This window comes from Vigna unguiculata, chromosome 10, assembly GCF_037176805.1.
Source record: "Vigna unguiculata cultivar grain cowpea cultivar isolate G323 ecotype 2 chromosome 10, ASM3717680v1, whole genome shotgun sequence".
Lineage (NCBI taxonomy): Eukaryota > Viridiplantae > Streptophyta > Magnoliopsida > Fabales > Fabaceae > Vigna > Vigna unguiculata.
Genome location: NC_140801.1, coordinates 49300397 through 49444089, shown reverse-complemented (window position 1 = coordinate 49444089; position 143693 = coordinate 49300397). Strand labels below are relative to the sequence as shown.

At 32.4% G+C, this 143693-nt stretch overlaps 14 protein-coding genes, 1 non-coding gene and 1 pseudogene across 23 annotated transcripts; 7 read left to right on the top strand and 9 right to left on the bottom strand.

Annotated features, from left to right (window-relative positions):
* Positions 1-2075: 2075 nt before the first annotated feature.
* Positions 2076-7214, bottom strand: LOC114165629 (uncharacterized). The gene is made up of 4 exons (XM_028050206.2): positions 6466-7214; positions 5136-5568; positions 4980-5061; positions 2076-2846 (listed from the first exon to the last, which is right to left on the bottom strand). The coding sequence occupies exons 1-4, from the start codon at positions 7151-7153 to the stop codon at positions 2235-2237; spliced, it is 1815 nt and encodes a 604-aa protein (XP_027906007.1). The 5' UTR covers positions 7154-7214; the 3' UTR covers positions 2076-2234.
* Positions 7215-10800: 3586 nt separating this feature from the next.
* On the bottom strand, positions 10801-12425 carry LOC114166276 (uncharacterized). Its single transcript, XM_028050992.2, has 4 exons — positions 12133-12425; positions 11778-12041; positions 11277-11436; positions 10801-11111 (listed from the first exon to the last, which is right to left on the bottom strand). Exons 1-4 carry the CDS (start codon positions 12358-12360, stop codon positions 10933-10935), a joined length of 831 nt encoding a protein of 276 aa, XP_027906793.1. The 5' UTR covers positions 12361-12425; the 3' UTR covers positions 10801-10932.
* An 8794-nt stretch (positions 12426-21219) lies between these two features.
* LOC114166213 (AAA-ATPase At2g46620 pseudogene) lies at positions 21220-23307 on the top strand (annotated as a pseudogene).
* A 17193-nt stretch (positions 23308-40500) lies between these two features.
* On the bottom strand, positions 40501-42257 carry LOC114166104 (ras-related protein RABA3-like). Its single transcript, XM_028050763.2, has 2 exons — positions 41782-42257; positions 40501-41234 (listed from the first exon to the last, which is right to left on the bottom strand). Exons 1-2 carry the CDS (start codon positions 42060-42062, stop codon positions 40778-40780), a joined length of 738 nt encoding a protein of 245 aa, XP_027906564.1. The 5' UTR covers positions 42063-42257; the 3' UTR covers positions 40501-40777.
* An 11492-nt stretch (positions 42258-53749) lies between these two features.
* On the top strand, positions 53750-59787 carry LOC114166715 (U-box domain-containing protein 44-like). 2 transcript variants are annotated; one of them, XM_028051494.2, is made up of 6 exons: positions 53750-53980; positions 54264-54343; positions 54820-56192; positions 56798-57101; positions 57362-57849; positions 58302-59787. In XM_028051494.2, the coding sequence occupies exons 3-6, from the start codon at positions 54969-54971 to the stop codon at positions 59295-59297; spliced, it is 3012 nt and encodes a 1003-aa protein (XP_027907295.1). In that variant the 5' UTR covers positions 53750-53980; positions 54264-54343; positions 54820-54968; the 3' UTR covers positions 59298-59787. The 2 variants fall into 2 exon arrangements, with proteins under 2 accessions (XP_027907295.1, XP_027907294.1); XM_028051493.2 differs by lacking the exon at positions 54264-54343.
* Positions 59788-60879: 1092 nt separating this feature from the next.
* LOC114166588 (Pentatricopeptide repeat (PPR) superfamily protein) lies at positions 60880-65143 on the top strand. The gene is made up of 3 exons (XM_085668057.1): positions 60880-61983; positions 62422-63116; positions 65023-65143. The coding sequence occupies exons 1-2, from the start codon at positions 61054-61056 to the stop codon at positions 63022-63024; spliced, it is 1533 nt and encodes a 510-aa protein (XP_085524183.1). The 5' UTR covers positions 60880-61053; the 3' UTR covers positions 63025-63116; positions 65023-65143.
* Positions 63524-69263, bottom strand: ECA2 (ER-type Ca2+-ATPase 2). Of its 3 annotated transcripts, none has more exons than XM_028051333.2 (8): positions 68998-69263; positions 67135-68640; positions 66915-67036; positions 65888-66166; positions 65399-65782; positions 64907-65016; positions 64599-64827; positions 63524-64281 (listed from the first exon to the last, which is right to left on the bottom strand). In XM_028051333.2, exons 2-8 carry the CDS (start codon positions 68618-68620, stop codon positions 63721-63723), a joined length of 3171 nt encoding a protein of 1056 aa, XP_027907134.1. In that variant the 5' UTR covers positions 68621-68640; positions 68998-69263; the 3' UTR covers positions 63524-63720. The 3 variants fall into 3 exon arrangements, with proteins under 3 accessions (XP_027907134.1, XP_027907135.1, XP_027907136.1); XM_028051334.2 differs by having other exon boundaries at positions 68910-69259; XM_028051335.2 differs by lacking the exon at positions 68998-69263 and adding an exon at positions 68723-68875.
* Positions 69264-75317: 6054 nt separating this feature from the next.
* Positions 75318-78381, top strand: LOC114166850 (serine/arginine-rich splicing factor RS31). Of its 2 annotated transcripts, none has more exons than XM_028051715.2 (6): positions 75318-75453; positions 75641-75763; positions 77026-77138; positions 77253-77476; positions 77551-77928; positions 78018-78381. In XM_028051715.2, exons 2-6 carry the CDS (start codon positions 75658-75660, stop codon positions 78046-78048), a joined length of 852 nt encoding a protein of 283 aa, XP_027907516.1. In that variant the 5' UTR covers positions 75318-75453; positions 75641-75657; the 3' UTR covers positions 78049-78381. The 2 variants fall into 2 exon arrangements, with proteins under 2 accessions (XP_027907516.1, XP_027907518.1); XM_028051717.2 differs by lacking the exon at positions 75318-75453 and adding an exon at positions 76473-76898 and having other exon boundaries at positions 75476-75763.
* Positions 78382-80045: 1664 nt separating this feature from the next.
* On the bottom strand, positions 80046-80679 carry LOC114166191 (Calcium-binding EF-hand family protein). The gene has a single exon (XM_028050874.2). It carries the CDS (start codon positions 80576-80578, stop codon positions 80201-80203), a length of 378 nt encoding a protein of 125 aa, XP_027906675.1. The 5' UTR covers positions 80579-80679; the 3' UTR covers positions 80046-80200.
* Positions 80680-89424: 8745 nt separating this feature from the next.
* On the bottom strand, positions 89425-92540 carry LOC114165628 (uncharacterized). Its single transcript, XM_085667657.1, has one exon. The coding sequence runs from the start codon at positions 91031-91033 to the stop codon at positions 89576-89578; it is 1458 nt and encodes a 485-aa protein (XP_085523783.1). The 5' UTR covers positions 91034-92540; the 3' UTR covers positions 89425-89575.
* A 254-nt stretch (positions 92541-92794) lies between these two features.
* On the bottom strand, positions 92795-94033 carry LOC114166783 (protein yippee-like At4g27745). 2 transcript variants are annotated; one of them, XM_028051609.2, is made up of 3 exons: positions 93899-94033; positions 93678-93806; positions 92795-93290 (listed from the first exon to the last, which is right to left on the bottom strand). In XM_028051609.2, the coding sequence occupies exons 2-3, from the start codon at positions 93768-93770 to the stop codon at positions 93063-93065; spliced, it is 321 nt and encodes a 106-aa protein (XP_027907410.1). In that variant the 5' UTR covers positions 93771-93806; positions 93899-94033; the 3' UTR covers positions 92795-93062. The 2 variants fall into 2 exon arrangements, with proteins under 2 accessions (XP_027907410.1, XP_027907409.1); XM_028051608.2 differs by lacking the exon at positions 93899-94033 and having other exon boundaries at positions 93678-93892.
* Positions 94034-95734: 1701 nt separating this feature from the next.
* Positions 95735-99723, bottom strand: LOC114166782 (putative serine/threonine-protein kinase WNK6). 3 transcript variants are annotated; one of them, XM_085667656.1, is made up of 8 exons: positions 99241-99723; positions 99050-99170; positions 98396-98433; positions 97983-98210; positions 97673-97893; positions 97419-97576; positions 96927-97326; positions 95735-96848 (listed from the first exon to the last, which is right to left on the bottom strand). In XM_085667656.1, the coding sequence occupies exons 1-8, from the start codon at positions 99324-99326 to the stop codon at positions 96010-96012; spliced, it is 2091 nt and encodes a 696-aa protein (XP_085523782.1). In that variant the 5' UTR covers positions 99327-99723; the 3' UTR covers positions 95735-96009. The 3 variants fall into 3 exon arrangements, with proteins under 3 accessions (XP_085523782.1, XP_027907405.1, XP_027907406.1); XM_028051604.2 differs by having other exon boundaries at positions 95735-96851; positions 99050-99721; XM_028051605.2 differs by having other exon boundaries at positions 99050-99721.
* Positions 99724-106445: 6722 nt separating this feature from the next.
* On the top strand, positions 106446-106519 carry TRNAV-AAC (transfer RNA valine (anticodon AAC)). The gene has a single exon. It is a non-coding gene; the product is annotated as a tRNA-Val (tRNA).
* Positions 106520-107816: 1297 nt separating this feature from the next.
* Positions 107817-113562, top strand: LOC114166778 (uncharacterized). Its single transcript, XM_028051600.2, has 3 exons — positions 107817-108262; positions 109945-110093; positions 113109-113562. Exons 1-3 carry the CDS (start codon positions 108077-108079, stop codon positions 113245-113247), a joined length of 474 nt encoding a protein of 157 aa, XP_027907401.1. The 5' UTR covers positions 107817-108076; the 3' UTR covers positions 113248-113562.
* Positions 113563-122731: 9169 nt separating this feature from the next.
* Positions 122732-124807, top strand: LOC114165627 (protein FAR1-RELATED SEQUENCE 5-like). Its single transcript, XM_028050204.1, has one exon. The coding sequence runs from the start codon at positions 122732-122734 to the stop codon at positions 124805-124807; it is 2076 nt and encodes a 691-aa protein (XP_027906005.1).
* A 4339-nt stretch (positions 124808-129146) lies between these two features.
* DAG2 (Dof-type zinc finger DNA-binding family protein) lies at positions 129147-131261 on the bottom strand. Of its 2 annotated transcripts, none has more exons than XM_028052733.2 (2): positions 131088-131261; positions 129147-130475 (listed from the first exon to the last, which is right to left on the bottom strand). In XM_028052733.2, exon 2 carries the CDS (start codon positions 130418-130420, stop codon positions 129536-129538), a length of 885 nt encoding a protein of 294 aa, XP_027908534.1. In that variant the 5' UTR covers positions 130421-130475; positions 131088-131261; the 3' UTR covers positions 129147-129535. The 2 variants fall into 2 exon arrangements, with proteins under 2 accessions (XP_027908534.1, XP_085523780.1); XM_085667654.1 differs by having other exon boundaries at positions 129147-130566; positions 131088-131232.
* Positions 131262-143693: the final 12432 nt, after the last annotated feature.

Genomic DNA, 143693 nt, shown 5'->3' with positions numbered 1-143693 from the left:
TCTGCACTAGTGGTATTTTCACCTCTCTCATGCTTAAAATCCTTATGATATGATAACTACCGTGTGTTCTTAGTTTGACAAGTGAGAAAGATGCAGGACCTTTTTAACAGGGACGTATATTATTTAGGTGGAACCTGAACATACTTGGGATAAGCACAACCTTGCCTTTCTCTCATGAGTGTTCCTCAACTTTTCTTCATTTAGATAAGGACTTTGAGCTCTTCAGTTCAATGTGGAAATTTGTCCAGGCTATGTTGATTATTTCTTATTGCTTCAGGTTATGTTTGGTTCTTGGTTGGGTTCCATGGTATTAGTGACCTTTGAATGCATCATTCTATAGGCTTTGCCTATACCTATTCATGTGTTGGGTCTTTCTATCTCTTTTTTTGGTTGTGTATTTTGGAGCAGTAGAACAAGTTCATGGCTACTGCTTTAGTCCCATATGCATATTCTTTAGGGTCTTTTTAATCTTTGATGGATATCTAATTATTGGTTGTCATGTTTTATAAGGTTTTGATGTCAAGCTTTTACATCCTTTTATAGATCTTTTTGTAAAAGGGTTAGAGCACTCCATAAATGTTTTTTTTAATTTATTCATTCTTTATTGACAAAAAAAATTCAACTAATAAAAGTCTAGTTTCCATTAGTGATAAAAAAATAGGTAAAAATGTTTAATTGAAAAATGAAAATAATTGAAAAAGAAAATAGAAATTAAATACGGCCATATAATGGAAGGTTCTGCATCAACTGATTTACGGTTTGTTCCGGTGGAATCTGTAACTGTGCTGATTTTTTATGTGAAATTAAGTTATGCCTCATTCAGTCTTTAGTGATCAAATGTGACCGTTCCTAAATGGTTTTCTTCTGTTTTGGTTTGAAAGGACCAAACTGGAATTTGATTATGCATGAACCATAAAAATTTCACATCTTTTAAGAAAAACAGAGTTAAAGCAAACTGAACCAGTTTTAGAAATACAGTGTAATTAAGTTGATAACTGATGATTCCATTTGTATAAAGTTCAAATTATAGTTATAAATTCATATTCAAATAATTAAAAGTTACAGGAAACTTTTGATGTTGTATTTTTCTCTGAATTGTATAACGGAATTTTATAAAATAAAGTACTAAGTTTCTGAAAATGAAACTTAAGACATGTACCTACCCTGCCCAAATCTCAGGATCCATTCCACACTCAGCCCAAATCTTGGGATTGAAAGCTAACTAACTTTTCAAAAATAAATCTCGACATTTATAAACATAGATATGATACACATGATATTATCTATGGTTTTTATATTCTCAACTAATATCTTCGACTTAATATATATCTATATATATTATTCTTATTTATTGATTCTTTTACTATCCCGAAGAGTTTTTTTAGATAAATTCAGATTTTTCTAGGAATTCGGTCCAAATCGTTCAACAACAACAACTCTATATCATGTGAGCATTGCCTCTGTCTCAAAAACTCCTCAACGATCAAATAAAGACAAAAATATTTAACATGTCAAATCCTGATAATAAGTGAAGTACGGAAATAAATTACTTAGAAAAGTTAACAAAAAGTTTGTCATATACGTGTGTATATAAAATAAGGTAACTAATATAAGTAAAATATTTTGAAAATAAAATAAAGAACATAAAAAAGTGGCATACTTTATACGAAATCAAGTGACTCTTTAATAAAGAATAAGGATAGTTTAATTATTAAATTTTAAGAACTTTTTTTATATGAGATGTCATTTTCTAAGTGATTTTGAAATATTGAGAATGAAAAAATAAAAAATTAGTGAATCATTTAAAAAATACCATTTAAAATTGTAAAATAAAATTATCAAAATTTAATAGTCAAAAAATTATTTTTCTTAATAAAAAAATAAATATAACAAACTGAGTTTGAAAAGAACATTTTTCTAGTCCTTTACATTAGGAGGAAAACTCAACCAAATTTGTCTCCTTTTTATTGTCATTGATTTTTCATGTTATTGGAAAGTTGATTATAATGTTTTACAAATTTATAAGTTTGTTTTTCTAAATTTAATGTTAGAAAGACAGTGGCATAATGTTATTATAAACACAAACACATTTTCTCGTTAAAATTTATTGGAATACAAAGTCACCCTAACAGTATAGCAATTAGGGCTCTTACTCCTATAACACAATATCCTCAACCACACCATATAAATAATCTTAACCAAAAGAACCAACTTGATCAATTGCGTTGAACTTCTCAACGTTTCTTGAGATGGAATCCTTCCCCAAATGGTTTTTTCGGGATAGTAAGGTGCATTCCTGGATCATGGTGGGTTAAACGAGTGTTCAACACAATTGAGTTGTTCACGCACTGCACATTACTGTTAGCGTACACAGCTCTCAGTTTGTGAAAGGGTTTCTTGTGGGGTGTGGTTATTTGCATGGATGCACCTTTGTTTTCGCCTGAAATTGTTATGACCCTCATTGCATGGCCATCAGAAGAACCCTTCCCTTTAGTTTTCACCTCTTTTGCAATGACTTCATTTTCATCCCAATCACTCTTCAACGAGCCTCTGCCATTTCCAGTGGTTACTTCTTCTTCTAGCGCTATCTTAATCTCAAGCTGAGCTTGAGACTTCAATGGGGTTGAGAGTTTGAGCTTTCGTGACTGCATTGGACTGTGAACATCTGGTGTTTCTGGTACAGATTTGGTGGCACTTTCTTTTCTGTCATGAGAGGTTTCCACAGAAAGTTCTGCAGACTGAGGTTTTGGAAGTGAGTCTGGAGCAGGAAGAGATCTTAGGGAGGCCAAGCGTGACCATGGACGAATTGGAATTGGAATTGGATTGGTGGTAGCCATTGGAATTGCTCAACTCTGACCACAGAAATATCACAAATGAGATCAGAGTTGTTTGATATGAGCACAATAATGTATGAACTCATGCAATCTTATTTATAGATGCGTGAATCAATGCTGGTGGTGCAATACGAAATCATATAAATCACAGGTTGTGTCCTATGGTCATGAAAATACCAAGGAATATTAATTTGACCATGTGGAAAATAGCTATTACCTAGTACAGAAACACCGAATGACAGAAAATGTGAAAAGCATTAGATTCCATTGCAATTTGGCACTTTCCAGCTGACACAAACTACATATATTGGTCCCCAAAGTGACAAAGAATTTGCTTTTAGGGCCCACAGTGAGACTAATTTGCAGTTTCATACATCGTACGTAACCCTTAGAAACTCCTCCAGAAGAATTCAATGCCTATTTGAGATCACTTTAACACTGTGTATGTGCCGGCGTGAAATTTCGATAGAAAGATGAGTATTTAGTCACTTTTGCTACATTTGTTGTTATACTTTATATTGTACTATACCATTTATGAGTTTATAGTTATTCAATGGTCTATAAAAAGGCCATAAAACTCTTGCAGGATGTGAACATGGTACTTATAATTTGCAGTATATTGATTTTAAACAATGTTATGTACTACACCTAGCTAACTCTACTACATGGTCCTAGGCTACTTTCAGAGTTGTTCCCTATAATAAAAGCGTATGAGCAATTATGGAAGTTTATGCCTGCATTAACTAGTTGACAATTTGATCAGGTAGCATCTGTAACTGTCTCTAGGTAGCTAGATTCCTGTTATGAAATGAAATGAACTAATCGTGGAGTTTGACATTGATCTGACATTTTTTTCTGCTATTAGAAATAGTGTGCATGCACGATATACGTTGGATAATAGCTTCTGTTATCATCTGAAGTATTTTCGCATCATTTTATCTCTGCATAGTAGATGTTGTTCATTATCATGTTTGCTGATACTGGCATAGTAGATGTTCTTATTTGGTGAAAGGGAAAAGTTGGATTTGATTCTCATATTGATCTTGTATATTAGGTTAGAAATATGTAATGGTAAGCACCAATAAGAGTCTTAAACAATGAACATAATTATATTAATAATATTCCATTTGCTTATACTGTCATTTTGATGCCATAGCTTTCCCTCCTATTCGCTCGTCGCATTCCATCATTTCTGCAACACATAACACATGATAGCGTCAGATATGCATGTTTCGGAATATGTAACAAGAAGTTGCTTTTTATAAGTTTTCAATCAATATTTTTATTCTTTTTTCAATTGCGAATAAGCTTATTATTACTTTCATAACACACTTACCGTTAATTTGCTTCTTGGCGGCCGTATTAAGAAAATTTAATTAAATATACTCTTTTTTTTATCTAATCAGATTATTATTATTTCACTAGGAATTTTCTTCTACTAAATATATATTTTAGTTAAAAGTTAAAAATAAAGTAGATATGTGATAATTAAAAAAAAAAAAACTGTCATCATAAATAATGAATTAAACCATATATGATTCTTCTTCCTATTAGAGTGAAGGTCATTTTGTTCTTCTTCTGCGACATTGTTTTTTCATCACTCTCACAAGAAGTCTAATTTTTAACCATTGGTTATACTTAATCCAACTAAATTTTTTTTGAAGGTCCAATTAACACCCCCGACGAATATGATCACTAAGGGTTTCACAATTTTTCGGAGCATCTGAGTTTGTAAAGAAATTTTTTAATATGTTTTTTTTGTGTAAGGTGCAAACTCAACGAAACTTTGTTTAATAAATTAATTTTACCTGAATTTTTTCAATACAAATAATAATACTACTACTATTAGATACAATGTTTTACTATAATATTATTTCTCATTAAACATGTCTACTTTCATTTTAATTGTATTAAACATTTTTGTTTAATATAACTGAATTAAATTAGTCCTTTTTATTTGTATATATACTTATTAGGATTTTTTTAATTATTGTGTTCCAAACTAATCATATTATTCATGGTTTAACCATAAGAACACAAATTACACAAAAACCTTCTAGTTAAGATTGGAATGCTTTTCAATGTGACATTTTTGTATTTTCTGCAAGAGTACGAGTTTCTTTCTTTTCTTTATACTAAACAAACCTGAAACATAGATGAATCTAAGTTAAACGCCACCTTGGAATCCTTCACAAAAATGGCTTCTTTGGGATAAAAAGATGCACTCCTGGATCATGGTGAGTTAAACTCGTGTTCAGCACTATTGAGTTGTTCACACACTGCACATTGCTGTTTGCATACAGAACTCGCAATGGAGATGAACATGGTATCGTTAATTTCCCACTCTTGTTCTTCATTTTTCCGTTCACTTCTTCACCACAGGAATTTTCAATCTTGTTAAAGGGTTTATTTTGAATGTGTGCACCTTTGCTTTCCCCTGAAGTTGTTATGCCTATGCCTTGCTTTTGAGTTTCTCCATATTCCTTAAGCTGAGGCTGACCCTTCAATTTCGAAGGTGGAAAGGAAATGGGAGTAGTGAGTTTGAGCTTTTGTGACTGAATTGTTGGACTGTGAAAATCTGGTGTTTGTGATCGAGATTTGGTGGCACTTTCATTGCCCTCATGTGAGGAAGTGTTAGTTGTTTTGAGAGAAAGTTCTGCAGGTTGAGTTTCAGGAAGTGTTTTTATGGAGGCCAAGCGAGACCATGGACGAATTGGAATTGGATTTGCCATGGCTTTTGGGATAGCTCAACTCAAACCTTGATTGCAGAGAAATGTTACAAAGGAGAATGATTTATATTTATTAGACATCAGAAAAATACCAATTAACAAATAGGGAATGACAGAAACAAGTTAAAAAGCATTAGATTCGAATAGCATATTAATTTGGCAGTTCCAGCTGACACAAAAATCCTCGGCGTTACCAAAGAGATATGCAGAAGATCTCACTTCGAATTTATAGTATATAACTAGAATCTTATTTTATAAGTTTCTTATGGGTTAAGTTAGTAAAAGTTATTCAAGAACTAACCAGATTTTTTATTTGTTAGAACTATTAAATGATTCATTCGAAATCGATATTAATATCTGGTCTCATATTTACGATGTATATGATTCAACTTGATAAAATGTGTTGCAACAAAATCTTATAAATTGTGGAATGTTGTGTCTTCGGGTTATGGTTATAGTCATTGAGAGATTGTGGTTCCATATAGTTATATGACATTAGTCTTACACATATAAGATATTTGACATTACTTTTATTCTAAAACCTTAAAGTAATGGTGTTTTGAGTCTTTATTCTTATATAGTGTTTAACTTTGTTTATTCTATCAAATGTGAGACTTTTTTACTCACATTTGGACTATTCTCAAACAAAATATGGACATCTGAAAGTAAAGAGAACAAGAGTTGAAGATGGACAATATTAAAGTTTCAGCTAACCAAATTCATCTTCCACAAGAAAATTTTTCTTATTCCGGGAAAACAATAGAGTTAGAACATCAAACATAAAGATTAGTTGTGACATTCCTAACTTACGATTAATATTTTTACTTTATTACATATCAACCACACCATAACTAGGCTTGAAATAAAGAATAACAAGCTTAAAACACTGCCTTCAAATCAGTTGCATTGAACTTCACCACGTTCCTTGAGAAGCAACCCTTTGCCAAATGGCTTTTTCGGGACAACAAGGTGCACTCCTGGTTCGTGGTGGCTCAAGCTAGTGTTGAACAGCATTGAGTTGTTGACACACTGCACGTTGCTGTTCCCATACAAAGCTCTGTTTGGAGGAGAAGACAGTGTTCTCACTTTCTCACCATCAGAATTCCCCGTCTTCTGAAAGGGCTTTTTCTTGTGGGATCGTGTTATTTGCATGTAAGCACCTCTGTTTTCCCCTGAAATGGTTATGACCCTTACGCCATGACCCTCTGAGAGCTTTGTGTGAATACCTTTCCCTTTGGTTTCATTTGGGCCAATGACTTGTTTCTGGTTCTTAGTTTCTTCTGATTCATGCTTCACCGAAGCATTGCCATTGCTATTAGGCTTTTCAATGGTGAGTTCCACCACCGGGTGAGGATGAACCTTTAATTTGGCAGGTGGAAAGATCATAGGGGTAGTGGATTTGAGGTTTTGTGAGTTAACTGGTGTTGTTGGTAGGGATTTGGTGACAGTGGCATTGGTGTCATGAGAGTTGGTGTTTGTTGTTTTGAGAGAAGGTTGTGGAAGCTGAGGTTTGGGTTGTGATTCTGCAGCAGAAGGAGAACGCAAAGAGGCCAAGCGAGACCATGGACGAATCAGAATTGGGTTAGCCATGGAAATGATGAACTCAAGAAGCTTCTTTGGTTTGAGTATGACAATGAATGAGGCATAAAATGGTATTTATAGACGATGCTATGTGGTGGAACAAAGATGGAGTTTTGTCACTGTAACTATTAACAGCTAACCTACATGGAATGACAGAGAAAATGTGAAAAGCATTAGATTCTATTGACTTTTGCCTCTTCCAGCTGACAAAAACTATGTTTTTGCCTTTTGGAATCTACTCTTTCACCATTTTTTAGTCTCAAACAAAAGTCTATACCTTGATGTAAGGGTTTTATAAGAAGGTTAGTGATGGTTCCTATTACTTGCATTTCGGGTGTGTTCAGTTCTGGGTTGAATCAATTCTTCCACGCAGAAATAAAAATCAGTTATTTTTCATTCAACGTGAATTTTGTACTCTGATTTTAGAAATCAAATGCATAGTGATTCTGTATTAAAAAAACAAATTCTACGTCGATTTGACGCAAAATAAAAAACACACTAAATTTGTTTTGCTCGGTTACATGTACGAAGAAGCAGTTTATAGGAAAAAAGTAGGCTGACACAAAGGACATGGTTTCTTGATGTCTAGATGAGAGTGTCCTATGGTGGTGCATGAGCTCTTAAGGTACGAAGAATTTAAGATGGAAAAAAGCATTTATAAAGAGTCATCGATATAAACCATTTCAAAGTGTAAAATAATAAACAATACGAAGCTATTTTGTTTTTTTAACATCCGACGTTAACAAGACAATGATCCTAACTATATTTTGTGTCTTGATTCTCTTAAACATCTTTTGATTCTATGCTCATTCTCTATTCGATTTGCCACCAATACAACCACAATTTACAACCGTTCAATTTCAAAATTATAAAACTCCAAATCTCTAAGACTCCCAATTCCTAAAAGTCCAAATCCTTCCACACTTGTCACATCCATGTATCAATTGGAAGTGTTACATGATAAAAACTTAAACCCTAACATTTTTAGTTGAAAATCATAGGACTTATGCAGCATATTAAGAAGCCTCAAAGAGATGACGAGTAAGTTAGTTCAATAAATTTTAACTTATGAGAAAACTTATTTATTTGAGTATACTTTTTACCTTTTCATTCTCATTCTTCTTTGTTAATAAACTTTTGTATATGTAGTTAAGGATGGCAATGCGTATCGATATGGTCTCTTTAGACTCCTCTTGCACTTGATTCTTAAAATGTTTGTCGGACTAGTCCACCCCTCTTTGAAAATGCAGGCTCAAAAGTCCGATCCGCCTTGCATAGGTTTTGACATGCAAGTCTGCGGGCTGACCAGTTTTTTTTTTTTTTTATTTCTTATAATAAAGTTTTCAATGTTCTACAAATTAAAAACTTAAACTTTAACAAGTTCATAAAATTAAGCAAAGACTTTGGGGAGTTGAATAATAAATTAATAATCCAACATTTTCATCATATTTAGATTCGTACTTTAACATGCATGATGAATTCTTCTAATTTTAACACATTTAGAAAAATAGTTGTCTTTTTCACTCTTACAAAAATTTGGAATGTACATGCAGAAGTTCAGAAAGAAAGTAGCAAACATAACAAGTGCAAGTTTTTTTTATGCGAGTCGCGGGTCAGCTCATCATATTCCGCGTGAGATGTGGACTAAACTTTTGCGGGTCAGCAGACTGAATATATCGATTTGTTGAATAAGGTCACATTGTCACCCCTACATGTTTTTTGTTTAGTAATCAAACCTTCTTTTTTTAATGTTTTTATAAAATGGTTAGAAGAGATCCAAATCCCATTAATATTTATTGTATTGCTAATAAAAAAAAACAAACATTATAATTGTCATTATATTTACATTAGAAAACAGTAATTTACTTTATTATGATAACTATTTAAGTATTTTGACAATTTTCAATCACTGTTACAGAAGAATCAATTATTTTAAAATGAAAAATTGTAATTGGGATAGTGTATAATGGACAAGAAAAATACTATTTTAAAGAATTTAAAAAACTAAAAAACCAACGGACAAATTCCAAAGCATAAAAAATTAAAGTGTCAATTGCCAAAAGCGCAAGAAATCAAAATAATATTTTAGTCTGTTATTAACTTGCTAGATGACGACATCGACAAAAGTGAAAAGAGAAAAAAACACAGTTGAAAATATTAAAGTTAATGTTAGCTCAGTTGTATTCGTTCCTTTTCGAGATGCATTCATGGCCAACTTCCACAGTATATCCCATTTCTGCAACACAAAAATGTCAACGGTTGTGCGTGTCTGGTAATAGGTTTAATGTATGTAAGACTTCACTCATTTTTTAAGTGAGAATTATTTTCAAAGTTTAAAACATATTTTATGATAAAGGCTTGACTTTGTATATTTTATATTTGGTTGAGTATTTATTCGGTAGAAACTTGGCATATATACTGTTTATATATAATATTAGTAATAATGTTGATGAAAACAGAAACCACCGTTGAGTGTTGAAGATTGAAGCTTTTCATTTGGAGACAGAAGAATCTCTCTACCCTATCTCAGAATTCATTCCTAAAAGTGTGCTTGCATTGCATTTATACTTCCACACATTTAAAAGTGGATCATTTCCTTCTCGAACAGTTCCTCACACCTTCTAACTAACTGCTTTTCTAAAAGTTGCATGTCTTATTTAGAAAGAAAAAACTATAGTTCTATAAAAATAAATAAACCATATAGGTTTTTAAAATGTTTATGACAGTAGTCTTTTACATTTAGAATATAGCAATTACAGTATTTAAACAAAATATATATACCTTTATGTGGGATACACTTATTCTATGCTTTCACATGGTAGTTAAACTAGTACAATGTATTAATTGAATTCGTATCATTATTGACCAACAACGTGTCTAAACCGATATATCAATTGTAACGTAATTAAACATTACAAGACCATTAAACCTTCATAACTATCATCAACATGAAAAATTAATTTTCACTTGATTGATTATGACATATGACATCATTCTAATCTTTTTTCTATTTAAGATTATAACACTATTGTATCGAAAGTCATCATAGGAACCAATGTTCATATCGACAATGATTAGGACCCCTATGATGACCTTTAATACAATAGTAAAAACATTTTTTTTGTTTATCCAGATTTGGTTGATCCATTTCGTTATGGATCCTTGTAGTGGATGGTTGTTCGAAAACCTTACGCCTTATTTGAAGGGATCTGGTATAAGATTAAGACCTGTATAGCTTGACCAATAATGCACATATGTTGTTCACGTACCACAAATAAAGTTGTTAGATGAATTTTGGAAGGGAAAATGGGAGTGCAATTAAAATAATTGAAAATGTCACATGTTTTCTAATAAAGAAAATGCGCACCTCCCACACTTTTTTCCTTTTGAATTTGTACATCCCTTTAATCAATCCCCGATTATGAACACTTTGTAATCGATTACATTTTGAAATCGTTAACCTCCACACGATTTCAACTTTTAAAAATGTGTGACACCTACACCATTCTTAATTTGACTTTTTGACCGTCCGATTCAAAAAAAAACGTAGAAGAGGTGTACAATTTTTCTTTTAGAGACTGCACGATTTGCTTATTTTCGTAATTTTTTAAAAATTTGTCCATTTTCATAAAATCAAAGACAAATTTGCCTGCATGTGAAAAAAAAAAACAAGATTTCTCGATTATTAACAATGACAATTATGTTCGTCTCCTTCACTTTGATTAAACACACATTAAAAGAAAGTGTGATCATAAAATATGATTTTGGTATTGCAAAATGGAGAACATTCAAGGCCATTTTGTGAACTCAAACACTTTCAGTAAGATGTCAAATCCTGTGGGAAGTTGTGACAGAAATAGCAGCACGTTTAACGTATTCAACGCAATGTGAAGACTTCTAGCTGTTTCACTCCCTCTCTGCATTGGTGGAACCAAAGCTGCTGCAAGTGCCCATAACACTGTAATACCTGCTCAATAAATTTCCCTAACCATCAATTTCCATACCAACATCAACCACAATATTCCAGTACCATTCACATTCACATAAGAACCCTAACAATTCTGCCATCAAACTCTTCTAAATCACTTTTCGTTGATTAATTTCATCATCATTTGCAAATTTAAACCTTTACCTGCTCCTCCAAACAGATGTGGACCTGGAAATAACTTTCCTGTCCTAATCCACGTGTTCAATCCTCCACCAACAGCTTCAAGCACCCCAAATCCAAGAAGTATGGATCCTGCATTATAGTGCCTATCCCTGTAAGAGCCTTTGATCAGCTCTTTCCTCTCCTGAATTTTAGAAGCCAATGAATTAGGTACTAATAATTCACCAATCTTTCAAGTGTTTGAATCAGATTCAGTTCTTCCATATCAAAACTAAAACAACAAACAGTTACTTCACTTCAATATTTGCAACTCATTTTAAGAACTAGAATCAATTCTGGTAGGTGTCTAGATATATAAGCTCCAATTCCATAACACTCAGTTATAAACACAGAACTATCCCACAAACATAAGAGTTTGTAAAAAATTGAAAAAACTAAATACCAAGTTTCTCTGCTATTGCAATTGTGAAAACTAATGAAAGTAGAAAGATAACAATGGAAACAAAGGCAAGGATATATATATACCTCTGTGAGTTGCTGAATTTTGAGTTCAATTTGTGATGGTGGCACTTCTACTGGTGTACCTTCTGCAGTGACTGGTGTAGGTTTGAGTTGTTTCTTGAGCTCATTGATCTCATTCTGAATAGTCCTCACTCTCCTCCACTGCCACCCCAAATATCCTGCCCACAAGGTATACAAGAACAAAGAAGCCATCACAATTGGGTGTATGAGAGCAAATGTTCTTCCCTCGAATACCCCAAATTCTCCATCAACAGCAAGTGCCACATCCTGTCTCAACAACAATCATGCCACAGAGTGAGACACAACAAAATAACCCTTTTAAGAAGAACAAGTGTGAGTGATCATACATATTCCTTACCTTTTGGTCTAACAAGAAGGAGAGTGTGAGTGATGTGAGGGAAAGAGGGACAGTTTTGAGAACATTGCTGGATTGATCCAATACTTTTTGTAGAATGGGAGGATCTTTTGAAAGATTGAATCTTGAAGAGATTAGAGGAAGTGGATGAAGTTTTGTTGAATGATGATGGTGTGGCTTGTTAGGAACAATTGAAAGTGTTTGGAAAGTGAGTGTGGAGGCCATCAGCATCCCAGGGAGGAAGAGTGTGGCAGGAGACAAAAGAAAGATCTGTGGGGTGAAAAATAAAATGTTGACGAGTGGAACAGTACAAGAAGATAAGGTACATAGATTCTGATATCTGATAGGGAGATCTAGGATTACACTTCTTTGACTAAATTTACACAAGTGCCATGTCACAAAAACTTAAAACACACACATGTAAAGAGACAAGAAGGAGCTAGAGACACTTAGAAACTGGGAAGATCAATTCCACAATCTTCAACACAACATGATGTAAACAGAGAGAGAATAAAAGTTGTAAGAGATGATATCTAATAATGAAATATATATATATACATGACCAAAATTATTAACAAAATAATTATGTGAAACAAAGATCACTTTAACTAGGAAGTACATCATATTAGAGATCCAAAAATGAATAGAAATCTTGAGTAATATATAAAATAAATAAATAAATATGCTGATACTTAATTTTAAGGTTTTATGTTAGATAAGTTTTGTTATATAAATAACTCATATTTAAAGGTGGTTAATATTTTTATTTCGTTTTCAGAAAAAAAAAATCAATAGTAATATATATATTTTTTTAATGATTGACTTTGACAGAGACACGTATATCTCGTTATAATAACGTTTAGATTTACGCGTACAAATTGTTTTCTAAATAAAGTTTAAAGGCAAGGAAAGAACCGTCGGTTTTAGTAGACCTAAAAAGAATTAAGTATTTATATAATTTAATCATTTAACTAGGAAACACTAAGATATGTTTGATAAGTTTTTTTTTTAACTAATATTGCTTTTTTTAATTTCCCAAAAAGCATAATTATTTATATAATTTAATAATTTTCGATAAAACACTAAGTCCAGTATAAAGTGACCCGCAGCTTTTGGGCTTTCACTGTTTATTAGGCTTTATGAGCTTGTAGCCAATCAAGGATAGCAAAAAGCCCAGGGGTTTTTCTTTATGCACTCCCAACTTTTTTATAATTTCAATACTACCCTTTTGGTTTGTAGTTACCGACTTTTAGAACTTGATGTTACTGGCTTTCAGAAACCGATGTTACTGATTTTCAGAATCCGGTGTTGTCGATTTTCAGATGCGGGTGTACTAGTTTACAAAATTTTGTTTAGACTTTGTTTAGACTATTTTAATTTTTTTGTTTTTTTTTTGTTCATGGTTGGCGACCCTGAGCCCTTGTTAACAAGCCACAAGTTCTCGAAGAAGTGAAATAGGAGTGCCAAGAAGGACTTCAATATCCTCAAAATCCATATGATACTTCCTTACTTAGTTATTAAGATCACATGTTCATGTTTCTATAATGGGATAATTTTGTCCTATTGTCCACTCAGATATTGTTGGTACTGTGGCACCATTGATTTAGGTTTTAGGGGTATTCCACACGAGTTTACTTGTTGGATCTTATTGGGTACACAATTTTTGCGGACAAGAGTGAAACATACATCAATGTCTCGTATCTATTGTTGTTCAAAGATCTTACAACATGTAGTGGATTGCATGGAGAGTTGTTGCATTGGTTCACATGTACCCGACGTTGCGATGACATCCCAGATGATATACACATACCCAGAAGAACAAAGTCATTAGACAGGCTACGAGTAAGTAACTTTATTTACATAATCATTATAACACTTCCATTAGATAACAGATGATGGTTGTGAAGAAGTGTGAAGAGTAGTTGAGGAGATCGAAATGTTTGTGGCAGATGTTGATCTTTATTAGGGATGACAAGGGGGCAGGACAAGATGAGTTTCGTTATCTCATACTCATCTATAATCTTTATCTTTTTAGATTATAGTATTTCGTCATGGTTGTAGTATGTCACAAAGTTTTTTATTAAACTATAGGATCCAGTGTTACCGGCTTTCAAAATCTGGTGTAACCAGCTTTCAGAAACCGGTGTTATCGACTTTCATTCTTGGGGGTGCTGACTACGAAGATATTTAGTTTATATTTTTTTTTTAAGGACATAATGGTCTTCATAGTCAAACTTAGAGGTGCAAGAAGAAAAATTGGGGTGCAGGAAGAAAAACCCAAACTCAGTACCAACCTGCCATCTACTAAGCCCATAACCGAACAATATAGTAATGCAACACCTTGGAGCTGACTTAAAAAATACTTCTTCCCCTTCCCCTCAAAAATATTAATGGGGTAACATATTTTTCAACACTTTTGCTAACATATTTTCACTTAAGCATCATATGTATGATTACGAGTTATCACTTTATCATCGCTTAAGTGGTATGAGCTGATTAAAAAAATCGCTTAAGTGGTATGCAACCACTTTAACAAAAGTTTTTTTTTTTTAATCTTAATCCAGTTCAATCCAATCTCTCCAAGAATGAATTTGGTTAGGATTGGATTTACCATAAAAATTAAAAAAAAAAATTCAATCTAGCCCAACCTAGTTCGATATTTGTTTAGTGGGTTGGGTATAATAGGATTGTCTAAATCCTCCCAAAACTGGACACTTTTATATAATTTCGTATGGTTATGTTTAAAGTATTTAAAAAAAATTAATTCAATAATACTAATTGTTAAAAAAATTATGAAATCATTAACTTAAGTATTCAAAAGACATGATTGGTTAAATGAGTTGCTAAAATAAGTGTTTAACTTAATTTTAAATTTTATAATATATTACGTATTATTACTTTAAAACATTTTAGGAGCGATAAGGTGACTTAGTCATTGAAAAGAAGAAAAAAGTTGTAGGTTTGATATTCTATTAACAATATGGAAAAATAAAATTAATTTGGTAAGTTTTGAAGAAGATATGAGACAGTTATAAATTTGCTAAAACAACTTTTACTAACATTAGCATTCAAATATATCTAAACTAAAAGCAATTACCAAGTGCGAATATAAATATATAGTACATATGAAAATAAAAACTTAAGTAACAATCACTGATAAAGATGTTTCGATAAAAATGTACAAACACCTTAGGAGATAAAAATAAAAAAGAACATAAAATAAAATAAATTTAATTATAAGTTAATTTATAAAAACATTCTCATGTATCTTTTATCTACCTTGGCTAATGTGTATGAGAAGAGTACATTAACCATTGTATCTATTGCAAGCTCAACCAGTAGTTTTCCAGCACTGAGAAGCATATCTGTTAGAAGCAGATAATAATAAAAATAATAACTTAATTTTCTTATAAATTTCTTCTGAGCATCATCTGCAGCCTTTTGCCCTGAATATAACAGTGACAGAACACTAATGCCTTTTTCTCTATACATTGATTGCTTCATTAATTTCATCAACTTTTCGTGCCCTGTGCCTTCCCTTTTATGTGTTTATATATCTGACTGCATTTCAAAGTTCAACAAAATCCCTCATGTGATCCTCAAACAATATATTTTGAACGTACAATCATGGTAAAATCGTCTGGTTCAATTTCAATCCGGCACTGACGCACGATGTTCAACAACTTCAATAAAAAAAAAACATCATGCTTCATAATCTGTAAGAACCTACATTGTTTATATAAGAGCTATCATAACTATTTTTAAAACTTAAGAATCGATCTCATATACATTTTATTATAGAATTGTTCCAATAAACACAGTTAACAGATTAATGCATGTTTCGTGCATGCAAGGTGGATCAGTACTACAGAAATAGATACTATAATATAAAGAGTGAAAGACAAATATAAGGATCTGGTTTTGAGCTGATGCAAATACAAATAATTGTTGTGCACAGTATATATGCAGCTTTTTTGGTGGCTGCACCGAATCCTTAGTTTCTCTTGCATTTGTCGTATTTACCACTGCTTTCATCATTAATTTGCAGATTCATACGTGTCGGCAATACATAGATAGAAGCTCAAAAGGTTATTATTAATTAAAACAATATATACACAAAAAGCTAGTAAAACCTCAAATTCACGTGTTGTACGGAAGATAATGCATGCAACAATTTACGAAGTGGTGTTTTATCTGTGATGCGAAACAGTTAATTACGACAAAAGCAAAGGATGAAACAGTCCAAAAAGAGATATTGCGATGATGTCTTGAAGCTATGCTTAATTAATCAGTGAAGTGTGGTTGTTTTCTATTCTTACATGTCACAGTCAATGATGATATAGGGATGATCCTCATGGCCTGCTTTATGTCTGAAAATGATGCAGTTTTTGCTCATTTTTTTCAACTTTTTTTTGGATTTTGACCATAAGTTTCTTCCATTATTGGAATTTCAATATCTCTCACCATATGAGAGATTCCTCTGCTTGACTTTTTAATGTTAAAATGAAACATAAAATAATGATATATACCTAGAAAAGTGTTATACTTACATAAGAAGAAGCCTCTGAAGATTGAAGCAGCAATAGTAGTTAGAAAGAAACCCACCACAGCTCATACCAATTGGAGAAGAAGTAATATATTATAGTGTAGTGTAATTGTGTCCACAATTTCTTCAGCTCTTCGTTGTTACAAGGGCTAAATTATGACAAAACAAATCGAGCCATGCATAAAGGTGATGATGTACGACACCAAAAAATAATAAGAAATAAGTGTGAAAACATAAAAATAAAAAAATAGTTCATGAAAATAATTATTATAATATTTTATTGGTGCGGCTTATTTTGACTTCCTTTCTTATTTATCAACATTTATAAAATGGTTGCTAAAATATGACAAATAAAGAAATAACACACATGTTACATGGACACGTTATTTTCATCATTTTATGTACAAATCCTTAAGAAATAATAAGAAACCAAATTTACATGTGACGCTTTTCTAATTATTAATTCAAACATAAAAAAAATATTTTGGTTAAATATGTTTTTGTCTCTTGACTTTTAGTGAAAATTAGAATTAGTCACTCTTCAAAACTCTGAACTAATTTAGTTCTTTTAACAAAATTTTGTTAAGTTAATTTGACGTTTTATACGTATTTTTGAAGTAACATTGAAGCAAAAATGAGTCAAATGATATGAACAACTCAAATATTATCATGAAAAGTGTTTGAAATGTCAAATAAACTTAACAAAATCTTGTTAAAAAATCTAAATATACACATTTCTAAAGTTTGAAGACTAAATTGGTCTAAAGTTTTGAAGAGAGACTAATTCTAATTTTTACTAAAAATTAAGGGAAAAAAGCATGTTTAACCCAAAAATTTTTCACAAAGTACTTACTTATTTTCATAAATACCTTTTCTGTATCTTTTATAGCCACGACGACATACGAGGCATTTTTGGAAATATTTTTTATAGAGATTTCGTATTTCTAATGGTTTGAAAATGAGATCAATAGTTGAACAAGTAAACATACCGTTCATTTACCATAGTATGTTAGTGAGAAAGAGGATAGCAACTAGGGTTATATATATCTTGACTTTTGTTACAACATGAACCACTAAATAATATCGATTTCTTCAATAGCAGTAAGACTTATTCTAACAGTTAATTAATTAGAATTCATTTTGCATAACTAATAGAATTACCAATTATAATTAAAAAAGGTAAAATTAATTAAGTTAAAAAACAAAACTGGTTTTCAGATGAATTAATTCATATAAATTTTAGTATCAATTTTTTCTATAAAAGTTGATTTCAACTATTAAATAAACTAATTTAAATTTATGAAATAAATGTTATTCATTTTTCCTTTTATTATTCTTTATGAATTACTTAATTTCTCTACAATTTTATTTTAACTTCTTTATAAAATTATTTTAATTCATAAAAGAAATGTAACTTTCTTATAAATGTTTGAATGTTTTATTTTACAAACAAGTTAGTAGTCTTTTCATTCAAGAGTATTTAAAGATAGTTCTAATTGAAAATTAGGTTTAGGCCTGCGATAACCATCAAATCCACAATTTTTTGTCAAATAGATAACATTATTAAATTGGAAAGATAGTAGAATGAAAAAAGTAGCTAGTCACGGACTAATTGATGGAATTTGATGTCATGATTAAAGAAACAAATAAAAGATATATAATTAATTAATCTGAAAAGTCATCTTTATTATATAGCAAGTGAAAGTTGATGACGTGAATACAAACGAGAGGAAGCCCTAAAGAAAAATTCAATTCAGTTTGGGAAGGATGTACAGGATTAAATATGTTTTTGGTCTCTCAAGTTTGAGCGAAATTTGGGTTTAGTCTCTCATCAAAACTTTTGACCAATTTAGTCTTTCATATTTCAAAATGCGTGAATTTAGTCCTTTTAACCAAATTTTGTTAAGTTTATATGATATTTCAAGCGCATTTCATGATAGTATTTAAATTATTTATACTGTTTGACACATTTTTGCTTCAATGTTAACTTAAATACTATCATGAAATGCGCTCGAAACGTCAGATAAACTTAACAAAATTTGGTTAAAAGGACTAAATTCACGCATTTTGAAAGATGAAGGACTAAATTGGTCAAAAGTTTTGATGAGGGACTAATTCCAAATTTCGCTGAAACTTGAGGGACCAAAAACATATTTAACCCAAGTTTTAAAAAATACAGTTCAAAATTAAGAGGCATAATTAAAAAAAATCAATTTCCATTATATAATAAAATAAATATTCGAAATTTTATTTTCAAATGCCAATATTATTAATATTGATAAGACTTGCTATTTTTACACTATATTATAATGAGACATTATTTTTTTGGTAAAAATCCAAATTGTTTCTATTTAATAGCTTCTTTTTTCCCTTCTCTTTCAATTTTTTTAGCTAATAAATAGTTCTTTTAAGAGCTCATAAATAGTTTGCACATATAGAAACAAAAACTTGATTTTCCTAAAACAACTTGTCTTTGCCTGTTTAAGAAATAGTTAACTTTATAAAATTTGCTTCAGAAGATCTATTTGTGAGTGAAACCTAGGTGCTAGATGGTTGAAATTGTCAATGTTCAGAGAACTCAACTTGCAATATGGTACCAAAATAAGGAATAAAAAAAGAAAAAACATCTGAATTTTCATAAGGAAATTTTCAAAAAAGAGAAAAAAAAAAGTTTCCATAATTATAATAGGAAAAAGAACATTACAAAGTTGCATTTTAAGATTATAGTTCTCCTCTAAAGTTTCTTTATTCAAATATCTGTTTTCTTCTTCTCTTTCTATAAGATTACATCAGTTTTAACTTTATTTTTTAAAGACTTGTTTCTTAGTTTCCAAACCATACGTTTTATTTATTTATAAAAGACAGTGAAAATAATTTTCACACATCAAAACAAATATTTGATTTTCTAAGAAATAATCATATTCCTCTTTAAGAAATAAGTTTTGATACATTATAATGAAAGTATTGATCAAAGCATACTATTAATTATCAACATTCTAGATACAAAACCATCATGAAGCGTACATATTTTATATTATAAAAAGAATATATATATATATATATATATATATATATATATATATATATATATATATATATATATATATATATATATATATATATATATATATATATATATATATATATATATATATATGAACCCTGCTCAACATCATTCTGAATAAAAACAAATTTATAGGAGAAAACAATTTGGAATATTTCGGGTAATATTGATGAAAATATCTTTGAATCGGTCGTATCAAACAAAAATATTTTATGTATAATCCTAACATGTTTTTCTATCGTTTAACTATCACAAATTGAAAAAAAAAAAATTATGGTATTGAGAACTTGTAGGAAGTTAATACAAGATAGCGGTTATAAGTGTTTTAATATGCCTCCCTTCAACTAATAAGTACATATCTATAGTAATTCACAATCATTTGTAACATTTGTAAGAAAAAATAATATATATATATATATATATATATATATATATATATATATATATATATTATATATATATATAACAAAGAACTAAATGGGTACATTCTTAATTATTAGGAACCATGATCTTCTAAAAAAGTTACCTTGACGAAAAGCATCCCATTTAAGAATTTGTTCAATTTTGTAATATTTTAAAGCTTTGTTATAATTACAATAGAATAGTCATTCATTATGGGCATAGTTGAAATATGAATAACTGACTAATCATGGTTGACCCCCTGACTAATAATTGTTTTTAATATTTATTTGAATTCATAATTTTATAAGTATTATTTATACTCCCCCTCTGTATCTATCATACATTCTATTTTAAGTTGCGTTCCGAAAAAAAAATTATATATAACTAAAATAAAATAATATTGATGAATTTCATGATTGAATTTCAAAACTTAAAAATATGAGTTATAAATAGGCCCTTAAACTTACTTACTTTATTTATCTATTATTAGTATTATTACCGTGTGTGTAACTTTTTTTTCATCTTCATGCTTTAGGCAAATATATCAGGTGAGGATATACGCGTAATTGAGAAAAAAAAAATGTTAATTATCTTCTTACACAATAAATATAATTAATTATTCAAATTTTTCGTAGATGGTCGATTTAAAATACAAGTAAGTCTTGTATAGAAAACTCTAACTTTTCCGGTAATACATCTTCCTTTGTATATATATATATATATATATATATATATATATATATATATATATATATATATATATATATATATATATATATATATATATATATATATAAGGTTTGACTGCTTGACTCAATATATTTTCATATACAAAAGAGAACATAATTAATTATAAGTTTAATTAATAATTTATTATGAATAAGTAGCAACGTGGCAGAAGATGATGGGCTAATTAATGAAACAAAATTGAAGTTTTGGTTTCCATGGCAGGCAAATAAAACAAATTATTAGTTTTGAAAAGGAAAACAATTGCGATGGTTCTTCCACCTAATTCCGTGTTGAAAGAAAAAATAATAAACAGATTTCGTGACACAATGTGCTATATATTGAGGTCTGAACCTCCATGTGGAAATCCAAAATTGAGTTAGAGAAGAAGAAGAAGAAGAAGCACGTAGACGTTGAATTGAATAGAATTATAACACGTAGCTGCTGCAAGCAAAGATTAAGGAGGAGCAAGCAATAACAGAGTCTATCCATTCTCCTCAACACCACACAACTCTTTCTTCTCCTTCTCCTTCTTTATCCAAATCTTTACACATTAATTCCTCTACCAAAATGCTAATGTGATTTCGTTTATCTATCCAAAACTTCCTCCTACACTACACACACAAGAGTAACCAATGTGGATTTCGGAATCTCGGATCATTGTCGTCATGAGTGGTTACAACCCCATATTCCTCGTAATCCTCAGTTTGGTCATAGGTTTCGTAATTCGATGGTTGCTGTTCAAGACGGGATTGATACATAGCATAAGAAAAGTATTGAGAAGGGTGCAGGATTGGTTCCACGTCTACCAGTTCCTCAAAGTCCCCGAATTCAACGAAGCCATGCAACGGAATCACTTTCACCGCAAAGTTTCTCTCTATTTGCATTCTCTTCCTTCATTAGAAGACGCTGACTTCACCAATCTCGTTTCCGGTCACGACCAGAACGACATCGTTTTGCGCCTCGACCCAAACCAAACCATCGAGGACCATTTTCTCGGGGCCACACTCTTCTGGTTCGAACAAAAAACCCAACCGGACCGGATTTCATCCTTCGTTCTCAAAATCAGAAAAACCGATAAACGACGAATCCTCCGCCAGTACCTCCGTCATATCAATACCGTCGCCGACGAGATGGAGAGCCAAAGGAAACGCCATTTGCGGTTGTTCATGAACGTCGCGGCCGGCGAAGGCGGCAGGGGAGAAACGCGGTGGAGATCAGTTCCGTTCACTCATCCAGCGACTTTTGAAACGATAGCGATGGAGAAGGATCTCAAGAACAGAATCAAATCTGATATCGAATCGTTTCTCAAAGCGAAGCAATACTACCGTAAACTCGGCCGCGCGTGGAAGCGGAGCTTCCTATTGTACGGTGCCTCCGGCACCGGGAAATCGAGCTTCGTCGCTGCGATGGCGAACTTTCTCCGCTACGACGTGTACGACGTGGACCTCTCGAAGATTCGTTGCGATTCGGATCTTAAGTTTCTCCTAATGGAAACGACGGCGAAGTCGATCGTCGTGATAGAGGATCTCGACCGATTTCTCGAACCGGAAAAGGAATCTGCGGTTACGGTGAGGGGAATCCAGAGCTTCATGGACGGGATTCTGAGCGCGTGTTGCGGTGAGGAGAGGGTGATGGTGTTCACGATGAACAGCAAGCAGTGGGTGGACCCGAACTTGATGCGGCCGGGTCGGGTCGACGTGCACATCCACTTTCCGGTTTGCGATTTCTCTGCATTCAAGACGCTTGCGAGCAGCTACCTCGGCGTGAGGGAGCACAAGCTGTTCGCGCAGGTGGAGGATATTTTCCGGCACGGCGCGAGTCTCAGCCCCGCCGAGATCAGCGAGTTGATGATCGCGAACCGGAACTCGCCGAGTCGGGCCATAAAATCGGTAATCGGGGCGCTCCAATTGGACGGCGATGGGAGAAAGTACGCGGAGATGATTGGACGGCAGATAGGGGTTGATGACGTGGACGTACAGTCCTTTGGTGGGGACGAGTTATCTACGGTTAAAGATTCGCGGAAGTTTTACGGTTTCTTCAGAAAACGGAACGGCAGAAGAACCAACTACCCCAAAATCTAACACCATGGCCCATGATAGATCACGACAATAGATAAAAATTGAAAAAAAAAAACGGAAGAGAAAATTCTCTTTTTTATTTTTTTTCTTTTCAATCAGGGGGAGAAGTTTTTTTAATTAAAAAATAATAATGTATTTATTGGTAGGATACTTCACTGAAAAGTATCCTATTGTTCCCTCTGAAATTATTTCCAATGGGATATTTTTAGTGACATTGTAGAAATTTAAAGGATAGAAGTAGAAACTTAGCCTGCAAAAGAAAACTACTCCATTGTAAAGTTTATTATTATAATTTTAATAAATGGGGAGTCAATTGTACAGATTTCACATTAGAAAAAGTATTACATGTTTTTTTCTTATTTATTATTTCTCATAGAATAATTTGATTTATTATTTTTAACCTGGTTAATGAACAACTTTTAGTATTTTTCAAACAATGAATTGAGTAGTATGATTCAATAATGAAATTGATTTTTTGTTTTAATGAAGTACGTATCGAATACTTTCACAACATACAACATTAAGTATCATCTTATTTATCAAATGTAACAAAATTACATACATCACTTTCATATGCATTTTCCGGTTAGGGTAAGTTGTGTTCATCTTGGTTCTAAGGGAGGAAAATCAATTTTTTTTTTTTTTTGTTTTCTCCAAGTTTTTGGTGTGCAAGGGAGTGTTGTCACTCCTATGAATTCTCTGAGTTGTGGTGAACACATTCATGTCTTTGGATTGTTGTTCTAATCCTCTTTTGGTTTTTTGTTGTTTTTAGGTTGAAGGGAGGGTTTCTAAGCGCAAAATCTGTCTTTGAAGCTTTTAACAAGTGTAAATCAGTATATTGAGGTAAGAGAAGTTAGGTTTTCTTTTTAATTTTAAGATGAATTGATTATCTTGGTAGTGAATATGATGTCGTATGTTGAATTTGATGAAAACTTATGTTGAGTTACTTGTTATGTGATTGTGCTTGGTCTTGATTTAGGGAAAAACTTAAATTTGTGTTTTGAGTAATTGGGTATCATCCTAAATCCTCTAAACCATTTGTAATAAAAAACATTAAAGGAAAGGTACCCAATTAATCCATTGTTCGTGTTCATTTTTTTTTTCCCAAATTGTTGTTCTGATACACTCTCGGACACCGTCACAATGTCGTCGGACACCACTGTACTGACTTGGAGTCATCGGACGCCACTTCTGGACATTGGGTTCTAGGAGTTGTAACGTTGGGTGTCAGCCTGTTTATCTTGATCGCTTATGATAATTATAATAAAATTTGTTATTTATGTTTCTTTATGTTATGTGTTCGTTTTTTTCTTTTATAATGATCACTATTTGTGAATATAGGATAAGCAAGTGCAAATGTTTCCATGGATAATAATAAGATTGTCTAATTCTTAATGACTATATTTTCTTGTTAAAATTGTTATTTTGAAGAAGTTTTGTTTAGCTTTAAGTTTATTATTCCAATTCTTTATTTTTTTTTAGTTTAACCTTTGTTGAGTTGTTTTGAACTATATTATGGAAAACCGTGATAATAATAATGTTACGTAGTAATAACCTCCATCCTTTTTCTGAACTTCAAATGTGTGATGTTTTCCTTTAATTTGAAATTGTTCGGATAATGGGATGTTACATTTTTGCACAAAAATTTGCAAATATTCCAATTCAAACTAAAAGTAGTCGGTTGAAATCAATGTACATAAATATTTTCTACTTCATTACGACACCAAAATTTCAATCCAAGGAAATATTACCATTAATCCAATTCATTTTAACATCTAATTCAAAACTTAAATTAATGCATAAAATTAAATAGCCCCTATATGAAAGTGACTCGCATTGAAAAAAAAAAAAACTACATTGAGAGTCCAAAAGCTTTCCAATATACTTACTACAAATACTTTGAAGAGTTCAACCTACCTTTACTTCACAATACCATTATACTCTCTTTTTAAGATGATTAGAACAATTAGATATTAGTACTTCCCAATGTCGAAGAAAATAAAAATACTGTAAAAATAAAAATAAAAACTTACCTTAAACACGATTCCAAATGTATTCAATATAACCTTCTTATATGCTATGTTGTTGAAATAAATTATTAGTAATTTTATAAACTTTTTAGAAAGAAAATGCAGAAGATTTAACGAAGAATACAATTTCAATTGAAATAAAAAAATATTATTTAAAAATTGTTATGGTATCGTAGCATGCGGAAGCGCAGGATCGTGACAATTGGAAATTAAAGAGAAGCAAATAAAAGAGCAAGAGAAATAACACACAAGGATTTACGTGGAAAACCTCTTTTGAATGTAAGAGGAAAAACCACGGGACGATAATGAACAAAGTTCCACTATGAAAAGAAGAGTACAAAGCTCTTAAATGGGAACAAGAATCCTCACCAAAAACACTCAAGTGTCTATTACAAAGTGTGTCTCTGTAAATGTTTTTCTATATTTTTTTCAAGTCATGGAGATGTTATTTATAGGCTTCAAAGTTAAACCACTCAATAAGCCATATGAAGAGTCTTCAGAAACTGCACTAGTAAATAGGCCATATGAAGAGTCTTCAAAACTGCACCAGTAAATAGGCCATATGAAGAGTCTTTAAAACTGAAGCAGTAAATAGGCCATATGAAGAGTCTTCAAAACTGAAGCAGTAAATAGGCCATATGAAGAGTCTCTAAAACTTAAGCAGAGTAATGATTAAAAATTAGTGCTTAAGTAACATGTGGTATTAGGAATTGAATGAGAACCACATATTCTAACAATCTCCACCTTGGTTCGAATTCTACAAGTGTTCATCGTCCGATAAAGCCCCAAAGGGCATTCAAGTGCTGTATAGACCAACCAAGTCGAAACAATCTTCAAACTTTGTAATTGGAAGCGGCTTGGTAAGCATGTCTGCTGGATTCTCAGAAGTGTGAATCTTTTCTACCATAATTTCTCCAACAACAACAACATCTCTAATAAAGTGATGTTTTATATTGATGTGTTTGGTCTTGTCGTGATAACGATTATTCTTGGTTAAATAAATAGCACTTTGGCTATCACAAAACACAGTAAGAACTTTCTGTGTTAGACCAAGTTCATTTACCAAACCTCAGAGCCAAATAGCCTCTTTCACTCCCTCTATGGCTGAAATATACTCTGCTTCGGTTGTAGATAATGCAACAATAGATTGAAGTGTTGCTTTCCAACTGATAGCACTATTACAGAGGGTAAAGATCTGAGAGAGATCTTCTTCGATCAAGATCACCAGCATAATCTGAGTCAACATATCCTACAACATTATCAGTTGTAGCCATTTTTTTGTCAAATACCAAGCCAACATGAGAAGTACCTTTTAGATATCGAAAAATCCATTTTACAGCATTCCAGTGTTTCTTGCCGGGATTATGCATATACCGGCTTACCATGCTAACAACATATGCAAGGTCTGGCCTGGTGCATATCATGGCATACATAAGACTGCCAATAGCATTAGCATAAGGAACATGTGACATGTATTTGATAATGTTAATTTTTACCATTATCCAAGCTATATTTCATTAGCAAAATCATCTCTTCCAAAGCTTTTAACCTACTTAATCCTCAAATTTATCTTACTTTTTGTAAATAAATACATTTTGGTTACATTTATCTAAATATACCACTAATCCTCATTTTTGTGACCTTTTTGTAGTAGGGAAGCTTTGTTCCAAAAATCCAAACAAGTGAGTGATCATGAGTAGCAAGAAGAAGGCAAAAAGACACTAAATGTGGAAGAAACAGTAATCGCCTGGCGCCACAAAGACACTGCCAGGCGACACTTTCTTCCAGTGTCAGGCGCCAGGCGCCAGCCAGGCGAAAATGGCCTTTTCAGCAGCTCACCGCCGGGCGGCATTTGGAGACCGTCGGGCGGTACACACAAAATTTCAGCACTGTTTGGTGGCTTGCGCCTGGCGGTGAGAGGCTTCCGCCAGGCGGCGGTTTTCGCTGATGTGTCAAGTTTGCCCTTTTTCTTCTGTTTTCGCGAGGGAAACTGATCTTTGGCATTTTTGGAGGCACGAAGAACACATTTGGAGAGCTTGGAGGAGTGCTAGGGCTCGTGGGAACAGCTCCATCTTCCTCCTTGTATCTCTTTCTCTCCCTTTTCTTCCATTTTTAAGCTTGAGCTCTCCATGGCAATGGAGAGCTAAACCCATTTTTGTTGGGGTTAGATGTAGCCACGAAACTCTTGTGTAAATGCAAATGTTTTGATTTTATATATGACTCTTTCATTAATTGCTAGTCTTCTTATTTCTTCACTTAAAGCTTGCATTGATTTAGCCATCTCTTGGATGATTTTTGGTTCATTGGGTGTGGAAATATCTTTTGAAACCTAGATTTGAAATAAGAAAACTCAATGGAGCTTGTACCTAGGAATGGGGCTTGACCCATTGGTTGCATTAAAACCTTTGTGCATAAAGCAAATTTGCTTATTAAGAGTTTAAGGAATGGACTTTTAATAAGGAAATTTAGGCTCAGTTCATTAAGGAATTAGGGTTTGAGTAATATTGTGGGTTGGCATTAGCATATTAATGAAGAGGATGTTAAATTGTAGTTGCATGAGAGCATAGTTGGTGAATTCTAACCCCGGCAATATCAAGTCATATCATTTCTAATCTTTTCCATTCACTAAGTGCCTTTAACTTCCAAAGTTCAATTTTAATTATTTATGCAAAGTTTAACTTCATACGTTGAAACTCAAAATATGGATTTATTCATTAGTTTAAATTAGTCACTAATTACGCAATTAATTAGTATACACGAGTCTCTTGGGAAACGATATCCCGGTCTTACCGGTTACTACTTGCACGACTTGGTACACTTGCCAAAGGCATAACAGTATTCCATATCTTCCTTTGTATCTGGGCAAAGATCTGAGGATAACTTGAAATGTGCAGCAAGTGGAGTAGAAACAGGTTTACAATCATTCATATTAAACCTATCAAGTACTTTCTCAATATACCTTTGTTGAGATAAAAACAATTTACCAGCTTGACGATCCCTGCGAATCTCCATACCAAGAATTTTCTTTGCTGCACCTAATTCTTTCATTTCAAACTCATTGCTTAGTTGAGTTTTTAATTTCCTGATAGAAAACTTGTCACATGATGCAATTAACATATCATCAACATATAGTAACAAGTATATGAAAGATCCATCTTGGAATGTTTGAAAATAAATACAGTCATCAAATTGACTCCTGCAGTAACTTTGCCCAATCATGAAAGAATCAAACCTCTTGTACCATTGCCTAGGTGCTTGCTTGAGGCCATATAAGGATTTCTTCAAACGACAAACAAAATGCTCCTTTCCAGGAACAATAAATCCCTCTGGTTATTCCATGTAAATTTCTTCTTCCAGCTCTCCATGTAAAAAAGCTGTCTTTACATCTAGTTGCTCCAAATCAAACAAAGCAACAAAAGCAAGTAAAACACGAATAGAAGTATGACGAACAACAGGTGAGAATATCTCATTAAAGTCAATACCTTCCTTTTGATTAAAGCCTTTAACGACTAGTCGTGCTTTGCATCTTGCATTTTCAACCCCGGGAATGCCATCTTTTTTTCTTATAGATCCATTTACACTTTAATGGCCGTTTGTCTTTAGGAAGTTCTGTCAGAGTCCAAGTATTGTTTTTATAAAGACTCTGAATTTCTTCATTCATAGCCCCTAGCCATTGAGAAGACTCAACACAAGAAACAGCTTCAGTGTAGCTGACAGGCTCAACACCATCATTTACCTCTTGTGCAATTGACAATGCATAGGCAGTTAAATAATCATTAGTGTATCTAGTTGGCTTTCTGATTTGTCTTCTTGGTCTGTCCCGAGCAATAGAATAATCATCTCCTTGTTGTTGAATAGGAGAAGTGGTTCTATCATCACATTCATCATCATCATCATGATCATTATTGGATTCATTTGTAGAGGAAGATGGGACATCAATACCAGGAACTTCAGATTTGAATTCAAACTCCACCTTCTCATTAGTACCCTGTATAGTACCTGTATTGGTAGAAGAAGGCACAAAAGACTGTTTTCCAGAAGATAATAATGCATCCTCATTAAAAATTACATCTATGCTAAGAATTAGCTTTTGAGACTTTGACTCAGAGCACCATAAACGATACCCCTTTGATTCAGATGCATAACCTAGAAATATGCACTCAATAGCTCTTGGAGCTAATTTGCCATTATTAATATGTGCATATGCAGGACATCCGAAAATTCTTAAATTAGAATAATCAACAGGATTACCTGACCAAATCTCTTCTAGAACTTTGAAGTCAAGTGCTGAATGTGGAGAACAATTGACCAAGTAGCATGCAGTAGAAACTGCCTCGGTCCAAAGATCATGTCGATCCCATATCCCAGCATTTGAGAGCATACAACGAGCTCTCTCAAGTAGAGTCATGTTCATTCGTTCTGCAACACCATTTTGTTGGGGATTCCTTGGAATGGTTTTGTGTCTAGCAATACCATGATTTGTGCAAAACTCATTAAAGTCACCATTACAAAACTCTAATCCATTATCTGTTCTGAGCTTCTTTACTTTATTCCCAGTCTGGGTTTCAACAAGAGTTTTCCACTTCTTGAATGTGGGGAAAGTCTCATTTTTATGTCGCAAAAAATAAACCCAAACCTTACGGGAAAAGTCATCAATGATAGTCATCATATAACGACATCCTCCATAGGAAGGAACTTTAGAAGGCCCCCAAAGATCAGAGTGAATATAATCAAGAATACCTTTTGTATTGTTAGTTGCTGTAGAGAAACTAACCTTTTTTTGTTTCCCAAAAGCACAATGTTTGCAAAACTCCAACTTACCAATGACATGCTTACCAAGATATCCTTGCTTGCTTAGAAGATGCATGCCTTTTTCACTCATATGGCCTAGGCGCATGTGCCATAATTTAGTGACATCATTTTCAGCCATAGAAGATGATACAACTACTGAACCTGTCACAACAGTCCCTTGCAGGACATATAAGCTTCCAATTCGGTTAGCTTTCAAGAGAACAAGAGAACCTTTTGATACCTTTAGAACTCCACCTTCAGCTGAGTACTTGCACCCGAGAGATTCAAGAGTGCCAAGTGAAATTAAGTTTCGCTTTAATTCGGGTATATAGCGAACATCAAACAAAGTCCTGACGACACCATCATTAGTCTTGATTGAATTGTACCTATTCCTGCAATCTTGCATTGGGCATCATTACCCATCAAGACAACACCACAATCAACAGATTCAAAAGTAGTGAATAAGTCCTTATAGGGACACATATGAAAAGTACATCCAGAATCAAGGATCCACTCTGTTTTACTCCTCTTATTAGAAGAGACAACAGACAAAGTAATGTCACCGTCAGAGTCAGCTTCAATATTGGCAGCTTTAGGGGATTGTGCGGCTTTTCCTTTTTCTTGTTTTTCTTGTTTTTTCTTCAAGATAAAACAATCAGAAATCTCGTGTCCAGGTTTCTTACAATAGCGACAAAATTTGTTGGATTTGCGTCCCCTAGACTTGGATCTGAACTTTTTGTCACTTGTACTCCTTCTTTCTTGAGTTCTACCTCTGACACTTAAACCCTCACCCTTGTCCACAGAATGAACTTCAAGATCAAATTTTTCTTTGGACAATAAATTAGATTTAACATATTCAAAGGATAAGGTATCATTATTTCCATACAACATAATTTCTTTGAAGTGTTTATAGGTAGAAGGTAGAGAGACAACCAACAAAATAGCTTTATCTTCATCATCAATTTTAATATCAATATTTTCCAGATCCAAGAGGATAGAATTAAACTCATTAAGGTGAGATTGAATAGGAGTACCTTCAACCATTCGAATGGTATACAAGCGTTCTTTGAGACGAAGCTTGTTTGCAAGGCTCTTGGTCATGTATAAAGACTCTAACTTTAGCCATAATGCAGCAGTGGTTGTTTCATTTGCTACTTCACGGAGAACCTCCTTTGATAAAGAGAGTTGGATTGATGATAGCACCTTTTCATCCAACTCCTCCCACTGCTCATCAGTCATGGAAGCTGGCTTATTTTCTATTCCATCTAAAGCCTTATTTAATCCACTCTGGGTTAGAACAGCCCTCATTTGGACTCGCCAAATAGAAAAACTAATCTTGCCATCAAACTTCTCAATGTCAAATTTTGCAGACATTTTGGAATTTCCAACTAAGAGCTCTGATACCACTTGTTATGGTATCGTAGCATGCGGAAGCGCAGGATCGTGACAATTGGAAATTAAAGAGAAGCAAATAAAAGAGCAAGAGAAATAACACACAAGGATTTACGTGGAAAACCTCTTTTGAATGTAAGAGGAAAAACCACGGGACGATAATGAACAAAGTTCCACTATGAAAAGAAGAGTACAAAGCTCTTAAATGGAAACAAGAATCCTCACCAAAAACACTCAAGTGTCTATTACAAAGTGTGTCTCTGTAAATGTTTTTCTATATTTTTTTCAAGTCATGGAGATGTTATTTATAGGCTTCAAAGTTGAACCACTCAATAAGCCATATGAAGAGTCTTCAGAAACTGCACTAGTAAATAGGCCATATGAAGAGTCTTCAAAACTGCACCAGTAAATAGGCCATATGAAGAGTCTTAAAAACTGAAGCAGTAAATAGGCCATATGAAGAGTCTCTAAAACTTAAGCAGAGTAATGATTAAAAATTAGTGCTTAAGTAACATGTGGTATTAGGAATTGAATGAGAACCACATATTCTAACAAAAATGTTTATAAGATTTTTCATTTACTTTAAAATTATATCTCTAATATACATAAATTAGATGCTACCCAACATTTGACTTATCACAACTGTATCTATAACAATATATAAAGGAGATTTTCTCTTTTGTGTTCACATTTCAAAATTCCAATTTTACCCTGTAAAATATAATTATTTATTAAATTTTTAAAAATTGACAGTTATTTTTATTTCCTCTTTTGTATCCATATTTCAAAATTTCAATTTTATCTTTTAAAATATAATTATTTATTAAATTTTTGAAAATTGACCGTTACTTTTACAAATTTTTCATAAAATCGTCTATCTCTGCTTCTTCTTCGGTTTATCAATCGTTATTTTCTTATCTTTTCTGATATATTCCATTTTATTTTATATATTAACTGAATAACATTATAATATCATCACCTACTAATGCATACATAAAAAATATATAAAAAATACATAAACACATAAGCGATAGCGTCGATGTTTACGTAGTAATTATTAACTAAATTGCTCGATCCACCTAAATATAGATATTATATTTGAGCCAACAAAGAGTACAATAGACAGGGAAAAAACTATTAGACATGCATTTAATTTTACTCTAACATACAATACATACAATACAGGCACGAAAAATATTATAATCTTAATTATTGGGGTGCATGATTGACTAGCTTATTATAGAAATATTTTTGTAGTTCATAGATAGGGAAAAAATTCCAAATAATTGCAAGTGAGATTCTCTTTCCTTGTACATGTAATATAATTGAATATGGCACGTGCTAGTGAGCAATGTATAAATTTTAGGTGACAGTAAGGGGGATGCGTTATTACTATTTTAAACTTTTAAATAAAATTATTAAAATCATCAATTTAGTTGCACTTCTATTTTTTTGTTAAAAAAATTGTTGTGAAAATGATGCATGATCCACTAAAGTCCACCCATCATCACTGACATAACTTTAACAAGTATATTAAACGAATATATTAGTAATTTGGCAGAAAATGATTTATTATTCTTGTACAAATTCTTGATTTAAAAAATTTCATATTTAGTTTTTTTTTTCTTCAAAATGTTGTATAGAAACCATGGAAAAGCCAATTTCAGCAATGAGTCACAACATTTATAAGCATTAAAATATTGGGACCAGTTTGTTCCTATTCTGTTCATCATCAAAGGAAAATCCGATGGTGAATCTTTTTTCAAGAAAGAAAATAAGAAAAAAAAAGTGAGGCAAATTTTTAAGTATTCAATTATAGAGAAAATAAACTATTAGAAAATTGTAAAAATTTATCCGATGGTTATGTTAAAGTAGTTGTAACATAAAAATGAGTCAATTTATCTTGTACTCACTATTCACACAAGTTAATAAAAGGAGGATCGACTGATTGATTTACCATGATATCGTCATTATATTTTGAAAAACTATATAAATAAAGGTATTGTGATGAGTTGGAATGAGTTGGACCTGGAGACATGAAAGATATTGGCTTTAAAGGATTGCATCCTGACACTCTAAGGGGTCAGTTAGTATCACTTAGAGCAGGCTAACTCCTGTGGTGAGAGTAGCAGGAGGTCTGAAATCCATTAAGGGCTAACCTTGTGGTGAGGGAAATTGATTCATTGAAACACTTGTAACACATAGCTCGGGGGTGAGCAGATGTATCCACCATAAGTGCAAGCATCCGCTGAATCCGACCATGGTTATATGTATCCGGATGAGTCGAGTCGTGTCATAGTGTATTGCCTGAACAATCATAACATGCTTGGTTGATTTGAGTGTATGGTATTGTGGAATTGTATCTGATTTTATGGATGAAATCTTTTGTGTTCTAGCTTACCCTACTTTCTTTGTTATGTGATCTGCTGTGTGGTACTCTCTTTTGCGATGATCATCAACTTGTTGGTGTGAGCAGATGCGAGGAACACCCGTGGGCAATAGGTGGTGGAGATTTTGCTGCATAGTCCGCGTGGACTGGTTTATATTTCCGTATGAGTTTCTCTAGGGCTACGACCCACATATTTGTTCGTCCTTAGATTTATGTACTTTTGGTTAAACTCTTCATCTAGTTTTCTTTTGGGCATCATGGTGTGCCATGGGTTGTAAGGAGTTGAGTTTAAAACTCCCAGACTGCACTTTACGTTATCTTTCTTGTAACGCTTCCTTTAATTTCGCGTACTTAATTAAATGGGGTGTTACAAATATTAAAAGAATATGAAATTTTATTGATATAAAATGATATTGTAATTAATATAAAATAATATTATGAATGATATAAAATAATAAGTAATTTATTGAAATTGTGTTACATAACAAAACTAATTTCATCAATGATGGTGATAAGATCGTCTCTTAATTACTATAGGTGGTGACATAGAAATAATCAATAAGTATATTATTCAACAAATTTCTAATAAGAACAATAAGAATCTGTCATTATTATATATTAACTATAATTAGGGATGACAACGGGTTGGGTTGGGCACGGATAGTATCTCCCCACAACCCGACTCGAAAAAAAAATCCGTCTGCTATCCGCCGGTTTACCCGTCGGGTATTCGCTTAAAAAATATCTGCGAATATTTTTAAATCCGCGGATACCCGATGTAACACCTCATTTAATTTATAATCATGATTAAAGGAAGTGTCACACAGGATAATACAGAAACATAGTCCTGGAGTTTAAACACTACTCCATACAATAACTAAGGCACACAACTATGCCACAACTAAACCAGATACAATGTTCATCAGTAATCAAAATAGGAAATTAAAAGACAGACTAGTACATAGGCCATAGCCCCAAAAAGAAAGTCCAAAACAGTAGAATTCAGCCCAGATGGCTAAGCAGAGGAATCATCTCTTCCTTGTTGACCTCGAGTACCTCTCACATCTGTTCCCATCAATAAATTGATGATCATCGCAAAAGTAGAAGAACAAGATACAAGGCAATCAAACAAACAAAGGGTAAGCTAGAGTAGAAACAATTTATCAAGTAATCACATGCTATTACACAATCCAAACAGTATTCATTAACCAATCATGTTATGACTTCTCAAGCAATACACTAGACTCAGACTCGACTCATCTGGATTACATATAATCTGGTCAGATTCAGCGGATGTTTGCACTTGTGGTGGATTACCCTGCTCACCCCCGAGCTAAGTGTTACAATTTTTCAATCCCCACACACAAGGTTAGCCCTTAATGAGTTTCAGACCTCTTGCTACTCTCACCACAGGAGTCAGTCTGCTCTAAGTGAGACTAACTGACTCCTTAGAGTGTCAGGATGCAACCTTACCTTGAATCCTTACCAAATTATATAGATGGGACACCATCATGGACTCCCACTAACAGGGGCCATGGAATTACGTCCCGACCATTGAAGCACCACCAGGAAGTCTCACCTAGAGACTCGTGAATTTACGTACTAACAACATACCAATCACATTCCAAACAAACAAATAATATTGATCATGCATTTAACACCTCACGCCATCCTTTGTAACCCATCCTCATTCATATTCCATGTTGATTTCATACCATCCCATTCCTCCCAATTCGGGGATATAGAACTTCACCTCATACCAATACCATGTCGTCAATGTAACATTATTGCTCATACCGAATTCATGACCACATATATAACCAACCATTTCATTGAAATCGCATACCAAGATTTATCCAAGTTCATCATTCACAATCCATGAATCACATCACTCATGCAAATTCATTCATCTCATACTTTATAAATGCATACCAAAACATACATATATTGCAAAATAGTATTCATCCCAAATAAATGAGTGCCAACATTTAAGTACCTGCAATATCATACAATCAAGCACAACACACAACCATAATTCTTACACCAAAATTCCTAAGAAAATTTATTATCACAAAACCAAAATCACTGCAGTAATGCGTGACACATTTCTCAAGTTACAGACATCTAATCGACGATCCAACGGGTCAAACCATAAAATAGCATGTTATGAACCAAATGTCAAAAGTTGAGCTCAATCCAACGGTTAATGAGTCAGGAAAGTCAATTTTACTAAAACTGCGCATATCAGAAAAATACACAATCGCCCAGCGACCAAGTCAACTCGCCCAGATCCAGAATACGAGAAATAACGTCAAATATCACAGTTTCATGAATATTTGAACCCATAACTCATACATATACCAAAAACTAACGTTTTCCCCAATCTTTTCTCATATTTCACAAAATATTAATCGCATAAAATAAAAATAACGTGAAACCCTAACTTCCCTTACCTGGAAAGATCTAGTCCAAGTGACTCGTATACCCAACAGTGAGCACTACAGCTTCGGGGACAACTTAGTGAGCTGGAAAAACAGCGGAACGGAACAGAACAAGGTTATTGAGGTGAGTCCCCAAGAAAATACGAAAATAAAGCGAGAAGAGAACTTCTACGAGCCTAGAAGCAACTTACATGGAGTGGAAGAGCTTGAGCTTGCTTGGAGATGATAGGGAACAAAACCCTAACAGAGCTTTTTGTTGGGAAGCAAGGAGAGCGTGAGAACGAATGTTTTCTGAAAGTGAGTGAAACTAGAGTGTTAGGGCAAATTAGGGTCTTTGTCTCCCTATGGGCCAGCCCTAGGTCCAAATGATTTGGGGCAGCCTTTTTAAATTAGAGCAGAAATAAAAAGAGGGTTTTACACCCGATACTCCCAAATATTTTTAAAAAATATATTTTATAAAAATTTTAATATAAAATTATAAAATTAAAATATAAATTAAATTATAATTATAATTATAATTAAATTTGATATAATAAAATATACTGTTAATTTTAATTTTAATTAAATTTAACTTAATAAAATATAAATTTAATTTTAATTTAATTTTTTGTGGGTAACGGATACCCACGGGTACAAATAGTAGAATACTCGTACCCGATCCGTTTATAAGCGGGTATTAAAATACTCGTTACTCGCTACCCGCGGGTAATAAATACCCGTGGATAGTAACTATCCACCGCAGATTTTATTCACGGATATCCGCGGATATGAGTATTTTTACCATCCCTAACTATAATATCATTTTATATTATTAAGATAATTTTAAATTTTTTTAACGTGTAAAGATAAAAAACAATATAATATAAAGTTAAAAAGTATACTAAATGAAAAAATAAAGTTAACTAAAAATACCTAAATTTATCCATAAAATTAAAATATCATTAAATCTAGCAAAAAGAAACGGATAAAGGTCTATAACAATAAGATAATATCGATATTAATATAAGATAAAATATCTTATATACTAGCCTTTTAATAAAAGAAGAAAAAACATACTTAATTAAGATTCTTTAATTTGTATCAACAATATAAAAAGAATATAAAAAGAATTAAGCCTCTTATATATTTAAATTAATATAGGTTAAATCTAATAATAAAACTTTAAATAATTCATATAAAAGTTATTATATTCAGTTTAAAATTTTTCATGTTTCTCTGAAGAAAATAATAAGTAATTTAATTTTAATTTATAAATAACAATATAACTGGTTTAATATTTTATTTTATATATTTATTTAAATTTTTTTCATAATAAATATAGTTTAACTACATTTTATAAAATGTAATTTTTATTATGAGTTTAGCGTAGTCTTTTATGTTTGTATTCATTTTTTTCATAGTTTTTTGTATAATGACAAATAATTGATGACTTTTCAAACTTAAATGCAAAGTTCATAATCATATCTAATGTAGGAGGTTACTTGGAAACTAATTTTAGTACTTTTTCTAGAATTTCTTATTTAGAAACTTATATAAATATATTCTAATTAAAATTAACTATTAAAAACATTATTGAAATCTGTTTCTTTTGGTTAACTTACAATATAAAATGGATATTAAAGGGGTAAACAATTCTTACCAAACTACTTTCAAATTTATATTGACGCCGTCTTTCAATTAAATTTTGTTGAACTCCTCCATTTAGTGACGAGTACTTGAAGGGGTCAGAAGGTATAACTTCTTCAAAAAAACAATTCTACATTTTAATTTTATATATATTGACTTTCAAAATTTCATTTCAAATTTTTGACTTTTTCGAAATTATTTCAAACTTTTGATTCTTCAAAATTTTCAGTAATATTTGTTTTATAAAAAAAGTGATGTTAATTTAATAAAATACCTTCAAATAATATTTTTTTTATTAATTTAGTGCATGAGAATAAAATTATTAGAAGAAAAATATTTCCTTTAAGATTCATTAAGTAGTTGTATTGTTTTTTTTTTCTATTTTCAAGAGTTATAATATTGTTTTCTTGAAAGAAATAGGTTAAATATGTTTTTAATCTTTCAATTTTTAGTAAAAATTGGAATTAGTCCTTCCTAAAAATTTTAATCAATTTAATCCTTCAACTTTGTAAAAATAACCAAATTTTATTAATATATATATATATATATATATATATATATATATATATATATATATTGTATTTTACTATCAGTACTTTACTTTTAAAGCTTTTATTCATATAATATATATAAAATGATTAAAATCAAATAATAATATTAAACATTATATTAAAAAATAATATTTACAAATCTGGAATGATATATTTACTTTTTTTTATATAGGTTTTAGGTTGTAATTTTGAAATGGTCTTTTAAGAAATAAGAAAGTTGGCAGAAGACATAGTAAAATAATATTTATTGAATTAAAGGGGATTCAGTTGAGGAAGTGTTGGATATTAAGTGGTGTGTCTTTCAGGGTGGATATGAAAAAAGATGTTTCATTAAAACTTGTGAAGATATTTAGGGACATTGAGGTTCAACAACTTACATTATTTTGTCTCTGAAACTGGAAACACAAAGGGCTAAACAAGTAATAAAAAAATTGACCAATCTTTGTTATAATTATGAATGAAGATGGAAAAATATTGAAAACTGTTGAAACCAGAACAATTTTAGGGTTTGGAGATAGAAAATTTTGCTTAGTTAGGGGATTCATTCAATTATGTTGCATTTTTGTCTTCTCAGAATTTATTCCTATTATGTACCGTTAGTTAACAAGTTTTTCTCTATCTTTCAAAAGTCACGACTTTATAGTTATATATATATATATATATATATATATATATATATATATATATATATATATATATATATATATATATATTTCTTTTGCTTTTATTTCCTATATATTAATTTTGATATTATAGTGTTAATTGATTGTAAAACAAATATTTTTTACTATATAATAAATAGAGATTTTAGGAGGTTGAAAATATAAATATGTTTCATATGTTTAAGAATTAATAATTATAATATATTAAAACTGTATGTGATATTGAAAAATTGTTACTATTTTTTCTTTACACAATTTTAAACTAATAAAAATTTACAGTGACTAAAATACGTCAAGATAATATGTACACAGTCTTAAACATATTTAAATTAATTATTTTATTTATGTAAGGATAAAAAACAGAGAAAAGAAATGTTTTCTTTTATATCACACAGAATTTTAGTACGTTAGAATTATTAATTATAAACAAAACAAAAAAAAAGTTGGTCATTAGAGATAAAATTTATATTTATAATATATTAAACAATTATTTTCTAATGATTCGATATTATATGATTAACAATTAATATAACTATTTCAATATAAGTATAAAATACTTATATCATATGAAAATAAAGTTTAAAATAAATTTTTGAAAGAAAAAATAAAGATAATATATACAATTTCTTATTTATAGAGAATAATAAATATATCATTAGTTAATTAAATTATATGATTAAAATATATTACGAATTTGATATATTTTTATTAATTTAATTATACTGATTAATGTTTTTTTTAATTTTAGTATTAAACTAATTATAAGCTAACGATAAAAATTGAATAACCAGGGGGAGAAAATATCAAGGGTTTATTAGAAATATCTCGAATCCATATATACAGTAACGGTGAGCCAGATAGTGATATGTGCATGAACGGGCCATTAATTCTCCAAAAAACAAAAATTGAATGGCCCATTACGTTCTTCCCAAAAAAGAAGTGGCTTCTTACTTCACCTTCATGCATTTTTTCAACACCTCAAATTTTTCTAAAATTCCTTAAATAATCATTGACTTTCTCCACATTTTTCTAAAATTCCTTAAATAATCTCAATGATTATTTAGGAAATTTTGGAAAAATTTTGGGAGCCGAAGTAATATTTGGAGGTGGAAAAAGAAGCCCAAAAAAGAATGGCCCATTATATTCTCCAAAAAAGGGGAATGACCACTTATATTCCCAAAAAAAAAAGGGAATGGCCCATTACACGTGCAAGTTCATATAGGTTATTTTCTTTCGTATATTATGGACCTATATTTATATTTAAAAAATAATTTAACCTTAAAAAAAATTATTGGCATAAAATTAAACTCTATAAGTAACAAAACCTTTCATCATGTCTTAAAACTATCAAAAGTACACAATAGTAGTATTTGATGAGGTACTGACATGACTGGTTTTATATTTTGTAAACTTTTAATAGTTACATAAAAGGACTAATCTGAAGTTAGAGGGAAAAATTAAAAGATTAAAATCACTAATTAACCATGAAAGATAAATAAGTGGCAGAGCTATACAACTGAATTTTACATTAAACTTTAAGTAATCGTTAAACAAGTTCGTTAATTTATTAATTTATATATGCAACCTCCAAACACTTTATTTTTCTTATAATTACAGTACACAACTAACCATCTTTTTTGTTAGAGCACATTTTTTCAGAGGGAAGAACATAAAACAAATTTCCATTACAGAAGTTACATCTTAGGTGAATGTTCCAAATAAAAATACAAGATATATATGTTTATATTTGAGACAATATTCCAAATGTCTATCAGTACACTTTTTCAGTACATGTTCCATAACTGTAATGATTCATAATCTTGATGCAGCAGAAGAACTATTACTCTTCAACAATTAGCATGGAAAGCAATAGCTACTGAATCTATATGACTGTTCTTTTTTCCAAACATGAAATCAAATACACTATCTTAAATCTCAGCAGCAATATTAACAAGAGCAAGAAGACAATTTCTTCATCTCACTGATTTCCAATTCAGGAACTGATAGTATATCAACCTTAGTTCCTTTGAAGGAGGCAAAATTGGTGTCACCATTCACCTTCCCACAAGCACATTCCAATGCCTTTTTAGACACTACACCATTGATCTCTTCTAGCAACTTGAGGAATGCACTCTCCACATTGTCACCACTGAGAGCTGAAGTCTCAGAGAAGAAGAGACCCTGCTCCTCAGCAAACTCCACTGCATCTTCAGTTGCCACCATTCTCTGCTCCACAAGATCACCTTTGTTACCAACCAACATTATCACAATGGAGCTATCTGCGTGTGCACGCAGTTCCTCAAGCCACCTCGCAACATGCTCAAACGATTGCCTCTTTGTTATGTCGTACACCAGCATTGCCCCTAATGCACCTCTGTAGTATGCACTTGTTACAGCCCTGTACCTATATCACCATCAAATTTTACAACCTCATTACATATATCAAACAGTTTATCTGCACCAGAATGATCATGTGTTATTGGTATATACATATTCTGCTGATATGCTGTTGAGTATCATCAAACAATTTATTTCGTGTTTTGCTCATGATCTATCATTAGTTCACACAGTTTTCAATTTTGAATTCATAGGATTTAGTGAACTTTTTCAGAGCCAGGCATGGTCTACATTTTACCAAAACCGTTAGCTGTCTATTTAGGACTCCTTATATAGAACCTTAATGAGACTTTTGGAACCTAATCTAGGAAAATGAAATACTTATAAAACAAAAGTCAAGAACATGTGCTTTTGGCCATGTATGTTTCCTAAGTCAAATTGGTATCACGTTGAATAATGAATGCATAGTATAATAACCTTTGAATCAGTATCGTACCATCATTGAAACTCAATGTCTGTGCAGGCATTTGTTGAAATCAAAATGAGCATGGACAAAGAATGAAACAGAAACATGAATGAGTGATATATATATAGTGAGGGAGAATGTGATGAACCTTTCTTGGCCAGCAGTATCCCAGATCTGAGCTTTGATGAGTTTGGCATTAATAGTGACAGTCTTGGTCTGGAATTCAACACCAATGGTGGACTTTGAGTCAAGGCAAAACTCATTCTTTGCAAACCTTGACAGTATTTGAGTCTTTCCAACTGCTGAGTCCCCTATCACCACCACCTTAAACACATAGTCTATTTTCTCCACCACATCATCATAACCCATTTTCCCATTTCCATTCTCTTGCTGCTTCTCAGCCTCAACCCCATTCATTTCCTGGTTCATTTTCTAAGGAAGATCCTGAGAAAAAGAAAGATCAATTTGATCCTTTTTCTTCCCTTGCCAAAACTAGGCCAAAAATCTTAGCTTTATTCTTCCCCAGCAAAACGAATCACACCACTTGAACCAAGTGTAAAATATTGGTCTTTGGGGTGGGTTGAAGCAGGAAAAAGAACAGGGAACTTGTTGAAAAATGATGAAGCGGACAAAACCAATGCAGAATCAGCAGTGGCAGAAAGTATAGGCAAGAAAATGGGGTCCAGTTCCGTGTCTCACTTTTTAATATTATGTGACACTATTATTTGGACTTTATTGTCGTAATGCCTTCTGCTGATGATACATTACGAGATGCTACTTAGCATATGGTTTTGGTCCAAATGGGAAACATAAATATAAATTAATCAAACATTAACTAAAAAGCTATGGTGGTTTGCCTCAGCTTAAGGAAACCTGGAATCATGAATTTTTTGAAAGGTTGCAGTGTCTACTGTTTCAGATTACTTTGATCTTAATTCAAGGCGCAATCCAAGGATTGGTGATTCCTCTTTCCACGATTTTTTTTTCCTTTTCAATTTTCTCTTTTGCTTTCTTCTAATATTTATGATTGATTGATTCGGGTCTCGCAAATATGAGATTTTGATGATTTTGGTTTCTTAAAATAACATGTTTGGTTGCAGTGTTTGTTTTTCCTGTTTAAAACAACACATCAAACGAATGTTATATCAGAAACAAGAATCTGTTGCTCACAAAACTGTGTTTTGCAACGTTTGCCCATAAAGTGAGACGAAAAACCGACACTGTACTGCGTTTGGCTTATGCATAATTTCTCTCACCGACACAGGTTATGTAACAGTAACACCAAGAGTATCTCTAATTAGACATTTTTAGAGTGGTTTTGGTTTTGGATGTTTTCAAACACTTTCTTAATCAATAAATTTTAACTCATTCGTTATTAAAAACTGCGGTGATTGAACTAATGACGAACTTGGGAACAAGAAATATTTTTTGTAAATAGAAGTTTTATTTGAATCTCTCTAAATAGGGTTAATGTTTAAGATTGGAGAGTAATGATCTACAAGAAATTATTTTGACTAATTTATTCCATCTTTGATTATGTTTATTAAAGAAAATATAATATTAAGCAGTAATTAAGCGTAATTCAAAGACAATATCTCTTGTATTCAAACAAATTCATTCGTTATTAAAAACTAATTACATGACAAATTTAAACGGAACTATTAATCATAGACCCGAAAATTGAAGATTCATTGAATTTATGTACGGCATGTACCATTTTGTTGGGAGTGGTAGGTATGGTTTGAGAGAATATGTAGCATGTGTGTATTTAATTTTGGTTTGCTTTATGTCCATATTTTATATTTTAATTTCTAATCTACAAATACTTTTTTTTTATATGAATAATTTCTTTGTATATTTTTTTTTGTTAGTTTTAGATTCTTTAACACTATAGAGTTGAGATTGTCACAATAAGTGTATAAAACTGAAAAAAAAAATGTGGTGGAGCTTTTAGTGCTTTCCTTAATGTATTAATCCTTTTTTCCCTTTTGTTTTTCGTGGAAGATGCGTCATTGAAGGTTATTGCAACAAACATTTCAAAGAGGCAGCCAAGAAACTAAATCTCCTAACTAACTTATTTACACCTAGCATAAATATAGATGTTATCTATGTATTTTTGTGAAAATATACGTAATATTATATCAGTAAGTGATGATATTGTAATATTATTAAGTTAGTATTTAAAATAAAATTATATTTACTAAAAATAAAGTGAAATATATAAAAAAATGAGAGAATAACCGTTGATAAATAAAAAAAAAAGCAGAAATAGACGATTTTATAAAAAAGTTTGTAAAAGCAATGGTAAATTTTCAAAAATTTAATAAATAATTATATTTTAAAGAGTAAAATTGGTATTTTAAAATATGGACAAAAAAAAAATCTTTATATATTGTTATAGATATCTTTCTTCTCTGTGATATAATGAAAAGTTAGCTAATTAACATATATAGACCAAATTACATTAAATATAAATGATATTAATTAATGCATAAATAATTTATCTTCTAATAAATCAATTAAATTATATTATTTTGAACTTTTCCTTATTCTCATATATTATACTCTACCAAATAATTCAGTATTGTTTCTTACCTCAAATTGATTCTCTACATTTCTGTCATCAAAATCATACACCTGGACTAGCATAATATTAAAAAAAGAAAAGTACAAATGTTATAGAAGAATGGCCCACAAAGACGAGCCCAAAACGAGGACATGATGATAAAAAAATAAGTAGAAAATCCCAGTAAGGTTCTGTTCTGGTACTATACAGAGCTTGCTTTCTATGTTCATGCTTCTAACTTGTCTCTTGTTTTGATGTTATGATAAGTAATGTTGGTAGAGTTGCATGCATGCATCCTATTATAGTAATGGAACTTGGAACTGTTGTTTGTGGGAAGGAACACATACTCATGTTAATTCTGGTGTGATGCTTCTGAACATCTTTATGTATGTTTTATTTTCATGTTTTTGTTGAAAGGAGTGTCTCCAACACACTCTACTACCTTTTAAGGTAATATTGAAGAAATGATATATAAAATTATTCAAATTAAATCATTAACTAACAATTATAATTTAGAAAAAAATAATAATTAATCGTTATATTAACTGCGTTAGATATCATTTTATTTTTATAAAATAAAATTTTTATTAGTATTTAAATTAACTATTATTATTAACAAAATAATTGTTAATCTAATTTATAATATTAATTATTAAAGTTTTAACTACTTAATATTATTATTAGATTATAAATTACTCTCCGATTAAATATTAATTTAGAATCTAATAATAATAAATAATTAAAGTCTTGATAATCGATGTTAGAAACAAAATTACATTTTTATTTACAAATCAATTATAATTTTTTACTAATAATAAAATTAATTTTAGAGATCATTAACTTCTAATTTATAAAATAATATCTAGTATGGTCAATATAATAACTAATTATTTTGTTTTTAATTTAAAATCTAATCATAGTAAATAATTAATATTATAGATTAATTTAGACTCTAAATTTATAAATCAATTATAATAATTTATTAATAATAAAGACTATTTTAGATATTAATAATTTTTAATTTATTAAATAATATCTGGTCAATATAATATGACGAATTATTTTGTTTCTAAATTTATTGTTATTTAATAATTTTCTTTTTATGTCCATGTTATTTTATAATATGATTCAAATATTTGATATAATTATTATTATAATAAAATCTACATAAAAAACTTCTACAAAAATTATCTATTTTTATTAATAGTTATAATTATATAATTAAAACACTAAATTTTGGTTATCGGAATTACTCATTTTTGTATTACTAATTGTTATATTATATACGATTTTTTTTATTTTAAAGAAATTATAATTATTAAAATAAATATTCTGCAGTTTTTTTTATTGGAAAAAAAAATTATGTATATAAGTTGAAGTTTATGAACCATAATTCTTCGTTACTTCAGTGTTTCACTCTAATTCAATTCTATTACCCTCTTGAATGTAAAATACGATACCAAAGAACCCTCGTGCTAGGAGAAGAGATGCAATACCAAACAACATTAATGAAATTATGGGGCATGCCAATGTCTGTGAGAGTGTTTTTAATATGTTAAGGAACAATAAGAAGTCAAAGGGAAGAAAGAAACACCAAATGATTTTTTATTTTTTTTTGTATTAAAAAGTGATTTTTCTAAATTCATTTTGGTGTGAAAATGCGTAGAGAATAGTTAAACCAGATTTATGAAACTTAATTGTTTCAACAAACATGAAGAAGAGTGGGGTAGTCTCATTCATGTTTGGCCATCAATCATAGCTGTGGTTGCACTGTCAAAGATAGTGACGCCAGATACGTTTCTCCCTCCACCATCTATTTTATTTTTAAGTCTTCGTTTTTCGTTTTGTTTATGGGCTTTTTGTGTCCTCCTTCTATACTTGCCTTTTAGCAACAAAATCCTTGGACCATTCAATACATTTTTCTTCCAACATAAATAAAAGTCAGATAATTTCAGTCCCAGAATGAAAGTCAAACTCATAAAATTAACTGATTTAATTTAATGTTCTACAATTCATAGTCCAAGATTATGAATCATCTATATATTTAGTATCTAGACAATGTATTATAGAACAATTAGATGTGTTCTCAATGGGTATGAGGTACTCTAATTGGAGCATAACTTCTCTTAAGTCTTCGATTATTCCTTTCGTTTTTCCTAGTTGTTAGTCTTGGGAGAGAGTGTATCTGCAAAAGATACTTTGATGCTCAAGTTAGTGCTTGTTTAAGACAGTCTTGGATAGATAACTAATAGATACTTGAAAGGTTTAAATATTATTTTGGTCTATGTTTTGGTTCAGTTTGTTCAATTTAGTCCTTTTTTTGTGCGTTCATTTTGGTCCCTGATTTACTAAATTATGTTCAATTTCGTTCTTTTCATTGACGCAGTTTAAATTGATAACGTTAGAGTGTACACGCTGACACTGTTCACATGACGTGACATTATTCACATTATGACTGGTTGTTGTGTTTTGTTCAAACAAGTGCCTATTTTAGTTAAATTTGTTCAATTTAGTCCCTATTTTAGTTAAATTTATTCAATTTAGTCCCATCTTCCATTTCATAACCCTTCACCACTACCACCACTGCCACCACCATCACGACCACCATTGTCGCTTCCATCACCACCACTACCAAACCAAACCCACAATCACCATCACCACATTAAAATAACAACCACCCCCAACACATCCACCACCACCACCACCCCCACCCCACTCACCAATTAGAATAATATTCACCACTTTTTTTATAACATTTTTTGCTCTAACAGTCCAAATGAGGTCATTATTTGACCTGTATCAATCATTAGACATATCAACAACAAATAACCACCTCTTGTCAAGCCAAGTGCCAATGTATAGGTATAGTTTTTAGAAGCATTATTGGTGTTGAATTTGTCATGGTGTATCATATCATTATTACTACACAATTTGTTTTCAGGATTTTACCTAAAGTGCAAGGTTTTGAAACAATGACCTATGATCGCCATTGTGAATGCCATTTCTGCCACCATGTCAAGGTTTTTGGACTGCAATTGCAATTACAACAACAATATTTCTCCACAGTTTTCTACCACAAGAATCGCAAAGAAAACACGCACCCATAGTGGAAAACCTCACTTACAAGTGTGGTTGTATTGGTAGTTGAAGAGTGGTTGTGGTGGTGGTTGTGGATTTAGTTTGGTGGTGATAGTGGTTTTAGTGTGGTGGTGGTTGTGATGGTTAGACGAGACGACAAACAAAAAAAGAATGATTCTGGAAACAGAGTTTAAAGTTGTCACCATAGTTTATTTTGGAAAACAAAGAAAATATCGAAAAGATAAAGCATGGTCTACAAAACTAGATTTTGGGTTCGTGAGTCGATTACACATAGAAAATGTGTTAGCACCATGCAACGTCCATTTTAAGACGATACCTTTGGCTAAATGTGCAAAAAGAGATGTGATTTTCAAAATATTTAATTTTCTAAAAAAAGAGAACATAGTTCGAATAGAAAAAAAAAAGATTCTCTAAGTTATACAGAGAATCAATTGAATTGGGAACCTCATCAATTCAAGTTTTTTAATGACCATAAGAGCTTGACATATCTTTTTTTATCAAAGAGAATTGAGTATGAGACAAAAAGAAGTGGATGGAACCCTTAAAGATTTTAATGTCGAGTTGTTGTATCCCATGACAAGGCAAATGTGGTAGTAGGCACTTTGAGTAGAAAGAAGGTTCAAGTTGTTGTTTTGATAATGGAGGAGTTGGAATTGGTGAAGGAGTTCAGAGATATGAACTTGACAATGAAGTTATGGGAGGATCATTATAACTAATGAGTTATTTATGATGGTTAAGGAAATTCAATCAGATAATCCTAATTGAGATGTACCATAGAGTTGTTAGATACATACTTTATTGATTGTTTCATATAGATAGTGACCAAGCTAGGCACATGATAAGTGCCAAAAATGAGTAATTTTCATATGAAATGAGGGCACTTATATTTTTAATTTGTGTTTATATCATGATTGATTCTCCCTAAATCTAAAAAAGAATGAGCTTCCAAGTTTTTGTTGAAAAGAAGTCACTTGATCTTTGTTTTGTGTAAATTTCAGGTACAATAGAGTAGAAAAAGGAAAGAACTTAAGAGGAGCAAAGGAGAAAGCAAGAAACAGAGAAAATAGGGAAGAAATGTTGTCAAGGTCGCTCAAAACCAAAGCATGCTCGCCTAAGCTAAAGCCATTGCCGCCATTCTCGCCTAAGCGACGTAGGACCTCGCTTAAGCGAGCGATTGTGCAGTGGAGACCCTCTCTTGCCGCCATTCTCGCCCAAGCGAGATCAGATGCTGCCAATCTCGCCTAAGCGAGATCCTTTCTTCAGCTCGAAGTACTCTTGCTCGCCTAAGCGAGATGTTGGCTTCAGCATGTCTCGCCCAAGCGAGAGGCTTTCTTTAGGATGAAGAATGTTGTCTCGCTCAAGCGAGACTCAAGTAGCTTGAGCGAGACCTTCGTGGATATAAATTCTCCGTGCATCAGGAAGTGAAGGCAGCTAGAGATTTTGGGGGAGAAGAACTGATCCTTGTTGCAGAGCTGTGACCACGAGCAAACACAGATCATATTTCTTCTTCTTCTTCTTTAGTTCTTAGGATTATATAGCTGCCATGAGTGGCTAATCTTCTCCTTTGGGATTGAATGTAATCTACTCGAACTTGGATGTAATTTGGTGATATTTATATATAGCATTTCTATTTTACTCAGTATTGGTATTATTGTTCTGCTCTTAATGCTTACTTCTATCTGATCAATAGATGTTTTGATTTTGATTTTTAGACCTAATTGGAAAGTATTTCTGAAAATCTGATTTGAACAATGATATATACTGTGATGCTAGGAATAGATCTCAATATATCAATTGCTTTTAACACTTGACCGTAATGCTGGATAGTTTGTTGAATATGTGAGGAATCAATATTCAGGGAACTAATCTTATCAATTTTATACGCGAGGGATCGGTATAAATGATATTTGAGTGTGCATCAATATTGGTATTTTCAGATGTTATATATTATATTCATCCAGATTCCAGGCAAGGGAGATAGATGAAATTCAATCCTAGTTTCTTTTACTGTATTTTTCTAAACTTTCCCGCTTTTACTGTATTCATTTTATGCAATAGTTAATGTCAAGTCAAATAAAAATCTTTGTACATATACTGATTGAGATAATTATTTATTTTCACTGACTCCGTTCCTCGTGGGTTTGACACTCTTACTAAAAATCATTATACTACAATTGACTTTTGGTATGCTTGCCAAGAGACCAACAAGTATTTTTGACGTCGTTGCCGAGAACGGTGTTCTTTTGAAATTTCTAGTAATCTCATCCAGCTTTGTGTATATTTTTCTTTATTAGATAGCTTATTAAATTCTCCCTTTGTACTAATTCTTGCTTGAGCTGTTTTTTTTTTTGAAAAATATGTCTTAAAAATATTTAACAAGATATTAATTGATTGTTATATTTTTTAAATTGTAAAATTGGTGTATTTCAAATAATGGATCATTTCATTCCATAATTCCATAGTTGATTAAGTTAAATCATTACAATAAAATATCTTATTAATGATTAATTTTAGTGATAGAAAATAAGTAGACATTATAGTAATCAATTTAGATACCAATTTATAAACTAAAAATTATTGGTAACTAAAATAGTTTCTAAACTGATCTCTAAATTGGTTAATATAGTGAATTTGTCTCTAAATTTATTACTAACATTAGTTACCAATGTTTTAACTAAAAAAAATTGGTTTCTAAATTTGTATCTAAATTGGTCACTAACAGGGCAAATTTAGAAACTATTTTTTTTTGTAGCTAAAACATTGGTAACTAATATTAGTTATCAATTTAGAGACCAATTGACTATAGTGACCAGTTTAGAAACTATTTTAGTTATCAATAACTTTTAGTTTATAAATTAATATTTAAATTAGTCAATGACTAATTATTTTTTATCCATAAAAATTTGTCAGTCATAATATATTTTCATGCACTCAACTTTTAAGAAATTGTTCAATATAGAAAATAAAAAGGAAATTGAAATTTTGAAATTTTAAGAAGGTATTTCAAATAAATAAAACAATAGGATTTGAAATTCACTCAAAAAACAAGAAAATTGAAATTCCACAAGTTGTGAAATTCCTCATTGGTCATGATAAAAAAAGATCGAGACCGACTCAACAACCAATCGACCAGGATTGACTTGGTCAAATTTTTTTCGGTGTCGACTTGGCCGAAATTTGGTTCAAGTTGACTTGGTCGAATTCGGCTAGATTTTGGTTGGGTCTGACTCGGCCGAGTTTGACCAAATATTTGGCTAGGGCCAAGACGACCGAATTTGGCTGGAGCCAACTCGATCAAAATTTGGTTGAAATTGAGTACGAACAAATTTTGGTTGGGGCTGACTTGGCTGAAATTTGACATAGTCTGACTTGATCATATTCGGTCAAATTTGGCCGAGTTGATCTCAATCGAAATTCGATCGAGTCGATCTTGTTCGAAATTGAGTTGCATTCGGCCGAATTGACCCTGAATGAAATTCAGCCAAATTTGACAAAATCGTTCTCAAAAAGAATTTGGCCGAATGTTACCAAAGTTGGAATTGCCCGAAATTTGGTTGAATTCCACTAAGTTAGACATATATGAAATTTGGCCAAATTTGGTCGAGTTGACACTGACCAAATTATGGTCAAATTGGGCAAAGTCAACCTTGGCCAAATTCAACCTAATCGGCCTAGCTCAAAATTTTGAACAAATTTGACCTAGTCGACATAGAGAGAAATTTATAAAAATTCGACTAAGACAACCTCGTCTCAAATTCTGCCAAATTTGGTCGAGTTGACCTCGGCCGAAATTTTGTAAAATTTGGTCGAGTCAACAGCAACCGAAATTTGGCCGAGTCAACCCCAACTAAAATTTGACCCGAACAACACTGTCCAAAATTGTCCAAAATTTGGAAAAACTTAGTTGAGTCAACCCCAATCAAAATTTAGTCGATTCGACCTCAACCAAAATTCAATCGAGTCGAATCTGGCTGAAATTAGGTCGAATTCGACTGAGTCCTCCCCATCCAAAATTGGCTAAATGCGACAGAGTTGGCCCTAGCCAAAATTTGGCGAAATTCAATCAAGTCAAATTCATCAAAATTTTGACGAAATTCGACCAAGTTAACCCTGATCAAATTCAATCAAGTCGTTTCCAACCTAAATTTGACCAAATTGGACTGAGTTTATGCCGACAGAAATTTGACTGAATTTCACCAAATTAACATGATTGAAATTTGATTAACTTTAAATATTTTAAGTTTACTAATATATTTTAAAATTTAATTTCAAATTTTAATGTAATAAAATAAATAGTTAAAATAAAAGTTAATCTCATAATATAAATTAAATTATTTTATCCAGAAAAAATTAAAATATTTCAGTTACTACGTCTAAACAAATTATTTAAAAAAAACTTTAATTTTTTAAAATTATTAAAATGCTTGTTTCAAACACAAATAATCTATTTCCTTTAAATTTATATCTAGAAAACTTTTGACCCGTAATTTTGACTGTCACTATGAAAATATTGATCCGTATAAAAAAAATACAATGCACCTGACCATCGTAAAGTTCCGGAAAAGAGAGGCATAATTTAACTCATATTAAGTTTATGAAATAACAGTCATCATTCATATTATGAGCATGAAATATGACAGCAACGAGGACCTTCTTGTTTCATAATCTTTTTTCATCATTCTACAGAAAATAATCTTACAGCAGTAAGATAAAAACACCTGCGTTATATATTTTATCAAATAATAACATTATTTAATTAAAACCAAAAAAATTATAAAAAATTGTACCTTTTTAGATAAAGGACTGCATCATATTTATCTGAGGTGAACACCAGAAGTTCTTACAATCTTTCAGCATCGGTTTTTGTATTATTGCAGACACACGCATACAGATACTACTTCAAAGGCTCATCCATCATAGTCAAAAAGAATTTCTTCGAAAACCCTGTTACAAGGGCCTTCAATTATTATTTTTGGTTTTATATATTTATGCATAGATTACATATTATAATGTAATATAATACAAGGTTAAATTATATTTTTAGTCCCCATTTTAGTAGCAAAATGTGAATTTGATCCCTCAATTAATTTTTATCTCAATCTAGTCCCTATTTTGGAAAATTTGATCCAATCAAGTCCTTTCCGTTAGTGGTGGAGTAACGGTGTTAAATGGGGTGCCACGTGTCAGCTTCTTAATTTTTTGAATTTATTTTATTTTTTTTTATTTTTTTTATTTTTTTATTTTTTTTTATTTTTTATTAATTTTTTTAAAGTTTTTTAAAAAATTAAAATTTTGCCACGTGTCAAGCGGACATTGTGCCACGTGGCAGTGACAGTGCCACGTGTTACTATTTGGGAGTTGTCATTTTCTCATTCTCAATTTGGTCCCTGTATTTTATTTTTTGTCTCAATTTAGTCCCAATTTTTGTAAAAATTGTGCAATTTTGTCCCTCTCCAAATTGAAACCAAATTTAATTTCTATATAAATATGAACAAATATTTCTATCAAAATTGATATTTCAAGTAAATATTTTTAACAAGATTAAGTTTATTTTAATTTATATTTTACGTTAAACTTTATTTAAAATTGTTTTAAAGTTGTTAATAGAAAATAATGTTAATAAAAAAATTCATAAATTATATTGATATTTTATTACATTATACTTTAATATTGTTTTTTATTTGAATTTATATTTTAAATAATTGCATATTTTTAAAATGTGTAAAATTCAATAATTTCTATACAAATATTTTAGTTAGTATAAAAATAACAATTATATAATTTAAGAAAAATTAACTAGTTTATGTAACAATAAAAAACAAATAAATTTAAAATTTGAAAACAATTTTAAGTAAAATTTAATGTGAAACAAATTTAAAGAAACTTGGTTTTATTGAAAATATATAATAAAAAAATTAATTTGAATAAAAAAATCAAATTTAATAAAAATATTTGTATAACATTTTATAATTTTTGTTTCAATTTGGAGGAGGACGAAATTGCATCATTTTTACAAAAATTGGGACTAAATTGAGACAAAAGATAAAATACAGGGACCAAATTGACACCTCCCAAATAGTGACACGTGGCACTGTCACTGCCACGTGACACGATGTCAGCTTGACACGTGATAAAATTTTAATTTTTTAAAAATTTTTAAAAAAATTAATAAAAAATAAAAAAAAATTCAAAAAAAAAATCAAAAAAAAAAAATTCAAAAAATCCAGAAGCTGACACGTGGCACTCCATTTAACACCGTTACTCCACCACTAACGGAAAGAACTTGATTGGGTCAAATTTCTCAAAATAGAGACCAAATTAAGATAAAAATTAATTAAGGGACCAAATTCAAATTTTGCTACGAAAATAGGGATTAAAAGTATAATTTAACATATAACATAATATAATAATTGCAATGGTAAAACCTTTACTTTTGTGTCTGGTCAAACAATGCCAGGTAAGCTTGGGATGGGTGGAAAAGTCCTCTAGACTTAGACAAGGGAGAGAGGTCTTGTGTGGAGATAGAAGAGAAACACATGGATGGAAACAATACAAATACAACACAACACAACACAACCTCGTTCAGCTTGTAATCTCTGCTTGTGTCATAGGATCTTGTTGCTCAGGGAAGTTTAGTTGCCTTTGCTGAAACCGGGTTGCTCAATTTTCATGGCTCCTTCAGGTATTTGTTGACTTTGACTCTTCCCTTGTTGCTTGTTCAAGAAATCAGAACATATATGTCAATGGGGTCACCCCACTTTTTTAGCTTTCTTGACCTTTCGTTTACCTCAAGTTTTTGGCACAAGATAGATACTTTGTTCACTTGCAGGTACTTAGTGTGAGTCCTTGCTATTTTGAGATTGGTGTAGTTGGCTAACCAAAATGGGTAGTTAGGAAGAGGATACAAAAGGGGGTGGGGGAGCTAGCTTTTTTGAGAGATGAATTTGTCTTTTTCTTTTGGCTAGGGAACTGAGAAAATGTTAATGGAGAAAGATAACTTGGAATGGCAGTATTTGGCATCGCACGAGTACATGGAAGAGAAGAGGTGTCAATAAGTCAAGTCAACTTACCCCTCTTGGATTCTTCAAATTTTATAATGGCATATGCATTTTTCTTTTTCTTTGAATATTGCAAATTGGAAAACATCAATTTCTATTTATGAATGTAGTCAAAGCAATTTAGCTTCTTGATTCATCTGAATTTTCTCTTCTTTTCTTCCTCACAACAAGTTGGGCAAGATGCCAGGTCCAGAATCTGATGTTTGTGGTGAAGAAATGTGACTTATATTATATCAGTTCAAGAGGTTGTTGATATTTGATCCAAGTTTGGTGTGATTTCTTCATTCATAATATACCATCACAAACCAACTAGATACATTACCTAGTCTCTGAAAGATATAGCATCCCTCATGATTATTTGATTGTTTACTTGTTATAAGTTCAGTATTAGTTCAATGTATAAAATATTTGGTAAATGTATCTGATAAGCTCTTCTTTTATAATATATTGATATCAAATTTAGGCCTTTGGAATTGAATTGGAAGGAGTATGGAAGCGTATCCATCAGAAGTTATGGGAAATTTCTGCTACCCTTCCAACAATAGTGACTGTGTTCTTGTTTCATGGGAAGGAAAAGGGTTTTATTTCCTTGCCTAAAAGTTGTTTTGCACGATGATGGTTGTAGATTTTCTATCTTCTGGTTCTACTGGAACTGCCATTTCTCAAACTGTAGAGACCATTGCTGAGTTCATAGTTACTGCTAAAGATGTTCTTGTGAAAAAGGATAGTTTTAATGAACTTGGTGCTTACATGGAAAGAATTAAGCCTATCTTGGAAGAGTTGAAGAAAGGAAAAGTCAGTGATTCTGAGTCATTCAACAAGGCCATTGAGACCATGAACAAAGAAATCAAAGATGCAAAGCTACTAGCTCTAGAGTGCAGCAAGAAGAGCAAGGTTTATCTACTAATGAACTGCAGGTCCATTGCTAAGAAGATAGAGGATCACACAAAACAGCTGAGTTGGGCACTTAGTCTTCTTCCTTTAGCCACAACAGGTCTTTCTTCAGGAATAGTTGAAGATATTGAAAAGCTATGTGACAGCATGCAGAAATCTGGATTTAAAGCAGCTCTAGATGAAGAAGCGATTTTAGAGAAAATTGACTCAGGGATTAGGGAAAACAATGTTGATCGTTCCCATGCAAACAAAATGCTACTTCTCATAGCTGAAGCTGTTGGGATTAGGAATGAGAGGTCAACAATAAAGTTGGAACTTGAAGAGTTTAAGAGTGAAATTGAAAAGGCCAGGGATAGGAAGGAGTTAGCTGAAGCTATGCAAATGGATCAAATCATTGCTTTGTTGGAAAGGGCTGATGCAGCTTCATCACCTAGGGAAAAGGAACTCAGATACTTTGCAAAACGCCAATCTTTGGGTAGTCAAATATTGGAGCCTTTGCAGTCATTTTATTGCCCCATCACCCAAGATGTTATGGTGGATCCTGTTGAAATTTCATCTGGGCAGACATTTGAGAGAAGTGCCATAGAAAAGTGGTTTGCAGAAGGAAATAAATTGTGCCCTTTGACCTTGATTCCCCTGGACACATCAGTTTTGAGACCTAACAAAATGTTGAAAAAATCCATACAAGAGTGGAAGGACAGAAATACAATGATTACAATTGCTACATTGAAAGAAAAAATTCTGTCTGGAAATGATGAGGAAGTGCTGCATGATCTGCAAATTGTTCAGAATTTGTGTGAAGAAAAAGAACAACACAGGGAATGGGTTATTCTGGAGGGTTACATCCTAACTCTCATTCAATCTCTATCAAGAAACCGTGATATAAGAAGACATTCTCTTTCCATTCTTGGCATGCTGGCAAAGGATAGTGAAGAAGCTAAGGTACATTAGTTGGTACTCCCTGCTTCTTCATTTTTAAACAAGCTGCATGGCAAATTTGCTACTTTCGGTATTTGGCTTTCAAAAGATATATATTGATCGATGACAGCAATTGTTTTAAATAAAATAAGCTTATTCTAGACATTTTGGTTAAAAGTGATTCTAGCTTCTCAACAACATGGACCTATAGCTCTGACTTTCCTTGTAAGCTAAATTCTAGAAATTGGTGAGTTACAAGTCTTACATTAGGTAAAAATGAACAAGACGAGTAATATATAAGGAGAAAGACTTATAAATTCATTTCTTTGACAAGTTTGTTTGACTCATTGTTTAGAATCCTTCTTATCCACTACCATAATAATGAGCTTGTGAATTGAAAAAATCATTTTCAACACAATGGTATCTAGAATTTTGACCATGTTGTACTTCCTGGTCCTCTATCTTCTATTAGCTAGCTTTCATCCTTTTACTCTTCTCAACATAATCAATCTTGTGCTTAAAAGATTGATTGTTTATACTTCCTTTATAAATGCCGCTTTACATCATATTGAAATAAACACGACTTCAAAATGGACATTCAGCCATGTTATTGAATTTTCTTTCTGCAGGTAAAAATTTCAACCGCAGATGGTGCAATTGAATCAATTGTTCGGTCTCTTGGACGTAATACAGTGGAAAGGAAGTTAGCAGTAGCGTTGCTGTTTGAATTGTCCAAATATGATTTGGCACTAGAACACATTGGAAAAGTTCAAGGTTGCATACTACTATTGGTGACTATGTCTAGTGGAGATGACAATCAAGCTGCTAGAGATGCGACGGAGCTATTGGAGAATCTGTCATACTCTGATCAGAATGTTATTCAGATGGCAAAAGTAAATTATTTCAAGCATTTATTGCAGCGTCTCTCCACAGGTTTATTCTTTAACCTACAATGGAGTTAGTGTATCAATATTTCATTGCAAATGATTTTTGCCTTCACCTTTTTCTTTTAAAAGATGTGCATATAGTATAAAAGATTGGAATGACTACCTTTTTTATCTGGAACAACTAATAGAGTAAGAAAATGTGTGATGTTTTGTTATTAAGTTTCTAAGAACTGAATAAATTTCAGTTAAGGGCACTGTAATTAATCTGAATGTTGCCATAATCTGTTTCTTGCTCTGTCTGTACAGGACCAGAAGATGTTAAGATGATTATGGCCAAACATTTAGCAGAAATGGACTTAACTGAACATAACAGAGAGGCCTTGTTTGATGGTGGTGTACTGGCTCCTCTTCTTCTCATGTTCTCACACAATGATCTTCAGGTGAAAACAGTTGCTATCAAAGCTCTTAAGAATTTATCCAATTCAAAGAAAAATGGACAGGAAATGATAAGACAGGGAGCAGCACGGCCACTACTTAACCTTCTTTTCAACCAAAGCATATACACTGCAAGTTTGTGGGAAGATCTAGCAACCATAATCGTGCAACTTGCTGCATCAACTATCTCTCAGGACTCTCAAACACCTGTTTTATTACTAGATTCTGATGATGATGTTTTCAATCTCTTCAATTTAGTTAATGTCTCAGAGCCTGTTGTGCAACAGAACATTATCCAAACCTTTTATGCCTTGTGTCAAACGCCCTCGGCTTCGTGTATCAGAACCAAACTGAAAGAGGTATGAATCTTACTGAAGCCGAGTGCACTTACAGCATCTAGAAATGTTTTTTTGTTTAATCACTACACCAGTGTTCTAAATAGGTATCAATTGAATTGTTTTTCATCCGACTTTTCTTCCCATGCTTATGTTATCATTCCTTTGGGATTGTTTGGTTTCAAATGAAGATGTGTTAGGACTAATATTGGAGATCTTACATCAATAATATATTAGCAGATGTAAGATGTAGATCTCATCTTACACGTTAGTTTTAAGAGACTGAGGTAGGTCTAAAATACACATTTTTTATAAGAATGTTATACAAATATTTAATCCCATGCATAAGATGTCCTGTTTGCATAAATACTTCTGCTATGTCATTCCTTCACTTGTTTCTTATCCAAATGTTGAGACTATTTTCCAATTTTTGTTGCATTTACCATAACAGAATTACTCTGCTTATTTATGAACAGTTACCAGCTGTTCCAAAATTGGTTGAACTGTGCGAGAATGAAAACCAAAACCTACGAGCAAGTGCTGTAAAGTTGTTTTCTTGCTTGGTGGAGAATTGTGATGAAGCCATCATACAGGAGAGCGTGAACCAGAGATGCATCAATACACTACTCCGGATCATAAAATCTTCATCTGATGATGAGGAAATACTTTCTGCCATGGGAATTATATGCTATCTTCCAGAAACTGACCTGATAACTCAATGGCTTCTGGATGCTGGAGCACTGGAAATCATTAAAAGTAGTGTCCAAGTTGGGAAAGACAGGGATCATCAGAGGAGAACTTTAGTTGAGAACGCCATTGGTGCCCTTTGTCGTTTTACTGTTCCAACAAACTTGGAATGGCAAAAAAGTGCAGCTGAAACAGGAATCATAACTGTTTTGGTGCAACTGCTTGAAAATGAAACCACATTAACAAAACAACGTGTGGCACAGTGTCTTGCTCAATTTTCTAGAAGCTCATTTGTGCTAAGCAGGCCAATACCAAAGCGCAAAGGACTATGGTGCTTCTCAGCTCGTGCTGATATTGGCTGCATGGTTCATGGTGGAATATGCTCAGTCAAATCATCATTTTGTCTCTTGGAGGCCAATGCAGTGGGACCACTCACAAGAACTCTTGAAGAATCTGATCCTGGAGTTTGTGAGGCTTCTTTGGATGCTCTTTTAACATTGATAGAAGGTGAAAGACTGCAACATGGTAGTAAAGTGCTTGCAGATGCAAATGCCATACCATTGATAATCAAATATCTTGGTTCACACTCCCCTGGCTTGCTAGAGAAATCTCTCAATGCTTTGGAAAGGATTTTTCGGCTGGTCGAATTCAAACAGAAGTATGGAGCCTCAGCTCAAATGCCTCTGGTTGATTTGACTCAGAGGGGTAATGGTAGTGTTAGATCCATGTCAGCTAAAATATTGGCACAGTTGAACGTACTTCATGATCAATCTTCATACTTCTAAAGAATAATGTTGATTAACCATGTGAAATAGCCTTATCTTGATATATCTGTGCCTGACCTCAACTACATGCTTGGACAGGAAATGCAACCTTTGCTTTTTTAACAGACATAACTGGTTTCCTCAGTGCAATACCATGATGTTTCACCTACCATGAGAACCCCACATGGTGTTCTTCATCATTCTTGTAGCCATTTTTCCAAGAAGCTTTGCAAGTGTAAACTTGGCTTGTTCTCATGAAGTGTTCTTTAGCCCTTGAACCAATGTGACATAGGTTCAGTTTGGACTGTTATTGTGTCATGGAAGCAGCACCATATTGAACATGCAGGGATTTATTTGAGGCCTATATTAAACGTCTCAAATAATATAGATTGTACATTTGAAGATTGATTGTTGTTATAGCTTGGTGTAAAAGGAATACAAAAAAAAACTTTCGGGAATAATTGCATTCTTTCTTTACTAATGAACTCTTTCTGATTCTTCTTTCTGATTCTTTGATTGTTGTTGAATTAACTATTACTGTACAAAATATTTGCATTTATGCAACCAAGAATATGTCATCAGCACAGGAGCCGAGAAGTAGCATCAGAGGTTATTTTGTTAGCCTCTCGTTCTAATTTACCTAACTTAATAAACAAGTTTAATTTTCATTGATTAGATTAAGTTTTATGTGGTTGATGATGTGACTTTTATGGTGACTACAATAGTGTTATTCCGTTATCATATCTTATTCTAAGTCATAAACTTCAACTTAAAAAAGTGGCATTTGTTCTTAAGATTCATTTTAATAATTTGTAGTCTACAGAGTATAACTGATTTTTCCTTTTGGATGTTAGAATGAAATTTGTGCTATAATATCACTGCAGCAGGTAAGTTGTGTGATGTTATATTTTGATATAATTACTTTTAAAAGTATTGATATTGAAGGAATTATTTTTGAAAATTTGAAGTTTAAAAAAATATATTGAAATTAAATGTTTTAAAAATTAATATAAAATTTTATTTCACTAAAGTCTTAAACCACATTTTTTAAAGCATAAATATAGATATATTTTATAGACCTTTTCACTTAGTAGAAGTTCGCATCAAAGGAGGTATATTAAATTGAGATTTCAAAATATTTTAATTTTTACATTCTTTTTGTAGTATTTAGTAAGACTTTTAAACTTGAAAAAAACTTATGATATTCAATTAAAACTACCAAGAATTTTTTTAGAGAGTAACAAAATAAGGTGGTATTTAATTGAAATTTAAAAAGACTAAAAATAAATAATTTGACTTTCCAAATCATACAAATTTATTATTTTTTAATTTAATTTTTATGAATTTTGTTAGACTTTTTAGTTTTATGGATATAAATATCATTTTCATGAAAAAAAATATGATATTTTTCCACTCTTCTCATTCTGAATAGTAGAGTAGTATAATGTTCTTTTTTAATGTTAGTTTTTTTCCATTAGCTTGGGTGACTTTTCTTCTACCGTCAATTTTCAGGACTATGCTAAAAGTTAAGAAAACAACAAAATAAAAGAGAAAGGGAAAAAAATGAATATTTGACTAGGGAGAATACCATTACATTCTTTTAAACCCTAATTGACTGTTATGGCTAAATCCCATTACCCATAAAAAAACTGATCATTCCCAAAATCAATTTTGACCCTTGCTTTTGTAAACCAACGAAAGTGTCTTTAGAAGTGACATTATCTTCAAGTGTACAACATTTGAAGGACTCAAACCAATAAAAAAAATTTGTGATGTTATGAGGCAAGTGAAGCAAATCCATGGTTACACTCTAAGAAATGGCATTGACCAAACCAAAATCCTCATTGAGAAGTTACTTGAAATTCCAAACCTTCACTATGCACACATGGTGTTGCATCATTCCCCAAAGCCAACCCTTTTTCTCTACAATAAGCTCATTCAAGCCTTCTCCTCCCATCCCCAACACCAGCACCAATGCTTCTCCCTTTACTACCAAATGCGCCTTCATGGCTTCGCACCAAACCAACACACTTTCAACTTCCTCTTCTCTGCATGCACTTCCCTCCCTTCCCATTCCCTTGGCCAAATGCTCCATACCCATTTCATCAAATCAGGCTTTGAACCTGATCTCTTTGCAGCCACTTCTTTGCTTGATGTGTATTCCAAAATGGGCATGCTGGGACTGGCCCGCCAATTGTTTGATGAAATGCCTGTGAGAGGGGTGCCCACATGGAATGCTATGATGTATGGGTATGCCAAATTTGGTGATATGGAGGGAGCATTGGAGTTGTTTGGATTGATGCCTATAAGGAATTTGGTGTCATGGACCACCATGATATCTGGTTACTCGCGAAACAAACGGTTTGGTGAGGCTTTGGGGATGTTCCTGAAGATGGAGAAGGAGAAAGGCATAGTGCCCAATGAAGTAACCTTGGCAAGCATTTTGCCAGCTTGTTCAAATCTTGGAGCATTGGAGATTGGACAGAGGGTTGAAGCATACGCAAGGAAGAATGGGTTCTTTAAGAATTTATATGTGAGCAATGCTGTATTGGAGATGTATGCAAAATGTGGTAAGATTGATGTTGCTTGGCGGGTGTTCAATGAGATTGGCAGGTTCAGAAACTTGTGCTCTTGGAATTCAATGATCATGGGTTTGGCTGTCCATGGACAATGTTGCAAGGCCTTTGAGCTTTATGATCAAATGCTGGTAAGCAGTTTGGTCGGTTTTCTTCTTTATTTCCTTCACAGATATCATTAATAGTAAACCATTTTAAGGCACCGTGTGTTTGGAACTGTGTCTGTGCCTTACCTTAACATGCAATGACGTGAAAGATGCAACTGGTAATGTTGCACTTACTGTAAAAGCCAGTATAAATTTGTTTTTCTAATGCAAAAAAAAAAAAAAAAAAAAAAAAAATTTGTTTCAATTCAAAATAAACTGTGGACTCGGAATCATTTTTTAACGCGGAACCAAACATTTGAACATTTACTTAAATTCAATCAATTCGTATTTCAATGTAATACTGAAATTATTTTATGTGAATCCACGTACGCACACAGTTCCAAACACTCATGCAGTGGTTTTCAGCCTTGAGAAGTTGTAAATGATGCTAATTATGTGTGTCTGTGTCACTGATGATGCCAGGGGGAAGGAACTTCACCTGATGATGTGACATTTGTGGGGCTCCTCTTGGCATGCACTCATGGAGGCATGGTTGAAAAAGGCAGACATATCTTCAAGTCAATGACCACAGCCTTCCACATTATTCCCAAACTAGAGCACTATGGATGCATGGTTGATCTCCTAGGCCGTGCCGGGCAATTGAGAGAAGCCTATGAGGTAATACAAAGCATGCCCATGAAACCAGACTCAGTGATATGGGGGGCTTTGTTGGGAGCTTGTAGCTTCCATGGTAATGTTGAACTGGCTGAGGTTGCAGCTGAGTCTCTATTTGTACTTGAGCCTTGGAATCCTGGGAACTATGTTATTCTTTCCAACATATATGCATCAACTGGCCAATGGGATGGAGTTGCAAAACTCAGGAAAGTGATGAAGGGAAGCCAAATTACAAAGTCAGCAGGACATAGTTTCATTGAAGAGGGAGGTCAACTGCATAAGTTCATTGTGGAAGATAGATCACATCCTAAAAGCAACGAAATTCTTGCCTTGCTTGATGGAGTTTATGAAATGATAAAGCTTAATAGAAGTGCATTTGAATATCATTTGGATCTTGATTTGAGCAACTAATCATAAAGAGTTCGATTCATAGTGGATATCGCAAAGGTGCAACCCTGAAATTTTCTTCCATTCACATTTCGGCCAACCAAACGTCTTTACATGTAAGCAAATTTTAATACTAACAAGCAAATGGGTAAAAAAAAGTGTAGACTGTAAATTATTTTTTAAATTATAATAATTGATTATTTTAGTATTCTGAAAAACAGATTTCAATCATTGAAATTAGCACCCATATATCATTTTAGTTCCTAATGTTAACGATCCATCAATTTAATCCCCGACTTGTAATGTTACCAATAGTTGTGACCATCATTAGGTATATGCTAACGTACAAAAATATGCATTTTTCTGAAAGCATCACTTGCAGGAATTGTGCTAAAAAGGCTAAAACTTTTTAGTGTATTACTTGTAGTGTGGAACACCAAAACATAGATAGAACTTTCTTTTTTATTTTTTTCTTTTGACTCAGCATTTAGATTTTTCTCAAAGGAAAAAAGTAAAAGAGCAATTGAAGAAAATGTTTATACAATATATTTACTGCAATGATCATAAATGGTGACAAATTTCTTGCCAGAAACTAATGAAGCTGTAATTTCCCTAAAGTCAGAAAAATAAAAGTATCAAAGAATTTGGATTAACACTTCATTTATCATCCAATCTTCATCTGGTCTTATTGCTTTCTATAGTGGTCATGTACCCAAGACTTCATGCCTTTTTCTCTTTTGTCAGCCTCCTTTGACTCCTCGCCACTAACTTCAGAATCTCGTCAATAAGAATAACAGGTGCTGATATCAAAAGGACCATAAACCACTCATTAAAACTAAGAGGAATAACTCCAAACACTTCTGCAAGGAATGGGATGTAGAGTATGAGGCAATGTAGTCCTAATGATATTGACATGGCTACCAAAAGCCAAGGGTTCCTCCAAGGTGGTAGTTTCCTCAAGCTATTATCTTCTGAGAGGGCATTCAAAGAGTTAAACATCTCAATTGCCACCAAGACTGAGAGAGAGAGAGTCATGGCCTTTACTTTGCCAACTGAGAAATAGTCACAAGGATTTGAAAAGGTGATCAAGCGACCCCCTCCAACATTAAATGGAGTAACAGTGAAATTAGACCATGAGGGACACTCCCCCCAATTTCGAAGTTGGGAGAATTCTATAATTGTGTGACCATCACTCACAAGATTGATTCCAAGAAAAGATGCTTGAGTGTACCACAAAACAAAAATGCCAACTGTTGCTAGTCCCACATAGGAACCAATTACCTGAAATGAGCATTAGTTTGGTTACAGTGTGACAAACGCATAGTTTAAATTAAATTAAAATTTGTTATGCATGAACATATTTTAGATGTAATTCTTTAGATGAATTTGGTATTATTCTTTAAATAGAATTAAAGTTTTACCTCAATAATATGTATTGTAAACGTTTGTATTGAAGGTCAAAAACTTAAATTCTGATCTAAGATCAACACGCAAAAGTATTTAAGGAATCGCATCTAAGCGTTGGCAAAATGAGAATAGACTTTAGCATTAATATGCAAAGTTGTTTGTTAAATTGAAGAGACTTGAGCAAAATTTACCAGATAACGGAAAAGAACCCAAGAACTTATTAATGCATCATCACTTCTGCGAGGTGGCTTCTGCATGATATCAACATCAGCAGGGTTAAAACCAAGAGCTGTTGCAGGTGGACCATCAGTAACCAAATTCACCCATAGAAGTTGCACTGGTATCATGCATTCTGGGATTCCCAATGCAGCTGTCAAGAATATGGATATTACTTCCCCAACATTGGATGATATCATGTACCTGAAGAAGATTGAACAAATATGAATAACTACTGTAGATAAATCAAATTTAAGATGATATACATAGAGAAATGGCATACCTTATAAATGACTTCATGTTGTTATAAATAGAGCGACCCTCAGCTACAGCTGAAACTATGGTACTAAAATTGTCATCTGCAAGCACCATATCTGATGCTTCTTTTGCAACCTGCAGGGTTTAGTAGGCAAGGTAATCAGGATGCTAAAAGTCCAAGAAGACACATCTCAGATCTCAACTTGTTTGTATCAATATACGGTTCACACTTCATGCTGATGTTTTTAAAGAATAGAATTTGGTAAGACCTTAGATACTGTGTTTTTGTCCAATTAGAACTAGAATTTCACCTCCATAATCTATGTTCACATTTAATACAAATAACTACAGAATTGTATCCAAGTTTTATCCATATCAATATAGATTTCAACTAATTATGACAATACTCACACAAATTCAATGTCACACCAGAAAAAATAAAGAAAGAAACGGAGGGCTATCAGATGACATTGACATAAAATAAAGTTGCACTCCACTAAAGCAAAAGTTATATTACCTCTGTCCCAGTTATGCCCATGGCAATTCCTATGTCGGCTAGCTTAAGTGCAGGTGCATCATTCACACCATCTCCTGTCATTGCAACGATCTCCCCCATTTCCTTCAGCAGTCTAACAATTTCTTGCTTGTGTCTAGGTTCAGCTCGGGAGAAAACCTTGCCTCCAGGACTCAACAATATTTTAACTTGTTCTGAATGAGGAAGAGTGATGAATTCCTTACCGGTCAAACTTTGCCCTTTGAGATCCTCATCTTCAGAGAACAATTTGATTTCTCTACAAATAGCCTCTGCTGTTGACTTATTATCTCCAGTTATTACCATAACTCTAATGCCAGCTTCCTTACAATCTTCAATTGCATTGTGAACTTCCTCACGAGGAGGATCCTGAATGATCAAGACAATTATTGTGAACTAAATGGATGTCCTCAAAAAGTTGCATTACAAAAGAGTGATGATTGATTCATAGCTAAGTGTATGACACAAACTTACTCTTAAGCCAACAATGCCAACAAAAACTAGATCACTTTCAATGGATGAATAGTTAGTTGGATCAAGCAACTTCTTGTGAGCAGGATGAGTGTCAGCATAATAGTCTGAAAATTCTCCTAATTCATCTTTGTATGAAAAACCCAAGCAACGTAATCCCTTCGAACTCATCTCCTGAAGTCTTTGAAGAAGGAGTTCCCTACATTGATTATCTATTGGAACCAGAGATCCATCAGCAAGTTGCACGTGTGAACTGCGCTCCAGTAAACTCTCAACAGCACCCTGTGATTCAACAACTTAAGAACTCAAAAAGCAGCAGTAGATGAAACCAGACATTAAAAGAAAAGGTCACAGTTTGTGAATAGAGAATAGCAAAACAACCATCAATTTACACAAGGAGACAATTTACCATTAGCTTAGATAAAGATAATCTTTCTACTTATTGAAACATACCCCACAAGTTAAGAATTGGTGAGACAAAATCAAAAAGGCTTAATGTCAGTGAAAACTGAAAATGTGGATTCGAGAATTGAAAATATAAGAAAGAAACGTAAAGATAGCATACTAGCATCACGCAAAGAAAGTAATAATCATTAAAAAATGTATTACACAAGAGACAAGAAAGATCCTGTCAAAATTTGAATCATAAGAATTCAAAAATCAGGCTCAGCATCACACCCTTTTGCCCCTTTTTGCCCAACTTGGAAATATAGTAAAATCAAGTTAACCTTGCCATTTCTACCTGTATTAGTAAATTTCACTATTCATTTCTACTTACTTTAGTACATTTCCCTGAATGCGAAGTAGAAAACATGCTAAAATCCTGAAAGGTCATATTTTAATATCATTTAAATATGCAGCATAGTGTCATTTTTGTTTTCAAATGATAATAAAAGGTTTGTCCAGTTATAAATACGTATTTTCAGAATGCAACTTCCTGTGCATAGTGATAAGCTTCAGGTCAAACAACTGTTGATCATTTCTTTTTTGATAAAAGCCAAAGTGGTGATAAAGCATCAGATGAAGCCACCTTGACAAGAAGCCGATTTTGACCATTTGGTTCACGAACAATAACACTCATTGACTTCCGAATGCGATCAAACTCCAACGTAGCTACCCTTTTGGATCTTTTATTCCACCACTCACAACATCCTGCACAACAAAAATTAAAGAATACTTTGTCACACTCCTGCCACTACAGCACTTCGACAATTTATTCACCTTTCATAAAGTTGAGTCCATTTGCTAACCTAACTTCACCACAGTGTTCACATCCATCAAGTTGTTTGCAGCAAGTTGTGCATTATCACGAGTTTTGCTCCTTGACTTCAAATCTGCAACTCCCATCTTTTCAACCAACACTTTGAGAGCAGCTTCAGTAGGCAAACCTGTGGCTCTAAAAAGACGACCATCGAAGTAAATCCCAGCATCATTACAAACAGCACATATTTCAGCCATGACTTGCAAATTAGCATCCATGTTGTAGCATCCCCAATCAACAATTCCCCCATCTTTGGGATCATAAGTTGTGCCTTCAACACTAATGAGTCGAGAAGCAGTGGTTTTCCCTCCCAAAGTAAAGAACTGTGTCACAGCCATCTGATTTGTTGTCAAAGTGCCTGTTTTGTCTGAACATATCACTGTAGTACATCCCAAAGTTTCCACACTTGGAAGCTTTCTCACAATTGCATTCTTTTGAGCCATTTTCCGTGTACCCAGTGCTAAACAAGTTGTGATAACTGCAGGAAGGCCTTCAGGGATTGCAGCAACTGCAAGAGCAACAGCAATTTTGAAATAGTAGGTACACTTTTGGAATGAAAATCTTACGTTTGAGGGCCATCCATCCACAACATCCCATGAAATGAAATTCTTGTAGTTGATAGCCCAAACAATGAGACAAACTAGACCAATTGCAGTGGTGAGCCTGTTACCAAACTCATCCAGCTTCTTCTTCAAAGGGGTGTCACTTTCCTCTTGAGAAGCCTCGTGTATCTGCTTCTGTATCTTTCCAATTTCAGTTTCCATTCCTGTGGTGATAACGATACATACACAACCTCCATTGACAACAGTGGTGCCTGCAAATACCATGTTTTCTTTAGCCTGCAACTCACAGTCTTCCAAGAAAACAGGACTTGTCCCCTTGAGAACTGGCATTGCTTCTCCAGTTAAAGAACTTTGTTCAACCCTCAATGTTGAGGTTTTCAAAGCCGCAACTCTCATATCAGCGGGAACCTTGTCTCCAACATGCAACTCCACAATATCACCAGGAAGAAGTTCTCTAGCAGGCAAATCAGGCACAAAATAGCCATCCCTTAACACTTTCCCAGACTCGCATTGCAACTCTTTGAGGGCTTCAAGAGCCTTCTCAGCATTGTTCTCTTGCCAAACTCCAACAATGGCATTAAGGACCAAAATCAAAATGATCACAAGTGGCTCCACATATGCATCAAATCCAAACTTCCCAGAGTCAGTTCCGTGAAAATAAGCCAAGAGAAATGATACGAACGCTGCAGCCAGAAGTATCTTCACCAGCATGTCATCAAATTGTTCCAAGACCAGTTCCCACAAGGGCTTCCCTTTCTCCTTTGCTAACTCATTCCAACCATACTTCTCGCGCCGCTTCTGAACCTCATGAGTACTCAGACCTTTGTCCAGCTTCACTCCATACTCTTTCAAACACTGTTCAACAGACCATGACCATGCAGGGAATGGTTTTTCCTCCATTGGAACCTTCATGAGCTTGTCCAAATTCACCTCTGAAAATATACATTAAAAATGTAACAAAACGAAACCGTATCCTACATCATGTTAAAATATTCACACACAATAAAGTACAACCTAAATAGATGGTAAACACTGCAACACAATCTCGACCATGTCAATTTGGAAGGAAAAAAATGAAAGAAAAAGCACTTCCTGTTTTTCAGGAAGTAAAATGACAAAGTTCTTGCAGAAGACACATTATGAGGGCATTATGGTACACGAAAAACATTATGAGAGCATCAAATCAAGACAAATTGCATACCTTATCTCTCTCACACACAGAGCATAAAGTGCATGGTGAAGCAAGATGTTTGGTTAAGTAACATAGATAAAAAAAGCAAATTTTGTACCATTAGAAGAAGCAGACAACGTTGAATTGTCTTAGCTTGGAAACCAAGCAAAGCTAAGGCCTGGAATTTTCCAAAGATGCTGGGTGATGAAAACAGAAGTTGTGAAGACTGAGGACTAGCAACTGGTCAATTAGTCTTGTCTTTGAACACACCTTTAGATAAATTGTCTTGTGTTGTGATGCAGTGGGGTTAGGAAACTCCCATCTCTGAAAGAGAATTTTAGAATCTGATGCCTCAAAAATTCTTCTTCTTTCCAATATAATTTATAACCAGTGCTCAAGTCCAGTCAGTTACTTTAGAATTTTCTAAAGGGGTGTGTGAGTTGGAATGAACTGCACACCCCCACTTTCTGCTTTTGACTTTGATTAACAGTATTTATTAATTGTAAATAAAAACAGCATTTATTAACCGCAACGTTCCACATTTTGAAATTTCTTTCTCTCTGTGTTTGATTCCATACAATAATAAGAACACTCTGCTTTAAAAAACATTATTTGCTATTATAATTATACTTGGATGCATATTTTCTGTAACACTCATACCAGCGAACAGCTCTGTTGCTTACTGATTCGTCAAAGATATCATAAATGAGAATATTGATTGAAAATGAAGACAATATTAATAGTTAAAGATCAGAGAACATAACTATCATTAAAAAATTGAAAAGAACAATAATGTCTAAGGTGAGAGAAGGTTGGTGAACAAACGCGGTGTCTGCAGGTAGTGGGAAACCCAACAACAACCACACAACACCATTACCTTTCTCAAATGTATACGTTGTTTTTACCCTGTTTTATTTTGAGATTCACTCTTCAAATTTATAATATTTGCTGGTTCAGCTTGTAGATGAGAACATTATAATAAAGGGGGAAATATTCACTGAAATCATTAGGGAGATTTTTTTAACAGAAATTAACTAAGTCTTGATTTATTATAAAAATAACAAATGTTAAAATAATTAGAAAGTTATTTACAAGAAGTGTGAAATGTGTACTCAGTGTAAGGGTACAAATACAAAATTAAAAAACAGAGTTAGGATTAAACCTATATACATATAACTTTTTATATAAATTTTCTTACCAAAATTTCTTGAGCAGTACTTAGGTAGAATATGAGACTCTCAAGAACTACGATGTTGTCGTCTAGTAAAAAAACTCCAAGGAAATAAAGAGATTCAATTGCAAAACATTCTTTGACTCAAGTCGTCATGGATGAATAATCTTCGTATGATGTTATATTTATAGATTTTCTATACTAAATATAAACATGTATATCTATATATTAAATAAATTTTGTTACTTAAAAATAATCGGATATTACATCTTAAAGATATTATATCATAATATATTAAAAAATATAATAAAAACTAATTATAAGTTTTATATTATATTATGATATATTGAAAATATAATAAAATCTAATAATAAGTTATATATATATAAAAGATATTATTCGTAAATATTTTAGAAACATTTGTATTCAGAATTACTATTCTAAAATTTAACTGTATTGAACTATTAATCTAAATCAATGTAAAATTTTAGGTTTGTAACGTTGAAAACCTTAATCATAGTAAGTTTAAGATAGCTTGAAACGTGAAAAAAGATGAAAAGCTCTTTTAGATGCAATTATATTATTTGTTATACTTTAAAGACACGAGTGCTAGGGTGTTAGGCTAAGTGTTAATGTCATAATGATAACAAGTTGGAACTGTAATTATAATCAGTAACAGCTTTATACGACATAGGTTTTGATAGAATAATGTATGCAAATACCAAACAAAACAACCGTTCATTTGCATGTTATCATTCTCATTCAAAATTTGTACCACACATTGTACCTAAAACAAACTGAACCAACATAATAATAATATAATAATAATAATAATAGTCTCTTCTTTTTCTTTACTTTCTCTTCTTTTTAACATTCTTTTTTTAGTTTTTTCCACTAAGTGTGATTTGGTCATACCAAACCTATTTGTAACATATAAGACTTTGTGAGTGTGGAAGCTTCCATGTAATTTCCTCTTTCTTTTTCAATTTCCATGATGTCTTTCGTGTTTCGTGCTTTGCATTTTACAAACATCACCAAACTACACTTGTCTCTGTCAACTTCTATTCTTGACGTTTGAAACTAAAATAAGTTTCATTGACTTTTATCACCACAAGAAAAATGCATATATGAGCTCCAATGTCTTCTTCCAATAAAACCAATACTTTGTTTATTTCAGAAGGTAGAAAAAGATGAATTTAAGGAGAAAAATAGGATTGTGTTTTTAGTCTCTATGAAATTAAAATTTGTCTTTATTTTAAATTTAAATATATTTTATTCTTCAAACTTAAAAAGTAAATCAATATAATTATTTTAATCTAATTTATTATTTTTTTATTAACATATTAAAAATATTTTAGATTAATATTTAAGTTGTTTACATGTTTTTGATATATTTTATTTCAAATATTATTGTGAAATATTGTTTAATACGTCTAAAAAAATTAATATCGTTTGCCTAAAAATAACTAAATTCATTTGGATAAAATTTCGTATTGCAGAGATTAAAGTAAATTTAAGGTTATTTGTATCAAAATAATGGAAAGTGTAAAAAATAAAATAAGAAGTTTAAAATATTTGATTGGTATATTAATATATTTAAACACTAAATTATAAAATAAAATTTTAAAAATAACTTAATATAAAATATATTAAAATAAATTATCAAATTTTAAATAAAATAACTTTATTTTATTTATTGTTTTAATATTTTAATATTAATTATTTAATTATTTTAACCAATTATACGATGATTTTGAATTTCACGACTTTCTTTGTATAGAGTTTTACATTCGCACGCGTTAAGTTTCCTAGAAAAAACACACCGTAAAATAAGTTATTGTGATAAAGTAGGTTTTTGTGAAAAAGAAAAAAAAAACAAATTAAATAGAAGAGTAAAGTGTTGGTTGTGACTACAATGATAATGATAAATTAAATAGATTTATTAGCATTAAATTGGACAAATTTTATTCTTATGGTATATGTGAATATATGATGGTTAAAATAAGAGAAAAGAAAATATCAATAAGAATATATATATATATATATATATATATATATATATATATCAGTTAATCGGTTGAAGAGAAAAATATGAAAAAATAAATAAAAAGTTGATTTCCTAAAATAAAAAAATTAATTTTTTTTATTCACTGTTTACTTTTTGTCTCTCCTTTATTTCCTTTCACCCTACCAAACAACGATTAGTCTTTAATCAATATTCTAAATTTCAAAATTGTTTGACTAAGTATTGAAAAGCCCAAGATTTATATTATATATACACCAATGATTTATAGTTGCGGATAAATACGTGGATGCATAGCAATTGATGAATCATTGAAGAATATGTGTCTCAACTAATCATAGAATAATATATTTTGCAATAATCTTTTATTCTTAAATAATCTTGTTAGAAGTCGAATAGTTCAGTTATGATTTGGTTATAAGATAATTACTTGTATTTATATTTATATTATGAGATAATTAATGTAATTTACAATATTTTTCTCTTAATAATTGCCTTAGTGATATTATTATGAAACCAAAAGCTATAAATAATAATTCTTTCTAACTAAAAATATAAGTAAACAACTTCACCAAACAATTAATGTACAATACAAAACAATAGCTAAAAATAAGTAAAATATTTGTCCTTGTTTAAAAATAATTCAAATGTATCTTAGCAACTCAAAATTATTGTCTCGTATCATAATATTTAAGTTATAATTGTTAAATATCAAGTTGATAGGTGAAAAATATTTTTTTTTAATCGTAAATCAAACTTAACGGTCAGAAATTAATATCCACTATAAAAAAAAAACTATTTATCATTAATTCGGATATAAATCTAAATTTTCGTACTACTTACGTACAAGCTCTAAATATGTTTTTACATAACTTTATCTGAGGCAGATCAAATAAAAACCATCATAACTAATAAATTTCTCCTTGTGAGTATATATAAAGATCTCCCTCGAGTTAGTACTAGTTTACTTTTATAATAAATTATCATATGCAAATTTAATATTTATTTTTAATACAAATATATTTAAAAGTTATTACTACTCTCGTCAAGGTATATGCTTTGTCCTCTTCTTATTTACTTTAAGTTGAATTTTTATTCTTTAAAACATACTACTTAATTTTAATTTGATTCGATATTTCGTCTCAAAATTATTGTTTTTCATCATAATATATAAGTTATCTTTTATCTTTTTTTCATAAATTTGATTTTGTAAAATACTTATCTCTTTTATTTAATTTTTTTTATTTTTATAATAAATTTCAATAGTTTTAAAGAACTAAAAATAAATAAAAATAATCTCATATCACAATATAAATAATTTACCATAAATATACAATATAATCTATATATTAAAAATATTTATTAATTGTAATTTATAATTATAATGTAATTTATATATCTGAAAAAAGAAGGTGAATAGTAAAGGAAATGAGTGTGGGTGGAGGAAAAAGAAGGTGAAGAATAAGAAAGACGGTGCGTTGGTGAAAGCAGAAGTTGAAGAGTAAGGGAAAGGGTGCACTTATAGAAGAAGGTGAAATATGGAGAAAAAGATGAGGACAAATAAGTCATTTCACAACTCAATAGGGGTTGTAATTGAGACTGTTCAATGGGTTAAACGAATTTTACAATTTTACAAAGAACTTCAAGATATTATAGTTATCATTGGGTCAGACGAATTATCTAAAGAAAATTGTTTATCCATAGCAAGAGTATAAAATAATGGAGTGTTTTTTATCACAACATTTTTTTTAGTAGAAGTTTTGACAGATTTTACTAAAAAAATATGTTGGTCTAGTAGGAACAATTAGAAAGTTTAATTTTAGTATTTATGTAGTAAATGGTCTTTTTGAAAAACCTTTTATTTGACATTATAGCTATCATTGGTTTAAACGAATTATCTAAAGAAAATTGCTTAACCATAGCAAGAATACAAAAAATGGAGTGTTTTTTATCGCAACCCTTTTTTAGTAGAAGTTTTGACAGATTTTGCTGAAAAATATGTTGGTCTAGTAGGAACAATCAGAGAGTTTAATTTTAGTATTTATGGAGTAGTACATGATATTTTTGAATGAGCCTTTTATTTGATAGGTAATATTGATGAAGCTAATACGAAGGCTACGAACTTAAAAACAGAGAGCAATTTGAAGAAATGACTTTAAGTCTTTGTGTATTGACCCCAGTCAAATTGTTTGGGATTCAGAAGTGAAGGAACTCATTTTATCTACTAATAGAGAACAAATTGAAGTATTACCTAATCATGCACCCATTGCCTCAACTGTTCATGTAAGTATTTTGAGAATATGTCTTAAAGACTAATGGTTAACAATGACTCTGATGGGGTTTGCTAGAACAAACAATCATCAGATAATTTTTGTTTCATGTTCTCATGTTATAATTGAATAACCTTATTTTATTATTCTCAAAGAAGATTATTTGTTGTTTTCTTTTACTAAACATATGTATATCCAATCTTCTAATAAAAACAAGAAAATTTTCACAATCAATCCTTTTGTCCCATTTTTTAGTGATCAGAAAAATCATTTTCAATTAAGTTTGAATTTTTTTGGTTTGGAATCAAAACTCTTCTACTACATTTTTATTTACTTTATTGTGTTTTTTTTTTCTTTCATCATTCCTTAATTCCTACTTGGTCCTATAAGATCTTACCCATTTTATCATTAAGTGAAAAGTAAAAAAAAAATCAGACCAAATTTTGAATTAAAAATATAATGTGAAATTTTATATGTTTGATTCAATAGATTACTCTTTCTTGTGTATCAAGATGGATCAATAAACAAAATTATTTTTTAATTATAAAACTACTTACAAAATAAATAAAAAATATTTACAACAAAATTATAAAATTTATTATATTTAATTTTATAATTACAATGATAAAAATAGCAATAATTTTATTATCATAAAAAAAATGAACTCAGATGAACGCATATATTTTCACTTGTGATAAATAAAACATATTAAATAACTTAAAATTATCTTATTCATGGTAATTTTGATGTTGAAAAACAAAACTTAAAATATATTAAACTTGTGTGGAACATAACTTTAAAATCACATAATAATCAATATAATAGTTATATCATGACCGAAGGATTAATAAAAAATATAAAATCCATCAAATATTTATTTAGAGGTAAAAAATGGAATCGTTAAATATTAGTGAACTAAAATTATATTTTGGCCAAGAATAAACATCACAAAAAACAAAACAAAACAAAACTGAGATTAGGGTTTTTCGTTTTGGGCTCATTAGGAAATTGGATTAAACCCAACTCAGCAGGCTACCCTACTATATTTAAAGTTATCACTCCAGTCTTCTGTACACCAAAAAATTTCGAAAGCCTTTATTTTTCTGTCAGGTACGCTCTCTCCTTCTTTCACGCATTAGGGTTTTTGGTAAAGAAATTTTCTGCGATTTCTCTCAAACTTTTGAAACGCCCAAGTGGGGTTAGTGATATAGGGGTTTTAGGGCATTGTGGGTTTTACACCCTTCTTGGTTATGTCTTGTTTGTTGGATTAATTTATTGACAATTTTAATTCTGAAAGTGATTTGTGCGAAGAGGATGAGACCGATTTTTGCTGGGAACTTGGAGTACGATACTCGTCAATCGGAGCTTGAACGATTGTTTTCAAAGTATGGAAGAATTGACCGCGTGGACATGAAATCTGGTAAAACATTCATGGTTGTATCTTCACACGAGTAATCAAACTATTTTTAATTTGGATTTTGTCTGATTCATTTTTTTTCATTAGTTTCTCTTGTGTTGTAAATGGTGATGATAAAGTACAATTTTGTTTTTATTGACTTTATTGTGTTGATCAACTTTTTGTGAGCAAACCCTATCCTGTTGTCCAACAGATTTCGTGTTACCTATGTGCTGTGTCATTTAGTGTAAATAGCTAGAGTTTTTTAAGACAATTAGGTGTCATTAATTTTGTGAAGTTAGTGTATGAGTGAAAGAGAGGGTGTGGCTCGTGGGCAACACACTGAGCTTGTGGGGAAAGACAATGGTTTCGATTCCCCACAGAACACGTTCTTGAACACATTCTTGAAGAGGGGCGAGAAACTTTAAGGGTGGCTAAACCCCCAGTCTGAGTAGTGATCTTATAGGCAGTCCAAAGAGTGTGGCTTGTGGGGTTTACCTTGGGCTTCCATGAGGAGCCAAAGGACTTATTTACGGCCATTAAAGAAAATTAACAAAATAAGACGTTCATCTAAATGGGGCGGCCGTGTTTTGGAATTTGGATGTGAGCATATGGCTGCTTTTGTGGCTTGAATGTGTGGTTCCTATGGCCTGATAGGAAATAAATGGAAGCCACAATTGCAATGCCTTTGGAAAGAAAATCCTCTGGTTTTTAAGTGTTTGTTTTGGCGCAGGAACTTCTACTAAGGGGAAACATGCTGAGCTTCTGTCTTGGCTTGCCAACCTCTGCAAATTTTTTTTGGAAGAAAACCTTCTTGCTTGCCTGCTCTCCTTCTACCCACTGATCTGCATTTTCTCATCTGATCATTCGTCACTCACCTCACCATCTCCCAACATTGACATTTCCACCAGAATGTTCTTAGTGGGATCATCAATCAATTTATTAAGCAATGCATAGCTTATCTGAAAATAGGGGATCAATGAAATTCTGTCAAGTCATGCCATTCTATTTCTGAAATCACTTGTGCTGTCTGAATGGAGAAGCATGCTTAGCAGTCTCAGATCTGAATTTTGGATTTAACCTTTATTTGCAATCATGATTTTGTTCCTCATTCAACGCCTCTACAGCTTCATGTGCATCAGCCCTCACTTATATTCAGGTGTTGTATTCCTTTGTTCCTGACAGGGAAAATGATTTCCTGGTTTGGCTGATGTACTTCTGGTGAGGGATAACATGCTGATGTCTTTAATAATCATTTATGCCTCTAATACTAGTTTTTGTTGCAGGTTTTGCTTTTGTCTATTATGAGGACGAGCGAGATGCGGAAGAAGCAATTCGTGCACTTGACAATGTTCCATTTGGTCATGAAAAGAGGAGGCTATCTGTGGAGTGGGCTAGGGTATGATAATGTTTTCGTGACTATATTTTGGTTTCATTTATTGATGAGAGGACTAGAATAATAGTATCATACCAGATTTTAATGGAAGTGTTTTCCTTTTATTTCCATTGGCAGGGTGAACGAGGACGCCATCGTGATGGATCAAAGGCAAACCAGAGGCCAACAAAAACCCTGTTTGTGATTAACTTTGATCCAATCCGAACTAGAGTTCGGGATATAGAAAAACACTTTGAACCATATGGAAATGTTCTTCATGTCCGGATTCGCCGGAACTTTGCTTTTGTGCAGTTTGAAACTCAAGAAGATGCCACTAAAGCTTTAGAGTGTACAAATATGAGGTAAGTAATGGAATTATATTGTCCTATAGTATATAACTACAAATATTAATTTTTGGGTTTCATTACACTTGCAGTAAGATCTTGGACAGGGTGGTATCTGTGGAGTATGCTTTGAGGGATGATGGTGAGAGGGGTGACAATTATGATAGTCCTAGAAGAGGAGGAGGTGGTTATGATAGATCACCCAGTCCAGTTTATCACAGGCGACCAAGCCCTGACTATGGCCGTCCACGCAGTCCTGTCTATGATAGGTATAACGGTGGTGGACCTGACAGGCGGAGGAGTCCTGATTATGGCAGACACAGAAGTCCTGATTATGGCAGGCGTAGGAGTCCTGATTATGGCAGGCGCAGGAGTCCTGATTATGGAAAACCAAGGAGTCCTGATTATGTGAAGCCGAGGAGTCCTGATTTTGGGAAGCCAAGGAGTCCTGAATTTGGTAGATATCGCAGGTATTGTATTCTTATCAGTAAATTTAAACCTTTCATGCACCTCTTTTTTTTATTACTCTTTCAGCTTATTTATTCTGCTTTATCTGCAGCCGTTCTCCGGTGCGAAGGTCTAGAACGTAAGGGAAGCCCAGTTTTAGAGTAAGAAGAAAGGCTACAATGGCACTGTCACTTTCTAGTTGTTAGAATAGCAAGTGGTACATTATGTAGTAAAGGGTACTTCTGAGTTTAATGTGGTTTGCGTCTTTACTTAGCAATTAGTGCCAATGGTTCCATAGGGACCTAATATGAGACCCTGTTTAGTGTGGGATTATTGATGCATATTTTTTCAATGACATCGTGCTTTGCTACAGCTGAATTCTCTTTTCGTAGCCTAGTATTGACACTATTGTGAATGAGTGCGCTCTTGCAGAATTTGTAATCAACTGTGCTCCAAAAGAAATGTTATTTGTTAAACTGCTTGTGCACTGATTCTACGGTGATATGCATTATTTTAAATACCCTCTTTTTGCAAAAGAAACCTCATGTTTGTTTTTATCTAGTACTCCTATATACTAACTGACTCTGAAAAAGAAAAAAAAAATTCTTGGTAAAAGTAGCTGTCTGAATTGCCTAAGTAGTATTACTAGAAACCTTAGGTATATTACTTTAGGTTTTTATGAAAATTTAGGCAAGTAATTTGGTGGTTTGTATGAAAATTTAGGTAAGGTTGGGAAAGAATGTTAGGTAAACAGGGTGAATATTTTCAGCTATTGGCTTTTTTCTAGTCATTTTCAATTTGAGGGTAGAATAGTAATGACCTTTATTATTCGCGTCTTGTTTGAATCCTTCAGATAAGATTTTAACGGTGAGGGGGGAAGCGCATGTGCATCCCTAACCTTGCATGTTTCTGCAATGAATAAATTCTAAAAGCTAAGTCTATCAAAAAAATGTTTATATTATTTAAGTGCTATTCGATTTGATAACCTTTTTCCTTTAAATACTATTGAGCTTTTATTTTGTTTTTATATATTTTTTAAGAATGAAAACATATATATTAAAAGTTAAAGATAATCACTTTATACTCGTGAAAACGTAAAGGCAATGTTTTATATGGCAGGCGCGTTTGAAGTTTTTTATTTGCATAATGTGTTACTATTAAACTTTTAGCGGAAAGCATCAATAATTAGCCGTCGGCATTCGGCAAGTGTTAGAGCAATATAACAAAAGTTTTTAATTCGGTCAAAGTTTCTCAAATTTCAACTCCTAAATAGTAGGAGAGTGGCTCTTGTTTTATCTATTTAATAGAGTCTTTAAATAATTTAAATTTTATTAATCCATTCACTAGAATTTTAATTTATTTTTAAGTAAATGAAATGTATACAGAGCTTTTTTTAATTTTAAAATAACTAAATAAAGTAGGTTTTTAATATTTTGTCTTCTTACTAGGGTTGTGATACACTAAAAATCACGTCCTTTCTTTCTAATGATGTTCTGAAGGAAGTTCGTAAGTAAATTTTACTTCTAGAAAGTGAGGGGAACAAATATTTGAAAACAAAAGCACATTTATGTTTATTGATTAAAATTTCTAACGGATGAAATTGCAACCAATTTCAAAAGTTATTATACATGTATTTGATTTTTATCGTGACTTCAATAATTAATTAAAGGCAAATTTTACAATAATGATAACAATAGTAATAACCACATAAATTGTCTTTGATGTTAATAACGAAACCAACTAACCAAACCATCTTTGAAAGAAACTAAAATTGATTTAAAGAAACTAAGAAAAACCATCCACCATTATTTTATCCTTTCATACATAACCACTGAATGTGATGATGAATCAGAATAGTCCTTTTCTCATCTCAATTTACTGAATCTGTGGCTCTAACTTAATGCCACTCCCTCCTTTAACACTCTCATGTCTGCATCTTCGACATCATTTTTTCAAAACTCATTGACTTTTCCTCTTTCAACACTCGCTCAATCATTTCACCAATAACTATATTGTCTTCCCAAGATGAAACCATCAAATGACACTAATACCTTTCTTGAGATAAATTTATCTATGAACACTTACAAGATAACAGAAGAAAAAAAAGTTCAAAATTTATCTGATATTGGCTATCATTGGATGACCATAGAAACTCATTTCATTAATAATGAACACCCCTTCAATACAGAGAAGAGTTTCATCAGTTGCATCACAGATCAAAACAGATAAGATTCTGATACATGATGTAACTCAGAATTGATGACAGAACGAACAACAACAACAAGAAGAACATATCTAGGACTTGGTGAGTTCTTGATGAATTGCCTTTTCCAGCCATGCCTCAGCATGTTCCATGATTCCAGGGCTGAGCCTTACCATGAGAATGCAAAACTCAGTTTGATTAAGCTTTCCATCTCCATCAAGATCACCCTGTCTAACCATCGCATCTGCATCCTCCATACTCATGCCTTCCATGCCAAGAAGAGCTGAATTTGTCAAAAGACTCTGACTTGTTATCAAACCTGTTTCTGGGTCTGACAGAAGCTTGAAACCCCCACACAGTTCTGAAACAAAGGACTCCACATCAAGCTTCTCTGCCATCAATGGCAGCAAGTCCTCAAACTCTGTCTCTGTCTCTGTCTCCATGCTGCTGCTTTGCTTCATGCTTTCCATTTTCTTCTTCTTTTTCTTCTTCTCAACGTTCCAAAGGAGAAAGCGACTTTCCAACACTTTATATTATATAACAATCAAGACTCAATGAGAATTCGTTAGGACAAGTCCTCTTTTATAGACATGTAAAAGTTCTTCCTTTTCCAACAACTCCTTCCTAACAAAAATAAATCATAAGCTTCATTCACACTTGGATTTTTCAATTTCTAAAAAGAGTTACTAAAACTCGTTTATTTGTTGCGTAATTTATTTACTTTTATTTTAGTTATACTTACTATTGAGAAATGTAACTAATCATTTTTTACCCATAAATTTTAATCTAAGAGAATTGAAAAATCATTGAAATTGTAATTTCATTTCCTTTTTAGTTTGTACCACCAAATTTGGAAGTGGATTTTTTATTGGCTTTACACAGTTTTTACTATAGGAATCAAGAACTAATATGAGACTTACTATTTATTTTGGTAGTTATTTTGACTAAGACTCTTCTTACTAATTGCTTTCTTATTTCTTTATGTGTAACTCTCTTTTATTAAGAAATAAGATGTTATATTTGAATCGTCCATAGAAATTGAAAAAGAAATAAGATGTTGCATTTTGATCGTCCACACTTGCAACCATCCCATGATGCATACTTTTCTTTGTTATTCTCACCAATTTCATGTATAGTATACACATGGAGGATAAGTCATAAACATAAGATAAATCTTTTTATTAATATGAAGAAATGGACTTTTAAGTTTAACTCAATCTTATAAAATCAAATTGTAAGGTGACATTTATACCACTTACATATTATAAATTATTTTTAGTCAATACATTAATAATGGTGGTCTGATAATAGATATAATACAACATATCTGACAAAGACAAAATTTTGTTAGAATAAGATTCAGACAACTTCGATACTTGTTAAGAAGTGAACTTTAAATATAATTTAATCTTACAAAATCAATTTATAATATGAAACTATAATCTCGTCTTATCTCTAGTCAATGCACGACTTATAACTATCAAGAAGAGCAATGATGTCTAGAAAAGAAAACGAAGTTGAGATGATAAGGTTCACTAGGAGAGACAAATTAGTGGCTGGAAGAATATTTAAGTAGGATCGAAGAGTTGGGAATTGTACCAAGTCAAGAAGTTGAGGAATCTAGAGAAGACGGTTTTTGTGTGTGATTGAGAAGTAGATATGTATTCATTCATTCATTCATGTGCACGGTATTGATTATAATTTGATTTTTGATTTTGATGATGAGTTTAATATACATTGGAAGGTTTCTAGGAAGGTGCCTTTGGTGGGAACAAAAGGATATTCTTGTTCAGACGTAATCTCGAGTTGCAGGAACTGTTCCAGAGTTTAGCTTCCATGAAGCTTCCTCTTCCATTTCTATTTTTTCTTCTCTTCCATCAAATTTTCCTATTCTGTCGTCTTCTCAATCAATCATATATATGACAAGTGCCATAATAATTTATTTGTTGTGAAATCCCAACCTTTCCACATGGGGCATGTAATTCTCAATCGCAAGATTTTTATTTTTATTTTCTCAAATCATAGCACAACATCTAGTTTTACTTTTTTTATTTTTTATTTTAGGGTTTGAACCAATGCCCTCTTCACGTGTTTCACAACTCTACCAATCATAGTTCATCATTGTTTAGTGACAATTTTTTATGTGCGCAAACTAATAAGCAGCTTTTGATAATTAAGTTTTGTTGATTTGAAGTGTGAAAGATGAAAAAAAGTTGGATTTTAAAGAAGTAAAAAAGAGAAGTAGGTTTCACGAAATTGTGTTGTGATTGATGAGTGAGTGGGATAAAGACGATGCTCTATTTCCACATAACAAAACAAGAAAGTTAGAAATGTTTTGTTATTTTGGTTTAAATATTGTTCAAGTTGTTGTAGGGTACTTGGAATGATTGACGAAGACGCAAGTATCGAATACGATCGATCATGCAGAATGAAGTACTATTGAACTATTGAATTTAGGCATGAGAATAATGCTTCTGATTTTTGTGCCAACTTGCATAATGTGTTAGAAGATAGAGTTCAAATAAAAATAAATTAAAGGTGTGTAAAAGAAGTTGTATAAATTAATTTGACTTATGAAAGATTGTGTTTTTACTTTTTTAAAATCAAAGAAAAATTCCTCCAAGCATACTTAATATATTAGCTTCAAACATTAGGTTATTATCCTTTTGATGAAATTGTTTAGGCAATTTACTTTTGAAAGATTCAATTAAGTTTCAATTTTTCTTATAGTTTGAGAATTTTTAATTAAGTCTTTAATAAAAAATTTGGCTTATAATTTTATTTTTCCTGTTAAAAAAGTGACATGAGTATTATTTTGTATTGTTATTTTACTTACAAGTGTTAACAAATATAAGGTTTTATAATTAATGTAACTGATAAAAGACTTTGATTTCTTTATTAAAAATTTGTAAAATCATGCTTTCCACTAGTTCTCATGTTATTACTTATAAGAATTAAAAAGTTATTATTGTTATCAGAATAATAATATTTTGACCTATTTTTAATTTATTATTTTAATTATTTTTAAATCATTACATCACATTATTAAAAAAATTAAAATAAATAATTGAAAATTAATTTAAATAATAAATTAAAAGTGAATTTAAATATCATTATTCTATTAATATAAACCATAGAAAAATCCAACATATTTTTAATGGAAGTCAATTATTGTGCTTCTTTGTAATAAAGATAAGTACGAGGAGGACCGAGTAAAACAATCATATTATTTAATTAATAAAAAAGTTAAATAGAAAATATGTAATTAAAATGTATAAAAAAGTTTGAAGATAAAAATAACTATCAAGAACTTAATTAAAAGTTTTTAATCTGTGAAGAAATAAAAACTTAATTAAATCTTTTTTAAATTGACATGGTCATCAAATTTTTTTGGAGCTATAACATATTATTGTAATAAAAGGAAATAGTATTTTATCAAATTATAAATTTCATTTTTCAGCACAATGGTATCATGGCCCACCAATAGTGCCATTTTATAAAGAAAATTCTCTAGATCAATACAATTCAACTCTTGTTAAATATAAAGCATGTTGAACATTTTTATGCTTAAAAACATCATATATATATATATATATATATATATATATATATATATATATATATATATATATATATATATAAACCATTCACAGGACTCACATAAAAACAAAAATTCACTGGTATAATAATAATAATAACAAGAAAGTGTCAAAAGAATCAAAATAATGAAATACTGTTTAAACTTAAATAGGCTAGAATAAAATATTGTCAACATAATGATCTGGAATAGGATGATTGATCCAATAATAATGTTATCTTAACATACATGTAAGACTCTTCATTATGTTGTGACCTTTCTTGCAATACACTTAGCATCACAGCAGAGAGAGAAGATTTGTTTACTAACAGAGACACATATCACCTTTCTTGATTCAGTACAGAACAACTTAGTCACTTAAATATATTAAATTAATAGACTCCAGAGAAAAACACAATAGATAAATGTTGCAATTCTTGCAAATGCTAAGCTCTATGAGCTGAACTTAGTTCTTGTTTGTTGGATCCACTTTACACTATCCATTGTTATTATACAACCTCAGGAACATGTTCATGTATGTTGGTACAATTAAAGTATTTTCAAACATCAAGATGTTTTCTGCATGGTTAAAAAACTCAACAGATTGAGTTGGCTCTCTGGTTTAGGTTAATATTAGTATATTATCTAGTTTTTTGAACAACATTTTCATTTCATCAAACAATTGTTTGCCTGAAATAAGTGCAGCAGGAGTTTTATATTTGTTTTTATCAAGTATTATAATAATATGCAGAAAACAAAATGAAATAAAATATAACATCATGCATACAATAACAGTAAGAACGTGGCAAACAGAATAAAAAAAGACTGATATATTTGAAAAATATACACCTGTAAACTATGAATATGTGTGTGTATGTGGCAGACAACAAGGCAATACAACAGAGAGGAAGGGAAATGTTTCTGAGCTCTATTGACTGAAACGAAGTTTCTGTCTGTTTGATCAGATTTAGAATATTCACTTATTTTATACAACTTCGGAAAACTTTTAGGAATACATTCATGTATGTTAGCATAATTAATAGTATTTTTAAATATAAAACTTCAACAGAATAGGTTCATACTATAATATGTTCTGTACATGTTACGATTTGTCTAAGGTGGAGTTTCTAAAGAAGAACCCCTCAGAATTTGGACTTTCCATCAGCATATATAACAGTGGCAGAAGGTATAAACAAATAAATTATAGGGTAGAGGAAAGGAAAATGTTGAGAAAAATTACTGAACCAGTGCGAAAGTGAATCAATGAAAAGATAGTTTGTTCAGTAATATTTCATACAGCTCTTTAAAATTCCTCCAGCAGTTCCATATCACAAGCACAAACGGAACAACACTATTTTCAGAAATGTCATCACAAACGATATAATCATGAGCTGAAACATGAATATCTTCAAAATTGCAATTAGGAACAGGATCCACATAGACAGCAGTATCTATGATAAAATCCTAAACCACTTAGAAAACAGTTTTCAATCAGAAATTGCAACTAGTATAATGCAATGCTGTGAATGCACATGATCATGTTCTGGGTTTTGTAATTCAGATTTAACAAAGGGAATTGAAGGCATTGTAAAGAAAACGAAAATGGGAAAAAAATAAAAACAGTAAATGATAATTAACAATGAATAGACAGTGCAGAAACAAATAAAGAAAGAAGCAATTGAGAAGAACAATTAAACTTGTATTGAATTCAGTTCTGGAAACGTACAGAGAACACTAAGAACTTGTTAGATATAGTTTGATATTATTAAGATATTGTTAGATATTGATAACCACAATATCAAACAATATCTTCTATTTAATCTTTTTATTTTCAGTTACTCTTTTTACTTGTACCTCTCTTTATTATGAATAGATTATCCTATGTGTAGTTTATACACAAGGGAGATTAATCTCAATCCCTATCTTCTTTATTCTCAACATGGTATCAGAGCTTAAGGTTTTTTTTTTCCGCTATCGCTGCCTCCTCCACCGCCGCTGCTGCCACCGGAGCCGCCGGAGCCGTCGCCGGAGCCGTCGACGGAGCCGCTGCCGGAGCCGCCGCCGAAGTTGCCACCACCGTTGTCGTCGCCGGAGTGTTAGTTCCGACCGGCGACCATGCAGTTTTGATCATCCCTCACGCGCCATTCGAAGCCGCGTGTCTTCCAGTTCCTCTATGGCGTCTTCCGCTGCCTCTTTCAGTTCTGAACTCTCTTCTTTATCCTCTACTAATCCTTTACCTTCTGTTACACTAGCTGATGGTTCTAGAGTCTCATCTCATGGTGTTGGCACTGTTAAACTTTTTCCTTCTTTAACCATTGATAATGTTCTTTATGTCCCTGGGTCTCCTTTTAACCTGTTGTCCATCAGTCGCCTAACTCGTTCTCTTGATTGTGTTGTTTCTTTTACCAACAATTTTGTCTGTTTACAGGATCGGAGTTCGAAACAGGTGATTGGCACAGGATATGAGTCTCATGGTCTTTATCATCTCCGTCCCTCTACACACATTGGTGCAGTTATGGAGTCTCCCTCTCTTATTCATGCTCAGTTTGGTCATCCAAGCCTTGCCAAGTTACAACAGCTTGTCCCTGCCTTGTCCAAGTTGTCTCGTTTGGATTGTGAGTCGTGTCAATTAGGCAAGCATACTCGTACTTCTTTTCCTCGTAGTGTCACACGTGATACTTCGTCCCCTTTTGCCTTGGTTCACTCTGACGTTTGGGGTCCTAGCCGTGTTAAGTCTACTTTAGGTTTTCAATACTTTGTTACTTTCATTGATGATTACTCCAGATGCACTTGGTTATTTCTAATGAAACATCGTTCGGAATTATTTCATATCTTTCAATCTTTTTTTAATGAAATTAAAACTCAGTTCGGTGTTTCTATTAGAGTTTTGCGTAGTGATAATGGCCGTGAATATCTTTCTCATTCTTTCAAACAATTTATGGCTTCTCACGGCATTCTGCATCAAACTTCTTGTGCTTATACCCCTCAACAAAATGGTGTAGCTGAACGTAAAAATAGACATCTTATGGAAACCACTCGCACACTTTTAATTCATGGCGAGGTTCCTGAACATTTCTGGGGTGATGCCATTCTTACTGTCTGTTATCTCATTAATCGTATGCCTTCTTCGGTTTTAAAGAATAACATACCTCACTCCATTTTATTCCCTCATGAACCTCTTCATCCCTTACCTTTAAGAGTTTTCGGGTCTACATGTTTTGTTCATAATTTTAGTCCTGGTCTTGACAAGCTTTCTCCTAGATCACATAAGTGTGTTTTCTTAGGGTTTACAAGATCACAAAGAGGATACAAATGTTTTTCTCCTTTTCTTAACCGTTATTTTGTGTCTGCAGATGTCACCTTTAATGAGTTCTCCCTTTATTTTAAGAGTCAATCTTCACCTCTGACTCCATCCAATCCTGACAACTCTTCTAATACCTTTAATGTTCCTATTGTTTGTGACCCTCTTACTGTGTCTTCTTCACCCTCGGTTCCTGCTCCACAGTCACCTGCTCCTCCACCACCTCTTCAGGTTTATAGTCGCCGTAATCGATCACAACCACCACCATGTGACTCCACTCCAGTGCCAACTACTCTGTCTCCTCCGGCTCTGACACCTGAGTCTGACCTTCCCATTGCCCTCCGAAAAGGTATGCGTTCTACCCGTAATCCCTCTCCCCATTATATTGCTTTGAGTTATCATCGCTTGTCATTACCTTTTTATACATGTCTTTCCTCTCTTTCTTCTGTGACCATTCCAAAAACTGTCTGTGACGCTTTAGCCCATCCTGGTTGGCGTCAGGCCATGGCAGATGAATTAAGTGCTCTTCATAATAGTGGAACTTGGGAACTGGTCCCGTTGCCATCTGGGAAATCTGTTGTTGGTTGCAGGTGGGTGTTTACTATCAAAGTTGGACCTGATGGTACTATTGATCGCCTCAAAGCTCGTCTTGTAGCCAAAGGTTATACTCAAATTTTTGGGTTGGATTATGGAGATACTTTTTCCCCGTGGCAAAGATGGCTTCTGTTCGTTTATTTATCGCCATGGCTGCTCTTAAACAATGGCCTCTTTATCAACTGGATGTTAAGAATGCTTTCCTCAATGGTGATTTGCAAGAGGAAATCTATATGGAGCAACCTCCTGGGTTTGTTGCTCAGGGGGAGTCTTCTGAGATGGTATGTCGTCTTCGCAAATCACTATATGGCCTAAAACAATCTCCTAGGGCCTGGTTTGGAAAATTTAGCAATGTTGTTCAACAATTTGGTATGACTCGGTGTGAAACAGATCATTCTGTTTTTTATCAACACTCGAGTGTTGGATGTGTTTACTTGATAGTATATGTTGATGACATCGTTCTTACAGGGAGTAACAACCATGGCATCTCTCAGTTGAAACAACATATCTGTCACCATTTTCAAACCAAAGATCTTGGCAAACTCAGATATTTCTTGGGTATTGAGGTGGCACAGTCCAATGATGGTATTTTTATATCTCAAAGAAAGTATGCCATGGATATTCTGGAGGAAACTGGATTGATGAGTTCAAAGTCTGTTGATACACCCATGGATCCCAATACTAAACTTCTACCAAATCAGGGGGAGCCTATATCTGATCCTGAGCAGTATAGACGATTGGTTGGGAAATTGAATTATCTTACCGTTACTCGTCCTGACATTTCCTTTGCAGTCAGTGTGGTAAGCCAATTTCTTAATTCTCCATGTGAAGATCATTGGAATGCAGTCATTCGCATCTTGAAGTATATTAAAAAATCTCCTGGAAAAGGATTGTTATATGGTTCTAATAACCATACAAGAGTTGTTTGCTATTCAGATGCTGATTGGGCAGGATCTCCTTCTGATAGAAGATCTACATCTGGGTATTGTGTCTCCATTGGTGGTAACTTGATCTCATGGAAAAGTAAGAAACAGAGTGTTGTAGCAAGATCCAGTGCAGAAGCAGAATATAGAGCTATGGCCTCAGCTGCCTGTGAACTTCTTTGGCTCAAGCAATTGCTTCAAGAGTTACAATTTGGAGATGTTACTCAAATGACACTTGTGTGTGACAATCAAGCTGCTCTTCATATTAACTCTAATCCTGTCTTTCATGAGAGGACTAAACACATTGAGATTGATTGTCATTTCGTTCGGGAAAAGGTTATGTCTGGAGACATCAAGACTGAGTTTGTTAACTCAAGTGATCAGTTAGCAGATATTTTTACGAAGTCTTTACGGGGGCCTAGAATTGATTATATTTGTAACAAGCTTGGCACATACGATTTGTATGCTCCAGCTTGAGGGGGAGTGTTAGATATAGTTTGATATTATTAAGATATTGTTAGATATTGATAACCACAATATCAAACAATATCTTCTATTTAATCTTTTTATTTTCAGTTACTCTTTTTACTTGTACCTCTCTCTATTATAAATAGATTATCCTATGTGTGGTTTATACACAAGGGAGATTAATCTCAATCCCTATCTTCTTTATTCTCAACAGAAATAAAAACTAAAGTTGAACTCAAAGTGTTTCTTTCTCTTGGCAGCAGCAAGTTGCATGTGTGTTGGTTCAGCAGTTTCCAGTAAGTCTTCAATTGGTAGCAACAAGTCATTTAACACGTTGAGCATTTCACAAGTTGTTCTTCAATGATTTAGAATCCCAAATTAACAAAGATTTAGAAAAACTACAATTTATTGAAGGAAAACCAAATCTGTCCTTAAGCAAAGAAACAAAAGCAAAAAGAAATCCCAAGAAAGTGCAATTAATCTAGAAAAATATGAACAAATGGAGACTTATCAATGACCAAATCAGCAAAATGGCAGAACAGCAACTATTAAGCAAACATGAATGGAATTACAGCATCTGGTCATTTAAATTCAGAATCTTTCTTCATTTTTCAATCAAGCTCAAGTATCTTCTTGATAATTCCATAGACAAATCTTTTTCAGCTTTCTTCTCGAGATGCGTCCTAATTTTTTTGTATGCTGAAAAATTAGGTTTAAGACCCTTGTCCATCATCTCAGAAAGAACCTTACTGGCAAGCAGCACATTCCCATTCTTCAAATGAAGGGTAGCAAGCAAGCTGTAGTTTGCATTGCTAGAATAGCTAAGGTTATCTGCAGAACCAATCACATACACATGTGCTTCCTCGTACTTTCCTGATTCAAAATAGGACTTTATTATCGCAGCATGAGTTAAAATACTAGGTTCAATACCCTTCAGAGTCATTTTATCAAGAAGCTTCATAACTAAATCAAATTGATACCTCTTACAAAAAGTGTTAATAAGAATACCAAAGCTGTGCACATCAGTTAAACCATAATTTTTCTCCATAGCTTCAAGCACTAGCCAAGCTTCATCGATTTTACCACTCTTGCATAGACAACTGAGGAGCAAATTATACGTACCTGCATTCATATCACAGCCACTTCTCTCCATCTCCTTAACCAAATCTCCTACTCTTTTGCAATCACCTCTCTTACACATTATCCTCATTAGCACATGATAGTTCTTCATCTTCCTACCATCTGTTCTTATCACAAACTCAGCTATCTCAAACGATCCTGAAAGACCAAACATTTCGATCAACAACTGAACTCCAAAACTTTGATAAACCCCGCCAACCTCATTGAACACGGTCATAATCTTTTTCACACATTTCATACTAGAAGTCTTGTCCAAACCTAAATCCAGCAAAAACCCAAAAGCCTTCATTCCCAAAAACATCCTTTTAAGGCTAAATTCACGCAAAACGGGAACCATTGCCTCATAATTCCCCAACAACCCACAGTTATTAACAAACAAGCAACCTATATCCGGATCACAACAAATATCAGGATCGGAACCTTTAAGCCAATCAAAGAACTGCAATGCCGACACTCTTTCACTGGCTAATATCTGAAAAATGTCAACAACTGACGCATCAGACAAACACACGTTCATACTATTCAACTTGGTTACCAAATCATCCCCATCCTCACGAATCAGCGCAATGATTTGAGAAACCTGCTCTGAAGTAGCAAGAGGCCTACCCCAGAAAGGAGTACACGTACGCGTACAAAAATACATGCGAGTACGAAAGTGCAAATTAAGATTGAAGCGCGAGTGCCCATTATCAACATTAGAGCGAAAAGTTGAAGAAACCGTAAAAGGGTGATGGGGGAAACAAAGAGTTGAACACCCAAATGAGAAAAGCAAATAGCTTGCCAAGCGGGGAGGGGAAAGAAGGGGTGTGGCTGAACTTGAAGGTGGGGTGTTGGAGAAGAAGAGAGAACAGTGAAAGGTAGAATTACAAGAGTGAAGAATTGAGACGAACCTGAGATTTTTGCGGATGTTTCGCATTGCCATATGAGATAGTTCGTTGAAATTAAGGTTTTGGTAATGCTGCTGGAATCACATTTGTGTATGTTGGCATAATTAATAGCGTTTTCAAATATACAACTTCAGAAAACTTTTACGAATACATTTATGTATGTTGGCATAATTAAGTGTTTTCATATATAAAACTTCAACCGGTTCATACTACAACGTGTTTTGTTCATATAACGATCAATGACTTAATGGTCAATGTCTAAGATGGAGTTTCTAACGAAGAACCCCTCAGAATTTGGACTTTCCATCAGCATATATAACAGTGGCAGAAGGTATAAACGAATACATTATGTGGTAGAGGAGAGGAAAATGTTGAGAAAAATCACTGAACCAGTGTGAAAGTGAATCAATGAAAACATAGTTTGTTCAGTAATATTTCATACAACAACTCTTATAACATTCTTCCAGTAGTTCCATATGCCACATGCAGATTTGGTAGTTAATTGATTTGTTAATGATGTTGTCCAACTCTAAAGTCCAGTGAAGATAAATCAGTTTCATATCTTGGCACGATTGGAAGAAGAAAAATAAGCTCCTCACTGTCTTTAATTCACATTTGCAAAAGCGTTGATTGTTCTTAAATTTCAGAGAAACGAAGAAGGAAAGAAAGGAAGAACTGAAAGTTACTGGATGGGGAAAAGTTGATAAATCAATTTGTATTTTTGCTGTTATTTAGATTATGTCAACATGGAAGTTTTTAACACAAAGAAGCCTCTATTACACCCACATTTTTATTGGTTTTTCTTAAACTTTTACATTTTGAACATGATTATTGGAAGTTAATAGTTGTAATTTTACGCAATTCTTGTTTTGTCAATGTGTTTCTAGACATATTATTAACCTTTCACTTCACCTCTAAGTCTCTTAATTAACTGAATAGCAGGACTATTCTGAATAACACTACAATTATGGGAACTATTTTAACAAGCGATGGTTCTAAAGTAACATTGCATTGGAATTAGTTTCGTGTGTTTGATTCAGATGAATAACTACTGCAAGAGTTCTGCACACAACATACCCCACAATTGAAAGAACTGACTCTGACAGTCAACACTTCCGTCTTATTCAACTATGACTTGTCATGCAAAAGCTTCAGTGGACAGCAATTTGTCAATGCAAATAAACACCATTTTTCTTAACCACATTGGGACCATCTTTCGACTAGTTTATGAAATTCTTAAAACTTAAGTTTGTATGTAGCTTCACTATTGGAGTAATTGAAGTTGCAAATTTTACATAAACAATTGTATGGTCCACTTCAATTTCTTGAGGATTATACCATCAGAGAAAAAACTGCTAAAGTTCTTAAGGACTATACACCATTTGAAATACTCCAACCGCTTAGATATAGATGATTAGACTCTGAAACAGCAAAAGACGTGCCATGCTTATACACTATACTTTACCCCTTGAAAGGAAAATCAATCTATTTATGACAGAAAGGACTACAAATAGCACATATTTCAGACAGTACATCCTGTTTCAATATGGGGCACAACCAGTATATATTTGTGGGGCCCTATATGCTTAATTGAGAGCTACAATGTCTCAACTTTCCTAAACAGATTAATCAAGTATCTGTTCAATACAAGTAAAACATTTTACTAAATAAGCTTATAATATATATGAAGAATTGATTCATAAACTTATCTGTAAAATCATAATATTTATAAATGCCTATATAGTGATTTTGGCTGATAAAGTGCAGAAACAAGAGGCTTGTGCTAGTTGCGAAACTTTATGTACCAGGACCAATAAGTGATCTTCGTAATTTTCTTGAAAAGAATCTTTTCTACATGAAAAAGGACCAACCAACTGTTCATACCAGGGGAGAAATCATTTAACAAATTATTTCATCAAGAAACAAATTAGAGTGACTAAAATCATCTTTTGAAATTTGAACAAATTAAATTCCTTTCCCCCCTGGTCTTTGCAAGAACTTCATAACCAACATATGAACAATTGAGATCAGATGGTTTGGATCTAAAACAGTAAAGTCTGTTTACTATCCATTGCCCTTGACTATCTTGAACTTCTCTAGCACACATTTTCCTTCTTTGTACTTCTGTGTTTCCTCGAAAGCTTTAACATATTTCCAGCCAAGTTCCTCTCCACAATCAGAGCAATACACATCAGCCACTGTGTGAAGACCAGTGATAAGCTGTCTATCCTCTTTAGGACCCAAAACAATGTTCATTGCGTGAGAGAATAAAAATGCTCTACCATTTGTTGCCTGTTACAGATAACTCTTGAAAATCCTAGGTTATTCAAAGAACATAAAAGCAAAAACCCTGACCAGTTTGAAGGAAATTGAAAATGCTAAAAACTCTAAGTGAATCGCTTCACTATGATCAGGTTAAATTCAAAGGTTTTTGAGATGATTAATACGGGTATATGAATCTTAATCTTTAGCTCAACAACTATATTAGAAGTTTTTTTATGATTGATTTAACATCTCAAGGGAATCATCTCTTTAGTAATTAGCAGTTTCAACTGCTGATTAGTTGATAATTTAGAAGCAACAGATCCTATTCTGATTGGTTCAAATGAATCATCCATTTCAATCCAGAAATCTATCATAAAATTGAAGAAAATGCCAAAAATGCAAGAGAAAGTTCACCTGGAAATCTTTGGAAACAATATCATCATGGAAAGCAACAAGGTTCTGGCACCTAAAGCAGCAGTATGCCCGTGATCCCATCAACTCCGCCATTGATGTATTTGCCTGCCACTGCCACTTTTGCTCCTACTACTCATAAATAAAAGTGCAAAGGAAAAGGTTGGTCAAAGACTCAATAATAGAAAAGTGACCAAACAATAGAAGCCTCAAACCTATCTTACCAACGAGTGACAATGGCCATGATTTGATTTGTCAAATGGGTATCAAACAGTGTCTTCAAGGCTGATTGAAGTGCAAGATACGTACCTAACCAAACTATGTGACGTCAATCACAATGAAACATTTTGAAGAAAAGAATATGTCTAAGAGGGTAATTGAGTGACGCAGATTATAAAAGACTTTGATAATTGAGAGTTTTATTTAAATAAAAGGTGTTGATTGTGATGGCATAGGAAATGTACTAAAATAGTTTGGTAAGAAATTGATGCAATTCTTTAACAAATGTTATTTGTTGCTTCAAAAGCTACGTTTTCCTTTAAGCATAAACACATGAGAGAAGAAACGCATACTTTGAAAACGCCACAAAATGTAAAACTAGAATCAATGCAAACAAAGATTCCTCTGAAAATGCCACCAATTGATCAAGGAGTTGTGTATTCTATTAATGTGTTTGCATTTACCATCTTCTAAGTAGAAATAAAACTTGCCTTTGCCCTTGTGTTTTTTGTAATGGTTTATGCATTGGGTATGCTTAAAGTTGGGTATACCCACGTTTTATAAAAACGGAAGTGTACGTTTTTAGTGTCTAATTTGTAGAAACGTAATCAAAGTTCTTATGTTATTTTTTTCGTAAACTTGACCTAAGAATTTTAAAACTATTTGAACCCTATCACTGATAAAGAAATATACAAACTTTATCATATTTGATTAAAGCATGCAGAGAGTATAAAACTTCGTACCTTTGGTATATATTAGAAGTGAGTTTTAACCCTAACTCAATCCACAAAATCAGCTTATAAGGTGAGGTTTGCACCTTACTTTATATTATGAATTGGTCTTATCTCTAGTCGATGTAGGACTTCCAACCGTATCTCAAAACAAAATCTCCGACAAATAGAAAATGAATATCTACAAATATCATATACCAGTATTTTATACTCAAAGGTTATAAGTATCATAGTATCCATACCTGTAGATACTTGTAACCGTTAAATTCTAATTTACCATAATACCTTCATACACACACACACAAATATATATATATATATATATATATATATATATATATATATATATATATATATATATATGTATTAGTAAAAAAGATTGAGATTGTGACCTAATTTCATTAATTAAAGAACTTTTATTGTGCTAAACTTATTTAATATTTACTTTTGTAATTTTACTTGGTCTTATATGAATTTAAATTGATTTGGAATTTGTTTGAAATTTATGATAATAATGTATTAAATTTTATTTGACTTTATAGTTCATATATGTTGTTAAATGTTTTTAGAATTTTTTTTTTAAATATCCATAGATATGTGCAGATATTTGTATTACGGCTGCACACATCTAGGAACGGATATAAGATGAATATTTATCTATAATATAGGATATAAGGTAGTTAGTGCTCGTACTCTACCTGTTCCATTGATATACTAATTGGGAGTGAGTATGTTGAGTTTTGGTGGCAAACACCAACTAATAACACGTTCATTTTTCTAATTATATTGGTTTTGGTGTTAATTAATCATTTCTTGGGGTGTTAAGTGAACCACTCCGCATTTATATCGTTTCATTGACGAATGAGGGACCAGATAACAATAAAAGAAATATGCCCTCTTTTCAAATTCACAGACTGAGAAATATTGTTAGATTTTAGAAGAGTATGTATGCTCTTATATACCAAAATAAAAAAGCTTCCCACTTGCTAATTTCTTAACCAAATCTGCCTTGAAGACACATTGGTTTTCTTTTAAACCGAAAACAAAGTACTTTATGTGATGATTGTTTCGGGGAGGGAAGAAGATTAATTGTATGCAAGAATGGTGGTATGCAAAGCTGTAATGGTGAAAATTATACTAAAATAGCAAAGTGTCTCCATGAGAATGTGTCTTCTAGAACTATAAAATTTCTTAAGACGCATCTCCTACATTATGCTAATGAGAGATTGAGAAATATCTCTAAGGGAAAAAGTAGGTTGAGGGTAAGGACACTCACTAAAAAGAGCCACATCCAATATACAAAGTACAGTTAAGATCACAACACGGACTTTACAGTGAAACAATTTCGACAAGGGTTAACAAGAGGTCAATCAACAAGCTCAAAATCACCGAACACCCAGTTTCTTCTTGGCCATCCATCTCCTTCTGGTGGATTCCAGTGCCTCCAACTTCATTTCGTTGAGTTCATCAATCCAATGCTGATAGTGTGTCTCAATTACAGCAAGTTCAAATTGTAGCTCAAGATCAATCTCCTCTACTGCTGAAGACACATAAGAACAGCTACTTCTTTGGCTCCCAACATTAGTAGATGTTCCCAGAACTGACCCCGAGTTCGTTGGGTATTCATTTATCACAACTTCTTCCCCACTACAATAATTTTCTTGTTGCAATTTACAGTCTTCATAATATTCATCCCCAAGCTCAAGTTCAGAGATGGACCTACTATTTAAGCACTTTGAACTTGCATCAACATTGGAATAATGACAACTATCATCTTTCATTGAAGCATTCTCAACAACTACCTCAGAAGCTTCAGATCTTTGTGAATGATAACCACCCTCAAAAGTAGCCTTATCACCACTTTCTTCTATTAAGCTGTTCTTATCGGCTGCCACAAAATCTTCTTTGGGGGTTGTATCAGTCCGAGAGTAGCCATCCTCCTCAATAACCAAATCACAGGGAACACTACTTGGTATGGCAGAAGCCCATGGCCATCCTCCCATTAAGTTTTGGGCATCTATATTAGGATTTATTTCACCACATACCCAACGATCATGCGAAGGATTCCACCAGGGGAGAAGTTTCATTATCAAGTAATCAATAAGCTCAGCTATGAAAGGTACATCGTGATCTGCCAGCTCCAGATGTTCAACCATCTCTGTGGCCACAGAGACTGCGGTATCTGAATCAAGGTAAAAGAGAAAATGTATGTTCCTCACCCGACCTGCTAGTAACACAACAAACACCTTTCAGTAACAACTTTCGAGCCAAGGTGAAGGTGAAGGAAAGAGAAAATACTCACCACATGTATCAGCAATGCGCAAGGTCAGTGATACGGAGTTATCATCATTTTTAGTCCCTTTCAACCTAAACTCATTGTTAATATTTGCCCTCTGAACCTGAAAAACAGGACAATATGGGCTTTCTTGGTTGCTTTCCGAACAGATACTCATAGCAAACTGTTTGTAGTCACTATCCAAGTCCATAGAATGAGAATTAGACTTGAATGAGTATGCTCTCAGAGTTCTTCTAGGTGGTTTTACAGGATAAAGGACAGGATCCTTTAAATTCTCAACTTGTAGAAATGGATCTTTCAGAAGCTCCTCTGCTGACAATCTCTCAGATGCTGGAACCAAACATTTCTCAATAAACTGCCTAATTTGAGGATCACTCACCTTATTAAGGGAAGCAGGTTTGATGCCCTGAAATGTGACATGCATCACAACACAGCAAGTTAAATTGTTTGTATTTTAAGTTAAAGCGGTATGAATATGCCAATAATTTATTTACTCACTGAGGTAACTTTCTTAAAGATTTGAGCTGGATTTTTGCATTCGTTATAGGGATACTCAAAAGTGACCATCTCCAATATGCACATCCCAAAAGAATAGATGTCAACCAGTTCTGTGTATGACTCTTCATATAGTTCTGGAGCCATAAACTCAGGAGTCCCTTTTGTAAAATAGAGAAACAACAAACACAAGCATAGCTCAGTGCCATTGGAAGCAATATGATAAAAACATCACATTTCAGGAAGTAATATGTTACCAATAACACTTCGAGCAGTTGGTTGCTGCATGACAATTGCCAAACCAAGATCCCCTATCTTAACTTCACCCTGGTTTCCATTCACAAAGATGTTATCACATTTCAAGTCCCTATGAATAATGGGTGGCTTGTGACTATGAAGATATAGTAAGCCATGAAGAATCTGCCTGGCCCAACCTTTTATAGCTTTCATTTCAACATATTTATGCTTCTTGCGATATCTGTCAGCCAAAGGTGTACAAAAACTTCATATGTGCGTGTTACAATCAAATAATATAAAGGAAAGGGGACAAAAATCAGGAGAACCTACTGCCTTAAATTTCCTGATGTGAAGAGTTCAGTAATCATGTTAACAGTTTTCTCCTTATCATCAATCCAAGAATCACAGAACTTAATGATATTATCATGTTTCAAAGACTTCAAAAGATTAACTTCAGAATACAATTTCGCAAGATCATCAACTGAATGCAAGAGACCATCAATCTTAACTTGATTCCAAGCAACTTCAATTCCGTCAACTTCATCAAAGGCCCTATAACTGGAAAAGGGAAAGAGATTAAATAGCATGCTTTCACGAGTCAAAACTGCCATTAAATAGCCTTATCTGAATCAAATTAACCAAGAACACGAGGAAGAAAATACAACAAAATAGAGATAATGAGAACAAACAATTATATATAGAAAGAAAAATACAAGTGAGAAGGATTAGGCATTAAATCTTACACAGTTTTGAAGGCACCCCTTCCCAAGATTTCAGTGTACTGAGACAAAAACAAAAAAAGAGAAAAAAAGTCAAGCTAACAGCAAATATAATGAACAAGTGAATCGTAGAATGAAGTAAAGAAATCCCCTTCACAGAAAGCAATTTTTTTCATAAAGAGGATTATTTGTAGTATTGAATCTTAAGCATGAGATAGGTTTTACACTTCCGCATTACAAAGTAAAAGTGGAACTTAATTTGTGAACTTCTCTTTCACACAGATACAGCATTAATAAATAAAATGTCAGATACCAAACAGCCAATTTATAACTGTTTCTCTAATGATAACACACTTGCAAGCCTCACAAAAGTGTCCATAATTCAAAAGGAAGGAGATGAGGCATTTTTGCGCATGATACACCGTCTCTACCATCTAGTCATTTCTTCAACTTATATACCTTGCATTTCAAGCTTCTCATCCAGACAAACGAGAAAAACACGGCTAATCAATTTCAAATCACTATTGCTTAAAAACTATCCCTCTGGCTCAACTAGCACATATACAAACACACGTAATTATTAAACTTTAGAAGAACAACGAAGTTGACTAAAAATGAATCAAAAAACATATAAACGAATAATGTGTGAAGGTGCTTATGAGACTGGAGTCATAATACCCTTGTATACCGTCCGGTTGGATCTTTCTCCGCAAACTCGTCCTCAAAATCCTGAGGCTCCGTAGTCCCGAACACATTGCACACCGGGGGCAGTATCAAGACAGCACCAGAATTCATTCTAGTGGCTGAAACAATCAGAACTCTTAAGACAAATTGTTTCCTTTTTCTAATTATTAGTATATGTTTATCGGATGGGGCCTAGTTTGTGATTGGAATGGAGAAAGGTAGGGACGGAACGAAGGAGGAATCGAATGCCGATCGCAGCTGGAATCGGCATTCGATGACAATGGTTGGAGGCAATGAACCTAAATCCAAAACCCAACCTTCCATGTCATAGCAAAAATTCATCCTCAAACCAAACCCACCACCTCCACCTTCCTCTCAAAGTCCATTCTTTCCACCGACCCAGGTACCAAAACCTTCCAAAGGTTCAAAATTTACCAGATGGGTCTCCCATTATCAAATCTTCTGAGCAAAAATATCAAAAGGGGGGAGTGAGGAAAGGTGGTTGGCGGGAAAAGAGAGAGAAAACGAGAAAAGTGTGGAGCCGAAAGAGAAGCCCGGAACAGACAGGTGGATGGTGAATGATGGTGAATCAGAGTGCTATTTTTGTTTTGTCAGAAAGGGAAAGTTGGGAACTAACTAACGGAACCAAATCGTACATCTTAGCTATGCTGAGGTGAGAATCAGATGACTTTTATCTTTATGTTGATGGAAAGACAAAATATCACGGATCAATTCTTTTTATTGTTACATTAAAATAACACAAAATGGTTTAAAAAAAGAAAACCAACCAACAAAATGAGAAACCATAAGACATAATAACATATTTTCATTGCATTTTCAACAATAATCGAAAAGAGTCACAGAAAAATATAGAAAAATAATATTTTAATTTATTTTTTTATTTACTTTTAACTCATTACTTCAATTATAATTAAATTTTATTTTTTAATAATGTGATATAATGATTTAATAATAATTAAAGTTATAGATTAAAAATAAATAAAAAATAAATAGATTAAAGTATCATCATCCAAAAATATATCACATCATATCAGAATGCAACAGAGAGAATAAAATGTTTTACTGCAGAGCCTTGAGCTTAAGAACACCGCTGCACGAGAAATTAGTAACCTACATTGATCAATAAAGATGCTGCAAGATTTCTTCATTAGTTTCTTCGGAATTGTGAATTCTAAAAAGGTGCTTTAAGATTTCCACGTTGCAGAGAAGCTCCATGGAACTCTCAGAATGTTGCTTTGAACCATTTCCTTTAGTTTTGGCTTTCGGAAGTTTGGTTCACATTATAATTTTTGGTATAGAAACATGAATATGACTAAGAATCTCTATAAAAAAATTATTAAAATTATATCATTTTCTTATGTTTTTTTAATTAGTAATTTAGTGTTCTAATTTTTTATTTTAATTCATTTTAATTTCTTTATTATTTTTTGATTTACTCTAATCTTTTATTTTTTTAAATGTTCAATTTTATTTTTTTATTGATTTCTATTCAATTTAGTGTTTTTTTTAAATAATCTAATTTTATATTTTTCAATTTTAAATTAAGTTAATAATTACAATTTGATTATTAATTAAGTTTAATTACAATTTATATATAAATATTAAAATAACTTTTTTTAATTTATACATCAAATTATTCCATCTAAATATTAAAATTAGTTAAAGTTTTATATTTTATCTGAATACTCTTTTCTTACCTAAAGTGATATGATATATAAATCTTAAATATTTGTTTTAACATGTTAATATAAATTGTAATTAAATTTAGTTATTAATTTAATTTTAACTTGATAAAATTATATTAAAAAAATAAGACTAAATTAAATAAATAATAATAAAAGGACTAATTTGAATTTTTTTAAAATTAAATGACTAAATTCAACTCAACAATAAAAAGGATCAAAATAAAACAAAACAATAACAAATTGATGACTAAATCAGTAATTAAATTTTTTTTCTAAGAAAAATCGATAAATTTTAATAAAAAGTAACCGAGTAAATAAGTTGCGATGGAAACACTGCTCTAAAATTAAACAAATTGCTATTTTTATATGATTTTCGTGTTGAGTATGCGTTAAAATTTATGTTTGCATACATGATTTTATTTATTTTTATATCAGTGGTATTTTTATGTGTGCTTTTTTTATTTTTGTTCTATAGAAAATACATTTACAATTTTGTATGGAATTTGAGATTTTATATATGATTTTTAATTTTTATATTTTTACAGAAGTCCTGTTTTTGGGTGAATTGTTTTCGTTTGTTTTCAACAATTTGTATTTATTATTTATTTTGATGGATAACGATCAACTATCTTTTAAATTTTGATATAATATTATTTTTTGGGCATGGCTCTTTTAGGGTATATATATGATGGTATAAAGAAAAATTATTTTTTTCAAATATATAAGTACTCAATTTTATAATTTTTTTTATAATTCCTCTAGGGCTGTTGTTCACTCATTATTTATTAAGTGATAACACGATATATTAATTGCTGCATTTTGAACTATTTCACTTAATAAAATAGTTGTTTCACTCATAAATTTGGAAATTTAAAAAGAAAATTATCTATTATTTATTTTTTTTTTATCGTTTCATTTTCAATAAAATTTAATTTATCCAAGTTGTTCATTCTTTAGTTTTAAAAAAGCTTTTGTATTTGATTAAATATTTAAAATTGAATTTTCATCACAGGAAGTGGTGTCGTGGTGTAGTTGGTTATCACGTCAGTCTAATTTCAGTCTCTGGTTTAAGTCCGGGTGACGCCACTTTTGCTTTTCATTTTTATTTTAGAATAACTTCTTTATACAATTTCTTTTTTCACAATTCATTTATATGCTTTCATTACCATAGTGAAGAGGGAACTATATAACTTTTTGATGTGATTTTTATTTTAGAATAATTTCTTTATAGCATTTATATTTTCAGAATTCATTTATATGCTTTCATTATCGTGGTATTGAGTTTTAACTATTTTAAAACAAAATGAAAAGTACCAAATGAAGTAAATTACAACAACGACCGTAATGAAGAGCAGACTATAACCACAAAACTAATAAACTAAAACAGGGAACAAGATGGAAGACAATATAAAATTTGAAGAAATAAACACAAAAACCTAAAAAGTCTTTACTATGTTGATAAAATAACTTGATTTTAGCATATCAGTTGCTAAGACGTGTGAATCATATTATCTTTTTGTATTTATATTAATAAGTAGTAGTGTAACAAAGGTAAAGATGGCAAATAAACTCGTTCTCGTAGGTATTGTCCGAATTCGTCTCCGTTTTGACGGGGAATCCCCGTATTGACTAGATATGGGTATGGGTATGGGGAATCCCCGACTTTTTCAATTGGGTGTGGGGATGAGTATGGGGATATACATATCTTCGCCATATTACTCGTCCCCGTTTAAATTATTAAAATATTCCTAATTAATTAAATAACCACACACACACACATATATATATATATATATTATTTTTTATTTATTCTAATTATTTTAGTTGTCATGAAACTCATTTGCATTTCAATTATATTTTTCATCTTACCATAATCTTTATGTAATTATGTTCAAAATATGTATGTTAATTAAAAAATTTTATGTCTCACATTTGAATATTTCTATTATTTTTTAATATTTTTATTTAATGTATATTTTTCTTTCACATGAAAATGTTTAATACTCTCAATTTAAGTATTTAATGGCACAAACATTTCGTTTACTAGGTAATATAAAAAAAATCATTTACTTATTATTCTTATTATTAGTTTTTGTTTCATTTGAATAACTTTTTTATTTCACTAAAACATTTTTTGTTATTTCTCAACTACTGAATATATATGTTGATATTTGAAAAGTTTTCTTAGATCTGTAAGATATTTTTCAACTTATCATACCCTTTATACATTTATTTTCTTTTGTGCGATTTCTTTCAATAGTCTCTCAAATTGTTTGTAAACATTTGTTAATTTTTTAATATTTTTATTTCTTGTTTATTTTCATTATGTATAATACTATTTTGATATATTTTATTTAATTATTTTTTATTTTTTAACTCATTATCAATCATACTGTAATTTTGTCACTATAATTATATAAATAACTTTTATTTAATACAATATAAAAGTTTAATGTAATTGTCATTAATATTTTTTTATCACCATCCAACATAATTGAAGCTCAAAAGATACAAGATCTATGTTAAAATTTTATTATTATGATTATTATTTGTTCTTTGTATCATTTTGATTAAGTAATGTATTATAACTTTTATTAGTGTATAAAAAAAAGATTCATTAGAATTTAAAATATAGAAGTAAACAAACATTTAAAATATATTTTAATTTGAATATTTGTTTCCTTTTATATTTTTTTAAAAGTATTTTTAAATTTCATCAACTAGGTTTCATTAATGTTTGCAAATTTAATAAATGTGTTGGTTCTCATGAAATTTTATTTGGTATTATAATCTAAAATGTAAATAATTATAATTTGTTTTAAACTTTTATTATGATTATTATTTGTTCTTTCTATCATTTTGATCAAATGATGTATTATAACTTTTATTAGTATATAAAAAAGATATTCATTAGAATTTAAAAGATTGAAGTAAACAAACATTTAAAATATATTTTAATTTGAGTATTTGTTTTTCACTTATACTTTTTAAAAAATATTTTTAAATATTATCAACTAGGTTTCATTAATGTTTGTAAATTTAATAAATGTATTGGTTCTCATGAAACTTTATTTGGTATTATAATTTAAAATGTAAACAATTATAATTTATTTTAAACTTTTATTATGATTATTATTTGTTCTTTGTATCATTTTGATCAAATGATGTATTATAACTTTTATTAGTGTATAAAAAAGATATTTATTAGAATTTAAAAGATTGAAGTAAACAAACATTTAAAATATCAATTATGTTCTTTGTATCATTTTGATCAAATGATGTATTATAACTTTTATTAGTGTATAAAAAAAGATTTATTAGAATTTAAAAGATTGAAGTAAACAAACATTTAAAATATATTTTAATTTGAATATTTGTTTTTCTTTTATATTTTTTAAAAAATATTTTTAAATTTTATCAATTATGTTTCATTAATATTTGCAAATTTAATAATTGTTTTAGCTCTCGTGAAATTTTATTTGGTATTATTATATAAAATGTAAACAATTATAATTTATTTTAAAGTATTTGATATGGAAGAAACAATCATCATTCTAATATTGAATATTTCATAATATTATGTTTCCTTTATCATAAAATTTTTATTATTTTATAAAAATTAATTAAAATTAATATTGAAGTAGTAAGAAAATGGGTATGGGTACGAGATTATACCCGTTACCCGGTGGGGATGGGGATGGGTCAAAAGTTTAATACCCGTTGGATTTGGGTATGAGGATGGGGATGAATTTTTTTTACGGGGATGGGTATGAGATAGCGAAACTCGTGCCCGCCCCGCCCCGTTGCCATCCCTAAACACAGGCGCAATAGCTTGTGTATGCATTTTTTAAATATACATGATATTATATTAGTAGGTGATAATATTATAATGTTATTACGTTAATATATATATATATATATTAAAATTATATTTATTAAAAATAAAGTGAAATATATCAGAATAGATAAAAGAATAACTATTGATAAATAAAGAAGAAGAGAAAAAGTAAAGACATATGATTTTATAAAAAGTTTTATAAAAAGTTTGTAAAAGTAACTGTCAATTTTTAAAAATTTAATAAATTATTATATTTAAAGGGTAAAATCGGTATTTTAAAAAGTGGACACAAAAAGGGGAATCCTCTTTAATAAAAGAAGGTTTATTTAGTTTAAATGAATGTGGATAATTAAATCATAAAAAAATAATAAATAAATATTACCTAAATTAACTATATGACGTTATGATGATTTGTGAGACACATATTACCATGTTTTGAGACATACATAGCAAACTTAATGTGGTTTTGCTTAATAGGAAGTAAGAAATTCTTAAATGTATTTATAGTTTTTAATTTTCATCTATTAGATAATATTTTAGTCTCGTAATGCAAAAATAACTTAATATGCCAACAAAATTTAATAATTAGATTAATATATTATATCTATTTATTTTAAAGTTTGAATCAAACTGTATAAAAGATTAAAATAAAAACAATATTTTGTTTTACATTAAAATTTAAAGACTAAATATATTTAACTTAATAAGAAATGGTATGTGATTAACTTCTTATTATAATATCAAGGTAAGTTATTTAAACTATTTTTTTATTCCTTCTAATATCCTTAGTATAGTTGGTATGTTTAACTAACGTAATATTATAAGTAGTGTGATTAAGTTAGTTTTGATGTGGACTCAACTGCCCCATATCTATTTAATGGTTATTGTTACTATTTTTTTTTTTCTATAATTGGTATTTAGTTATTTAATTTTTAGCACCTCTCAATTTATAAATGGATGAGTTTGTTAAGTGTATACATCAACTAATAATTAGTTTTACTCATTTGAGAAAATCAGAAACTCATTTTCTTTTATCTGTAATCGTGAAAATCAATAATTTTAGATCAACTAATTTTATGTAAAGATATTTAGAATAATTTGTACTTGTCGGTGTTTGTACTTTAAAGTAACACTTTGGTTGCAAGAATAAAAGTAATTAATATATTTTGAACTGTAATTTACCATTTATTTTTAAAGTAATTGAATTTTAAAGAGAAGTAACGACAAATGATCATTGACCATTATTTTGAACCTGAATGAATTTAAAAGAAAATAGTTACATAACATTTTCATTAATCAAAGTTTACATGCACTGTTATTTAGAAAAAAAAAACTGAAATAAATACAAAATCATAAAAAAGTTCAGAATTCAACAGAATTAATGTACTTTGACAATAATTTAAATTTTTATTTATTATTTATTTTGACGGATAACAAATTATTTTTAAAATTTTGATATAATATTATCTATTTTGAGCATGATTCTGTTAAGGTATATGATGGTACAAAAAACAAATAATTATTTTTTCAAATATAAAAGTACTCAATTTTATAATTTTTCATAAATGCCATAGAAGGGCTGGTGTTCACCCATTATCAGGTGATAGCATAACATATTAATTGCTGCATTTTAAACTATTTCACTTAATAAAATAGTTGTTTCATTCATAAATTGGGAAATTTTAAAAATTATCTATTTTTTAATTTTTATGTAGTTTAATCGTTTAGTTTTAGTTGTTTTCGACATTTTAAATAGAATTTAATTTATCAAAAAATTTATTTTGTAGTTTTAAAATAGCTTTATATTTTATTAAATATGTAAACATGAATTTTCAAAGCAAACAGCGGTGTCGTGGTGTAGTTGGTTATCACGTCAGTCTAACACACTGAAGGTCTCCGGTTCAAGTCCGGGCGACGCCATTTTTTCTTTTCATTTTTACTTTAGAATAATTTCTTTATACCATTTCTATTTTCACAATTCATTTTTATGCTTTCATTACCATAGTGAAGAGCAAACTATAATAAACTAAAAACAGATAACAAGATGGGAGACAATAATTTAAAATTTGAAGAAATAAATAAATCTTTATTATTTTCTGTTTTTATATTAATTAGTAATTTTTTAAACACAAAATAAACAATAAATAGGTATTACCTATACATTCACTTATACACGTTATGATTTTTTTAGAGACACACGTTAAAAGAATAAATACACACATTTATAAAAATAAAAATAAGAGATTAAACTAATTCAAAATTTAGACTAATTTAAATTTTTATTAAAAATTGAAAAATAAAAATATAATATATTTAACCCTGTTTAATATTATAATTTTTTTATTCCTTTTAATATCCTCAATATAGTTGTTATGTCTAACTAACATAATATTATAATTAGTGTGATTATAATGGGACAGTTAGATATACATTACATAGTAGTAGTTTTGATGTGGACTCAAAACTGCCCCCGTATCTCTTTAATGATTATTTTTAATATTTTTATTTTCTATAATTGGTATTTAGTTATTTCTGTGCTGCATCTCATGAAATGTATTGTCTCAATAAATTGTATTTTTGGCACTTCTCAATTTATAAATGGATCAGTTTGTTAAGTGTACTACATTAACTAATAATTATTTCTATGCATTCTAAGAAAATCAGAAACTAATTTTCATTTATCTGTAATCGTGAAAATCAATTTTAAATCAATTAATTTTATGAAAAGATATTTAGAATAATTTGTACTTTAACTAAGACAGGTCAGTGTTTGTTTTAAAATAACACCTTGGTTACAAGAATAAAAGTAATTAATATGTTTTTGAAATGTACTTCACCATTTATTTTTAAAGTATCGATAAATGATCATTAACCATTATTTTGAACCTGAATGAATTTAAAAGAAAATAGTTACATAACATTTTCATTAATCAAATTTTACATGCAGTGTTATTTAGAAAAAAAAAATGAAATAAATAAAAAATCATAAAAAAATTCAGAATTCAACAGAAATAATGTTGGTTATTTCAACTTTAGCAAAAATAACTGTATCCAGCCTTGTAGAAAATCTGCGAAATCGTAAACGACGTCGCTGCGCTGCCCTAAGAAATGTATAAAAGTTAGGTTAATTCTAAAGATATTTCTTCCCCACATTAATTACCACTCCTTTTATTTACGAGTAAAAATCAATTTAAGCTTTGAATTTCAATTCCTCCACACACAGAAACACACGCCATCCACCATCCTTGATATTTTAATAAAAGAGAGAGAGAGAAAGGGAGAAGGAGAGAGAGAAGGAGAAGGAGAAAGAGAGAGAAAGAGAAGAGGGTGTGTTTCTGGGTTTTGAAATTTTGAGGCCCCATCAATCAAAGCCCCATCAAATCGTCCAAGCGTTTGAAAGGTGGAAACTTTTGCATCTGGGATCGTGTAATTGGGGTTTTGCGTCAAAAGGGTATCTATCAATCTATCTTTGGTTTGATGGCAAATCTGTACGTGAAGGCGGTGCCACCGGCGGATCTGAACAGGAACACGGAGTGGTTCACGTACCCTGGCGTCTGGACCACCTACATCCTCATCCTTTTCTTTTCTTGGATCCTCGTTCTCTCCGTCTTCGGTTGCTCCCCTGGCATCGCATGGACCATCGTTAATCTCGCACATTTTGCTGTATCTTCCTCTTTCTACTTCTTTTAATCAATTAATTTAATTACTGCCTTTTGTTCTGAGAAAATGAAGTTGAGTTCTTGTCTTTGATTTGTTACCTTATTTATCCCTGGTCTTGATGACCTTGCAGTTTAAGGCTTTTTAGGGTAAGCGTAATATGTAAAGCTGAATGTGATATTAGATAGACTTTAATTGTGATTGACCTGGATAGAACTGGGGTGTTAATTTATTGTTTCATTCGTGGTTATTAAGTATGTGATTATAATCCATTTGGCACAATAATTGGTTTTAATTTTCCGAAACATTGATTGTGAGAGGTTGGGTGGGGAAGGGATATCTTTATCATGCACATGCCAATCAGAGGTACTTCTGTCATCTGGCAAGATGATAGACAATATGTGAGTTACCATACATGTACAAATTCCTAGTTTCTGTTACCTAAGTTTTCTCTTGTTAAGGATGGGGGTGGACCTAATTCCTAGTTTATGTTACCACCAATTCGTATGCTCTTGTTCTTATTCTCTCATTGCTTGGAAGTTAGTTACTATGCAATATTCTTGTTCTTGTTCTTCCTTGGTAGGAAGTTAGTTATTGGGAATTTGAGTACTCAAAGAATGGTCCGTAGACATTATTTAAGGTTATTAAAATTCTACGTGTTAACCAATATATAATCTTAGCAAAAAGTTTAGATTATCCCAATAATCATTTGGCACTGGTCATTGGTTTTTGGGCTTCTTACTACTCTACTTCATCTTTTTAACAGTTTTTCTCCCTATTCAATAGATATTGTTTATTTTAAAGCTTAAGAAAACAATTAGTTATTAGAATATTACACCATTGTCTTTTCATTCGTATCTCCATGGCTCCACCCACCATGTTCTAAACTTTGATAAGTATTTACTATATCAGATGTATACACAGCCCCAGCTCTTCCTAAATCATTATTTGCCTCTTAGTTGAGAAAGACATTTATGCAGCTATGTAATTTGCTTGAAAATGCCCTAGGTTTCTGTGCATCTCATAATCTCCGTCTGCTGATAATTATGATGATGGTCTGGCTTTGCTCCAAATTGCTGGCCATAAAAATTCGTTTGGCGTCTTATTTGTGAACAGTTGGCATTCTGCATTCTGGATGATGTTTGGAGATGCATTTTGATTTTTTAGAAATTAGAATGCCAACTGTTTCTGAAATTGTTAAAAGAAGTTGAATGGGGTTCTGGGAAGTGGAAATGCTACAGAGCAGGGAGTTCTTCGTTTCTTTGCTTCCTCTTGACCTAGAACTAAATGTGCTTCCTCTTAATTGTTGTGAATCTTGAACTAGATGTGCTTTTATTTTACTGTATTTGCAAGTATCATCTTCCAATATTAGCTCTTACAGATAGGTTTTAGCTCTTACAGATAGGTTTGAAATGAACGGTCTATCATGGTTGTTTTATCCTTTTGTTTTTTGGAGTGGAAGTTATGTCTTCTAATCAAACTCATTAAACATAATATTTGGAAAACTTATTTTGATCATTTATTACTTCTTGAAGTAATGAGCAGGTCCTTTTCTTCTCTACTTTCAATCAAAATGGAACGATTGTATCAGTCTATAAATTAATATTATTTATAAATTATTGCTAAATTAATGTTAAAAATTATTTTATATCTCTAAATGGCTTAATTGATTATGCTGTGTCCATCAGGTAACATATCACTTTTTTCACTGGAAGAAAGGAACTCCATTTGCAGAGGACCAAGGCATCTACAATAGATTGACATGGTGGGAGCAGGTAGACAATGGAAAGCAGCTTACTCGTAACAGGAAGTTTCTAACAGTTGTTCCTTTGGTCCTGTAAGTTTTCTAATATGCAAGCCATAATTGGTATTTGCTTCTGGTGATGTTATAGGATCTGTGTTTGTGTGTGTGCACCCATGGCTATGTAAATAAACAGTATTCCTTAAAATATTGTTTATACACTGATGTGGGCAAATGTATATGATTCTTGTAGTGTTATTCATGCATTCACTTCTTGTTGTGCTAGAACTTGCAAATAAGTTTAATGCTTGTGTAGAAACCATAAGTAACAGCTTATCCAATTCATAGTTGCAAATAATATCAAATAGTGTCACAATTGGCCATGCTACTAAAATTGAATAGCATCACATTTTGAAGTAGTCTCCGTCACAGATGTGGTAGATGGTAAAATTGCAGAAAATCGTTGCTGGAATGTGTTATTGGACCTTTTAGCTTTAGAAAAAAAAACTTTTCGAGACAGCATCGTTTAGGGCTGTGTTGGGGACAATTATGGGTTTTGCCCATATCTTTGAATCAGAACTGAAACACTACTTTGTCTGTCACATGCATGTTATGAAGTAGCACACACTGTTCTCCTTACCAACAAACTCCCACCACTATCTAACAACATTTCCAGCATTTTCCAGTATTTCTGGGTAGCTGTGACAGTTGTTGGTCTTCCATAACCTCTATAGCATTTGTTCTGTAGTTTTCAGTCATCCCAGATCCCTGCAGCCCTTTTCTGGCAAACCTGTCACTGACTCTGGCAAACCATGACCTTCTGCCATAGTTCAGTTTTGTCTCTGTTTTTTAAATCTCACTAAAACAGGTGTATCACCATGTCTATTTATCTCTTCTAAGTCTTACCCATTACTTTTTTTTGTTCCAATTGGTTACAATGATAGCCATCACACTATCCTGTTCTAGCATGCTCAGGGTCAGCCACTCAACACTGGTTTTTGGGATTGACCACTACTACCCAATATATTAATTTTGTTTTTCAAAACATGTTTTCTTCGGTCGTAAGACTACTGATCAAATTAGATTGTCCCTTTTCAAAACATGTGTACGAGAAGATGTCACTCAGCTGCAATGTAGCTTAATAAATTGAATGCTTTTGGAATTATGTTTGTTTGTTTAGAAGTTCACTATATTTGAAGGGTTATATCTGAATAATGAACGCTACATAACAGTTGTATTACAAGAAAAAGGAAAACAAGAATGCCTTTTGAGAAAAAAATGAAATATTAAAAAAAAAAGTAAAGTAAAATGACTACTTATGAAATTTTCTGCATAGCTCCATATCATTCAAATAGCTTTATATATTTCATTGGATTGTGTCTGAAATCAAAGCTTATTTCAGGAAGAGTAAGAATTTTATCAGTGTATAAAATCAATTGGATAGCTAATACCAAATGTCGATTCAATAGATAGGTTGTAAGTCATACAAAGCGAAAGTGATCTCTGATAGCAAGTTCATTTACATGGGCTTCAGGTTTGAGGAACTTTCAACAGTAAATTGAAGTTAGTTTGTGATGCTCTCTGTGTGTGCCTAGCTTATTATTAATACTATGACCCACAAATTAGCTATTATGGACATCCAAGAGCTTTATTGGAAGTGTAGGATATAAATATTGGGTCAAATATAATTTAAGAAGCCCAAGAGCCTTTTCGAATGAGTACTAATGTTTGCTAAAAGAATTATATAAAACGAATAAAAGTTAGCATAAGATCTGGAGGTTTATATTCTTCATGGTGATTGGGGCTTGGCTTGATCTATTATGTACCTTGATTTTTGGGTGAAGCTATTTGTCTTTATAACTGAAATTTCGAGGGGCTTACATGGCTTAGTTTTTCCTGAGAATTCTTTTGATAGAACACATATTGTTTGATCTAAAAAACATTTTGACTCCTCTGAAACAAAGGATTCATTTATTGCTACTATATATTTTGTGTAAAATCAATGAAATAAGTTTTGACATGATTTCTTACATATATCGATTTATTTCATCAGAGTATCAGTAATTGGTTTTCCACTCCATGTTAAAACTGTACACATTTCTCTCTAAAGATCCCCTCTACGAGAAACAAAATCTTGAATGAAAAACAAAATTACATAAGAGGATGAGAAATCCACCTTAACAAAGCGCAGAAGAGAAATAAAGTAAAGAAATTTGAATACTTCAAAACAAAACCTTCTCAAAGATTCAGTGTAGTAAGCAACAGGGAGAGTCCAAAAAGATGTTCATGCAAATTGGCAGATTTTTTTTTCCCCAAAGATATTCTTGAAAATGAAAGCATTTTTGGATGCCAAAGGCATTGCACATAGACTTACTTTATAGAGCCGTCAAAATCCATGAAGTTTATCATAACTGAATACTGATCCCGTTCAAGTACGCATTGGGTTCAGTTTATTTGGAGAAATCATTTGGGGTGGTTAACATAAGTATTTTCCTAGAATTTTCATTCCCAAACATGCACTAAAATGGTACAACAATCTTGTTTTTCAACACTGAATTTCAACAGCTGAAGTTAATGCTTGTGGATATGATTTTGGCTTCAGCAATAGGACTGTATGTCTGTAGCTTTGATGTGATTCGGATTCTTACAGAAACTGTCCTGAGCATTGAGGAAAAATCTACTGCCGAGGTGTAAAAGTCGCAGTGTTGCATGTTACTAAATGTTAGTTTTCATCAACAACATAAGCTTTGTACTGCAAATGTGAGGATGTTGTAGTTGAGGAGCAGAAAATCATAAGAGGGCACCTATTGAAAATAATAATATGGTAGAATCTTACCTAAGGTGGTTTGACCTTGAGAGAGAAAAAAATCAAGTGGGGGAAGTAGTGCTAACATCTGTTCAGGTTAATACGGTTGAGTATCCCCTTAGGTTGATTTAAATGGACTCGCTGAGGATTTAGTTCTTGACATAACACAATGGTTTTGTAGTATTCCATGGCTGACCCTACTTAGTGGGGAATTGTATAATACTTGATATCATGAAGTAAATTTCTTTGACTTAGTTAGAATTTGAAAAGTGATAGTTCTTTACTGTATTGTTTGTGATTGCCAGGTACTTGATAGCATCCCACACAACCGACTATCAGAATCCAATGCTGTTCTTCAACACTGTTGCTGTGATTGTGCTGGTTGTTGCAAAGTTCCCCCACATGCACAAGGTGAGGATTTTTGGAATCAATGCTGATAAGTGAAATGTTGCTGTGTCCTTGAAAACCTGGTCACCTGCTCAAGAGCCTCTTGTCCTTTTGTTCTGGAAAAAGGTCACACCTTTGTATAGAAGGCAGAAGTGGAAGGATACTCAAGTAATGTTCTGTTGCCAACTGCTTTTTAACCTGCTTCTAAAGCATTATTAAACAAATAAATATGTTGAGTTATTTCTGTACAGTAGAGAAGTATATGTATCGAATTATAACGGTGCTTTTAAAATGTACCTTTCTTTTCTTGCCTTTTTCCTTTTATTCATGCCTCCGAACTCAGATATACAAGAATCATCCTTTGCATTGGTATTCAAGTTTATTGCTATAACCTTCTCTTTTGGAAATAAAGGTCTTAGTCATCATCACCATAAGTGGAATACTTACCTTGGACGTCACCTGAAATTTCACAAGTCAAATGGTGAGTTTTGGCCACAAAAAGAAAGTAAAGACATTGTGGTATGAGAGAAAAGTTGAATGAATCATGTGGAAATTTCAAAACCAGAGTCACACTATGTTGAAAACTCAAAGCATGTTTTTGTTTTTACGCAAGCTGAATACTTTTATATGTTTGTGCTTACTCTAAATTCCCTTTTATAATAATTAATATTTTTATCATAGATTAACAAGTTAATTGACTTCTGTTATGAAAAGTAATAATGCACAGATTGCAAAGTTGGAACTTGCTACGTACTTATGGCACAAACAAGTCTTGAGAAGATTGTTATAAAAATAAAATAAAATATTTTTTTCTTAAATTCTCATTCCAGTCGCAATACAATTCCTTCTTTTAATTTTACCTTATCATTTTTAAGAAAATTAAGAGGCTAAAATTGAATGAGGAATAAAATAAATGTCTTACAAGGGCCACTAATTTATCTATTCATGATTTTTTTTATGATCTTCACTACTAACAAGTCGTAAGTGAATTGCACAACTAAGATTAATAATACTTTTTATTCAATTTTCATCCATGACAATTACAATATTGTAAATGGGATACTTAACCTTCTTATTTTATTTGTGCCTGTTTACAATATATAATATATAATTAATCCAAAATAATGTTAAAGAACTACATTTCACATATTAGTCTCTTGTTCACTTGTCTTAAAGAAACTCATGGAAATAAAAAACAATATATACTTCATATTGTCCATGATACTCAAATTATCATTTTATGTTCAACTTACAGACAATACATAAAAATATGTTTATTTTTTTATTAGACAATGATACTTTAATCCACTTTTTTTGATCCACTTTTAACTCACTATTTCAATCACCATTAGATAATACCATCACTAAAAAGAATAAAAAAAGATGATTTAATGGTGATTAAAGCAATGAGATAAGAGTGGGTCAAAAAAAGTGGGTTAAAATATCATTTTCCTTTTTTATTATTTTACAATTTTAATATATAATTAATAAAAACAACCTTTAAATTTATATTTTTATATATTAGTTGTATTTGTAAATTACTTGTATAATGTATGAACTACTTATTAGCATGGATACAATAGTTGTTAAAAATTAAATATTTTTTAACAAATAAGTTTTTGACAGCTTCTTTTTAACAAATAAGTCCAACACATTTTTTTCTCTCCACTGTAAATCATAAGAGGGTCAAAAAAGAAAGTCTTCATCGACATAATCAAACAAAGAAAAAAATCTAGTTTCCTTAAAGTCAAATTTTGTTTTAGGATAATGATATTCCAACAAAATTTTTTGACAAGGATTTGACACGGCTGACGTGGCAGCGGTTTTTTTAATTTTTAAAAACTGAAAATGTTTGTTCGCACGTGCAGCTGAGAGAGAAACAATGCTTATGTTAAATGTCCTTTAGAGAGAGAAAGTTAAGAGGAAAAGGGGGGAAGTGAGGCGCTTCGTTGTGCAATTTGAGAGTGAGGAGAGAGAAGGTCGAAAGTGAGGCGGTGGTGTTGTTGGTGCAGTGGGACAGAGATTCCGGCAACCATTTCGCCGGTGAGAAACTGAACTTTAGAGAGAGAAGGGGAAATTGAGGCCGACGAAGTCAGAAAGTGAAGAGACAAAAGGGGGAGACTGAGGCCGGGGTGGTTTTCAAGTGAGAAAGTCAAGACAGACAAGGGGGAAAGTGAGATTCCGGCAACCATTTGGGTTGGTGGGGGTGGTGGGTCATTATCAGGCAGTGCGACAGGGAGAGGAGGCATAGTTCTGCAAATTAGTGGTGGGCTACCGGAGAGAAGTCGTCGACGACAAAGGTAACGTTTTTCGGTCGTATTACCTAGAGGATGTGTATAGTTGGCTGTGGATGTGGTTGTTGGTGATTTTTGTTCTTTTCAGCGATATGGTTGGTTAATGAGCATTTTATGTCTGTGTTTGGTTGTCCGATTTGTGTATACGGTGTTCAAGTTTGGTAAATTTATTGTTGCGTTTACATTTAATATTTTGTGATGCATGTGGTCTGTGTAATGTGTATGGCGTTGTAGGATTACAAGATGGACGACAATCGTGATGGACATGTTTATTTGTCGGAGGAGAACAAGGTTTGTTAATCTGGATTCATGTTGTTATAGTTGTGCAATTATAATGAATCACATTGAGTTGTTTGTTATGTTATCCAGATTTTATTTGGTCATTTCTGCAAGACGAAGTTTGTAGGTGCTATAAACAATAGACTAAGTGTGCAACAGAAGAACTATATTCAAGGCACTCCATTTTGGTGGTTTCCCATGGTAACCGATTCGGTGAAGATTAGTAGGAAACTTTTGAGTCTGTTATGTTACAACTGGGTTGAGAGAAGGGGCGGTTTTCGTATTGGGCAAGTCGTAGAATTTAATCTATTAGATGTTTGTTTAGGGTTAGGTTTGAGGGTTTTGGGTGAAAGAATTGATTTAAATGAGACCATTTCGGATAGTGACACTTTGAATATTTTTGGTGGTCAAACAGTTACTGTGGAGTTGATATACTACTATCTTTTGAAATACGATGATGATGTTGGTGGTGTAGAACTCTTTTGCAGGATTTACATTTTGTTAGGGATATCAGAATTCTTATTGCCCAATAAAAAGGGTATTGTTTTCCCCATAATTTTTAAGCTAGTTGATGATATTGACAACATCGGCAAATATAATTGGGGAACATTAGTGTATGAGTATTTGGTTAGTAGCTTGTGCATTGCTTCATTGGGATTGAAGAACGAGTCAGCCGCAAAGCATTTTGATGTTGTGGGCTGTGTTTATTTGCTTCAGGTAATTACAATATTGTTTTTTATTGTGCTGAAATACTGATGTTGATTGTGGTGAAGATGCCGTTGTAATTTATTTAATTTGTTGCAGTTATGGTCATTTGATCATTTACTTGTGTGCAACACAAAGTTGACATGTCGGATGAACAAGTTTCCTCGACTTTTGCATTGGATGAATGTCAAAGTTGGTGACAAAGTGATAACGAGATCATTTCATAAGAAAATGGTGAGGTGAAACTTTAAAATACGTTGTTTGTTTTAGTTTGATGTTACGTAGAGGGAATTTGTTTATAATTATTTGTATTTTTGTACAGTGTGTTGTTGATGTGTCCGTGTCAGATGAAGAACTTCGTCACGATGTTGTTAAAGAAGCATTTAAACAATTTGGCACTGCCTATAGAAATGAAGAAAAAAAGGACAAGGAAGAGGTTCTTCGTCTCCTGGAACATGAAGAAGGTGAGATAGCTAGTATGGAACATTCAATTTCTGAATTAGAAGAAATAGTTGCAAAATGTAAGGGTGAGGTTGGAAATGAAGACCCCCCAAATGATGGTTGTGCTGATGATGTCTTTGATGATGACGGTGATGAAGACGACGAAATGTTTCATGACCCTCCTGTTAAGCCGCATCAGGATGAAGAAGTTGTTGTAAACGATGACGGTGGTCAACATAGCAACATGTATGACCGTATGAAGGCCCAACCACGAAGGTGGTTCAAGAGTGTTGCGACAAGAACACCTTTTTCTGTTTACGGGAATAAGAAAAATGCGAAACCAAAATGACAAAGATTGGGATGATGTAGTTATGAATTGACCTCTACTGTGGATGTTATTAATGCAATTTGGATGTGTGATGTGTATTTTGTTTATTTATTAGGTTTGAACAAGCCGCAAGGCATGTTATTTTATTTATGACACATATTATTTTACTTTGTTATGTTTAGTTTGTTGCCTTATTGTTGAAGTTAAGCATTAATGCATGATCTGGATTGAGCATAACTTGGTAGTAAAAGAAATCAAACCACCCAAATAATATTATGTTTGGACATTTGTACAAAGAAAAACTTTATGGGGACATAACTGAATTACTGAATTGTCATTAGTGTGAATGTTAAGCAGTGCATGAATGATGGATAAAGGTATTTGTAAGTTACTTATTTCATTAAGTTTAGTCTGCATTTTCGGACTATAGTTTCCATGTAACTCCCCGCTTAGTTGGTCTTCACTCCCCAGTTATTTTGTTTGATTTATTCCTGGACATTGGGTCACGATGCAGAATTTGTGATTCATTGAATTAAGGATAATGATTATAATGCAGTAGTCCATATATGATTATAAACAACCTTTCCATGAGGTCTGCATTGCATATAGGAAAAAGTTAGTATAACTCCCCACATACGTTTTCGTTACTCCCCACTTATTTGTGAAAATTGATAATTTGTGTTGTTTAACAACATAATCCACTTCATGGAGGTTGCGTGCATGGAGAATAGTTTGCCTTGCCTTTAATGATTGAAAAAAAGTTTGGAAATTCAGTATATACGTGAACTTCACTTCAGTCAGCCATGTACAGACGAAAAAATAAACGTCACTCCCCACCTAGGTTGTCGTCACTCCCCAGTTGGTTGTTTTATGTGATACTTTTTTGGTGTTGTTTGGAAAACATCACAATCCAGTTCATGGTGGTTGCGTGCATGGACAATACTTTGGATTGCGTATAATGATTGAAAAATTTATGGGAATTGAGTTTAGAAATGAACTTCACTTGAATCAGGGATGTGTACACAAAAAAGTACACGTAACTCCCCACATAGCCTTTCCTTACTCCCCACTTAGTTGTGACACGTGATATTTCGTTTGTGTTTGCGAAACATCCCATTGCGTGAATGGGAGAAAACTTTGGATTGCCTTTATTGACTGAAAAATTTATGGGAATTGAGTTTAGGGTTTGAACTTCACTTGAATCAGGGATGAACAGATAAAAATATACACATGACTCCCCACATATGTTGTCCTTACTCCCCACTTACTTGTCATATGCGATATTTCGTTTGTGTTTGCGAAACATCCCATTGCGTCAATGGAGAAAACTTGGGATTGCCTTTGATGACTAAAATATTTATGAAAATGACTATACAAATGAACTTCACTTGAATCAGGGATGTGTACACAAAAAAGTACACGTAACTCCCCACATAGCTTATCCTTACTCCCCACTTAGTTGTGACACGTGATATTTCGTTTGTGTTTGCGAAACATCCCATTGCGTGAATGGGAGAAAACTTTGGATTGCCTTTATTGACTGAAAAATTTATGGGAATTGAGTTTATAAATGAACTTCACTTGAATCAGGGATGAACAGATAAAAATATACACGTGACTCCCCACATATGTTGTCCTTACTCCCCACTTACTTGTCATATGCGATATTTCGTTTGTGTTTGCGAAACATCCCATTGCGTGAATGGGAGAAAACTTTGGATTGCCTTTATTGACTGAAAAATTTATGGGAATTGAGTTTATAAATGAACTTCACTTGAATGAGGGATGAACAGATAAAAATATACACGTGACTCCCCACATATGTTGTCCTTACTCCCCACTTACTTGTGATATGCGATATTTCGTTTGTGTTTGCGAAACATCCCATTGCGTCAATGGAGAAAACTTGGGATTGCCTTTGATGACTGAAATATTTATGAAAATGACTATACAAATGAACTTCACTTGAATCAGGTATGTGTACACAAAAAAGTACACGTAACTCCCCACATAGCCTTTCCTTACTCCCCACTTAGTTGTGACACATGATATTTCGTTTGTGTTTGCGAAACATCCCATTGCGTGAATGGGAGAAAACTTTGGATTGCCTTTATTGACTGAAAAATTTATGGGAATTGAGTTTATAAATGAACTTCACTTGAATCAGGGATGAACAGATAAAAATATACACGTGACTCCCCACATATGTTGTCCTTACTCCCCACTTACTTGGCATATGCGATATTTCGTTTGTGTTTGCGAAACATCCCATTGCGTGAATGGGACAAAACTTGGGATTGCCTTTATTGACTGAAAAACTTATGGGAATTGACTATACAAATGAACTTCACTTGAATCAGGGATGTGTACACAAAAAAGTACACGTAACTCCCCACATAGCTTATCCTTACTCCCCACTTAGTTGTGACATGTGATATTTCGTTTGTGTTTGCGAAACATCCCATTGCGTCAATGGAGAAAACTTGGGATTGCCTTTATTGACTGAAATATTTATGGAAAATGACTATACAAATGAACTTCACATGAATCAGGGATGTGTACACAAAAAAGTACACGTAACTCCCCACATAGCCTTTCCTTACTCCCCACTTAGTTGTGATATGTGATATTTCGTTTGTGTTTGCAAAACATCCCATTGCGTGAATGGAGAAAACTTGGGATTGCCTTTATTGACTGAAATAGTTACGAAAATGACTATACAAATGAACTTCACTTGAATCAGGGATGTGTACACAAAAAAGTACACGTAGCTCCCCACATAGCCTTTCCTTACTCCCCACTTAGTTGTCATATGTGATACTTCGTTTGTGTTTGCAAAACATCCCATTGCGTGAATGGAGAAAACTTGGGATTGCCTTTATTGACTGAAATAGTTACGAAAATGACTATACAAATGAACTTCACTTGAATCAGGGATGTGTACACAAAAAAGTACACGTAACTCCCCACATAGCCTATCCTTACTCCCCACTTAGTTGTGACATGCGATATTTCGTTTGTGTTTGCGAAACATCCCATTGCGTCAATGGAGAAAACTTCGGATTGCCTTTGATGACTGAAATATTTATGAAAATGCCTATACAAATGAACTTCACTTGAATCAGGGATGTGTACACAAAAAAGTACACGTAACTCCCCACATAGCCTTTCCTTACTCCCCACTTAGTTGTGACACATGATATTTCGTTTGTGTTTGCGAAACATCCCATTGCGTGAATGGGAGAAAACTTTGGATTGCCTTTATTGAGTGAAAAATTTATGGGAATTGAGTTTATAAATGAACTTCACTTGAATCAGGGATGAACAGATAATTATATTTTGAAGTAGAAAATGAGTGTTCAATAGAAGAAAACAGTGGACTGGAACTTTTAATACATTAAGTGTATTGCATATCCCCACATACGTTTGCCCTACTATGTAGAATGATGATAAACATAGTTGTGAATAAATCACTTGAACTCTTGAAACGACCAACAATACGATCAATACTAAGCAGCAAAATTACACACACAAAATATAACGCACAGCCAACGAAACTAAGAAAATCCTACTGGAAATAAAGCAAATTAGATACTAAGCACCACAACCATGTAATTTGTCACATATTTTCACGGATCATTTGTTTGCGCAGCGTTAGTGCTTGAGGAGGTACCATCACTGCCAGAGGAACCTTGGCCATGGTCAGTCTTCTTGGTCACTATGGAGGGTTTTACAAGTTTTCGCAATAACTCATCAATATTGGGATCCATGCATGGGGGGAGGACAATGTCAGACCTTTTAGTTGCATGGATAAGCTCATCCGTTGGTTGACATATATCTGCCTTGAAGATCTAGTACCACAGAGTAACAAAATGTATACAAAGTCAAGGTGTGCGTAAAAAATGACAGTATCTCGTTGACAATGTTTAAGATTGTGATTCACACCTTCACAATGTTGCGTGCTGTAATGTTGACATAGCAAAGTCGGGGACGGGGACTGAATGCTGCAACCTATTACAACAACTATTAAAGTTAGACAAATGATGTTATAGAATGTTGAAACATCAATATGATTCACTGTTTAAGGTTGGCAACATATGTTCTTACTGTCTGCAACAGCAAAACAGCCCCCACTATGAGGTGTTGTCCGAATTCTGGATTGAGCAGCACCTTTCTATGGACACTTGCCCACACCGTCGCACTGGTATCCTATTGTTGTTTTAAGTAGAAATATTATTTGAACTATGTCGTCAACCAAAAATATCAAATGTGTGTTTTGTATGCTTACCTTTATAGATATTTGCATATCTCCTAGCCCATTAGGCTTACATTGTTTGACAATGCATGCCACAAACGGAAGAATGGTTGTGCATTTGCAACTTCCTAACTGGGTTGCATTTTCAATTTTGCCTTCCTTCAGTAGCCCTGCAGAAAACAAGTTTTTCACCCAAATGTCATTTGTTAACTAATAGGTTGGACAAATCTAAAATTATCAGTGACGGAATACCATGGAATTTTATGAACTGTTCTGCCCAATAACCATGGATTCGATTTGAAATCTCGTTCGTAAGTTGCGGAGGCAATGTCACGAGCAAATTGTTGAGTGCTTTCAGCTTGTTCATTGTCCCGATTAATCATTGCTGCTTGGACATTTCCCGCAGGTCCTGGAATTAGTGTTCTTGATGAGTTGCCTCTTTTCACGAATGACTCCAAATCCTGCTCTTCAACATCAAGTCCTTGCCAGGGTTCCATTACCTAACAACGTACGATCAAATTCAAAAAAAATATTGTACCCAGTAATACAAGGTCGAGAAAAAGCACTTGTACGTGTACACGATAAGAAATTTCGAAACCTTATTTCGTCGATCCTTTAGAATTGCAACGAAGGAATATAGTGGTGCTTTGTGTTGGTTCGCAAAGTGTTGGGCCAACGGTCCAGTACTTATACTAAAATGTCGTTAGGCGAAATGACTAAAATGCCTTTACTTTTCTTGCATTGTAAGTTTGTATTTAAAGCGGTCTGTTTCCTGTTCCATCGAGCAGAAGTAAATGTCTGTCCAACTCCCCCACCTACCAACTCTTAACTCACCTTTATGGCACCACCTTCCCCATTTTGAAGATGCAGTTCATTGATGTCTCATAATGGTGAGCCCAGCTACTTAAAGACGGATGAGCCATAACTGCGGACATCACCATAAAGCCATGTTGGTGGCAATCTTCATTGCAAGTAAGTCATTCACCTTTTTTTTGAAAAATTAATTTTTTTGTCATTCAGACATGTTCCATATCCTCATTAATGAAGCACAATGTGTGCAGTATCACAATAAGTAGAAGATGGCATTCGTGTGTCATTTGGTTTTTAGGGTTCAAGTTTACAAAACATTTATTTTGGAGGAACAAAAAATAAATACAGCCCTAACATTCGTAAGTCAAGTTGGTGGAAATATTAATGTCTGTCATTTGTAGGCATTTAATTTACCACAACATTGAGGTGATGAAGTCATTTCACTCAGCAGATAACATCCCCTTCGAGGAACATTTCGAAATCCATATACCAAATCAGCAGCCTGAACAAGTACACGTCAAAAGTGGTCTGCCTCACAATGACTCCGGAGATGATATTCCACCCAAAGTACACATGTGTTTTGATAGCTTAAATAATGTAAAACAATTTTATAAAAATTACGGTATTAGAAGCGGCTTTGGTATTCGCACCAGGACTTCAGCACGGGGCGAAGACAATGAAATCAACTACATCAAGTTGGTCTGTTCACGCGAGGGAAATTATGTGTCTGCTATTCCTCCAGAATTGAAGACCGTCCCCACTAAAGCAAAACAGTGTAAAGCTTCAATCACCGCAGCAAAGAAAGACGGACAATGGTTCATAAGGAGCGTTGTAACTGATCACAGTCATGACATTAGTCCGAAGAAGTCAAGGCTAATACGGGGCAACCGTAAAGTTGATATGCATTCAAGGCAAACTGTTGAAACTAACGATGACGCTGGTGTCCGAATTAACAAAAGTTTCCGCTCTCTTGTGTCTGAAGCAGGTGGATATGAACACGTTAACTTCATTGAACGTGATGTTCGCAACTACATTGGTCAACAAAGGCGATCATTGTGTAAGGATGGGGATGGGCAGGCCCTTCTACGACATTTTTCAAAAATGCGAGAATTAAACAACGACTTCATCTTTGAAATTGACATGAACGAAGACAACCGTATATGCAATGTTTTTTGGGCCGATGCGCGCAGTAGAGCGGCATCTGAGGATTTTGGTGATGTTGTGTCTTTTGACACCACATATCTGACCAACAAATATGACATGCCTTTCGCTCCTTTTGTAGGTGTTAATCACCATGGACACTCCATTTTATTAGGTTGTGGTCTAGTATCAGTTGAAGACACAAGGTCGTTCGTGTGGATTTTTGAATGCTGGCTTCGGTGCATGTATAACAAACCACCGGAAGGAATTGTTACCGACCAATGTAAGGCAATGCTTAATGCAATTGGAGAAGTTTTCCCAAATACCAAACATCGATGGTGTCTATGGCACATAATGAAAAAAGTGCCGGAAAAATTGCAAGGTTACACAAATTACAAATCTATCAAGACTGAATTGAAAAGACTAGTGTATGATTCAATCACGGTGGGTGAGTTTGAGTTGGGATGGCAGGCATTTATTGGACAATATGATTTGACCACAAACGACTGGCTCACTACATTGTTTGACGAGAGACATTGTTGGGTTCCTTGCTATCTAAAAAGTCAGTTTTGGGCTGGAATGTCAACCACCCAAAGGAGTGAAGGCCTGAACGCTTTTTTTGATGGGTTCATTAATTCGGGAACTACTTTGCAACAATTTGTTGTGCAATATGACAACGCATTACGGCAAAACGCAGAAAAAGAATTTGAAGCTGACTTTGCTTCATCCAATACCACTGTTGCATGTGGATCACAATCTCTTATTGAGAGGCAATTTCAACTAGAGTACACGCACGCCAAATTTGCGGAGGTCCAGAACGAATTTAGGGGAAAGATTAATTGTTTCGTGAAAAGGGTGTTCGAAGACGGATGTCTGTTGAACTATACTGTAAGGGAAGAGTGGTTGTGGGAGGGAAAAAAATACCACAGAATGCATGATGTTGTGCTTGACACGCTGACAACCAATATCCAATGTAGTTGTATGTTGTTTGAGTTTAGGGGCATCATGTGTCGTCACAGCTTGTTGACGCTTGGACAAGAAGACATTGAGTGCGTGCCAGAAAAATATGTTCTCCGTCGCTGGTCCAAAAATGTTAGGAGGAGGCATAGTTTGATAATAGCGGGATACAATAGAAGTAATGATGACCCACGGATGCAAAGATACAAAATCTTATGCAAGAGGTTTTACGATTTAGCGGAGGTGGCATGTGACTCAGACGCTTCATCTACGATGTTGTGCAATGAGCTGAATTCTATTGCAAAAGGATTAGGTGTCCCTACCAAATCTAATCCTTTTTTACTTACCCAACAAGGTGACATTGAAGACAATGGCGGTGAACATGTTAAATCCCATTTGAAAATTTAAATTATTGACCTTAATTACATGTTAAACACAAAAACAGAGCACTTCATAGTTTAACACAAGGGCAACACGGTGACAATTGTGATTTGAATACATTTATGACTCATCCATAATTGACCGTTGAAAGGAATATGTGTATCCGTTTCGAACCCCTCAGGTCTTCCCATTAAACGGACACGACTTTTGATAACCCCTCACCCACTATTATTTATTGTGACACCCGAACCCTAATGGCAGCAAAGTTGAGATTTCCTTTCATAGTTAAGGACAATTTAAGCACCACCAGATTCGCATCATGGCCGGAAATTTTAGTGCACGTATGGGGGAAAACAATGATCGAACACAAGCAGTTTCGGAGACGACGGTATTGTGGACTTTCACCACCATCAACATTCATGGTCAGGTATGTCTTTCAGTTATATTCGCCCATGTCCTGAATCTTTGTAGGGTTCTAAATTCTTTTTTAATGCGGTTCCAAGTTTTATTTGTGCATGTAAAACTTCGCGTATGTCGATCGACATTTTTCTGCGGCATTTGAAAACAAACTGCAGGACCAATGGACTTTAGTTGATAATTTTGGGAACACCTTTGTGGTGACCTACAACATGGATACATTGAACCCAAAATTAACCAATGGATGGAAAGACCTAGAGAACATATACACTGACCAATTAGTCGACTCATATGTTCAGCTTCGTTACGTTGGAGGCAATCGCTTTCAAATAACATGTTTTGTCGGCCTATGTGAACCAAAGAATAAGGAGTCATTTTTATTAGGTGCTGCAACGCACCCTGGGACAGCCCTATACGCTGTGAAGTTGACGAAATCTCATGCACAAGCTAGCCATCTGGTAGTATCTATTCCTTAACTTCTTATGTGTTGCTTTCAAAACTGTGACTGCAATTTGGAGTTGACCTCATCTGACTCCATGTGTACTTGTGTTATTTGACTGTTTGCAGGACCTCAATGTTCGTTTTGGTGACATCATAAGAAGCCTACAAATGGATGTGGTTTACCTTTTGGCAACAAGAAGCGGAGTAGAGTGCAAACTGCTGGTTTCCCGGAATAAGAGATCAACCAAGTTTGGACAAGGGTGGAGGCAGTTCTGTGTAGACAATCAATTGAAGGAAGGAGACAGACTTGTGTTTGAGGTTGACCATGTTCAGAAACATTGCATAATTGAGGTTTTCATCAATGGATGCAATTGTGATGTCGCCAAGTCCATCAATTTAGACTAATTTCATAATGTCGCATCTAGCATTATGTTGTTTGAACAATTATGTTATCCAAGAAAGTTAATTATTTGTTCCCACCTATTGGATCCGTTTGTTTACGTTATTGGCTTTATGTTACAAACCTCATTCCTAAGTCATTCACTTAGACACTGATTAATTAAAGTTACCTATTTCTGATTGAAGACGATAGATGGGAGTCGTTGTGACTTAAGCGTTATTCCTATTACGTTGGTTAACAAATAAAGTCCTTTGCGTCACTTAAGCGTTACCCTTCTTCAAATAAAATAATTTCATGTAAATCGACCCACACAAGACCCCAAAGTTATACGTGGTACAAAAGCGGGGAGTTAGTCGTAGTTAAGTGGGGAGTACAGTTTAACTTTTTGAACACTGCTTCAACATTCAAGATAAATTAATCTTAAGTAATCTGTTTCGACGTTTAACAATGATGTTGCGCACTCACGACGTCTAATACACCAATCCAAATTCAATGACCGCAAGTGGGTGGATTTAATATGAGCACACAATTTCAATAACACCAGACGCCTATGTGGGGAGCAAGGAACCTCTACGTGGGGAGTTGAAGCAGAGTTTTGTGAACAGAAGTGCAGGACGTAGACAAAAACGATAAAAAATTGTGGTCAAGCGTTATTCCTATTACGTTGGTTAACAAATAAATTCCTTTGCGTCACTTAAGCGTTACCCTTCTTCAAATAAAATAATTTCATGTAAATCGACCCAGACAAGACCCCAAAGTTATACGTGGTACAAAAGCGGGGAGTTAGCCGTAGTTAAGTGGGGAGTACAGTTTAACTTTTTGAACACTGCTTCAACATTCAAGATTAATTAATCTTAAGTAATCTATTTCGACGTTTAACAATGATGTTGCGCAGTCACGACGTCTAATAAATCCTTTAAAATTATAATAAAATTCAAAATCACCTTACGATTTTTAATTAATAAAACCCATCAGGTTCTTCGCCATGTTTTATTTTATGGTAAATTATTTTTTTTAATTTCTTAGAGATTATAAGAATTAAATTTAATATTTATACGATTAATTACATAACTTATATTTTATGAATAATATTATCTCTGATCTAAATATTTGAATACTCTCCTTATTTTCCCATCAAAACATGTGTTTTATAATAGCAGCAGATAATCTCAAGAGACTATATAGTATTTTAGCTAAAACTGTCTTTGTGAGATTTTTTCTAAAATATAATAAATGTTATTCACATGCCTTTTGAACATGATTTGGTACATTTTACAAAACATTCCTATGATAATTATGTTACTAAGTTGTTGTTTTTCAATTTATGTACTTTATAAAATATTTGAGTGAGAATTTACTTAAAAAAACTTTAAATATAATAATATTTAATTCATAGTAAAATTTGGTAAGTATAAATTGAAATTTATTAATATTTAGTTATTTCTTGTTACATCCTTTATTTACTTTCTACCGTTCTTTTCTATTCATTATTTCCACATATATATTATTTGCACTTGTCTAAATTTTTTCCGTTATTTCCGGACCATGTAAGCAAAATATATTTAAAAATTTAAATCCTTCCATATCAAATTTAGAAGCTTCAATACTCTTTTTTGTTTAAATAACCTTAAGAGAAATGCACCATCTTTATAAATATTTTTAAAGGATATTCATTTTTTTATTTTCAAATATATATGTTTAACAAACCAGAAATTCACCATTTATATTTTATTTAATAAAAGTGGCACAAGCATCCATTCTTTACCGCTAAGTATCATGTTATTTATTTAGAAAACTTTTTATTCCTTTATCTTTTTTCTTTTCTTTTTTAAATTTAAGATCAGTTTAATTTTATTAAACCTAATAACTTATTGATAAGAAACAGGAAAATTTACCAGTATAAAAAACCATAAAAAAGAAATGTAAATAAACCAAGTTTTATCGAACATTTTCAAAGTTAAACCATGCTGATTTAGTCAACGAAAAATGGCATGCATGAATCAGATAAGGAAAGTGTTTTTATAATCGAAAGGACATGAGAATTTAGGGAAACACAGAAGGAGACAGGTGCAGTGTTTCTGAATTTACCGAAGACTTTTACGTGGCTGAACTGTTATTTTAATTGAAGAGTTTGAAACAGCGAAAAGAGAAGATTTCGAATTCGAAAGATGAATCTATGCCCTGAGAAGATCGAAAAGGAATAATAATAATAATTAAGAGATGACTGAAAGTGAAAAACACAACAGAACAACATTAATTAGTTGTTTTTAATGAATAATAATGGTGGACATGTGAAGGCAATGCATTGACCTAGCTGGTGGAAGAAACAGTTTCCACTTGCCCCAAGGGAATGTTTGAGGACCCCACAAAAATACCGAACGAAGTTGTGCTTTTCAGAAAATTTTTCTAAGTCATTGCAAATACTATAATTAACAGCAGGTGGATGAATGACATAGGGCACACTGAAGGAGTTAAATAATGAATGCAACAAGTGGATGAAAATTATATATAATATGTTATTAGGTTAGTAGTATATTTAGTTGGGGCAGGTAATCCAATTTTCAAAGATTTGTCTAATTATATTATGTATATGATCAATAGTATTATACATGTAATTGATTAACTCTATCTAGGTTGCATTAAAAGTGGGTGTGACATTAATTCCTGAATCAGCTAAAACACTGAGATCATACAACACTCCCTTGTCCTTCCTTTTCAGATTTCTTTTACTATAATTCCTCCGAATAATTCCACCAAAGTGCTTTCATAGTTGGAAGAATCTCAGATGTGATAATGAAGACAACAAAGCTGACAACCCACTAATTTTTGCACACACACACATAGAAAGAGTAGCTGGAAAGACCACAAAGCAACTCAACCAAATTTATAATTACAAACTTCCAACACCTAACTCTCTTTCTCTTTCCTTCATCACCCCAAAACTCCTTTCAACAAAACATTTCAAAAACCATAAGGTACAATCGAGAAGATCTCTTACGAGTACAAATTCTCTATTAATTTTTTTAGTAATTCTCTCAGAATACACCGATGTTGATAATTTAAATGTATTTTGAAGACACAGCAAAATAGACGACCAAAGCATCAAAATAAAACCAAATCCATATGCTTCATTCCCACATGATAGTTCAATGAATACAGGAATTGCATGTGCCATGGAGAAAAACAGGCCCAGTATTCACTTCTTCTTCTTCTATGTCTCTCTCTATATATATAATATGTAATTTAAAAGCAACCGAGATCAGAAGTAAAACCCTCACGTTCTCTCAGATAAACAAAGGAAGTGTGTAGTAATAATAATAATAATAATTAACCTTGTGTGTCCTATTGTTAGTTCTGAACAACTTCAGGCCAACGATATCCATATTGTGGAAAGAGAAAAATAGGGAAGATCAAAGATCAAAACAAAGAAAATATGTTATTTATTAATGCATGTTCTCTTGATTATTTTTTTTCCTTTGTCCTCCCATTTTTCTTTCTTACCATGTCCCTTCACCAATCATTCCAGTCCAATATCCAGATGAGTTTCCCTGTTGCGGTTGTTGTTGTTGTTGTTCTTTACTGTGTTCCACTTCAGCTGATCCTGCTGCAGCAGAAAGCTGCTTATTGACATCTCCAAAAGGGAACAAAACTCTGCCACCCCTCTCTTGGACCTGATGATGATCATATGATCTATTTCCCATCCCATCAACTGAGGAAAAGCTGAGGCTTGGTTTCACTTCTTGCATGGGAAACCCTGATGGGTAAAGGGCATTGTTGTTTCCTGAGTTTGGCATCAAGGAAGAAGGAGCATAAGGGTTCAAGCCCCTTGATGCCATGCTGGACCTCAGAAGCTCAAGAGCTGAAAGAGAGGCTGGAGCAGCAGAACAAGAAGGAGAGTTTTGGTGATGATGATGATGAGTGGTGTCACTGTTTTGCATCTCAACATAAGGGGAGATGCCATGATGATGAGGATGATGATAGTTGTCCATAGCTGGGAAAGCCAGGTTGAGATCCTGGCCACCATGTAACATTTTAGGGTTTTGTGAAGAGAGGTTTGGGGGATTTAGGTCAGGAAGCTTTGATGATGATGATGAGGATGATGAAGCTGTGATTCCTCCTGCTCCTGCTCCTGCTGCTGCTGAAGAAACCTTCTTGTTCTTCCTTGAACCACCTCCAACCGGAACGTTTCTCAGAGACCCTCCTTCTGTCCAATACCTTCTACAAGTCTTACAGAAGTATCTTGGTTGTGTGAGGCTGTAGTTGTTGTAATAACAGAACTTTGTGTTCGTCGAATTGCACCTTGGACAATTCAGTTGCTCTTGTGGTCTTGCTTTCTTCTCTAAAACTGGCCTTGCACATGAATTTGGACCCATCCCCTCCATCACTCTCTCACAACTCCAATGTCCTCAGAAACCCCAAAAGAGAGAGAACAAACACCTACAGTTACAAGTGTATCCACAACCACAAAAACTAAGCTTTATCCAACCAAATAAAACCACATGGTTCAGTGAGACAAAACTCCATACTGCTGGTGGTGGTGGTGGTGGTGGTGATTTTGAAGTTTACACGCAAGATTTTTGAAGATTAGTCAACAACAAAATCAAAGATACAGTACTGAGAACAAATACAAAGTTTTGAAAAATGTAAAGGAATCAATAATCGACAATACTAATAAGAAACAGTATCTTTTTAAGTTTTTGTTTGGTTTAACAAATGATCGCACACGAGCAAAAGGGAAAAGGGAAGAAAAAGAAAAAGAAAAAGAAAAAGCAGTGGTTTTGTATATAGGATTTGATGAAAAACTTGGTTTGGTAGAAAAAGATATAGAAGATGGAATGTGTGTGTATATATATATATATATATATATATATATATATATATATGAAAGATAGAAAGAAGTTTGAAATGTAGTGGAAGTTGATATTTTGTGTCAGCTTTTGAAGAAGAAGGCGAAAACCCAGAATAAATAAGTGAGAATTGTGGTTGAAAGAGGGATGAAATTGAAAGAAAAAGCAAAGGGTGATTTGAGAGAGAGAGAAAGAAATGAACCTTGTTTGTCTGAAACTGCTCCTTAGTGCAAGAAAGAATGTTTTGGTTGGTTTGTGGGGTGGCTTTATGCGTAGCCTTACTTTATGAATGCAACAAAGGAAAAGGAGAAAGCGAGAAGAGAAGAGAGAAGAGAAGTCTCTCGTTTGACTACACTATCAATATCTCTTCACCATCTTTTAGCCTTTAAGGGACTCACTTTTTTTTTTTTGTTAGGATACTTATGAACATACACTTTACTATCATCATCTACTTCACTTTCTTTTTACATTTTCTATTACATCACTTATATCATATTTATTATTATTATTATTATTTTATCTTCACTTTCTTCACAGTTCCGTATTTTTAAAATTAATTTAGCTTAATTTGTTTATGTATACTCAATAATTCTATATTATTTCAGAGTTGATATTAAAAATGTAATTTAAATATTTTTTTCTTTTTTATCTTTCAAAACATCTCTTAAGAATAAAGTTGTGATAAAATTTTAATCTCTAAAATGAATAATATCTAATAATTGATTTAACAATGTCTCGTATAGTTCAGAAGTCAAAATTAAATGCACTTTAAATACTTTTTCATTTTATTTTTTGAGGTGTCTTTTAAAGATAAAATTATGACGAAGTTTCATACTCCAATATCCACACCGACAATACCTTGAAAATACGATCATTATTTTTAATATTTGTTGGACAGACTTAGATCGGGGCAAAATAAAATTATAATTTTAAAATCAATTTAACTTTAGCCAAGAAATAATGAAAAAATTATTTATTAAATCTAGAAATGGTCTGAATACTTATCCATTCTAGATTTGTTTCTTTTTTTCTGTTTTCTTTGGAGAATAATGAGAATGAATAATGAGAATGAATAATGAGAATGTACTGTTGAGTGTTTCAACTTTTCAAAAACTATAGACTCTTATTGGCTGTTCAAATAGTCAAACTTTCTTTTTCTCTAATCAAGTACTCTTTATTTTGGGCCAGAATCAAGGACTATATTCTTAAATTTTTAATTGAATTATCTCTTATTGGAAAAATATGTTCAATTTTATTTCTTTTATGCGTAAGTACAGGTTTTGGTTTGTTTGAATTCATATTGCTTTTCTTAAATTAATTCATAATGTCTTCTTCAATAGACTTCCCTACATGCATGTGTTTTCAACAGTTACACCATATTGCTTTCAAAGTTTCTTTGGTTTAATTAATGTTATATCTAAATGTAAATCTCAATATTTATTTTGTATAAAATCATTTTTAACCATATGTTATATTGTTTCCTCTTACAAATATTTTCATCATGTGTACATTCATCTATTTAATTTTATGGATGGCTAATGATCCATCATTATTTCTTAAAATCCAATGAATCTTCTTATCAATACATGATGGATCAAATTTAATTCAACCAAATTTTTATGGTTATTCTTTCTTTAAATTACCGCTTTAAATTTTTTTTAAAAATAGATTTTTCTATTTCTTTTAAAAACCTTTTAAAAGAAATGTAATTATAAACGTTTCTTTATAATCTTTTAAAATACTAATTTTATGGATAGATTGGATATTATGGGTTAAGTATGTTTTTAGTCTCTAAACTTTGATTCAAAATAAAAATTCGTCTCTGTATGAAATTTTGATACATTTTTGTCCCTAAACTTTAGAAATGAATGAATATAGTCCTTAGTCCTTTAAACTCAATTATGTTAACTTTTTTTGACGTGTCGAACGTTTTTCATTTTTCATGTTAGTATTAGAGTTGTTTACCCTGTTTGACACATTCCTGATTCAATATCTATTGAGAAATGTGTTCGATACCTAAAAAAAAAATAGCGTAATTGAGTTGAAAGAACTATATTCATTCATTTTTTAAATTTAGGGACCAAAATGTATTGAAGTTTTGGACATAGAGAAATTCCAATTTTAGATCAAAGTTCAATGACTAATAACATACTTAATCCCAAATAAATTTATTTAAAAAAGGATCAGATTGAATATTTTTTAATTAAAATCTTTCAGAACTTAAAAAGAAAAACTGTATTTAAACCGATCTAAACAAAAATTATCTGAATTATTAACTTTTGTCCATATTTTATTTTAGATGAATGAAAGAGAGTTATGTACTAACACAAGTTTCTTCGGAATAATATATTATTCTAATTTAAAGTTGGGTCCGCTTGGACCATTGGTATGTGCTAAACATGATTGTTGTTTTCAACTTTTAATGACTCACCCAGGTTTTGTTCTGCACTAACCACGTTATTTTTTTTTTTTAATTGCTTCAACACCTTCTTCAAACATACTCAATACATGGCTTGTTCCTGCAGAGGGACAAATAAGATAAGTTAGACACGAGTGTTACCTTACTATGTAGTCCGCTATCTCCTTAGTTGGCCTCTTCCCATTCGATACATGCCGGCTTGAACCCAGGAGGGGTTACCTGCAGAAGAATCTCCGAAGCTCAAGTAAGTCAAAGCTCTCAAGAGTCAAATCAGCAATTAATGAATGCGTACCTTTAAATGATGGGGTCCACGTGTATTTATAGACATAAATGACGTTCGACCATTTCATGGGCTGGGCCTTGACTTGGGTTCTAGCTTGGGCCCCAGCTTGGGCCATGAGTGGGCCTGGTCCTAAAGCAGTTTCCAGAGGTGTATTGAAATGGGTTAGCCTTCCAGGCAAGTAGTCGGTTTTGGCCGGCTACCTGTCTAGATGGCTAGTGCTGGTTGTGTCCGGATGCTGGATGGTATGTGGTTTTAACGTGTGTACTTATTTACTTGATTGGGCTTGGCTAGGTACAGTACATGGCTAATATAATTTTATCTATTATATATATTTTCGAAATTTTATTTTAATGTTTACATTTAAAAAGTTAACCTCTGATTTTGTATATAAGTTCTAACATTAATATATAAAAATTAATTCGTGCTGTCACACATATATTCGATTTTTATATGTATAGTAAAAATCAAATTTCTATTTGTTTGAATTGTGAAAACTCAAATCAAAGAGCTATATTATCTAGAAATGAATCTCAATCCATAAGTCAACTCAGTTTGTCACGACGATTTGTTTAAGTTAGGAAAAATTTTAATTATTTAAATGTAGGTGACTTATATAATTACAATAAAAATTTAAGTTTTATTGTAATTATTTATTATTTTTAATTATGTAAACTCATAATTTAATCTTGTAGATACTATAATATTATTAGATAATATTTGGATAATTTTATTATTTAATTTATTTGTTTGTTATGTAATTTGATATTTTTATCTTTAAATATTAATTTTAAAATAACATTTAGTAAAATAGGTTAATATTTTAATTGTATTATTATAAATAATGAGTCAAATTAATTTATTTTAATTATATAATAATAAATATATAAAATAAACTAAAAAACAAAATATTTTAAAGTTAATTAATTCACTTATTTATTAACATGTCATAAATCGAATCGAATCACAAAATTATCAACTAAAAAGAAACAGTGAACTTATTTTAGTTAACCCATTTTTATTAATATATAGTAAATCAATGTGTGAGTCGAATATTTTCTAATATAATGTTTATTTTTCATATTCTAGCTAGATATTCATTTTAGTTCATAAAATAAATAATATATATATATATATATATATATATATATATATATATTTTACAAAGAATTATAAAAGTGACGCATTATATAAATAAATACAATAAAAATTTATATGAATTAGAAATAATGTAAGACCCTAGAAAATGACGTTTTAAAAGGGATAGTGGTTTAAAAATAGTGAGACTCGATTATTTTAATATTAAAAGGTTTTAGTATAAATAAAATTCTTATAAACGAGTTTCATTATTTTAAAACACATCATCTCTCTAGAAACCACTTTTCTAGAGTTTTCTGACTTCTCTCTAGAGGTTCTGTCTCTCTGGTCGTCTGATTGAAGAACCGAGACCGTAGGATTGATCTCTCGGCGAGCTCTTCAAATTGGACCGATCAGTTTCTCCATTCGCATAAGTTGAGTTTCCGCTCTCTTTTTAGTCTTTTTCTGTTTTCTGTTGCATGCAAGCCCTATTCCGCTTGCATGCGATGTTTTAATCATCGGTATGAGTCTCTGCTAATCAGTGATCATAACGGTATGTCATGATCGTTCTTGTGATGTTTCTATGTGTAGATAGAGCATCCTGTGGAGTTAGAGGTGTTGACGTTTTTAAGGCGTTGACATTTATAAACCTGTCTAAACATGATAACAGGTAAGGGAAGCTAACTGTTTTACTTGAATTTCGTATAGAAATCATTCTGATGACTTTGAATTGCATGATTGATTGTTGTATGAGTGCTTGAACTGTGTAATTGAGTGTATGCTTGGATTGTGCTAGATTTCTTTACTGTTGCACGTGAGAACAGATTGGGAATCTGGTATTTTCGCCTAAGCGAGCATCTCTCGCCTGAGCGAAAACACCAGAAACTCATCCCCTGTTTCTGCGCGAGATCTCGCCTAGGCAAGCTAGTCTCACTTGAGCGAAAGTCACTCTCGTCTAAGCGAGACAACTTAGCCTGAGCGAGAATTCCCCAAAGTTTGGGTTGTTCTCTGTTTCGAGCCTCGCTCAAGTGAGAATGACTCGCACAGGCGAGAATGACTCGCCTAAGCGAGAGAGCCCTTTTGCCTTGGCGAGACCTTCCAGCTTGGGCGAGAACCTCTACAGCTGAATGTTATTTCTCTGTTTCTAATGGATGAAACTATGTTTAAAATATGAACTTAGTTACGATATGCATGAATTGTTATGACTGCTAATATGTGTGGTGAAATTGCATGAAGTTGGAATATGAGAAGAAGTGGTTGAACTAGGATTTCAAGGGAAATTCTAAGAGGAATGTTTTAGTGTATGTAAGGACATGAGGACTCCGTATGGGTTGGTATCCTGACGCTCCAATAACCATTAAGGCTCATGTAGAGTGTAATGGATTATGTCGTGAGGAGTAGCAGGAGGTCCTAGTTTGTGGACCCGATTCAATCACAGACGCGAATGGGACTTACCTTGGGAGTGGTTGGGTGATAACCCCTTGTGTCCAAACTTTGCAAAGTTTGGGAACCGTCACAGGTGCAAGCCACCCAGAGATCCAATGTCGCTTGCATAATTCGGATATTGAGTCTAGAGTAATATATCTGCATTGTGTTTGGGGTGGTTTATGTGATTCTGGTGAAAATGAGAAAGATTGCATGATTTCTGTTTATAATTGAACTGTATGATTCATTTAATCAGATTAGCTTACCCTTGCTTTCCGTGTGTTTGTCTCGTGTTGTATGTTTCCTTTTGCGATGATCACCTATTCGGTGGGAGCAGATGTGGTTGTTGTGTCAAAGGCGCTTCTGGAGGATGAAGAGTCATCGTTTAAGTGTTGAGAAGGAGGTTTCCGGTGGGAGCTTTAGCAGTGGTCAGTTTAAGTATAGAGTTTATTAGTTTAGTTTAAGTGTATAAGCGATATATTTTTATAGTCATATCTTTTGTAAGACTGTATTAATATATTGTGTACACTGGATTATCTGTTTTAGAACTATGATGAAACTCCCTATTTTTATTAGCTTTAAGCTGCTGAAATTGGGATGTTAAAAAGATAATTTCTAATATAAAAATAAGGATAACTTTTATTTTATAAGTTAATTTTATAAAATTGGTTTATATTTATTAATATATTATTAGAGTTGTTAAAAGTTTATTGTAATTAAGATTAACTATATGCATTGTGTTATTTGCTATATAAAACTATATTTGAATTTCGTTTTATTAAATTAATTTGTTGATATTATGTTAAACTTATATTTCAGTAACTATTTAATTAATTTGAATAATTCGAACATTTAAATGATAAATCCATCATTGATATTACCATATATTCTATTAAATATTAATATTTTATTCGTGAATCTTCCATTGGATTGTACAATTGATTGTTAACTATCTTCCTGATTTTTCTCATTTTTAACAATCTTAATGAGTGAATTTTAATTAAGTTGATTGGACGTACGGTAAAGGGAAATACCAAATCCGTCCCCACGAGAAAGGAATACAAAATTTGAATCTGGCCTGCTCATTCAAAATTATTGGCGGTAATAATGACAAAATATAAGAAAAGTTTACGATAGTAAAATATATCGATGCGTTTCTTTTGAAAATAATTAAATATATGAATTTTGAAAAGTTTATAATAATTTTTATAAATATAACAAATATATATGATTGTTATTGTGTGAATCCAAAATAAAAGTATATGTATTAAAGTTGTCAACATAAAATATATAAATTATTGTCATAAAAAAAGTACCATTACAAGAAAATTCTTAAATAATGATCAATTTTAGGAATCAAATATGTTACAGACCAATTTCCTAATTAGAAACCAATTTAGATATCAATTATTTTGGTAGTCAAAATCTTGGTAGCTAATATTATTAACCAATTTAGAAATAAATTATTTTGGTAGTCAAAACCTTGGTAGTTAATGTTAGTAACTAATTTAGAAACCAATTCATAATAAAAACTATTTTAATTATTATTTTAGAGACCAATTATAATTTTTTTGGACTATTTTAGTTGCAAATAATTTGTAGTTTATAAATTGGTACGGTCACTATATAGTGACTAATTATTTTTTGTCATTAAAATTAGTCATTATTCAAATATTTTATTATAGTGTACTACAACTTTATAAATTAGATACTTCATTGATAAGTATCGATAGAGTATCCTAAAGTATCGGACACGAATACGTGACCGTGACCCAAATTGAAATATCGGTACATCATAGGAACTTACAATCTTAAAACCCTAATTGTAATTAAGCACTAAGTGAAGGTCATTTACTCACCTAATATATATAAATGTGTTATGGTAGATCAAGACAAATTTATAGCTTATGTACTTAATTAGTTAGAAGAAAAATAAGTGTGACCAGTTAACTATCACTGCCAAAAATGTCATATATGTTATGAATTAATGGTCGTCCATTGATTTATACAATTACTCATATGATTGATAATCATATTATTCATTACTCTTTATGATGTAATATTTTGTATTTACTATTTGATTTTATATCCTTTCTGGGTTACCATATTGTACCTATAAATAGGACTCGTCCTATCAGTAATGAGACACACATAAAAACAGAAGTTGCTCCCTACTCTCTCATTCTCTATTCTTCCTCTCCTTTGTCTCTCTTATTACCTTTATTTTATAACACGTTATCAGCACGAGGGTTATCCAACTGAGCGTGAAGGCATATTTTTTTTTTTTCTCCCTAAGAACAACGCTCTATATTCCTTAACCGAGGTTCTTTCTAATCTTTTTCTCATTCACAAACTTTATCTCATTTTCTTTTTTTTGTGTAATGATAATTGTTTGATTTATTTTTCTCTGTCATATTATTATTATTATTATTATTTGATTTTAATAATTTCATACATGAAATTTGATTATATTAATATTTTATGTGCTAGTTTTAAACACGCGAAACGTTGCAAAATTCTCTGTCATAATATTTTTATTATGACGATGATTATTATTAATATTATTATTTTGATGATGATGATTATTATTAATATTATTATTTTATGTGTTAGTTTTAAACACGCGAAACGTTGCAAAATTTGGATTTGTGACCCTTGATATTGTAAGGAAGAATTCCTTATATTGGATTTTAAATGTTGAAATATATTTAGATGCAATGGATATTGGGATACCATTAAATAAAGAAATAAAGCAACTAATTTGCTCATAACAAAAATATTGTGAAAAGAGACTTCACAAATATTGTGAATTTATTTCATGCCTATGCATGGCTGGCTGGACAAAGCAATAAAGCTTTTGATGAAAAATCATGAGATCCGCCTAATCTGCTCCATTCCCAGAAGTGAATGGAGCAATCAATATTATGAATTGATTTCATGCCTTCTTGTGGCTGAACAAAATAATGAGCTCTTGATGAAAAATCATGAGGCCCGACCAACTGGTTCTGCTCCATTCCCAGAAGTGAATGCAGCAACATCTGATCCATATAATCATGGACGAGGTCAAGACCATAATAATAATCGTGGTCGTAATTTTGGCCGTGGTCGTAGCCATGGTCGTGGTCGTGGTCGTGCTATTAATCATGGTCGTGGACATGGTTATAAAGGAAATTTTCAAAGAGAAACTTCATCAACAGAAGTGGAACAAGAATGCGAAAAAGGAAAAAGAAAGGGGTGAAAATAATGGCAAAAAGGCTGAAAATATATGTTACCGTTGTGGTAGTAAAGGTCATTGGACCCGTGCCTGTTATACACCAAAGCATCTTGTTGAACTCTACCAAGAATCACTTAAAAAGAAGAATGTAGAAACACACTTTGCTTATGAAGATGGTGATTCTGATTATGGTCATATGGATACTACTCATCTTGATATTGGTGATTTCTTTTCTAAACCCGATGGAAGCATTGATCACCTTATTGGTGATGGGAGTGTTAGAAAATAGTTTTATTTTATGATTAATTTTTAAGACAATGTTTTATATTTAATTCATGTTGCTTTTATATGTACAAGTTTTTATGTTTTTATGAATAAAATCCTCTATTTTATTTTTTTTTTCTTTCTCTCCTCTTACAAAGTAATCTCTAATATTGATATTTATGTTTATATGAAGAATGAATATTGGCATTAACACCAATGATGAGGATCTGTGCCTTGCTGATAGTGCAACAACTCATACAATTCTCAAGAGTAATAAATTTTTCTCTACTTTGGTAATGCGAGAAGTCAATGTTAGTACTATTTCTGGTACTACAAATATAATTGAAGGCTCTGGAAGAGCTACAGTACTTCTGCCAAGAGGTACAAGATTGCATATTAAAAATGCATTTTATTCTCCTAAGTCCAATAGAAACTTATTAAGTTTCAAGGATATTCGTCTAAATGGATATCATATTGAGACAAATAATGAAGGAGATGTTGAATATCTTTATATCACTCAAATTGAGTCAAATAAAAAATGTGTATTGGAGAAATTATCAGCCTTCTCTTATGGCTTGTACTACACATATATTAATGCGATTGAGACGCATGTTATTGTAAGCCAGAAGCTTACAAATAAGAATGAATTTCTTGTTTGGCATGATCGGTTGGGTCATCCTAGATATATCATGATGCGAAAAATAGCTGAAAAACTCATGTGGACATCCACTTAAAAGTCAAAAGCTTCTTCAGTCCAATGATTTCTCATGTACTGCATGTTCGCAGGGAAAATTGATAATAAGACCATCACCAGAAAAAATTAGAAATGAGTCAATCTCATTTTTAGAACGAATACAAGGTGATATTTGTGGTCCAATACACCCACCATGTGGATCATTTAGATATTTCATGGTATTAATTGATGCGTCCACTAGATGGTCACATATTTGTTTACTATCAACTCGAAATCAAGCATTTGCTAAGTTATTAGCACAATTGATCAAGTTAAGAGCCCACTTCCCAGATTATCCAATTAAGAAAATTCGTCTTGATAATGCTGGTGAATTTACATCTCATGCTTTTAATGAGTATTGTATGTCAATTGGAATTGAAGTTGAACATCCAGTAGCACATGTTCATACTCAAAATGGACTTGCAGAATCATTGATAAAACGTCTAAAATTGATTGCACGACCTTTACTTATGAAAGCTAATCTTCCAATGACTACTTGGGGATATGCAATTCTGCATGCTGCAGTATTGATTCGCATCAGACCAACAAGTTATCACAAATACTCTCCTTTACAGTTGGTTTTTGGTCAACAACCAAATATTTCTCATTTAAGAATTTTTGGGTGTGCTGTATATGTCCCAATTTCCCCACCAAAAAGGACTATGATGGGTCCTCAAAGACGTTTGGGAATATATGTTGGATATGATTCTCCATCGATAATAAAATATCTTGAACCATCAACAGGTGACTTATTTACAGCTCGATTTGCTGATAGTCATTTTGATGAATCAATTTTTCCAACGTTAGGGGGAGAAAGAAAGAAACTGGAAAAAGATATTGGTTGGAATGAATTATCATTATCTCATCTTGATCCTCGTACAAAAGAGTGTGAACTAGAAGTTCAACGGATAATTCATTTACAAAAATTGGCCAACCAATTACCAGATGCTTTTACTGACACAAAAAGGGTAACTAAGTCGCATATACCCGCTGCTAATACTCCAATCAGAATTGATATTCCTGTTGGACAATCTAATATAGCAAATGAATCTCAAACACGCCTAAAGCGTGGTAGGCCTTTGGGTTCCAAAGATAAAAATCCTCGTGTGAGAAAAAGGAAAAAAAGGCAAGATGGCCTAATCGAGGGGGTAAAAGTCCCAAAAGATTCTTTTGACATAATCAATGATTCGGTTCCAGAAGAACCTCAGGTACCTGAAATTGTTGAAAATGATGAGATCTCAATAAATTATGTCATGAATCATAAAATATGGAATCGAAATAAAGTCAATATTGACGAGGTTTTTGCATATAATGTAGCAAAGGATGTCATAAGTGACAATGATGATCAAGAACCAATGACAATTGAAGATTGTCGGCAAAGAAATGATTGGCCAAAATGGAAAGATGCAATCCAAGCAGAATTAGATTCGCTTGCTAAACGAAAGGTTTTTGGACCTGTAGTTCGCACACCTGAGGGTGTAAAACCTATTGGGTACAGATGGGTTTTTGTACAAAAACGAAATGAGAATGGTGAAATTGTTAGATACAAAGCACGGTTAGTTGCTCAAGGTTTTTCACAAAGACCTGGTATTGATTTTGAGGAGACATATTCTCCAGTATTGGATGCAACAACATTTAGATATTTAATTAGCCTTGTTGCACAAGAAGGTTTGAATTTGCACCTCATGGATGTTGTTACAGCCTATTTGTATGGCTCTTTGGAAAATGATATTTATATGAAACTCCCTGAAGGATTTAATGTGCCCAACAAAGCAAATTCTAAAAAGGATTATTCAATAAAATTGAATAAGTCCCTTTATGGATTGAAACAATCAGGACGTATGTGGTATAACCGTCTAAGTGAGTACTTATTAAAGGAAGGGTATAAAAATGACCCTATTTGTCCTTGTATTTATATGAAAAGATCCGAGAATGAATTTGCCATAATTGCTGTTTATGTAGATGACATAAACATAGTTGGAACTCCTAATGAGCTCACAAAGGCAATTGATTGTTTAAAGAAAGAATTTGAGATGAAGGATCTTGGAAGGACAAAGTTTTGTTTGGGATTACAAATTGAGTATTTAAACAAAGGTGTTCTTGTACATCAAGAAGCTTATATAACGAAAGTGCTTAAAAAGTCCTATATGGACAAATCACATTCACTATGCACTCCAATGGTGGTGAGGTCATTAGATGTTGATAAAGACCCTTTTAGACCTCAAGAAAAAGATGAAGAACTACTTGGTCCTGAAGTACCATATCTTAGTGCTATAGGAGCACTAATGTATCTTGCTAATTATACTCGACCCGATATAGCATTTGCTGTAAATTTGTTAGCAAGATATAGTTCTTCACCTACAAGAAGACATTGGAATGGAGTAAAACAAATACTCCGTTACCTTAAAGGCACTATGAATATGGGCTTGTTTTACCCAAATGATTCAAAATTAGATCTAATGGGTTATGCAGATGCAGGTTATTTATCAGATCCTCATAATGGTCGATCACAAACAGGATATTTGTTCACATGTGGTGGCACAGCGATTTCATGGCGATCTGTGAAACAAACAATAACAGCAACATCGTCAAATCATGCAGAAATTTTAGCATTACATGAGGCAAGTCGTGAATGTGTTTGGTTAAGGTCTATAATTCAACATGTGCGACAAACTTGTGGTTTATCCTTGGGAAAAATGAAACCAACAACGATATATGAAGACAATAGTGCATGCATTGCTCAATTGAAAGAAGGATATATTAAAGGAGACAGAACAAAACATATTCTTCCAAAATTCTTTTTCACTCATGATCTTCAAAGAAATGGTGATGTAGAGATCCAAAAGATTCGCTCATGTGAAAATCTAGCAGATTTATTTACAAAGTCTTTGCCAAGGAGAACTTTTGAGCAATTGGTTCATAGGATTGGACTCCGCCATCTTAATGATGTAAGTTTACATGAGGGGGAGAAATTAGAAGATGCAAAGAACAATATTATATAGAATGATGTACTCTTTTTCCTTCACTAGGTTTTTATCCCAAAGGGTTTTTCCTAGTAAGGTTTTAACGAGGCACATTCTTTTATCAATGGACACCCAAGGGGGAGTGTTATGAATTAATGGTCGTCCATTGATTTATACAATTACTCATATGATTGATAATCATATTATTCATTACTCTTTATGATGTAATATTTTGTATTTACTATTTGATTTTATATCCTTTCTGGGTTACCATATTGTACCTATAAATAGGACTCGTCCTATCAGTAATGAGACACACATAAAAACAGAAGTTGCTCCCTACTCTCTCATTCTCTATTCTTCCTCTCCTTTGTCTCTCTTATTACCTTTATTTTATAACAATATATTAATAATTAAGTGTTAAACTTTTCTT

Excerpts from the sequence above, each read along its gene's own strand:
- LOC114165629 (XM_028050206.2), bottom strand. The coding sequence starts at position 7,153 with ATGGCTAACCCAATTCTGATTCGTCCATGGTCTCGCTTGGCCTCTTTG. Across the intron at positions 5,569-6,465 it reads ACGTGGTGAAGTTCAATGCA|CCATGGCAAATCCAATTCCA; the intron begins ACTGATTTGAAG and ends CTATCCCAAAAG. Across the intron at positions 5,062-5,135 it reads TCATCTCCATTGCGAGTTCT|GAGTGCATCTTTTTATCCCA; the intron begins GTATGCAAACAG and ends ACCATGATCCAG.
- LOC114166276 (XM_028050992.2), bottom strand. The coding sequence starts at position 12,360 with ATGCTGATGGCCTCCACACTCACTTTCCAAACACTTTCAATTGTTCCT. Across the intron at positions 11,437-11,777 it reads AAATTCAGCAACTCACAGAG|GAGAGGAAAGAGCTGATCAA; the intron begins GTATATATATAT and ends TCTAAAATTCAG. Across the intron at positions 11,112-11,276 it reads ACATCTGTTTGGAGGAGCAG|GTATTACAGTGTTATGGGCA; the intron begins GTAAAGGTTTAA and ends TTTATTGAGCAG.
- LOC114166104 (XM_028050763.2), bottom strand. The coding sequence starts at position 42,062 with ATGAACCAGGAAATGAATGGGGTTGAGGCTGAGAAGCAGCAAGAGAAT. Across the intron at positions 41,235-41,781 it reads GATACTGCTGGCCAAGAAAG|GTACAGGGCTGTAACAAGTG; the intron begins GTTCATCACATT and ends ATGGTGATATAG.
- LOC114166715 (XM_028051493.2), top strand. The coding sequence starts at position 54,969 with ATGATGGTTGTAGATTTTCTATCTTCTGGTTCTACTGGAACTGCCATT. Across the intron at positions 56,193-56,797 it reads AGGATAGTGAAGAAGCTAAG|GTAAAAATTTCAACCGCAGA; the intron begins GTACATTAGTTG and ends TTCTTTCTGCAG. Across the intron at positions 57,102-57,361 it reads ATTGCAGCGTCTCTCCACAG|GACCAGAAGATGTTAAGATG; the intron begins GTTTATTCTTTA and ends CTGTCTGTACAG.
- LOC114166588 (XM_085668057.1), top strand. The coding sequence starts at position 61,054 with ATGAGGCAAGTGAAGCAAATCCATGGTTACACTCTAAGAAATGGCATT. Across the intron at positions 61,984-62,421 it reads AGCTTTATGATCAAATGCTG|GGGGAAGGAACTTCACCTGA; the intron begins GTAAGCAGTTTG and ends TGATGATGCCAG.
- ECA2 (XM_028051333.2), bottom strand. The coding sequence starts at position 68,620 with ATGAAGGTTCCAATGGAGGAAAAACCATTCCCTGCATGGTCATGGTCT. Across the intron at positions 66,167-66,914 it reads AAAATCGGCTTCTTGTCAAG|GGTGCTGTTGAGAGTTTACT; the intron begins GTGGCTTCATCT and ends GTTGAATCACAG. Across the intron at positions 65,783-65,887 it reads TTGGCATTGTTGGCTTAAGA|GATCCTCCTCGTGAGGAAGT; the intron begins GTAAGTTTGTGT and ends TTGATCATTCAG.
- LOC114166850 (XM_028051715.2), top strand. The coding sequence starts at position 75,658 with ATGAGACCGATTTTTGCTGGGAACTTGGAGTACGATACTCGTCAATCG. Across the intron at positions 77,477-77,550 it reads TTAGAGTGTACAAATATGAG|TAAGATCTTGGACAGGGTGG; the intron begins GTAAGTAATGGA and ends TTACACTTGCAG. Across the intron at positions 77,929-78,017 it reads GAATTTGGTAGATATCGCAG|CCGTTCTCCGGTGCGAAGGT; the intron begins GTATTGTATTCT and ends CTTTATCTGCAG.
- LOC114166191 (XM_028050874.2), bottom strand. The coding sequence starts at position 80,578 with ATGGAAAGCATGAAGCAAAGCAGCAGCATGGAGACAGAGACAGAGACA.
- LOC114165628 (XM_085667657.1), bottom strand. The coding sequence starts at position 91,033 with ATGGCAATGCGAAACATCCGCAAAAATCTCAGGTTCGTCTCAATTCTT.
- LOC114166783 (XM_028051609.2), bottom strand. The coding sequence starts at position 93,770 with ATGGCGGAGTTGATGGGATCACGGGCATACTGCTGCTTTAGGTGCCAG. Across the intron at positions 93,291-93,677 it reads TTGTTTCCAAAGATTTCCAG|GCAACAAATGGTAGAGCATT; the intron begins GTGAACTTTCTC and ends TATCTGTAACAG.
- LOC114166782 (XM_085667656.1), bottom strand. The coding sequence starts at position 99,326 with ATGCCGATTCCAGCTGCGATCGGCATTCGATTCCTCCTTCGTTCCGTC. Across the intron at positions 98,211-98,395 it reads AGGGGTGCCTTCAAAACTGT|TTATAGGGCCTTTGATGAAG; the intron begins GTAAGATTTAAT and ends TCCCTTTTCCAG. Across the intron at positions 96,849-96,926 it reads GCGCATTGCTGATACATGTG|GTCGGGTGAGGAACATACAT; the intron begins GTGAGTATTTTC and ends TGTTACTAGCAG.
- LOC114166778 (XM_028051600.2), top strand. The coding sequence starts at position 108,077 with ATGGCAAATCTGTACGTGAAGGCGGTGCCACCGGCGGATCTGAACAGG. Across the intron at positions 108,263-109,944 it reads TTAATCTCGCACATTTTGCT|GTAACATATCACTTTTTTCA; the intron begins GTATCTTCCTCT and ends TGTGTCCATCAG. Across the intron at positions 110,094-113,108 it reads ACAGTTGTTCCTTTGGTCCT|GTACTTGATAGCATCCCACA; the intron begins GTAAGTTTTCTA and ends TGTGATTGCCAG.
- LOC114165627 (XM_028050204.1), top strand. The coding sequence starts at position 122,732 with ATGAAGTCATTTCACTCAGCAGATAACATCCCCTTCGAGGAACATTTC.
- DAG2 (XM_028052733.2), bottom strand. The coding sequence starts at position 130,420 with ATGGAGGGGATGGGTCCAAATTCATGTGCAAGGCCAGTTTTAGAGAAG.